Source organism: Gymnoscopelus microlampas (genome assembly GCF_963454915.1).
Source record: "Gymnoscopelus microlampas genome assembly, chromosome: 9".
Lineage (NCBI taxonomy): Eukaryota > Metazoa > Chordata > Actinopteri > Myctophiformes > Myctophidae > Gymnoscopelus > Gymnoscopelus microlampas.
The window spans coordinates 23,598,892-23,743,070 of NC_139946.1; the positions used below are offsets into that span (position 1 = coordinate 23,598,892).

Consider the following 144,179-nt stretch of genomic DNA (forward strand, 5'->3'; position numbering starts at 1 on the left):
CACTCAGCTAACTAGTCCACCTATGGAGACAACATGTTTGGGTATAATCTGGCAAGTGCAATATGTGTACTGTATATGAGGGCAAAAGAGACCAAGTGAAATGTGTGAGGGGCAATATGGGCAATGCTAAGTAATGATTGAAAACTTAACATGTATCAAGTTGGGCTGTTCTGTTTGCCAGTGTAATTGGGCTGGACCATGTCAGAAGGGCAGAGGGGGGTTGTAAATGTGTATTTGGAATTGCGATGGATATTGTGTAAGTTTGTAGTAGGAGAATAGTGGTGTAGTTCATGGAGTTTTAAGATATTTTATAAGAGTTAATGTTATATGTATTTCTGTATTTATACGTTTCTGTATTTGTATACTTGTTGATCTACCCCTTGACATGGTGGAGTCAGATAGAGATAGATAGATAGATTGTGAAATACGTGTGTGCACACACTTACATCTCTCTGAAACCAGAGAAACAGGAGCAGAGTCAATGGTAAATAAAATGGTACATGTTCAGCTGTAAACATACAGTAGGCTGTATACTGTATCATCAATCATCATGGCAGAAACCTGGCTCTGGATGTGGAATTTCCCTCGGGATCAATACAGTTTGTTTACCCCACACAGCTATCAGATACACTTCTGAAGTGATAATGATATGAAAAGCTATACCCAAAAACATGAGTGGCGCTGGGCTCTGAGGGCGTCTATAAAAAGAACTTTCCCATATCCCAGCAGCTCCCGAGTAGATTACTGGTTCCAGCAATCTGTTCTCCCTCGAGGAGCGTTTGGCTGCTCTGGTTGCTGTTACAAAATGATACAAATCTGGTTTCTTATCATTAGATAGGCTCTTCCAAAAAATGTGTATAGCCAGGCTAGCTAGGCTATATATGATAGAAATTATATTATAATAAATGACATGTCTGAATACAAAACAGTTATAAAGTGGTATGATATCCTGTCTGTAATGCTGTGATTGATTCACTAGATTCTGCATATAAGCTATTGATAGACCTATATTGTAATTATACAAAACACAAACATTTTTACAACATACACAGATTCCTTACCTCACTATATCCCTATTTCAAGACTGTTATTCAGCATTATTTTTGTCACCATACTTTAATAGGCTACTTCTGTACTTCTTGTGACGACACGTTGCCAAACACTATAGGAACCCTGTATTTAATGTTTTTCAAAATTCTCAAACATGTTTTTCTAAGAAAATAATATAATGTGTAATGGTCTGTACAATGAAGTTCATCATTTCAAATGCAACACTGTGTAACCCTAGGTTTATTTCTGTAATGATATGTCCACGCCCCACCATTGCCCTGGTGATGAACTTGATTAGTGATCCTCAGCACCTGAGCTGATCTAGAGCCCTATAAAAGCAATGTGTTTGTCTGTGATCCACCCATAGCCCTGAGGAAGGTCTTTTTAAATTCACCCTTCACTATGAGCACAGAGCACTTTATGAGCAATTACAAATAAATACATTTTTTTTAAAAACTCTCTGTCTAAGGAGAACTAGGGACCCCCACCCTGACAAGCGTAATGTAGGAGTTGAGGCATTACATTTAGTTTGACTCGGTTCCTGATAAATATTGTGAAAATAGCCGATTTACTACTAAGCTCACATGCTGAGAGGCATTGTGAGCTTGTAGATCGGCTATTTTCAACATTTTTGACAATTTAGCCAATGTTTGACCAATTCTTATTCTTATAGTATAGGTTGTAGGTTTGAAGGTATTAAAAAGGTCTTAAAAGTCCTTTAATACTGTCATCTGGGGGACCCCCCAAAATCATGTGAGGAGGGGAGTCCCGACCGACAGGTTGAGAACCACTGACATAGGCTACTACCTGTAATAAAGGTCCTGACTGTCTACAAAGATGCACGCACGCACCACAGCCCTGAGTGAAACCGGTGGCCATTAGGACCATGGGATGCGGGCATGGATGTGGGTCGCTCGGCAGATCGTCCCTGTACAGAGCGTGGTGTAGACAGAGTACTAGAAGACACCACATCACTGCTCTGCTCTGCTCTGCTCTGCTCTGCTCTGCTCTGCGATGCGATGCTGCCTGCCGTCCAGGTGTTGCGTCCAGGCTGCAAAGCAAACTGTCTGTGTTTCCACATAATAGTGCATTTCATTGTGTGAGCGCTCTGGCTTGGTGGTGATGATGACAAGAAGAAGTGGACCAACGTTTGGCAAATCGGGGAAATAATTGGACAGTCGCAAAATGAGGACACGAGTGGTAACTATGGGCAATAAACTATTTCGGAATTTAGCAGGACAAGAATCTCTCAGCATTTTAACCTCTCATAGTCTTAGCAACATTGACACAGATATAAGATTGTTTGTTTTTTTCCTTCTTCTTCGTTATACAGTATACAGTATTTAATATTCTATTACAGTGTGTGTGTGTGTGTGTGTGTGTGTGTGTGTGTGTGTGTGTGTGTGTGTGTGTGTGTGTGTGTGTGTGTGTGTGTGTTTGTGCGTGCGTGCGTGCGTGCGCGCGCGCGTGTGTGTGTGTGTGGGGGGGGGGGTTACACACCATTTATAGGCTATATATACGTATGTATATATGTATATACATATATATGTATATACATACGCACACACACTATATATATATATAGAGAGAGAGAGATTCCTTTTTAAAGTTGGCATTTAAGAGCCTTGACACCAGTTCTCAGTACCAACTTTAATTCAAATTTGCATATGTAGTCAAATGTGACAGATCAGCCTTAGATCAACTTCGAGTGCAAGTTTGTGTTTTGTAAAATGTCTCTAAATGTAATTTAATTGTCTATCTCCACAGTGTCATGGTGGGGTTGTTGGAATTATCACCATCACCATGGTTACCAGTCTTGTGGTGGTGTATCACAGCAGCTCTGGTGACACCTCCTCGTCGTCGTCATCATCATCATCATCATCATCATCATCATCATCATCATCAGCCTACCACTTGGACAACCATGGCCCACCACTGAAGCAGCCAAAGAGTCCACTGACATCAACTCTCTCAGGATACACAGCTGTAATTGATCATAAGGTAAATATGCCCAGACTACATACCCAATACTATTACCCAGGGGGCAAAGGGTACCCCCCTGCATTTGCCCTGCCATAAAAGGTTGGCCACCAGAAATAATATCTATGACCCAGTAGGATCACAACCTATAGGGACAACCCGGTCAATTTTTTGCTGGAAATCCAATATGGCCGCCTCAATATTGGCCCCAATCAGAAAATAGCTTTGGCGATAACTTTTGAACCAGATGGGCTAGAAATGAAAACTTGGTGTCTATTTCATGGTTTCAGAGCATGAGAAACTCAATGGAATACTTATTTTTATGATTAGGTGTGTCTGGACCTTTACTTTGCATATTTCCAAGATGGACGCCACCCGAAAATGAGTTTTACTATGACTTTTACAGTGACAGCTAACTGTTATGGCAAAAAGTCTGCTTTTTAAGCAATATGAACACATTTGGTCAGTTTGAGCTTTCATTTCTATGTTGTCAATATGGCTGTAGTCATAAATAATGTATGGTATTACATTTTTGCTCAGATTCTATCTATAGTTGTGGGGATGATTGCAGTGAAAAATCTGAGAAAAAGCCCACAATGTATCTTATTTATCATTTTAATAAACTAACTACAATATAAACAGACACATGCACACTCCAAGACTTGCCAAAAACTTCAACTTTAGGGCTATACAAATTAACATAGTGGTATGCATTCAAGTAACATAACAAACTATAGACTACTTAGTGACAAACAGAGTAAAAGTGGATTTGAGGTTGCCTACAAAAGGTTCATTTTGACCTCTATGGTGCTGTCTTGCCTGCTTCTAAAGCCAATGATACTATGGTACACTGTCACTGTTGTCACGTGTTGCACTGATCCTGCTGCATCGTGTCTCCAGTCCCTGGCAACGGCATCCTAAGTAGCATGGAATTTCCTTCTTTGCACAGGAACAGTTTTTCTGGCAGCCTTTGATACAGCTGCATTATATTGCCTTGTTCATTGACACAGGCCAGGCTGGCTCGGTAGATGCAAGGGGGACTGCATTGCTATCCAGGCGAGGCGTCCAGAGATGGCAGTCCTAGGAGAGCAGCTGCTGCTTTTTCAGGAATCATTGAATGCGGGCAACCAACTGCAGTCCTCTGGGCAACCGTCCTGGAGATGACTGGACAGGACATCTCTGTGAATCAGCAAGAATACTACCCTACCTCACTGCAGCAGGCCACTACAACTACGGGCAGCAATCTTTACCTCTGTATTTGGCTGAGATGAAGAAACTACCAGAAACAGCTTCAGAGGTACATGAAGCACTGATGGCAGGTGTATTTGTTGGCAGACGAGCAGATGGCAGCCACAACAGTGTTGCTCTTGACATGCTACTGGAGCAGACCTATAATGCTGATGCCAAAGAAGCAAGCGGTCTGGATGGCATTACACTCAGCCCTGCTGCCTAGACAAAATGGGTCTACACAAAACCACTCACTGCAGCTGTCTCTGCAGAGCTCAAGTCTATGCTCCACCTCCACTCCTCCAACTCACACCATGAGTCTGGTCAGAGTCGTGTAACCCGGGATGCAGAGATGGTAGTCAAGGTCATGGCAGCAGTGGAGACTAACCCATTTACAGTGAGCACATCATCCATGATCAACATATCTACAGGACAGTGTGCTGATTCCACAGTCAAGAACGACTTGATGAGTGTGAAAGAACTGGGTCTGAAGGCACTGTGTGAATCCCTGTCCAGTGATCAGAAGAAGGCAAGCATAATGAAGCTTAACACTTTCCACACTCAAAACACAAAATCCAAAAAATCAAAGGGGAAAACCTGAGCACCTGGCAAGAGCAATGAAATTACTGCCCTCCTGCGCATGACCCAAATCATAGCCAGTGGTGGAGAACTCAACCTTGTTGACTTTTTAGGCAACCACGAGTGCAGTGACTTCCCCCCCTTCCCTCTCCCAGGAAGATGGCAGGATGAGAACAGGTACCAAGGCAAGCCTTGTGAAGGTCCTGAAAGAGGAGACCAAAGTTGCATGCATCCCTGACCTGCCTACAGAAGACAGAAAAACAGCAGTAGTTATTGATGCCATGTATGCCATACGCCATTGGTCGTTCCTGAAAGGTGAAGCATTTGGAACAATCGCTGAACGATACCAACGTCTGCTGTTGAATGATGTGCCTGCTGGCACAGAGATCATTCACTTCTGTTGTGACCGGTACAGTGGACCTAGTCTTAAGACAGCTGAGCAAGAACACAGATATGCTCGACCAAAACCATCCAAAGAATATGAAGTCAGTATGCATTACACAGCTCCAGATCCTCGGGAGTTTTTTGCTGTGTCAGCTAACAAGGCAAACCTATTGAGTTTCCTTTGTGACGAATGGTGTGAAAATGAGAAACTTGAGTTGGCCCTTGGTCCAACACATCTTTACCTGGGTGGGGGTTTAAAGAAGAGACATTGAGTGTGGTGATCAAGGAGGGGTCTATTGAAGATGTCCCTGCACTAGAATCCACACAACAGGAGGCTGATACAAGAATAATACACCACACCGTGTACAGTGTCCAGAATGACAAAGTTGACAGAGTTGTCATCCATGCCAATGACACAGACATCATCATCATGCACCTTTACTATAAAGCAACCCATCTCAGATGCCTTCCAGAGCTGTGGGTGAGAACAGAGCAAAATTCATACCTTCCTATCCATCAAATGGTATCAGCACTGGGGCTCGCACGGTGTCGTGCCCTGCCCTTTATCCATAGTTTAAGTGGCAGAGATACCACCAGCTATCCCTTCTTCACTGGGAAGAAGGCATGGTTCAAGGCCAGCATGTGTCTGGATCTCACTGCACTTGAGAAGTTTGGTGAAAACTCCTCTGATTCCCTCTCAGATTATGTCATCAATCAGGCACAAGACCTCACAATTGCTGTATATACATCCAAAGCGGACCACCCGGAGGATTTTGACCTGAGTAAGCTTAGAGTGTACAAGTTCCTCAATAATAGATCAACCCTCTTAAAGCTGCTGCCCACGACAGAGAATGCCTTTGACCTGCACCTGAGAAGAGCTGCTCTAGCAACCATAATAGATAAATGTGCACACATCGCCATGCCGGATATTCCCTCTTTCGCAGAGTATGGATGGTCTCTCAGTGCTAGCAATGCAGTCCCCCTTGCATCTACCAAGCCAGCCTGGCCTGTGTCAATGAACAAGGCAATATCATGCAGCTGTACCAAAGCCTGCCAGAAAAACTGTTCCTGTGCAAAGAAGGAAATTCCATGCTACTTAGGATGCCGTTGCCAGGGACTGGAGACACGATGCAGCAGGATCAGTGCAACACGTGACAACAGTGACAGTGAATAGCATTGTACCATAGTATCATTGGCTTTAGAAGCAGGCAAGACAGCACCATAGAGGTCAAAATGAACTTTTGTAGGCAACCTCAAATCCGCTTTTACTGTTTGTCACTAAGTAGTCTATAGTGTGTTATGTTACTTGAATGCATACCACTATGTTAATTTGTATAGCCCTAAAGTTGAAGTTTTTGCCAAGTCTTGGAGTGTGCATGTGTCTGTTTATATTGTAGTTAGTTTATTAAAATGATAAATAAGATACACTGTGGGCTTTTTCTCAGATTTTTCACTGCAATCATCCCCACAACTATAGGTAGAATCTGAGCAAAAAAGTAATACCATACATTATTTATGACTGCAGCCATATTGACAACATAGAAATGAAAGCTCAAACTGACCAAATGTGTTCATATTGCTTAAAAAGCAGACTTTTTGCCATAACAGTTAGCTGTCACTGTAAAAGTCATAGTAAAACTCATTTCCGGGTGGCGTCCATCTTGGAAATATGCAAAGTAAAGGTCCAGACACACCTAATCATAAAGATAAGTATTCCATTGAGTTTCTCATGCTCTGAAACCATGAAATAGACACCAAGTTTTCATTTCTAGCCCATCTGGTTCAAAAGTTATCGCCAAAGCTATTTTCTGATAGGGGCCAATATTGAGGCGGCCATATTGGATTTCCAGCAAAAAATTTACCGGGTTGTCCATATAGATTGTGATCCTAGAGGGTCATAGATATTATTTCTGGTGGCCAACCTTTTATGGCAGGGCAAATGCAGCACCCTAAAAAAAGGTGGGTTTTGCCCCCTGGGTATATGTTGTTATTACTGTATGTTATTACAGTAGGTTAGGTCACTGGTTCTCAACCTTTTCAGGCTGTGACCCCCCAAAATAATCATATTTGAACTGGGGACAACCTGATAATCCCACACTTGGATTTGTAGGAGTTGTGGCGTTCAATTGAGTTTGACTCGGTTCCATTGTGAGCTTGTAGATCGGCTATTTGACAATTTGGCCAATGTTTGACCAGTTTTTGAGCGGTGTAGCCGCTCCTATAAGTGGGGTTGCGACCCATGACCCATCCGTCGTGAAAATGTGTCTTTCGCTGTACTGTGATTGGCTGAAGTATTCAGACCACTCTGTGATTGGCTAGCGAGACGCATGATGAAATTCATAACCTATAAATATCACCACACACTTCTAGTGACCACGAAGTGAGCTTCCATCACTTCCACACACACACACACACACACACACACACACACACACACACACACACACACACACACACACACACACACACACACACACACACACACACACACACACACACACACACAATCATGTGAGGACCACTGTGTAAAGGTTACAGTATTGTACAGTACAGTTTGTTATGTCATGTCATGTTTGTTATCTTGTCTTATCTAATACATACATAAATCTGCTTTAGTTGCATGATTCAAACTAGGCTATCCTAACAATTCACCAGGCCATCATGTAAATGTTTGATTGCAAAACTGACCCAGTTGACAGTCACAAAACAAATACATATGGAGGCAGACGGTACGCTAAATAATTCATACCATTAGCTATAGCCTCTGTCACCATGCCTGCCCCCCCCAGATGGTAAGATGTCTGCTCATTTCTTATGTCATATATACTTTGATCTCGAAATTGAACGTTTGTAGAGGAATCATGTTGTTTCAGTTACACTGATACCCTGTACCAATGTAATCTGAACAGAACGTAAACCTGAAATGTTTTAGGTGCCAGGCACAAACAAATTGTAATCGGAAGAAAAATATATAAAAGCCTTGATATTGCTTCATGATTAAAAAGCCCTTTGTTTATCTGTCTTTTTTTTATTATCATGCAGCCACTCTACAACAAAGGCTTTTAGCCCTTTAGATCTGAGGCCAATTCTAAAAATGTCTTCTAAACAGTTTTTTAAAAATTCACATTTTATATAATCTTTTTTATAGCAACATCTAAATTTGCACATATGCTGTCCCGGATTGAAAGGTATAAAGATGGATAGGTTAAACAGGTCTAAATGAGAATGCATCTATCATTTATGAGCCTGTGACCTACGTTTCCTGTTTGGATATGTAGGCCTATTCACATTTTTGCAAGAGCACCACAGACATTATTATATTTTGTTTTAAAATGTTTCACTCACTTGAGTGCTTGGTTGCCTTTGTGATATTCAATCACTGTACATTACGTTACATTACATTACAGTCATTTGGCAGACGCTTTTATCCAAAGTGACTTACAATAAGTGCATTCAACATAGGTAGGGAACGAAACTGCGAATCACCGGAAGTCTTAAGTGCATTCACTGTAGCTGTCCACTATGCAAACCAGAATTATGTCTCATGTTTCACTGTCCACTGTGCAAACCAGAATTATGTCTCATGTTTCACTGTCCACTGTGCAAACCTGAATTATGTTTCATGTTTCACTGTCCACTGTGCAAACCTGAATTATGTTTCATGTTTCACTGTCCACTGTGCAAACCTGAATTATGTATAATGTTTCACTCTCTGCTTCATCCTTTTATGAAGTGTGTGTGCATTACATAAATGCCCAACACTTCAGATAATGTAGACCTCATTGTAGTGTGTTTGGCTAACTGCTCCTTAATACAAGGGTGATGCGTTGGCTTTCCCTGCATTTCAATTGTCTAGGACGGTGGAGCAACAATTCAACAGCTGAGTGTCTTTGCTCTTTGAACATAATTTAGATCCTTTGGGTGTATGTGTCAAGCATCAAGCACTTCAGAAGCACATTGATTACTGTGGTGATGCTGTGCATATGTAATATGAAGAGCTTCTGATCTGTATTCAGCTATCATCTGTGTAAAGCAGGCAGGCTGGCATGTAAATGGAAATCTCAGGTTTTCACTCGAACAGCTTGCGTTGGGCATTTCCTCTGTGCCAGATTGAATAGGCATTTGAAAATGGTTCTCCTGTGAAGTGTGGATGAGTCATGTTCCAAAACTGGCTATCGAATGATCCGAACTTGACATTCAGGCTTGGATTCTGCAGTAACAGCTCATTCTTGTTTTGTTTTTTTTGTGTAACCAGATCGTGTATCAATCCGTTCAATATGTGCAGTTATTATATCAATTCCTTTGTTCTGGATCATTTCACTGGTGTCATTTCACTGCTGTTCTCAGCAAGTTATAATTGGCCATCATAAATACCCACCATTAATGTTTATTTATAATATACACAAAATCAATATAGTTTGTTCAGTACAGGCTCGGCCATCTCTTATGTCCTAAGCATTGAGCTCAAGTGCATGGACATACCAGCTTTATCTTATTCCTGGAGTTTACTTAGGTCACCAATTAAATGATTAATGTGTCTGCCATGAAATATTTAATGAGTAAACTACTTAAAACAGGTCTGGTGTCGACCGCAATGGCAATTAAAGACATCAGTGCTGTGTCCTTTATGGCATATACCTACATACTAATCCCTGCTTGAAGCAGAAGTAAATCCCAGCCGATATACTCCATCGTGTGAGGTGTCACTTGTCAAAAAGAAGTGATCTACAAGCTATAACAACGCATCGCTATGTGGTGGTGGTGGTGGTTGCTGTTGTTGTTGTTTTTGTTGTTGTTTGACACTGTCACTGTCACACTACAGAGAATAAATTAGGCTTAAGTGCTTGCCGTAATTAGATATTCTTGTTCTGTGTGTAATGTGTATGCAGTTGCAGTATCCAACCCAGTTTCCTACCTATCCTTACCATAACCGTAACCACACCAAACTTGTGGTAGCCATTGCCAAACATCACTACCACATCACAAAGCTCCATGAACATTAGTGCTTCTAATCTCATTAGTCTACTTGCCAGCAATCTGAACCTTGGAAATGGTGAGTAGTAGTACACTGAAGGTTTATGTGTAGAGAAGTGTTGAGGATGAGTTTAGAAACTGCTGGATGATACAGTAAGTTGCATATGTTCGGCAATTAGCATAATCATCCCAAGTGGTTTTGAGGCATATTGTGGATGCTGAATCAATTTCTGTCATTTTCAAAATGCTATTTTGATCAAAGTTTCAGTCAATTTAGAATGACACTAAATGGATTGTATTGGACAGTTAACTTATGTATTTGAAATAATTTATATTTCAAATACAATATATATTTTATATTTGGTTATATATTGTGGGATATTTATGAACAGAATTATCCAAATGATGCAGAACATGTACATCTTAATTCACAGACCATTACACTCTGAGGAGACTCACAACTGGGTATTGGAAATATCATACTAAACTAGAATAATCTGACTACATAATATCCTCTAAAAAATAAATATAGACGTTAGTATAATAAAAGAGTATAAAAAATAAAATACAAACTTTAACAACTAGAACACATGAGCCCTGGAACAGGTTTTAAAATACATATTATAGTATATTCAGAAAGGATTTATCAAAGCAGAAAACTGTTATGTCCACTAGTTTCACAATACATGACACTAACTTGCCGAAATGAAGAAAGTTCAGAGAGGATAAAAGTGTTTTATATTGCCTCAGAAATCAGTTCTGATACTGGACCAGACCTCAGTTCTGGCCAGACCCAGCGCCCACTCAGTAATCTGCCCATAAGGCTCAATAGATCTGCCTAGCAATACTGTGGCTGACACCATCTGTCGCTCGAGTCACTGAAGTGTACAGCCAGCCCTGGAACTGGTGCTGGACCTCCCTCTGACGCGCTGTGGGAAATTTGTCACGGAGGTACAGTACGGAGGTTTTGCCATTTCTTGTGACAGGTTGTGTTTATGCATGGTCAGTCAGAGAGGGATTACAGAGGTGTTTGTGTATCTGCTGGAGGTTTGCTCGTGAGACTAGTAGGCTACCTAACTTCATCAGCCAACACCTCTTCAAAACTATCGCTAGCTGCTTTTGTTGGCAGAATGAAGCCTTGGGCAGAATACGGAAGCAAAACTAAACTAGAAAAAGTGCTCCTCGGAGCACAGGTCTCCGCCAGGTCAGGTACGTTATTGTGGCCTCCTGGTGGCGCTATAATAGGCCAATGCGAAAAGGGTGCCATTTATTCTTAGGTCGTTCACGGCAACTGCATTCATGATTTGAGGCATTTTGTTCCAAAAATGTGTTTTGCTAAATTAGACCTGCTGGTGGCGCTATAACAGGGCAATGTGAAAAAGGGTGGCATTTCTTCCTCGGCCTAGTGGGAATGTGTGTGTGCAATTTTATCGAAATGGCAAGCTCCGTTCATGATTTGAGGCAGTTTGTTCAAAACGGACCAATCCTGCAAACTGTGGATGGCAACCTTAACCAATGAGGATGGAATATGGGAAATCGGACAGATCAGGGTTGATCACATGACTATAGAGATACTGTGTACCGATTTACATGAGGTTCGGTTAAAAACTGTAGGAGTAATGGGAAAAAATGGGTTTTGCACAAATCGGCCTCCTGGTGGCGCTGTAACAGGCCCATGTGAAAAATTGAGGCAGAGGTTCTGAATTGGCATCCAGGGAGTGTGTGTGCACAGTTTCGCAGCGACCGGGCCAACGGTGCCAGAGATTAGCTGGTAACACACGGACAGGACGGACAGACACACGGACACACACACGGACGGAGGGTAAAACATACTCTCTCGCCATGCCTTCGGCCTGGCGGAGACAATAAATCACGCGTCTGACCAATTTCAGTCACACTGCTGTCTAAACTTTATTTGCCAAGACAGAACATCTCAGAAAGCAAGAACAGCCAAATGAAGTTCTTATAGGCACGGTTGATGTTCTGAATTACGGCATTTTGTAGTTTGCCTACCCTGTCCATACAAACTTCGGACGTTGGTTGAACCCATTTAGACCTGAAGCCGATTCTAAAAATGCCTTCTAAATCGTAACAGTTTTCTGAAAAACGTATGTTGCTAAAATCTGAATGACACAGATGCTTTCCCAGATTGAATGGGTTAAGAGAGATTCTCACAAGTTAAGTGCACTAACAAAAACAAATTGGGGAGATACAAACAATATATAGAGGATCTTATCAAGGTTGATCATTTTGTTCAAGGAGATATGAGCAAGTTCTTTTTTAAATGCCACTGTTGTGCCCCCGGGTAAAACCACTGGGAAAATAGATATTAAATATTATTATTAGTAGTATTAGTATTATTGTATAAGGCAATAGAACAAGGCAGTTTCCCAACAGCTTCATTGATGTTGATGGTGGCGTTGTTGTTGGCAGCGAGTTATCTGGGTGGAGAAGCAAAGCTGCTGCTCTCTTTGTCTCCATCAGTGGGAGATAATAGGAAAAGCACTGTGGAATTAAATGGACATTGTATTGTTCTGGTAGTATTGGACCAGACAGGTGACAAAGAGGGAGAATAAGTAGAATTCAATCCAAACACAGTGTGGTTTGCAGTTCACACCTTTGCACTGTTTAAACGATTGCAGAAGAATGAAGTGTGGAAGTGGAGAGAAGTGTAATTTCTGCAGGTGTGAGCTGGACTCGTCCACCTTTCCTGACTCAGCCAAGTTACAGCAGGATAAAGGAAGGCTGAGGTGCATTTGAAAAATGAATACTAATGAAAAACCCTAGTCACTCACATCCCTTTAAATAACATACAAGAAAAGCACATACAAAACATACTATAGCCTTATTCCACTCTATTATTTAAGAAACGCAAGACATTTTGAATATTAATAATTTGCTTTTCTTTCAGCCAAAGCAATTGCATGCGTCATGTTCTGAGATACACATGAACTTGGGAACATCTCTATCAAAATAATAATCTGTACATTGAAACAGAATTGTTGCGTACCTTCAAGATGTGCGCATTGCTTAACCCAGGGGATATCGTACAGGAAAAAGTAGTGCAAAGAAGATATAGCTAAGTAAATGAAATATCAGTTTCCAGGTATTGCAGACAAGCTCACAACCTTTCCAGAGAAATTGGAAGAAGCCATTTGGGTGAGTGCCATGCGTTCTGCTGTGAGATATTTTGTCATTCACAGTCACCCCCGCCCCCCCGACTCATCCCCCTCAGGACCATCCGGCTCTTTCAGCTGACAGCTGACAGGGATTCTTGATGCAGAACTGCATCATTTTTCACACTGCTCAGTGTCACTCTGCTCCGTCCCATAGGGGCTGCTCGCTCTATGCTCGCAGCAGCAGAGTATTACTGCTGTAGCAGGAGAAGACCCACAGTCTACCTGCAGGGTCATCTGAGGTCTATACTGTTGCTGAAGGGAATATCATGATGATAGTGCACGGCCACCAAGACACACGGCCACACACCTACACTCTCACTTCCAGTACACACACACATACGCACATAAACACATACACACACACACACACGCACGCACGCACGCACGCACGCACGCACGCACGCACGCACGCACGCACACATCACTGAGATGTGTATAAACACTGGCAGACCTACATGCACACACACACACACACACACACACACACACACACACACACACACACACACACACACACACACACACACACACACACACACACACACACACACACACACACACACACACACACACACACACACAGACACACACACAGAGTTACAATTTCACGCCCTCAAGGACACTTGGAAGAAGTGGGAAGAGCTATACTTAATGTGCCTGCAAGAGTCTGTTTATGGCCCACACATTTGCATTGCATTGACAAAGTAGCTGGTGGGTTGGATTTTTTTTGGTACTGTATGTGGTCTATGCCTCATCCCACAGAACAGGAGAGAGCAGATAGGTACATACATTAATCAAGTTTCAAAGAGGGCTACTGTTAGGAGGCCATTAGTTCGCACTGTATGCATACAATTACGCTTGGCACTTTCAATGTTATATGTGGCTCCAAAGTAGATGTTCATACCCACACTGTAATATCATCAGTGTTCATTTACTGTAACTTACAGTGTGTGAAATCTCTCTCAAATGGATCTGAAAGTGTTCATTTAACTCTCAGTTGCATGAACTCTGAGGATGTTACTGTGCAGTGGACTTACTTAGGTTCAGACCTCATTGTGACTGTGTAAATGAAGATATTTTAAACAAGCACCTAGAAGTAATAGCATGCATTATTATAACTGACTCCCTGTCCTCCATCTGCAGTTTCAGCAAGTTCCTATTGAGAGGTGCTCTCTTCTAGTATGGATTTGGTTTTCTTCTAGCTAATTTGAGTTACAGTTACATAGACTGTCTTTCTCTTCCAAATACATCTCCAAATACCCCCCCTCTCCCTCTCCCTCTCTCTCTCTCTCTCTCTCTCTCTCTCTCTCTCTCTCTCTCTCTCGCTCTCTCTCTCTCTCTTTCTCTCTCCTGCTGCTGCATGTTATGATGATTCTGGTTAAAGATATGTTGACCTTTCAGAAATTGTCAGTAGAATCAATCTACATTGGCCTTTAATATAATGCAAAACTGTATGTGTGTGTGTGTGTGTGTGTGTATGTGTGTGTGTGTGTGTGTGTGTGTGTGTGTTTGTGTGTGTGCGTGTGCGTGTGCGTGTGCGTGTGCGTGTGCGTGTGCGTGTGCGTGTGCGTGCGCGCGTGGGCGCGTGCGTGTTGTGTGTTTGCTTGCAAGCCTGGGTGTGGGCGTGTGTGAGTGTGTGTTTCTTTTCCGTACTGTAATTTTCTCCTCTGTCGGCAGCCTTACAATCGCCGCAAGAGGAACAAGCTGACCCTGACCTCTCTCACACATCTCTTTTTGAAATTGAATACATTCTCAGAGTTTGTCTGCCTACTATATATAAAAGCAGTGCATAATAACATAATAGGTAATGCTATACACAATAAATGAGTTACTGAATTGTATTACTGTGGTAGGGCTGCAGGGAAAGAGCTGGGGGGCGAAAGGCACTATGGAGCAGTAGGTCAGGTAGCAATCAACAAACATGATGCAGCTGTGTGTTTCGGGCTGATTGCCTGCCACGTTAACCACTTTAAACTTGGAGTCTTATTTTTGGGCATATACTGTAATTAATGGCAAGTCTTGGGTGCCGAAAGGTGACGACACCCACGAAAACTGGCCATTATGCATGATTCTTACCTTTTTCCACGCATCGTATCCAAAAAGTAAAGGTCAGCCCCCCTGCTCTCAGATGTTTTCAATTTTAGCTTTTGTAGTCAGCCTGTGCCATGTTTTTTCAATGCAATCTTACGGCAGCAGTACAGCGCAGGCGGACGGGAGTTGACTGGCCACAGGCTGACTAAAAAAGCGATTTAAACACTTGTTTCAACCTGTTGGTAAAATTATCTTGGCCTCTAAAATTTAAAACATCTGAGAGAAGGTGGGCTGACCTTTACCTTTTGGATACGATGTTCGGAAAAAGGTAAGAATCATGTATAGTGGCCAATCTTTCCCTGTGTCGTCGCCTTTCGGTATTCGAGACTGTGGAACCTCATCTTTGAGCTATGCAGCGGAGGGAGAGGTTCCGATTGGAGCAAATTCTGGGGCTGACATCAATTTTGGTGAAAATGGCCGATCTGTAGAGGAAAAAAAGGAGCGGACACTGGGGGACACTGGTCATCTAAGTACATAGGGTTTAAGTGGTTAAAAGGAGTCAGCCCTCTCAAACGCTCTATTCCTGTTTACTTACAGTAACAGACCTGTGTCATCCTGGTGAAGGAAGAACTTTCCCTGTTTCCGCTTGATTGTTTTTGAAGTTGAAGTTTTTTTTATTGAAATGCATGGAAAGCATCATGTTTGAGTTGACATTTTGTAACAAACTGAACTAACGTGCTGGCTGCTTCTTCCTCCACACACAATCTCCCACTCTACCGACTGAGTGGGAAGCAGGGTTGCCGGATTTTGCGGGAGAAGCAAGCAACCAGGCCTATGAAAATAGCCGATCTACAAGCTCACAATGCGTCGCATTGTGAGGTTGTAGATCTGCTATTTTCAAAAAAGATTGTGGGGAAAAAGTGAAAAAGTTCAATATTTCTTGAAACATTTTATTAACACAAATCTGGTACGAGGGTCCCTGGCATGCACAAAATGTTTTCAGATGGGGATACGCAGACAATTACATATTCATTTGGGGGTCCTTGACATGAAAACGTTTGAGAACCACAACCACTGGTTTAAACAACATTTAGGAAACAAGCCCAAATAAGCAACACTTTAGAAACAAGCCCAAAAAAACCCAAATACCAATGCTTACAAGCGACTTTACAGTAAAACAAGCCCACAGTCGCTTATAATAAGCAAACATGGCAACACGGGTGGGAAGAGTAATCAGATGGTCACCAGTTTGCCTCTCGGCACGCCCCAAAGGCCCCAGCTTACATAACGTAGTTTTTCATAGTGTAGTAAAGTCAGTACGGGGGTGGGCTGGGTAGGGCTGAACAATAGCCCCTATCCATCCTAATTTGGGATAGACCTCCTTAAAACAGCGTGTTTCCACATCCATCTAGCAGCCCTGCAACCCATTGAATTCATAAGGCAGAAGTGTGGGGAGCGTTGACCGGATGTTATAAATATTGCCGCCATCACAAAGTGCCCGCTGTGGGATCTAGTACCTCCTCACATACCACAGAGGAGCCCAGCAGCACACCATTTCACTCTCTCCTTGAATTTGCTGTTAACAAGGGTGCATCCTCAGAGGCATATACCCACCCCATTTTCATGCTCCAAGGACAAATTGACACGCAGGATATTGCAGTGTATTTGAGGCTGATTGGGGCCACACACACACACACACACACACACACACACACACACACACACACACACACACACACACACACACACACACACACACACACACACACACACACACACACAATATGCCCCTTAATTTCTCCAATTTGAGTACAGAGAGAGTTTCCTTCCCGAATATGTGTCACCGGGAGGAGATTAATGAGATTTCAACTGTCAGGAGCATTCCAGTGTAATTAATTGGTATCTGTGAAAAGATGGCACAGCTCTGATCATTAAGACTTCACTCCACTGCGGTGCGACTGATCTCCCCTGGTTCTCCGGTGATTTCTTTATTGTACAAAAAGTGGTGGAATAGTGTAATAGTGTATATCAGGGGGTCCGGGACCCCTAGGGGGTCCTCAGAGTTACTACAGGGGCCAAATCTTTTGTGTGATAGGGTAGATCGGCTATTTTTGGCAATAGATGTAGAGGGAAAAAATAGCAGCAAAAGTTTATCTGAAACACAATTTTATACAATATAGAGGGGGTCCCTGCTTCATCTCTCTCTCAGCTAGGGGGTCCTTGGCCTGAAAACGTTGAAGACCCCTGATGTATATAGTGAATTTTAATGAATGGACTGTAAAAAAGGAGGCCTTATGTGCAGCTGTAAGTCAACTATTTTCGGGACGAGACACCGGTGCGCAACTAAGTATAAATCAGGCTTAAGCTTCTTATTGTAACAGTTTTTTTTCTCATTTACTCATTATTGTTCCTTGACTGAGATTTATGAAACCAAATCCATCATAACTTGGCTCGTGAGTCCCCTCTGTCCTCAAATAAGCCACATGGACACAATTGTTTCCTAAATGTATGCTATCTCCGTATGCTATCTCTCGATCATAAATTGGATGGGATGCGTTCATCTTTTGGTGCCTGCCGTGCCGGGAGCGAAAAGGGAGAGGTTAGATGATTGGAGAGAGCAGGGGAGGGAGGCTCCGGTGCGATATTAGAGGCTGACTGATGGAGTTCACTGGGAAAGCAATTATGATTGTGGAGTTCCCCTGGGAAGTATATAAACAGGATGATACTGATGAGTCTGGAGTCAATGTGTGGGCGGTAATTGACTGGGACTGGAACCGGAGCCATTGTCCCTAACTGCCACTTCCTGTCTTGCCTGACTCCATGGGCCTGTTTGTAATGGCTTCGGATAATTAAATCTGCTTCACATCAACGCTGATGGTGAAGCCACTTCATGCTGAGTCTGTCACCATTTTAGATCACGTTAATCAAGGAGAGTGTTTTCATCAAGCTTATGAATCATTGATCATAGACATGGACCATGATCTGTTCCCATTACACATAGTACAGAGCACCCTAGTGACTGAGTGCTTGACTGACTGCCTAAAGTGTATGAGTGGCAGCGCTAAAGGGATTGTTGTATTATAGCTATATTTTGTTAATGTTTTCTGGTTTAAATTATTATGCGATGGATTGTTCCTTCCTTCCTCCCTGCCTATCTCACTTCATTCATTTGTTTGTTCCCTCCTTCCTTTGTGTATTCATGATGATGTGTATGTGTCAGGGTTTATATGCAGCCATTTGGCTGGCCTGTCAGAAGTTCTGGGATTTGTCTGTGGGAACCTTCCATAAAAAAAAGGACACTTTTATTACTGTTAGGGAAGATCTCCCAGGCGCTCTGAATGCTGTGAGACCACTGGGCACGCAACCTGAAATAGCTTTTTACTTGCTCCACCTGCACTGAGTATTGAGAAGATTCTAAGCTGTTTTAGAGAACTTGTTTTGTTAAAACATTTTGTGTATCCCCATTGGCTTAAAAAAAGGGGAAAGAGGGTATTTTCTGGTCCCTGGGGGAGGGGAAATAGCTTTTACAGCTTCACCTAGCAGATGATTGCTCAGATAGCTCAGATGAGTGCATGGGTGGGAGCTGTTTGGATTTCATCATCTTGCTCAGGGTCATGTCGACGTGTAGACTTGCTGAGCCACGGGTCCATTCAGAAACCTTCCAATTCCCCAACAGATTCTCTATCCACTCAGCAGGCTGCTGTCTGTTCTCCATCAAAAACAAATACCAAAAACTATTAGTTATTTTACACAGCCAAGCAGTAGGGAGGTTGTTGTGACTGTGCAGTGAAGCGTGTAATTCATTCCAATCTTGAGGTTGTTTGATGTTGAGGTTCAGAGAGTGCAGGCAAACTATCCCAGAAACCAGTTTATTTTGACTCTGTCAAGGTAATGCAATGTATTGTGTTCCAATGTGTACTGTGAAGACTGAACCAAACCAACACTCGGAGACAGTATGTGCGAAGGCCTCGCTGGGCTTTTTATTAATGAATACGGCACGCTCACGGGTTTCCAACCCGGTGCCGTCTAGTTATACGTTTCAAATCATAAATCCAACACTCAAATCATAACACTACCCAAACGTGGGTTCAGTGAGCAATACTAGTCTGTGCGTAATCCTCCGCCCGCTCTCTGCGGGGGATCCTTTGTCCACAGGCGCTCTGCGCAATTTACACCAGGTCCTAGGTTGCCTATAACAGAGAGATACAGGTATTAGACTCCGATCTATATAACACCAGGTAAATGAGGAGGAGGATAAGAAGTGGGGGGTCGCTTACCGCCTGTGCACCTGTCTGGCCAGCGTGGAGAGTCAGTCCATACTGAGGCAGAGACGGTGCTTTTACATTGTTTGTGCGCTCCCCAGCTGGGTGCCACGGCTGCGCTCACTTCAGGCTGATTCCACAGGTAGACGGGCAGGTAACGCCCGTCGATGACGCAGCCCAGCTGGGGGCGGGGCCTGGCTGGCCGTGCACCGCCTCTGTCCCACTGACTCTCCCTGCTGAGGTGCTTACCTGGCAGGCTGTTGCCTAGCGACGCCCCACATATCCCCCCCCTAAGCTCCGTGCCTGGGTCGGGAGCTTCACTTCTTTCCTCGTACAGCCTCGAGAGGGCGTCGGCGTGGGGAATCTCTTTCCCTGGACGGTGTTCCACGGTGAAGTGGTAGTCTTGGAGCTCAAGGAACCATCTGGTGACCCGGTCGTTTCGGTTCTTGTTCCTGGCCATCCACTTCAACGGGGCGTGGTCCGTGACGAGCGTGAAGGTCCTCCCCCACAGGTAGTACCGCAGGTGGTGAATGGCCCACTTCACGGCGAGGCACTCTTTCTCCACCGTGGCGTAGTTTCGTTCATGTTTGAGGAGTTTCCTGGAGATGAACGTGACCGGGTGCTCGTCTCCCTCCACCACCTGCGCCAGCACGGCTCCGACTCCGGTGCCGGACGCATCGGTGTGGAGGAGGAACGGCTTCTGGAAGTCCGGGGCGATCAGCACCGGTTCCTCGCATAGTGCAGCCTTCAGCGTGACGAACGCCGCCTCAGTCTCCGCTGTCCAAGCGACGTGGTGGGGCAGGCTCTGGCGCGTCAGCTCATATAGGGGTGCTGCAATAGTAGCGTAATTTTTAATAAACTTTTGATAATATGAGATTAGACCCATGAATGATTTTACTTGCTTCTTAGTAGCGGGCCGGGGCCAGTCCCGGATCCGCTCCACCTTTCGGACCTGGGGCTTCACACACCCTCGTCCGATGGTGTATCCAAGATAGTCAGTCTCCGCTAGACCCACCCGGCACTTCTTGGCGTTAGCGGTGAGGCCGGCTCGTCTTAGGGCGCCCAGGACGGCGTCGAGGTGCAGGAGGTGCTGGGACCAACTAGGGCTGTGTATGACGATATCGTCAAGGTACGCGGCAGCATAGTCCCGGTGGGGCCGCAGGACCCGGTCCATTAGCCGCTGGAAGGTTGCGGGGGCGCCATGGACTCCAAACGGCAGGACGCGGTACTGGAAGAGGCCCTCGGGGGTGGAGAACGCCGTCTTGGCCTTGGCTCTCTCCGTCAGGGGCACCTGCCAGTACCCCTTCGTTAGGTCCAGTGTACTGACGAAGCGGGCCGGTCCCAGGCGCTCGATCAGCTCATCGACTCGTGGCATGGGATAAGCATCGAAGGCCGAGACTTCATTCAGCTTCCTAAAGTCATTACAGAATCTCAAGGTCCCGTCAGGTTTCGGCACGATCACAATTGGACTGGACCAGGGGCTGTGGGACTCCTCTATTACGCCGAGTTCTAACATCTTCTTCACCTCCTCTTTGATGGCCACTCTCCGGGCCTCCGGTATCCGGTAGGGCCGCTGGCGCACTATTTCGCCGGGGTTGGTGCGGATGTCATGGCGGATGGCGGTGGTCCGGCCGGGCAGCTCGGAGAAGATGTCGTCGTTGCGCGCCAGCAGCTCCTTCAGGTCCTGGCGCTGCGACGGGGCCAAGTCATCTCCTGTCGGCACGGCGGCGGGGGTCCGCAGAGAGGTGGTGGCCAGTAGGACCGAGGAAGGCAGCGGGCCCGCTGTGTGCCACTGTTTTAGAATATTCACGTGGTAAATCTGGTGGCCTTTGCGCCGACCCGGCTGCCTCACTCGGTAGTCGACAGGGCCTACTTTCTCCACCACCTCGTAGGGCCCTTTCCACTGGGCCAGGAACTTGCACTCGGAGGTGGGGACCAGTACCAACACTTTCTCCCCGACCTGGAACTCCCGGAGCTTGGCCCCCCGGTTGTAGGTGCGGCACTGGTCCCTCTGTGCCTGCTCCATATGCTGGCGGACCAGTGGCCAAATCTTCTTTGCTCGTGTTTGCAGCTGCGCGACATGGTCGATTACACTCCGGTGGGGAGACGGCTGGCTTTCCCAGGCTTCCTTGGCGAGGTCCAACAGGCCGCGCGGTCTCCTCCCATACACCAGTTCAAACGGAGAGAACCCTGTGGAAGCCTGGGGCACCTCTCTGATGGCGAACAGGACGTAGGGAATTAACTGGTCCCAGTCCTTGCCATCAACATCAATCAACTTTTTCAACATTTTTTTTAGAGTCTGGTTAAACCGCTCCACCAGTCCGTCAGTCTGGGGATGATACACCGATGTGCGTATGCGTTTCACTTTTAGCCAGCGGTACAGTAGTGTCATAACTCGAGACATAAAACAAGTGCCCTGGTCCGTGAGTACCTCGTTCGCAATTCCCACCCGACTAAAGAGCATTAACAGTTCGTGCGCAACAGCCTTGGCTGACGCGGTGCGTAATGGTATGGCCTCTGGATAGCGGGTGGCATAGTCCACAATGACGAGAATGTAACGGTGGCCCCGGGCGGACTTGGGGAGTGGGCCCACAATGTCCATAGCTAGTCGCGAAAACGGCACATCGATAATCGGCAGTGGTACAAGGGGGTTACGTTGTGAGGGACGGGGAGACATTTTTTGACATTCCGGACAGCTCTTGCAAAAATCCTCCACAGCCCGTTTCACCCCGGGCCAATAGAAGCGAGCCAATATGCGATCATACGTTTTCTTCACCCCCAAGTGGGCCCCGAACTGGTGAGTGTGGGCTAAATATAGAACTCGAGTGACATACGGTTTCGGCACCAAGAGCTGTTCCACTAGCTCTTCCCCGCTAACTAACACGGCCCGATATAACAACCCATTTTTCACATTAAAGTATGGCGACACAAGGTCACTCACCCCCTCGTTCTTGCGTCCGTCTATGGCCACGACGTGCTGCCTGGCCATCTCTAGGTTCGGGTCTGTCCACTGAGCCGTGGCGAACTCCCCCCCCCGGGACGAGGCGGCTTCCTCTGGGAGTGGGAACTCTGCGAACGGGTCCGCGCGCTCGTCTTCCTCGAGCGTCATCTCCGCCAGGGCGCGAGCTTCTCCTCTCTCTTCACCCGCGGCTGCCTCTCCTCCTGTGGAGTCGCCGCTGGGGGAGGCGTCGCTGGGACCTCCGAAGGCGGGGCAGGCGGGCCGGCCAGGAGTCGAGCTGAGCTGTGGCCGTCGGCGGTGGCGGCTGCGGAGCGGTGGTCGCGTCAGGCCGGCCCCCCAGTATCGGGCGAAGAGAGGGCAGTCCGAGCCAATTAGAAGCGGCACGGGGAGGTTGGGCACCACCCCCGCTGGTACCACGGCGTTTCCCCGGGGCGTCTGGATGTGAATGCGGCTCACCGGGTAGCGGCGCAAGTCACCGTGGACACACGTGACCGCGACTGTGGCTTCGTCTATTGGCCCCGCCAGGGCGGCGTGGACTAATGTAACGGCGCTCCCCGAGTCCAGGAGAGCGTGCGTGTCGGTCCCTTCCACCTTCACCGGCAGCGTAGTCTGGCGCTTCGGGCCACTCCCCGAATGGAGGCAGGCGCGGGCTCCGTCGGCGCTGGAAGCCGTGGGCATGGCGACGTCTCGGTCCCAGAGGTCCGGGCAGCTGCGCGCCAGGTGGTCCTGCTTGCCGCAGACGTAACAGCGTCTGGCCGGTAGGCCTCGAGCAGGCCGGTCGGAGGCCGAGTTCCTTCGTGGGCGGGGAGTGCGGTTGGGCGGCGGCGTCCTCTTCCGCTCACGGCCGGGGCGCTCCTCTGGACTTCCACGGGGCGGGTCGGGCTTCGTGGCTTTTAGCATCTCCGTGCTAACCTGGTGGTTCTCCAGGAGTGCCACCAGTTCCTCCAGTGAGCTGGGGCTGACTTGAGCGGCGTACTTCCGTGCATCAGGCGGCAACGATCGGATGCATCTATCTATCACCAGGCAGTCAATAGCGGGGGGATCTCCCCCGATGGTCAGCCAGCTGTGCGTCACTCTTAGCAGGGCGGCTACCTGCGGTCGGGGAGACTGGGCCACCTGGTAGGCCCAGTTGTGAAACCTCTGGGCCCGGGCGGGTAGGCTGTAGCCGTGGGTGGCCAGAATCGCGGCTTTTAGTTTTGGAAAGTCCCGGGCGTCAGCCATCGTCAGGTCCCTGCATGCGCGCTGGGCTTCGCCGGTTAGGAAGGGCGCGAGGAGGGAGGCCCAGTCGGCCACCGGCCACCTTTCCCGAATGGCGGTGCGTTCGAATACTTCCAGATATGCTTCGACATCGTCGTCCGGAGACAATTTGGTGAGTACATCGCCCGGTGCCCGTGTAAGGACGGTGTCCCGGGTCATTTTATCCATTAACTTTTGCACTGCTGTTTGTAGCTCAGTCTGGCTCTTGAGGAGCGCGGTGAGTGCCTGCGCATGCTCCATAATCAGAGGTGTTGGCGTGGATCAGTCTTTACCCGTATTCTCCACCACTTGTGAAGACTGAACCAAACCAACACTCGGAGACAGTATGTGCGAAGGCCTCGCTGGGCTTTTTATTAATGAATACGGCACGCTCACGGGTTTCCAACCCGGTGCCGTCTAGTTATACGTTTCAAATCATAAATCCAACACTCAAATCATAACACTACCCAAACGTGGGTTCAGTGAGCAATACTAGTCTGTGCGTAATCCTCCGCCCGCTCTCTGCGGGGGATCCTTTGTCCACAGGCGCTCTGCGCAATTTACACCAGGTCCTAGGTTGCCTATAACAGAGAGATACAGGTATTAGACTCCGATCTATATAACACCAGGTAAATGAGGAGGAGGATAAGAAGTGGGGGGTCGCTTACCGCCTGTGCACCTGTCTGGCCAGCGTGGAGAGTCAGTCCATACTGAGGCAGAGACGGTGCTTTTACATTGTTTGTGCGCTCCCCAGCTGGGTGCCACGGCTGCGCTCACTTCAGGCTGATTCCACAGGTAGACGGGCAGGTAACGCCCGTCGATGACGCAGCCCAGCTGGGGGCGGGGCCTGGCTGGCCGTGCACCGCCTCTGTCCCACTGACTCTCCCTGCTGAGGTGCTTACCTGGCAGGCTGTTGCCTAGCGACGCCCCACAGTACAAAGAGAGTACAGGAAGAGGGTTGCACATCTCATCTTCATCTGGACACACTTTAAGACACTGTTTCCCAAACAGTTGGTCGGGGCCCATTTAACTGGGTTGTGAGTGAATATCCCTTTAATTGTTTGTTTCCTAAATTTGTCATTAATTATTATTATTTTAGAATATTTTCTAAAGTTTTCTAAAGTTTTCACTAATTTTCATGAGTTGAAAGCAAATTCAAACATTTAAAAAAAAAAAATTAAGAAGTAGTGAAAATAGCAGATCTACAAGCTTGGAACGTGACGCATTGTGAGCTTGTAGATCTGCCATTTTCATTAGCTTGGGTCGCGGGCAAACATCTGATTTCTCTTTTGGGTGTTGAGCTAAAAAGTTTGGAAGCAGAAAAGAGTTGCTGTAGGAACGTGATTTGATCACAGTGGGGCACAAAGTATTCAACCCCATGTACTTGAGTTCATGTGCTCCAAATAATACTCTAACTACAAGTGAAAGTCATATTTATACTTTAGTTAAAGTACTGGAGTACTTGTTTACAACGATACTTAGGAGTAGTTCACCCACAAAATGACTTATTTTCTATCAATTGCACACCCCATGAAGCCTTGATTTAATGGATTTTGTTTAGTTTTTGTCGCATTCCTAAGCCAATAATTTGATTCCCGTCTCCTACCGGCTAATGTATCTGGTAGGTCCGGTAGGAGACACAAAGTAGATTCTTTGTGTCTCCTACCGGAAAAACACCCGGTCATCAAATTATTGGCTTAGTAATGCGACAAAAACTAAAAAGAAATCATGAATTCAAGGCTTCATGGGGTGAGAAATGTAAAGAAAATAAGTAAATTTTGGGTGAACTACTCCTTTAAGTATTCAAAAGTACATGCTTTTAAAAAATATTTAAGTATTCAAAAGTAAATTTTCTTTTTAATATCAATGCATTTCCGTATTGGAATTTTGACAATTCTTTCAACAACAAAAAAAGAACAGGTCCATTTGATTACATCCTACATTCTCAGAGTTAAAGAGGTGGTGCCATGTTTTTGCACTTTTTCTGTTTTTCATGTGTCTATGAGGTTGATAGAACTTCATTAAGGCCCCCACTGGTGGTTTTATGGTGTTTCATGTCTTCTCTGACTATTTGGAGTTTTTTCCTGGAGGCTGAAACCTTGAGAGTCAAACGTGCCAATCCAAAAACAGGGGCATAGTGACATCACAGAGCCCCCAAAAAACATACCCTCCCCCTCATTATCATAACACAACAGGTGTGGGCATGAGGAGGAGGAGGGACTAGGACAGGTGGGTGGTGCTAAGGTGGTGGAGGAGGTGCTAAGGTGAGAACCAGGCATACTTAATGAACTGGAGGCGTGTCCACATAAAACATTTTTTTTAACAATTTCTGTACACTTTTTCTTTTTGAAAAAAATCCTTACATAATAATAATACCTTCTGATCAGGTTTTAGGGTTGAAAAATATCATGGCACTCCATCTTTAAATGAACACTGAGAATGTAACTGAAATCTCATCCACACCCACCCTCAAATATCCACAGCCGACACCCCTGACTGCTCTGCCCAATAACTCATAAAAAAGCATGATGTTGTCACACAGATAATTCGAGACTTGTGTAAACAGCATATTGAAAGTACGAGGCAACGGTGTTGCTAATATCATCTGCCTGTGTGTGTGCGTGTGTGCGTGCGCGAGTGCGCGCATGCGTGCGCGCGCAAACATATAGTATGGAGCTTAAAGCACAGTTCAGAATGCCAAAGGGATTCTCCATTAAGGCTTGGAATAATTCATGACAGGTGGGCTCCTGTTATTTTCATGTGTTGTAGTGTGTAGCACAGTGTAGCTCCCTTTAGTTTTTGCACCACAACACATTTTCTGGTTTCATGCAGACAGTCTGCCTTATAATGAGGGTATATTTCAAAGAGATTAGATTTGTGATTTTTTTTATCAGAGGTGTAAAATAGCAGTTTTATGCAAGATGAGTTTTTCATTACCTTCTGCATAGGTTCTCATACTGCTGCAACATAAAATACTTGGTTGCGCATCGTGTCTCGCACCAAAAGTAGCACATTTACGAGCTCATATAACGCGTTGCAGTGAGATACGTTGTGAGCTTGTAGATGGGGTATTTTCAGTCCGAGACACGATGCGCGACTAAGTATAATAAACAGGCCTCTGGAGTCAGGACAATAGGATTTCTCCCTCTTGGCAGTCAAATTATAATATACAATAAATGTCTGATTCATGCCTTTTGATTGTACTGTAGGTAGACTCATATTGATAATGACTGATGGTTTTGTTGTGACCACACAGCTACAGTAGGCTACAATATACTGTAGGTCTGACTGTCCAAAATGTTCAAGCACAAACCAAGAGCTGGTCCCAGTTCATCATGGATTACATGCGTCTTTGTTCCTAGTGTTTTTGTTGCTTTTTACCCCAATTTCTCCCCAATTTAGTCGTTATGCCAATTGATTGTGAGGATCCCATACCGGGAGGACGTACCGCTCTATTCTGGGCCAATCTAAAGCCGCACCCGTCAACCATTACCCGTGATGTTCTACCCATTACCCGTTGAATATGGATAAGGGAGCTGGCACTGTCCCTAATGCTATTCTGCACTTGCTATACCCACTCTGCATTATGCCGACTCCGTTATTGGAGGTGTGGTCGTGGGCGCGTTGTTGCTATATCCCTCCCCCGAACACGGGCCAATTGTGTTCGTAGCGACGCTCAACAAAGCCGGATGCACCACGGTAGATTTGAACCCACAACCTCCGTGGTGGGTTCCACCCGAGTGCGTGGGGAAACCTTTGAACTGGAGCTGATGAGCTAACTTTGAACATGAGCTGATGAGGGTGCCAATACTGTAATTTGTAATAAACATACATTAATAACAACTAAACATGCATGAGTAACAGACAGTCATTTCATCTTTGAGGACGCCCTTAACTGTAATCATGAGTACTTTGGTGGAACTAACAGAGTTTCATTCCATTTGAATAATCAACATAATAATCACACAAATGAGATGCCCGCTACATCTTATTACTTTACTGAAAGCCACATGCTGTACAGTGTACACAGTAAAATCCTCAGTGTTAATTTATCCATTAGTAAATCAGAGAGTGTAGCGGCTCCATTTGGTTACACACTCAGAGTTAAATTAGCACTGAGAGATTTTACAGAGTACGCTCTCAGACTGACCTTTGACCTTGACCTCCTAACAGCCTCTGAAGATGCACTGTACCTCCTGCTCCCTGGTTACCAGCTCCGGTCACCTGACAGGAAGCAAGAGGGGTAATGAGATCGACCGCGCAGAGTGTGTCATCCGTATGAACGACGCCCCCAGCGCCGGCTATCGTGGCGATGTTGGCCACCGCACCAGTCTTCGCGTTGTGGCCCACTCCAGCGTGCAGAGGGTGCTGCGGAACCGCCAGGAGCTGCTCAACGCCAGCCAGGACGCCGCGCTGATCTTCTGGGGGCCGAGCATGAGCATGAGGCGGGATGGGAGGGGGCTGGTCTACAACCACCTCAGACTGCTGAAGCAGCAGCAGCCCAAACTCAACGTGTACGTCATCTCCCGGGTCAAGATGCTGAGGTTTGACGAACTCTTCAAAAACGAAACGGGAATAGACAGGTGAGAATTTCAAGAAGAAAAACAGTAGGGTGTATTTAGTTTGTGTGTGTGTGCTCGCCTGTGCATGTGTGTGTGCGCGAGCGGAGCGCTAGCGTGTGTTTGTGTGTGTGCGTGTCACGTGTGTGTGTACAGTATGTGTGGGGGCGGCAGGGGGTGGGGTGTTGAAGCAAGTCCCTGTTAAGACACATGCTGTCTTCAATTTCAGTTTTTTTTTGTAAAGATGAAAGAGAAAAAAAGAGAGAACATAAATAAATAACTGAATAAATCACTTCTGCTTTCGAGCTTCATGTACTTGACACAGAATGTGCAGTGAAGGCAGAGAGCTTTATATTCAGAACTATACAGATTACACTCTTATTTTTTGACATGCTCATTCAACAAAAGAACAAGTGGGAGATCCAAGCTGCGAAACCACTCACAGTACCATTAATGGGATTTACATCAAAGCTAGTGCCAGTATATGGTGAAGGATTTGAGGGGATTTGGTTAACATTATGAGGTCACGATTGTCCCTCACTGAAGCCAGAATGACATTTCTACAGGGGGATTCAGAGTCTTTCCTCATGTACTGTAGCAATGGCCAGTGAGGCATTTACAGATTTGAGTCGTCATCATAAATAGAACATTCATTCTACTTTTAAGTCAAATTAAATCCCTCCGGATGCATGACTATTCCCCAGTACAAGCAAAGACAGAATGAGATGTTGAAGCCCAATTTATACTTTGACCCATGACGGGAATTAACAGTGTTTCAATCGTTTTGCGTCACATTTTCTCGATCAGTTGTTTTGACTCTGTCACAAGAAGCTGACACCTGCACAATACAATACTTCCAGACTGCCATCTATCCATTGCTCATTTTCAATCATGCACCTTATGTATACTGGACTTTTTATATTTAATTTGGCAGTGCCTTACTGCCTTCCTGTTATGTCTGTTCTGTGTATTGTGTGTTCCTTTCTTCTCTTTTCTCCCTTTGTCTCTCTTTGTGTACCTGCAAATTTCACCCAATCTTTTACACCCTGTAATCATGTGATGTGACAATAAAGCTGTCACATCACAGCTGATTATGACCATCGTGCAATTAAACATAAACTAGGAGTAATGTAGTTAGACACAGACTCCCTAATCAGTAACTGAAACTGAAACATGCCCAAAATAGTTATGCCAGGTTGAAAGTGGTTGCAGTAAATGCCTACCCTTACATGACAATTGCAGCTGCTGTGTTGTAATGACACTTAAATGCATTAACTAGTGAACAGGGGATGGCAGCAGCACTTCTCATACAAGATGATGCTGGTGTTGAAACTGAATTTGGATGGCAGACAGACAGGGTTGCAAGTCCATTATGGTCTCTGTCTACAATGTTCCTAGTACTCTCCTTGGCTTCACCAAATCCCCCCGGCAGATAAGCAGCTATAGCATCATCACTGCCAACTAACATGCCAAGTGAGAAGATTGGCCGGGCTGAACTTCATTAACATTACCGCTTATTAATTCCTCTTGGATAGAGCACAATTTCAGCCCACTACTGTATGTTCAAATACATTTTCAGTCAAATCCTTTGTTCAACAAAACAGCTTTGTTTTGTTTTGTATGTCCTTTTCAATTTTAGTGTGTGTGTTTCTACAGTATGTGGAAGTATTGACCATTACGTCAATAATTGCATGCACATGTACTATAAGTTGAATAATGAGTCAGAATAAGATACTCACTCATTCTCGTGTGTGTGTGTGTGTGTGTGTGTGTGTGTGTGTGTGTGTGTGTGTGTGTGTGTGTGTGTGTGTGTGTGTGTGTGTGTGTGTGTGTGTGTGTGTGTGTGTGTGTGTGTGTGTGTGTGTGTGTGTGTGTGTGTGAGAGAGAGTGCGTCGCGCGTGCGCGCGTGTGACGTGTGTGTAAATAAATAGAAATAAATATGGTTACTATACTGTACATGTTGTCTTCTAGGAAGAGGTCCAACTCCTGGTTGAGTACAGGCTGGTTCACCATGGCAATAGCCCTGGAGCTGTGTGATAGGATCAATGTATATGGAATGGTGCCTCCTGACTTCTGCAGGTGGGATCTTGTGTTCTCATATTTACATGTTATGCATGTATCAACACTCTTATCCTGAGTGACATTCATGTGCAAAAATTGGAAAATAAAGAACAGCTTACTCCCTGCAGTGATAAGTTTCTGTTATTGCCACACAAAGAGGCAGGGGGGGTAATTTCAGCACAGATGAAACATTGCTTTGGCATTTGCAATACACAAAATCCAGTAAACCCAAACACTAGAAATAAAACCAGTGAAAGTGCAAAAAATAACAATTCCCAAGGCACATGCCCTTCCACCACCCACTCCCTCCTACAAAAAGTTCACAGGAAACAACATTGTAATGATGGCCTATACGTCTCTCACACGCATCCTCAAAGAGAAGGCAGATAGTGACATAATGCTCATGAGGGAATGCAAGCTAGATTGGAGTGGCTCTTCACTGAACCCTCTGGATCGCTGACTGTCAGCCTGAGATCAATGGTGCTGACTTTGATGAAGACATCTGTGGGTTGTAGACTCTTACAGTAGGTTGTGTTTCACTGTGCTACTCTCTCTGCCGCTGTTTCTCTTTCTTTAAACTATGTTCTTGTTTTCCCTCTCTCTCTTCCTTTTGTCTTGACCCCCCCCTTCCTTTTATTCTCTTATCTATATTCTCTCTGTTCCTTATTCTCCTCCTTTGCAGATCATCTTCCCATCCCTTTGTGCCGTATCATTACTACGAGCCCACAGGGCCTGACGAGTGCTCCATGTATCTCTCTCATGAACAGAGCCGAAGGGGAAGCCACCATCGCTTCATCACAGAGAAGGCGGTGTTCTCTAACTGGGCTCGAACCCTCAACATCCACTTCTACCAACCCAACTGGAAACCATCCTCTGCTATTCACTTGAATGTCTCGTATACTCCAGACCCAGCTGGCACCTGAGGCCTGAGAGATCTTCATGAATATGGAAATACTATCTGTGTGTGTGTGTGTGTGTGTGTGTGTGTGCGCGCGCGCGCGTGCGTGCGTGTATGTGCGAGGGAGAGATGCAGAGAGAGAGAGACATACAGACAGACAACGCGAGGGAGAGAGAGAGAGTGTGGCAGTGTCCATATAACCATTCTTGCCATTGTGAATGCACAATAGAGCAGCGACATGGTACAATCTGCTACTACGGCTGTTAGCAGCATAAGCAGAGTGACAGATCTGGACCAGTGCATAATGGCAATGCGCGCAGCCTGAACAGTATTTTTGGAAATGTAATAAATATAACAGATTAGAGCCAGAGTTATGGATTGATTATGTGTTATCTGTGGCTCTACAAAGAGCTACAGTGTTGATACCTCCATGGTCTCAAAGAGATGGGACAGACAATAAATAAGCGGCCATGGCTGAGTGGGTAGAGGAAGTGGATAATCCCCGGTTTCACCCTCGGCTCACCCAGTTGAAGTGTCCCTGAGCGAGATGCTTAACCAGCTCCCCCCTGTGTGATCATTGCATCCATCCTGCCGGTGAAGCAGTAAAAGTAATTTACTCTCCCCAGGGACCAGAAAATACTCCCTTTTCCCTTTCCCCCCTCTGCGTACTCTACTGGAACTGTGTAGCATAGAGGTTCTTCAGTGTGACTGACTGTCTTTTTATGAATGAAAATGTATAAATACAATTGGATTCCACTGTCCCAGAACAGATGGGTGTTAAATGAGGCCAACTGAGCCCATGTGGTTGATATTCTAGGCTGTCATTTGTCCTGTTTTTTAACAGCCAAATGTAAGCACAATCTCCCAACATCATGTATAGTAAGTAACCACAAAGTAAATCAGATGATGTAGGCTACTAATGATGCCAGTGATGGCAGAAGTACTCACATTTTTACTTAAGTTTTACTTAAGTAAAAGTATCTATACCCTATTGTAGAAATAGTCTGTTACAAGTACAGGTTCGGTATTCAAAAGTACAAAAGTATTGGCATCAAAATGTACTCAAAGTACCAAAAGTAAAAGTACTCATAATGCAGAAGGTCCCATTTCACAAGTTCTCATAGAATGTATAAAAATCTTTTGAAAATAGCAGATTTACGCTCACAACGCATGACTCTGCGACACGTTGTGACTAATTGCCAAAGTATATAGGTCTGAAGTGGTTTTGTAATAATAATCAAAATCTACAAAGTAACTAGTAACTAAAGTTTTCAAATAATTATAGTGGAATAAAAGTACAATATTTGCCTTTGAGATGTAGTGGCGTAGAAGTAAAAGTATTGAAAACCTCTGAAATACTCCAGTAAAGTACCTCAAAATTGTACTTGAGTACAGGACTTGAGTACATGTACATACTGTAGTTACTTTACATCAATGAGTGATGTTTAATAACCAAATCAAAGTATTGTATAGTAGACACCCTCCTCAACCTTTACCCACACACAGGGAGGTCATTCTGAGCAGAGGGCAACTATACCCAGTTACTATATTATAGTAACTCTCCATATTGCCAGAACAACATGGATGCTGTTGAAGTCCAGATGGGCCCACTCACCTTGGTGAAAAAGAAAAGGCGGGGGATCCAAGTGGATCATAACGGTCCATTTTTGTACTCTTTGGTCTCAGGATTTTGCTGTGTGGGATGTCATGCACTGTGCACTGACTCCCCCTGGAGTTCTGGGCTGTGTGTTTAGCACACAAATGGCTGCCCTTCGAGCTGGAAGGGTTGGATTCTAAAGGCTTCAAAGGATGAGCTGGTTGCAAATGAGCCTTAATAGATTAGAATAGATTAAGGTAGTGAGCATTACCTTAATCACATGCTCAGGGCAATGTGATGATTGTGCATCACCTTTTCTCAAGTTAGAAAAAGAGAATGAATGGTTTAAAAAGCTGTGTGGAACATAATACATGTTGAATATACTAGTTATGAATGGTGATGAAATTGCACAGTATGTGAAATCATTCTGACATTGAAAATCATGCAGTTTGTAGAGGGTGTTTCCAGTTTGTCTCTCCCCCTTGGTTATCATCAACCATATAAGAATCATAACTAGTATTGTTTTCTAAAATAATACAGAAGCACATATTTTAGTGATGATTATTATATGTATTGCCAACACCTATTCTCCAATGTAAATAGAACTGCGGGATAAACACTGACCTTCATTTCCTCAGCATCAATTTTCATTCCCATTTTTATCCCCCACAGACCCCCTGCCATTGATAAGCATGCATTTGCCACAGCAAATGCTGTAAAAGTACAGTTCCTCCAAGCCAATGGTTTAGAAATAAATGAATAAATCAAATGCCATCTTTCCACTAGACCAAAATGTTTTTCAGATAAGAATTAATGGACCAACGCTATCTGATGCAAGATGTTGACAGCCGTCGTAATCTCTGTTCTTCAAAGCTTGATGATTACACAGCCATAATCCCATTTCTGAAAAAAAGCAGATACTGGCTTACATTTGTTAAGTCCTTGAATGTTATAGAAGTTTTACTTTATTTTTATTTGTATTTATTTATATATTAATCAAGATAAGGAGACTGCAAAATTGTGCTGTTAGCCTGACACCTTGTGGCCATCTTTTGTGTCGTCAAGTTTTCACATTTGGGTTAATTGCTAAATCAAACATTGCTGCATTGTCAAATCAGTTTTGTTAATCAGTGTTGTTATTTACAAGCCTTATTGTAAAGTCATGGTTTGGGCTACTTAAAATTATGTTAAAATTTAAGATTTAAAGAAATCTGACAAATTATGCCTTTTCAGAGAGGTAGAAACTGAACACCTTTTCAGAGAGCTAGAAACTGAACACCTTTTCAGAGAGCTAGAAACTGAACACCTTTTCAGAGAGCTAGAAACTGAACACCTTTTCAGAGAGGTAGAAACTGAACATATTCTTTCCTGGTTGGAAATTGTTTGGATTAGTGTTAGTGTGTGTAATGAGTTTGCTATCTTTAAGCTGCTATTCCATCAACAATAACATGTCGCATTACTTTTTATTCATTGTCTATGGAAGAGCACGTTTTAATAATAAGCATATGTTCAAAGGCCATATTATGGCATGTAAGCAATTTCTTCATTCACACAATGACATCAAATACATAATAATTGTCATACATAGAGCTTCTACGTGAAAGGCTGATTGTGAAAGACACCATTTTCATCAACCAGCAGAAAGCGTGTATAACTTATTGCCAAAGAAGGAATAGGAATAGGTCTTTTTCAGAGATGACTCTTGACCTGCCAACTGAATTGGAAATCTTCAATATCTGGCATTGATTAGATAGTCTGTCGAGCACATACTGTAAGAGGTACTGTACAGTACATTCCATTCCTGTATGCTGTGCTGCATGTTCCCCTTATCTCCCCATGCGGAGACAGAGGGTCTCTCTACAATTTTATCTGAAAGGGTTGGGGTGGAGAAAATAATGTTAATCTTGGTAAGATCCTTAGAAGCAAATAGCCTACTGAACATTGCAAATGGATGTGTAACTGATGTTAAACCTTTTACCAGTAGATGGAGACAATCTCAATCTGTGAAAGCAACTCCACTCCAGTTCTACTCTCTAAAAGTGTATAAAAAGAGAGTTAATTTAAGCAAAATGAACACTGGATTTTACAGTGTAGGCCTACACGTACAGTTACCTCAAGTTATTCTATTCCTATACGCGACCGGGGCCGGTCGTTTGCTATACTCCACATCTTGTACTAGGAATCAGTCTCCCCAACCCTAGGTAATCCTGCACCCTTTCATTATTGCTGACTTTCATCCAGATCAGCATGTTTGCTTTTCATTGTTTGCTCTGTTATCTCTGTTATTACACTTGCCTGGCTCCGGCAATGCATCACAAGGGAGACCACACCGGGCAAACAATAAATAGACACATTTAAATAAGAGAATAATAGGTTTCAGTATAAGCGTTTAAGTGTCAGTGTGATCCTAAAGTAAAGTGCAGTGCATTATGGACTCTGTAATGGTAAAAGGTATAGAGAGAGAGAGAAAGAGAGAGGGAGAGAGAATCTCAGGCCCACAGCATAGCCTCACCCAGACTAATGCATCAGTGATGACATTATTCAATGTGCCAAACCTCCATGTTATAGCTGCAAGAACAGCGTCCATCTCATCAGGCGTTGCCCTGGACTCTGCAGGGAATGCAAAAAATTCAGCGGGTTATTATACAAGTAAAAAAAACACTCAGTTTGTCCCCCACACCCATAAAACCGTTCCAACTCATCTGAAATGCCTGCAATTTACTGGTCTACCTACCTAGTCAAATGCCTGCATAACTGCATTGTTATCCTACCGGCACCTGAGTGTGAACGCAAAGTGTTGCAATAGAGTGCAGAAGTCCTCACTCGTTCATCCCCTGGGTCGCGGAAGTAATTTCTCTATGGAGAATAACTTTGGGTCGTCTTAGAATCGTCTCATAATTGTGGTCCAAAAATAAACAAACTGTCTCAGCGATATTGTCGGGGAGGTGGCTCTGTATCGTTTATGATAGTCAGTCACTCATATTTGATACAGTCTGTTTCTGGCGAAAATGTAACTAGTTCGGCCGAAGTAACTTTTCTCACTGTCAGTTGATGCTTAATTTCCATATGAGTCAAACCGCAGTATCATTCGTTTATTTTTGGAACACAGTTCTTATTTGACGCGATATTAAACACGTCTATGGGAATTCAGAATGGGGGGAAAAAAACGTGACTCAGGTAAGATGAAATGGTTCCTAAGAGCAATGTTGGCGTAACTAAAAGAAAGGTGAAAAATATATTTGCAGTTCATTAGGGACTGTGTAAAAGGTACTGAAAACAAAACAAACCTGGCTGCTGGAGACCAAAGGAATGAGCCCACACTAATCTGAAGTCAATGAGCCAATCACAGCCCAATCATAATCAACATGGCTGCTGGAGACCAGAGAAAAGAGCATACACTGACCTGAAGCAAATCAGCCCAATACTACAAAGGAAAGGGGAGCTTTTGTATGTGTGTCCAGAATGCTTCTCCTGACTTAGCAGACCAGTTGTCCAATTACCTCCAAACTTTGCACAACAATCGCACCACATGCATACTGTAGGTGTGTGCATGTGCTTGTATTTTGTTTTTAGTTTGCCATATGTTAGTCATATTGTTTTCTCTATGTTTGTCCCATATTGGAATTGGGCCATTTATGGAACGGACGGACAGACAGACAGACAAGCACTTATGCACGCACTGTGGATAGCATCTAAGTTGTTTGCAGCAAGTGTGCATGTGTTTGCATTTCCGTCATTATCAATTTCTTTCAAGAAATCCACCGCTGCAGATGGGGTAGTAAACCAATTGATGGTTTGATGGTTCCGTGCAAAATTTAGATTTTGGGTGGATGGTGCATAGAATATTCTACATTTCTATTGCGTACATTCTTTTTGACATCTTTGAATCCATCTGTGTGACGTTAGAAGGCCTTGAAGATATGAATCCTCTTCAAGTTGTCAAAATAAATCTCCTTCTTTTGCCTGGCAAGACACCTGATCTTTGCTTGTCCTTGAAGTTGAGAAGTTTTGCGATCACAGCTCTTGGCCTCCCTGCGTCGGCACCGGTACCACCCGCAGCCAATCTCCCCAGGCCGTGGTCTCTCTGGCAGGTGATGGGCGTCGGGAAGTTTCAAATGCCAAGGATTTCTGGCAGGACTCATTCCAAGAATCTGGCTGCGTCGCAGCCCTCAGCCTTCTCTGTTAAATTAAATCCTAATGTTATTTAGTCTGCTCCTGTTCTCCAAGTCGTCCTTTTTGTATTTCAATGCCTGCAATTCTTTGTTCACTTTTTCAATCTGCTGTAGCTTCTCTTAGATTATCCGTTAGCAGATAAACGACCTTCATTTCCATAACTTAGTCACTGAGAGTTGAAAGAGCAGATTTGATTTTTGTCAGTGAAGCTTGAATGCCAGCTATTTTGGTATTGATTTGCTGCCAGTTAAATTTCCTCATTACTCTCTTGAATGGCCCTCATTACAGTCTGAAGTGAGAGGGTTTCTCCGTACCCAGCGGTTCAGTCGGCGATGACAAAGCAACTCTCATGCGCCATGCACCATTAGCAGCAGCAACTCACAATGGTCTTTGTTTTTGTCACAATGACAAATGGTGAAAGGGTAACTATTGGTCTATGGCTGACCTGGCTGAGCAGCTGGGAAGAGAAAATAAGCATTTCTGCTTGTACATTTCATCTTTCATAATATTATGACGTTTATCCTCCCCATGTTGAGATGCATCCCCTCCATGAACAGTTTGCTTGAGTCTCAGAGAGAATAAAAGGGCAGAGTCTGAAGGTATTGTACACAGTACAGTATAGCATTAGAAGTAGAGGAATTTAAGCCAATGGGACTGCAAGACCAATAAATATAGCCGTGTAATATGCCTTGTTGTGTATTGTTGGACCAGCAAGTTCTAGCTCTGTTTCAAAATGCACTTCATAGTGAGCACTTCTAAGCAGCTCAGAAACATCTTTGTGTCAGCAAATATGCCGATACCTACTCAACTGCAGTTCCCAAGTTATGTTCCATAAAACAATTACAGCCGATGGTTACAACTGTAATAGTTGCCAGCTAAAAGCCTTGCTCCTAAACCACTAGAGTGTTCTCTTCTGCTACTTCTAATGTCAGAACACCACAAAAAGCTCTTTCAGTAACTAAGGTATGTTACGGCACTGAAGATCCACAGTACCTCTGTTGCTCAGCCTCAGTCTGACCTGCTAGCTATTCTAAGACATCTCATAAAATATGGCAGACACGAAATATGCAAGAGAAAATCTCTTGTATATTTTGTGTCTTATTTTATGGCCACACCTGGACTATACTTAAAGTGTAAATTGGTTAATAATACTTTGTTTTCACTAATACTTTGTCTCACATAGTTGATCTACCTTGTGCTTTCATATTTTCCTGGTCTTCCCTATACAGCAAAATCCTCTGTGTTACATTTGCATAGAGGACTTTGCTGTATATTTGAGTGACACACTGACGTAATATTCAAGAAAGTATGCTCACCACTTACTCAAACCTTCTATCTCTTTAGGGGCTTTTGTGATTTTTTTTTTTCAACTTGGGAATCAAATGTTTGCTTCCAAACAGGATTTTTTTTATTTATTATCATGCATCTAAACACGGGTAAAATATGGAGTCTTTGCCCTGCCAAAGTTAAGGATGTGAGGGGAAGTGTGCGATGGAACAGCCTCCCAGTCAGTCTATCATGTCAATCTGGCATGTTTACATGAGAACATGATTGGCCGATTAATTTGGAATGTTCATTAATGTGCATTGTCCCATCTACAGAAAGAAAGAAAGAAAGGTCCTAGTAGCACACCACAAGCCAACTCACCTCACTGCTATTGGGGGAACAGGGTATTATTATTTTTTTAAAGATTCATTTTTGGGCTTTTATACTTTTATTTATAGGACAGTAGTCTGACAGGAAACGGGGAGAAAGATGAGGAGTGACATGCAGCAAAGACCATTGGGCTCGGGACTCGAACCCTCGACTTATTGTCAGGCTACATTGAGCTTAGGTGCCTGGACCGCTACGCCAACCGCCCAGGCCGGAACAGGGTATTTTAACCACTCACATAAGTCCTATTCAAGATTTTTCAAAAATAGCTGATTTTAGTTTTGGTTTTTGAAAAGTTTTGCATATAATGACATGCCCAAATGCCGGAAAGTGAAAGTGGTTTATATTAGACAGAGATGTGAAAGAAGACAAGGCTGAAACTTCCACAAGTGTCTGACTCTGAGTTAGTGGCCTGTGTGCATTAAGGGTTATTTCCCCATCTTACTTCCCCATGTACTCTAGGCTCCCATCAGATGTCATGGATGCGGTCAGGTTATCACAGCTGGGCCCACTCTAAAACAGTGTGATTACACTTACACAGATGATTACCCCCCGCCAGACAGGACAGAGAATGACAGGGATTCTGGCTATCATCATTACTTCTTTCAGACAGAGATGAGGGCTCAATTCTGATGTGTGATGTCACCTATATTTAGAAGTTTTCTACAGGCGCAATCTCATCAGCCCATCATTCACACAGTTTTTGGTTGTCAAAGAAACTCATTCTTTAAAGTTTGAATAGTACTATGACAGCATGTCCTGTTTTATAGATCATATAATTTTCAGTGAATACAATTTTGACGGACAGTTTCTAAAGCAGTATATCATGGGGGAAAAGGTTGTTGTTGTACAGTAGTAGGCTACTTTCCTCCTCTCCCTCTTAAATCACCTCCTGCTGGCTCCCCTATTTTTTTTCTTAGCTCACACTGCTCTGATTTCTTTCCTTTAGCACTTCTGTTTTACACAACGTTTGTACTTCCATGTCATAATGGCTCTATCATCATTACTTCCTTTATAGTCAGGGGATATTAGCAGAATATTTTCCAATCTTGGAATAAATTCCTTACCAAAAAAAATCTTCACCAATGTGTTTGTAAAGGTGTCTAGTAACACATCTCACAAAGACTGAAATTCAGTATCCCTAGGAGCATTTTTGACAGCTCCTTAAAGTTGGGGTACCATCCATAACCATGGTTTTTAAAAAAATCCCCAAAAAAATCCAAATTTAATTCTGTTTTAAGTAGCATGTGAGGGGTCAAACTAGGGTGTTTTTATGATTCTGAATCCATTGCAATCATTTGTTTTGCACCAAAACCACTCCTTGGGCTAAAAACGGCCATAGCCATGTATACTTTTTGTGTAAAAAGACCATTGAGATTGGGCCGTTTTTAGCCCAAGGAGTGGTTTTGCAATGGATTCAGAACCATAAAAACACCCTAGTTTGACCCCTCACATGCTACTTAAAACAGAATTAAATTTGGATTTTTGGGGGATTTTTTTTTAACCATGGTTATGGATGGTACCCAAGCTGTCAAAAATTCTCCTAGGGATACTGAATTTCAGTCTTTGTGAGATGTGTTACTAGACACCTTTACAAACACATTGGTGAAGATTTTTTTTTGGTAAGGAATTTATTCCAAGACTTTTTTAATATCCCCTGACTATTAGACAGAGATGAGGGCTCAATTCTGATGTGTGATGTCACCTATTTTGAAGTTTTTTACAGGCACGATCTCATCAGCCCATCATTCACACGGTTTTTGGTTGTCAAAGAAACTCATTCTTCAAAGTTTGAATAGTACTATGACAGCATGTCCTGTTCTATAGATCATATAATCTTCAGTGAATAAAATGTTGACGGACAGTTACTAAAGCAGTATACTGTATCATGGAGGAAAAGGTGGCTGTACAGTATAGGCTACTTTCCTCCTCTCTCTCTTAAATCACCTTCTGGCTCCCCTATTTTCTTTCTTACCTCACACTGCTCTGATTTCTTTCCATTAGCACTTCTGTTTTACACAAAGTTTGTATTTCCAGGTCATAACGGCTCTGACATTGCAATGGCACAATGTCTTTGTCACCTGAATGCGCTCCTTAAAGGAGTAGTTCACCCCAAAAATGACTTTTCTATCAATTACACACCCCACGAAGCCTTGAATTCATGGAGATGCTTTTGTTTTCGGCACATTCCTAAGCCAATAATTTGATGACCAGGTCATCGGTCAGTTCAGTGTTCATGTTTTTTTTTTGTTTAAACAATATATTTATTGGCATTTTCAAGTATATAACACAACAATATGGCATTTGTAGTAAATGTCTATAACAAATCAACAAACAAAAACAGAGCAAAAAGTCTTCACATAGCAATCATACATATACATAACAACATCTGGCATCCAAAAACAAAAAATAAAAATACGTTACAAAAACATTAAAAAAAAATATATATATATAATAAGATATGGTCATGAATTTTCCTCCCACGATACGAAGTAGCAGAACTATCTATTTACACAGGTCCCAAAGGATTACCTTCCATAAACTGAATGAACTGTCAGTTCAGTGTTCTTGTTAGTTTAGAAACATTGTGGCACATGCCACCCCACTGCACCGCCTGACACCCCACTGCACAAAGGGCAGCCCTTCCTGTGGGATGAGATGTGCAGTACTGTGAGCTGCGGGAAGCATTCACCAGTAGTCACCCTGTCCTTGCATACCCTGACCCCAGTAAGCCCTTCATATTGGATACTAATGGACACCGATGCCGGCGACATAGGCCTGGTTAAGGTGCTTTCCTCAAGATGGGGGGCATGGGGAGTGACTGTTGGCCTATTACAGTTTCTCCCTCACTCATCCAGAGTTTAACCCAAAAAGAACTTTTGGTGCTGGTCCTGGCCATGGGACACTTCCATCCCTACCTGTACAGTCAACGGTTCCTGCTCCGGATGGATTACACCTCCTTGACCTGGCTTCTTTCTCTCTTTTCTTTCACCTTTATTTAGTCATTAAGGACAATTGAGAGCCAGCTCTCTTTTCCAATGACACCCTGATTACAGTGTACAAAGCATGTGGCAGCGGTGGCCTAGTGGTTAGAGGGGCGGCCTTGATACCGGAAGGTCCCTAGTTCGATTCCCCAATTCATCACATCAATCATGAATCACCGCTGAATAGCCCTTGAGCAAGGCTTCCATGCAGGGTCCGGCTGGAAACAAGCTTCGTGCTTAGTCCGACACCCTGGGTAAACAACAAACTTTGCTTTGATACAATTTAAACACAATACATTACAGGATAATAAACATTTCAGAATGTACAAGTACAGTTAGAACTCAGAGTATTTCTCATAAGTATTTTAAAGCGATCAAGTGAGATCAAGTTCTCCAATTTTAGAACTGATTGTAGAGAGTTCCATATGTGAGGGGCATAGTGACGAAAGGGTGTCTTACCCAGTTCAGAACTAGCAGAGGGAATTTCTAAAATAAAGCAATCCTGAGAATGGGTGAGGTGATGGCCAACTTTGGGTTCTAATAGGCTGTTAAGATAGTTAGGTAATTTCTTGAGTAGGCTTTGTAGATATAGTGTGCAGTGCTGTTCTCGTCTTATAGCCAATGATGGCCAACCAACCTTTTCGTAAAGCCTACAGTGATGGATAAGAAACCCATCTCCAGTTATAAACCGGAGGGCTGAGTGGTAGACTGCATCAAGTGGCTTTAGTGTTGAGGGAGCAGAATGCATGTAAATAATATCGCCGTAATCTAGAACTGATAAAATTGTGGCTTGAATTAACTGTTTTTTACTGTTGGAGTCAAAGCAAGCTTTGTTTCTATAGAGAATGCTGATTTTGGTTTTCATTTTGTGAGTTCTGAAATATGAGTTTTGAAGGATAGTTTGTCATCTATCCATATGCCTAGGTATTTGTAGCTGGAGACTCTTTCAATAGGAGTCCCTAGTGTTTATGTTATTGATAGTTGGAGTAGCATTGTGTTTTCTTGAGAAGACCGTGTATTTAGTTTTTCTGGGATTTAATGAGAGTTTCAGATTGATTAGGGCCTGTTGGATTAAATGAAAGTCTATTTGAAGGTTTTGAAATGTTAAGTCAACTGAGGGGGCGACCGAGTAGATGACTGTTAGCCTGGGACCAGACAAATCTGCCAGTGCAAAAATAGGAGTAGAACATGGTCTACAGAATCATAGGCCTTCGATAGGTCAATAAACACTGCAACACGGTCCTGTTTTTTGTCCAGGGCATAGACAATGTCATTTACCACCTTAGTGGCAGCCGACGTAGTGCTGTGTCGAGGTCTAAAATCTGATTGGTGGCAGTTCAAGATGTTATTTAGTGATAAAAAAATATCTAAGTTGAATATTGACCAGGTGCTCTAAAATTTTAGCAAGGCACGGAAGTTTAGAAATTGGTCGATAATTATTGAGGTAATCTGTGGGACCACCTTTATGTAGAGGAGATACATAATGCTGTTAGAGTAGGAATACTATCAGTTAATAAGGTTTGATTAAAAATATGTGTTATATGTCAGAAATAACAGGTGCATTTAATAATAAGAGTTGTGGGTCTAGTTCATCAGCTCCATTTTTTGGGATCAATGGCAGATAGAGGCTCCTTTACCTATAAGCCAGAGAAGGGCCTGAGCGAGAAGGTTTGGGTGTTAGGTCAGTCATGGACAGGATTGCTGGGTGATATGCCAGAATTCCCAAAGAGATGGCCAACGGAAACAAAGTGCTCATTAAAAACATTGCACAGTTCACTTTTATTCGAGACTGCGGATGAGTCAGTAGTAATCTAATTGAGTAGAGATGAGGGTTGACATTGGGAAAGTGATTTAACAGTACTCCAGAATTTGCCAGGGTTTCCGCTACACTAGACAAGCTGGAGATGTATTATGATGATTTGTCCTTCCGAATCTTGGCAAGGCATTGATTTCGGATAGGGTGACATTTTTGCCAGTCAGATCTTAAGCCAGAGGTACGTGCTTTTGTCCATGCAATATCCCTGGCTCTCAGTTCCATTGAGATATCAGAAGAGAACCAGGGATTCCTCCTGTTCTTCACTCTAAGTTTTTTAAACGGAGCAATCGAATTAAAGACCAAAATAAAGTGATTTAAGGCTAAGTGGGGGTCGGTGATAGAAAGAGTGTTGAGTATATCACTGAGGTACAAATCGTGTATAAAGGCTTCTTCATTAAAACTTACTATAACCCGATGTTGAGATTTGCGTTGTCTTGTATCTACTGTATGATACAGGCTATAGGACAGTGATCACTGAAATCAAGTGGGAGGACACCACTGGATTTGTATTTGTGCGGTTTATTGGTTAGAATTATATCCAATATGGAGGATCTTATTGGATTATAGTTATTGGGCCTAGTTGGGACTGTGATTAGCTGAGAAAGGTCACAGTTGGCAGTATTCCCTATGCTGATTATTAGAGCTAGGTATTCAAAGCACTTGACAAAGGGCTTGACAGAGAAAGAACAACAGAAAACAGAAATGTGCTTTTTTACAAATATGGCAATACCTCCACCAGTAGTACAGTAGGTCCAACTCTATCGGTCCTGAACACATTATATCCGTCTAGGGCAATATATGTATCATGAATGTTGCTAGATAACCAAGTTTCAGAGAAAACAAAGACATCTGCATTTGTTTTTAGGGCCCATACTTTGATATAATCTAATTTATCTTTTGATAAAATACTATATGAACTACATATGAATAAATCCAAGCCTTGTGTCTTTGTTAAAGTCAGCTTGAGACTCCAGGATTAGATTAGGTAAAGGACAACTGGTAGGAGTTACGGGGGCTGGGGGCTGGTTAAGGGTAGAAGATTCTTAGTGTTGATACCCTTGCCTGAGCTATATGAAATAGATGGCTGAGAGACAATGGCTCTCAGACATCTCACATTAGGGGAAGGTTTATGTAGTGATCAGAGACATTTCGGGGAGTCAGGAGTATAACAAACAGCGGCAGAAGGACCCACCCAGTTAGGGCTAAAAACTGTGGTAGGTGTGAAGATCTGCATAAATAATCCCACGATTTTGCAACTTGTGCAATTGTGTCAGCATTTCTGCAAGATGTACAGGGATGCTAAGTCTCAATTAGTTATGTAATAAACAGTAGATCATTTAAATAACTCGTAAGTATTTTCTGTGCATGGTATGGAGTGCACTGTCAGCTAAGAGCTCACACTACTTATTTTTAAACATTTGAATACATTCTATTATCTTTATTATAGCTAAAAACAAGCTAAGCTATTTTATTTAAAGTTATACTAGGTAACGTTTTCTAAAAAACTAAAGTTAAATTTGATATCTTTTGTGAGTGGCAAATGTTTCACAACACCCATTCCATGAATTTCACCCCCGAAAGCCTTTTATAAACATATTTTCTATTGAAAGTGGACAGAGGCGTCTTTCCCACGAAAATGACGTCATCCGGAAACGGAAACGGAAATGCATGTTTTTATGGCATTATAGGATTTGAAGATGGAAAAACAACAGCAAAAGAAAACACAGCTCACGGTAACTAAAGCTCCACTGGCTATGAGAAATGATCCGCAGATGGTATAAAACAACAAAAATAACGCTTTTTGAAACGCTTCCGGTGAAACAAATGGAATTCTGGGTAATGCAGGAACGGGTTAAAGACCTGCAATGATGGTAGTGACCAGCAGAGGTTGCTAAAAATCGTTATTTTTGGACTTTCCAAGTACGGCTTTAACATTTAACATTCTTACAATCAGCAACAGGCCAGAGAATAAATATTGAAAAGATTGTTCAGGGTTATTTTATAGGTTTACTATTGCTGCACCCCCACAACAACACAACCCAGATTAGGCTAAAGTGATTTGGATGCTTGATATTGAATAAACATTGCATAAGTCCACAAAGTTATCTTATTACTGGAGTTTTGGCTTTTAGGTCTACATGACAACTTCCAACTGCTTTTACACAGTGTCCTATAAATCAGAAAATATTTCTTGCCAATGTTGTGTGTTCTTACCACACAGTTGGTTCTTACAGTTGAATCTGTATAGTACAGTGGTTCTCAACCTTTTCAGGCTGTAACCCCATAAAATAATCATATTTGAACTGGGGACCCCCCACCCTGATAAGCACTTGGAATGTAGTTAAGCATTACATTTTGTTTGACTCACAGATAAATATTGTGAAAATAGGCAATCTACAAGCTTGTAGATCGGCCTATGTCTCATATTATTTGACAATGTGGCCAATGTTTGACCAGTTTTTATAGTAGTTTGTTGATTACATTTGATGCAGTAATGGTCTTTTTCTTTTCTTTCTTTCTTTTTTTGGTATTAGAAATGTGTTAAAAGTCGTTAAATTGTCCTCCTCACTGTCATCCAGGGACCCCCCAAAATCACGTGGGGACCCGACCCACAGGTTGAGAACCATGCACTTCTTTAGTAGGCCTAGTATAGACGGGTTTCCGAGCGACGTCATCACAGAGCAGAATGCGCAATCTGCGCATGCCTGGGGGTGGAAGGCGCGTTCGAAAATACAGCCCTGAGCGGCAGTGAGCGCACTGGCCAATACAAACTAATAGGCGAGTGTGCTCCGGTGCGTAATTTCCAAACGCACCCATAGGCTTCCCCCCGCAGCTGCGCGGTCATATTCCTCTCAATGTTTACTAACAGGAAACCTGTCTATAGAGACAGGTTGCTCTGTGGCATCATGGTGCTGGGTCACAGCGAGCTGTCGCTGTCCATCGCCGGTGGTGCTGATTCTGAACCTTTCGCCAAACGATGCCATGCATGTCGCGACTCCATGTCCATGACAACCTGTTTTCTATTTTGTGTCCCTCAGAACTAGCTCAATGAGTAACAATTTGTGTTTATGATAGGATACCAGTTATTTTACAAAGGGATTCTATACCGTTGCGCCTCAGCCTTAAACGGCCAGTCCGGTGCGCAGGAGTAGGGACAATATATGCAGAAGAGAGAACGCTGGAGCAACACGGACAGTTTAGGCCTTTTATTTATTTCGGTGCAAGTAAAACAGATAGACTGACCTTTCGGTCTTTCGACCTTCCTCAGAGTCATGACTCTGAGGAAGGTCGAAAGACCGAAACATTGATTTAACCAGAAGCACCCCTCTGTGCTGAGACTCCCCACCCCTGGCCTGTTAACCTTGTATTCATGTCTGCTGATATTTTCTCACTCAACACTTTCTTTCTTTCTTTCTTTCTTTCTTTCTCTCTTTCTTTATTTCTTTGCCAACTGTCCCTAACATCTTTATGTCAAGACGCTCTTGTAGCCGTCGACACAATTCTGATTACTAAACGTTACACATTGGTCTTTTTAAGTACAGCATCTCTACACTGCCTCTCTTCAGCAGTTCTTGAAGTGACAGACTGCCACTGTCTGTCTAGTGCGCCCCGCTACAAGAACGCGCATTATCGGTGCAGACAGCATCACAATGGAACAACAATGAAGAAATTATTTTGAACCGTATGGCTCTTCGAGAAAAAAGTAAACACATTGGACAGGCTGTAGCCATCAGTGGATTTAAAGAATCGTGATAGCTTTGGTTTATTCATTGAGAATTGAAATCCAGGGAGAGGGATTAGGCTATTATGGCAAATTTGAACGATGATCTACCCTGAGGTAAGGAAATATTCACTATTCATTATCCATTATCATTAAAGAACATGTCTCAATCAATGTGATCGCGTTTGATGCATGCAAGCCAAAAGGGTGAGATGGTCAAAACTCCAGCCACACTTGTAGCTATTTAGAACAACTTTATTGTAAGACTGTTTTGTTTAACCAAAAGGATGAGCATGTCTTCCATATTTGGAAATTATTAGATTTTTATGGTTGTAGAAATAAAATATGATCTATGATGTTATATTATACATTTCTATAGAACAGTGCTTGCATCATGTTAAAATGTAATTAACTTTCTTACATGGGGCATTTATTTCATTTATTATCCTAATTCACTTTGGTGCCAATTTAAAATTACAATTTACATTTACAATTAAGGCATTTAGCAGATGCTTTTCATCCAGAGCATTTACAGTAAGCAAGGTAAACACATACATGAAATGCAGAGAGACAGAATCTAGGATCAGGTAGCCTAAACCAAGAACCCTAGCATCAGTCTAAACAATATAATATAAAAACAATATGTACATTGAAACCATAGAAACTATAGGATGCCAGCAAGTAAACAAATTAACCTATCTGTCTAAATAACATGCTACATAATGTATTAGGCTACATTATGTAGCCTAATACATTATGATCACATTATGACCAAATTACGTTACCATGCTGTTTATCATCCATTTTCCAGGCTATTCAGTACCTGTTATATCAGACGTTGTGAGTGAAATTAAACCGATTAACTTTAAAATTAAAATCTGTTTAAATTATCTGTGAAATAAACTGTGACTCACCCTTTTAATTTTCCATTTATGCTCCTGATCAGACTTCACACATTGACTATGTTGGCTAATGGGACCTCAGACACAATCTGCAGCTCAGAGGTCAGAGCTGCCAATACCACCATCCAGAAGGAACTGCAGGTCACAACCTCTGCTATCTCCATGACGATGGGTATCCTGGCCAACAGCCTGGCCTGCTTCATCCTGCTCAAGGCTTACCGCCGGCGCCGCGTCCATCTGAAGTCCAAAGCCACATTCTTTGTGTTTGCCAGTAGCCTAGTCATCACAAACCTCCTGGGTCACCTCATCACAGGCTCTATGGTAGTTTACATCTACAGCTCTGACGAGGAGTGGGAGACCTTTGACCCCCACAACAGATTATGTGATGTCTTTGGGGTGAGCATGGTGTTCTTTGGCCTGAGCCCCTTGTTCTTAGGAAGCGCCATGGCTGTGGAGCGCTGCCTCGCAATCACCAGGCCCCTCTTCCATACTGCGTTGGATGCCCACCACACAAAGAAGCTGCTGGGTCTCTCCTGGCTGCTGGCGGCGCTGGTGGCCATATTGCCTGTTCTGCTGCGGAAGCCCTACCAGGTACAGTGGCCGAGGAGCTGGTGTTTCTTCCGTATGGAGGGCAAGAGGGACAGACTGGATGTCCTCCTGCCTCTGCTCTTCTCCATGTTGGGTCTATTGGCCCTGCTGCTCTCCATTGTGAGCAATACTCTGACCAGCTCCACCTTGCTACAGTCGAGGCTGCGCCGCAAACAGCACAGCACAGGAGGCACCTCCTATGACTTAGAGATGATTTGCCAGCTCCTGGCTATAATGCTGTTATCCTGTGTGTGCTGGGGTCCCTTGTTGGTAAGAAATGCCTACTGGTACCCAGGTAGAGCCTCATCTCTGCTGTGTGGCTCAAGAAGTCCTCTGTCCACACAGAGTTACTGTATGGGGTAGGATTATCCAAGACTTCTATGACATGTCTTCTGCCTTTATAGTTTGAAGCCATGGAAATCCTTTGATGTTGACCTGAAGTTAACAATGTAACAGCCCTGATTAATGGAGGGCAACAGGTGTAACCTATGATCCTTTATTTTAGAAAGAAAATCATTTGTTCTAAATTTCATAAGTAAAACACTTTTTATTTCAAATAGTTGTTTTCTCATTTTGGCACAGAACTCTTAAATTGACAGGATGTATTACCTAATGATTTAATAAAAGGGAAAAGTGAAATAGACTAGCTATAGATAGTCAAAGAAAAAGGACAGTTCACTGGAATAAACACATTCTTCTCATGAGAGAGTAGGCCTATAGAGCTAAAGAAAATGATATACAGTACGTGTTGCAACTTGCAACCTGCTCTGGTCGTCATCAGATCCTAAAGAAGACCAGTCAGAGAAGACCTGACCCAAAGACCAGAGCAGATTGCAACGTAACTACAACTCCATTATCTACAATGCTGCTGGTGAACCACCCAAAGAGCAACTGTATGACACACTTAAGACCCTGCAGCTCTTCAGCTGGCTTGAAGAGTTTCATAGTCCTGATTTTCAATTGCAATCCTCAGGTTTTGAGCAAAAGAAAGCAGCAACCGCACACTCAAAACACTGTGTCCAAGTATCCCATTTATTGCATGCTTTCGGTCAATTGACCTTTTTCAGGCATGCCTGAAGAATGTCTGTCTTCTTCAGGCAGGGGTGAAGAAGATTAAACGACCGAAAGCTCGCAATAAATTGGATACTTGAACAGTGTTTTGGGTGTGCGGTTGCTGCTTTCTTCAATTCACTTTTATTCAGCTCCAGCCTCCAGCACATCACTGTAATTGACACACACACACACACACACACACACACACACACACACACACACACACACACACACACACACACACACACACACACACACACACACACACACACACACACACACACACACACACACACACACACACACACAGAATTCTGTATTCTATTGCTATTCAAAATGGTAATCATACTTATGAGGAGTTTTATTATTTTTGATAACAGTATGCTAATACTATCACATTTCATATAATTGGCATTGCATTCATATCTACCACTTCTCTTCCCATTGTTCTGTGTCCTGTCTAGATCTGTACCTTCATATTGAGTATGCATACCAAGGACAAGCCTGCACCTTTCAGTCTGCTACTGGTGGTGCGCATGGCCACCTGGAACCAGATCCTGGACCCCTGGGCCTACATCCTGCTGAGGAGGGCTGTACTGAGGAATGTTCTCCAGTTGCTTCCACAGCGCTGGAGGTGCAACATACCCCTCAGCTCAGTGGTGGAGGTCAGAAGCATGCGTGTCAGGCCAAACAACTGCCAGGGTATGATACAACGGATCGACACTGAGATCAAATCAATCAGCACAGCGTAATTACTACTGAGACAAATGGAAAAGGAGAGAAATGGACTCTCATTACAGTATGTCATATGTCAATTGTCACTTTACAATGTTCTCAGAGAAGGACGTTTTTCCATTTATACTGTAATTGCTTTGATAAAATGCCTATACTTCTCCCACTAAACAAAGTCAGAAAAAAGAAAGAAATAAGACAGTCGAAGTCATCATACTTTATTTTTCTTAAAGTCTTAAATCCTATTTTCTACTTCATTGTACGACAGTGCTGCTGTGCTGCTAACACAGCAAAAATAGCCAATCTACAAGCTCACAACACATTGCATCACAATGAGATTGGCTATTTTAGCTATTTGTGAACATATTTGAAATATGTTGCCTTACATGCTCAAAATAGAGACTCCAGTGCTTTGTGACTCATTTTGATGCAGATGCCTGGTGAAACTGGAAGGCAATGTGCACAATTTGAACTGAAAATGTTATATAGCTGGGATTTTTGTCTCTTATTCATTAATCAGAAGCTATGAACAAAATATGTTTCCATTATAACTACTCATAGTGTTCAGAAAACATGGATAATTACACTTATACCGTTGCTGTTTCAAAGCTGCTATCTATCTGTGTTCTGCTGGTGGTATTTTTGTCTGCTGTTTTTAAGACAATTTTAATATTTCAGCTCTGGTACAGTATCTTTCCTGAAGCTTGTGAAGATGAACTGCTATGCTGATGGTATCTTTAGAAATACTTTTGACCTGACTTCTGATGTTTTGTATGACATTTTGAACTGATAGTTTATTGTGGTAACAACTTAATTACATTGGCCTATTGGCTTATTCTCTCAATTGTCCTTAACGTCCATAAACAACTTTCACCAGGCCAATCCTGTTGAGTTATCCTTGGGTTGAGAACAGGGAATGCCAGCTGCAGCCTGCAGGACATATTTAGCCTGTTCAGCTGTCACGTTCAGCTGTTATCCCCACTAGTGCATTTTTTATATTGTTTTGATGCGTTTGTATCATTTAAGGTCTTGAGAGGATCATCATTAAACTCGGTCTTGACCACAAACTCTTGCGCTGTAGAAACTGTAAACGCAAAGGCTCACACACATAAAAATATGTTGATTTCATCCATTTCTGCTGAATAAAAAAAACTTTAGTGTGGGTGTTTAGTTTGTATAACCAGAGAATGATGAGACTTTAAATGACACACTCAATGCCTTCTTGCAGTTGTTCTCAAAGTGGGGTCCAGGGACCCTCAGGGTTCCTTGAGGGAGTTCCAAATGGACCCTTACAGGTCTGTAACTCTGACTGAGAGTGTGCAAATGGAACCAAATGGACCCGTAAGTCTTTTTGGTTCCATTTGTACACTCAGAGTTATGGGGGCCCTTGAAATTAAGCTTTGAGAAGGACCACTGATGATGAGACACCAGGCTTAATTCACAAATAATACCTCCAGGTGGCGGTATAGTACCCCATATCAGCTCTCTGCGGACTGCGCTGAGAGAAGAAGAAAACACAACCATATGGTGTGTGACGTCATATCCAGTGTTGCCATGTCCACTTATTATAAGCGACTTCGTGCTTGTTTTTCTGTGAAGTTGCTTGTAAAAATTGGGGGTTGCGGTTTTTTGAGCTTGTGACTAAAGCGTACTTGCCTTTTTAGGCTTGCTTCCAAATGTTTTAATTATTATTTAAACCAGTGGTTCTCAAATATTTTCATGAAAATGTTTTGTGCCAGGGAGCATTTGTGTTGTTAGAATGTTTCAAAGAAATATTCCAAATATTCCACATTTTATTGCAAGAGTTTTTGAAAATAGCAGATCTACAAGCTTTGTGAGCTTGTAGATCGTCTATTTTCAAATAGCCGACAGCAAATCGGTTTTATAAAGTGCTCCTGTTGCCCAAGTTACTTCTTTTAGGCTTGTTTTCCTAGACCTGGTTGATTATCTCTCTCACACAATCTGGCAACCCTGTGTGTGTGACGTCACATCGTCCTCATCCCCTCCATCTTTCGCTCCGCCGCATGCTTCAATCTGTGGATATCTGATCAGGTTTGGATTGATACAACAAAAACATAATTACATACGCATGGATGTGAAATCTGCTGGCACACGTTAAAGCGGTGTACGGACTGATAGGTTGGTCGACGTAGAGACGAGTCAGGCAAACACGGGTATTATTGACAGGTTCTGAGATGATGAGTGGCTGGAAAGGCTCTTGTGTTTTCATTTTGTACTAGTATCGCAGTGGTGGTAACCGGAAGAATCGCCCCAAAACACGCTCGCCCCCATTTTCTTTTCGCAGACTAGCGGTTCTTGTATTCTTGTATTTGTTTGACTGAGGATAAGGTTAGAATTAAGTTTAGGGTTAGGTTAGGCATAGCTTGACTTAGCCATGGTTCACATGACGCTCGTCTATGACAGTCATGTTTCATGGCTAAGCTTGACTGAGGTTTAAGTTTAGGAATAAGGTACGGTTTAGGCATAGTTTACTGAGGTTACGTCTAGGATTAAGGTTAGGTTTAGTTTAGGCATAGTTAACTGAGGTTACGTCGGATTTGCCCCGGGGCGACAGTGTTTTGGGGCGAGCGTTTTGGAATTCATATAAACAGGTTGACATCAGTGTCTGGTTTGTGTGGCTATTGCTTGTTGTGCGTGGTGCGATTATTGCATCAGCATCCATTCTGTGGATTTATGACATATTTGTAGATTTATATGGAAATCTACATGCTGTTTTATTTTGTTATATTCTAGCTAAAGGTGTCTGTCTGTTTTCATTAAGGCTAGGCTTTTAAATTGACTCTGCTCCATTGCTAGCTCATCTGCTAGCTACTCTAGCTAATATCGCAGCAAGCAAGGCCAGTAATCATGGAAGCAGTAGCATGCTGGAGCTAATCGTTATAATAATGCATAGTTGGTGATCAGATGTTATCTCTTGACATTTTCACAAGCTTGTCACATTCACAATGTACACCTGTTTTATTATAGTACCAACATGAATCAAGAGAAATTGGCCAAACTTCAAGCCCAGGTGCGGATAGGAGGAAAGGTATGTTGACATCCAGGAAATCACATTGTTTGGCTTGAGATTTCAAGGTGGGGGTCCGTTTTATTGCACAATAAACCGTATCAACTGTCATGGATCAGATAAGATACACAAAGTCGGTGTTGTCAAACAGACAATTAAGGCTAAGGTTTATTAAGGTTGAGTTAAGGACTCAACTACTGTAGAAGCTTTTTAAGTGATTCTCAACCTCTTATTTAAAGGACTCCTAGTTTGATATGGAACCCCAATCTACATAATTATACACTGTAAAAAACCTGTCAATTTAACCCATTAAGACCTGAGGCTGATTCTACAAATGCCATCTAAGTCAGCAGTTGTCAAACGTTTTCATGTCAAGGACCCCCAAAATGATATATATTTGGCTGCGGGATCGGGGCCCCTCTATCTGTAAATGTTTTGTGTGCCAGGGACCCCCAGAAGAAAAGATTTGTGTTGAATATTTTTCTCCAAACACTTTCAAAATTTCAAAAATGGCAGATGTACAAGCTCTCAGTGCTGCACGAAGTGACGAGCTGTGAGCTTGTATATCTGCTATTTTTGAATTGCCAAAGCTAAAATCTAAAATGACAAGATGCTTTCCCGGTTTTAATGGGTTAGCTCTGAGAATTTACAAATGGAACCATTAATAAATAATGCTTCCTTTTGTAAGGCTGCATTTCATTCCTTTTAACTAGCAATCATATAGGACCCCTGGGTTCTGCCTTTATATTAACTCTCAGTGCCAATGAAATAATAAAATATGTTCATACTGTGCCAGCAATTTTTTTTCTTTTTCAAAGTAAAAAAAAAGTGCTGAGGAAGCGAGATACAGCCTTTTTCAGTTATACGTTAAACAAGGAGTGGATGGAGCTGCAAATCTTCAGATAATGATATCTTTTTTTTTTAACTCAGGATTTTTCGTTCTTGGCACTGAGGGCATTCAGAAAAAAATCGGGATATCTCGTTGCGTGGCACTGAGAGAGTTGATTATCAAGTCGTTCTTGTGAGCTATGCTCAGCCCAAAGCTAAACTTTTAAATACGTTCTGGGCTTATTATGTCTGCTTTGGTTTCAGGGCTCAGCTCGTAGGAAGAAGAAGGTGGTACACAGAACAGCGACAGCTGATGACAAAAAACTACAGAGTTCATTAAAAAAATTGGCTGTCAACAATATTGCTGGAATTGAGGAGGTAATTGAACACACAACTGCACCGCAGCCTGGAATAATGAGTTGGGTTTCACTGATGTAGCCATTTGACAGGTTGCTGAAAGTTGTTTTAGAATAATTGTTTTTAAATATTGTCCCTGATGTGCTTAATCAGTGTTTGACACATGTTGCACCCGCCCAAACTGTGATTGTTATCAACATATACATTAGGGTTATATTCACATACATTCTTAAAGAGTATAATTTGTAGATGATGCAATTTGGAACTTTCTTACCACTTCATAATTCAAAATATGGGTCTATTTTACTCCACACATCTATTACACCCCCCACATACAGCAGCTGAAGTTTTAAAATAAATTATGTATCTGTTGTGTAAGTGTTTGTTCTATCACGAGCTGAGTCAATCACATAGAGAAAATAAAAACATGTCTCCACTGATATTTTTTCTTTTTACGTTTGGGACACTGATTGGGCCTTAAAGGGATAGTTTTTTATACTCGCAGTTCCGGATGGAGACACAAAGGAGACTCTTTTTGTCTCCTACCGGAACTACTGCTGGTCATCAAATTATTGGCTTAGGACAAAAACTAAAAAATATCCATGAATTCAAGTCTCCATGGGGTGACTAATCGATAGAAAAAAGGTATTTTTTTTGGGTGAACAATCCTTTTAAACACATTTCCAGTATGACAGTCTTCTAAATTATTATTATTTTGTATGTTTTATTTTCCCCTGCATTTCCGTGCTTTGTATCTAAGATAGGAAAATATAGAGAGACAGGACACCAAAGGCAAAGAGACAGGTGGTTGAATCTGACAATATGAATACATTGATACTCTGTTTGCTCTTTATCTCTATGTATCTATGTACAATGCGCTGAAGCTCTTTTACACGTCATTGTCTAATCTCATTTACGTACCTGCTGCTATGTAGACCTACCAAAGTGCTACCACTGTTGTGTCTAACCTAATGTCTAACCTCATGTACATACTTTACCAGCTGGATTATGCATATGTAGATCTTTGCCTATCCTCAACATGTTTGTCTTTGCTGTTTGATTTCTCCCCCCCCCCCTTCATTTCTTTACTCTTGAAAACAACAAACGATGGAGCTTGCACAAAAAAAAATCGCCCACTTCTTTACACCTGTAAACCTGTGATGTGACAATAGAGTTGATTGAAGTGGCTGAGCTGCCTGGCACCTCATAGCCTTCTTAAATTGTTTGAAAACCACCCTTGATTAAATTGTGTTTCATGATCACATTCACTACATCAACATGGAATAAAAGTTGACAATCATTTGAAGGCCACATTTGTAAGCATAACCTTAACGGTTTTATCTTTTCTCAGGTGAACATGATCAAGGATGATGGCACTGTGATCCATTTCAACAACCCCAAAGTGCAGGCTTCTCTCTCTGCCAACACCTTCGCCATCACCGGCCACGCTGAGACCAAGCAGCTAACAGAGATGCTTCCGGGCATCCTCAGTCAGCTGGGAGCTGACAGTCTCACCAGCCTGCGTAAACTGGCAGAACAGTTTCCCCGGCAAGGTGAGTCTGTCTGTCCTGCAGGGCATGTGGCAGCATATAGTTTTGCAAGGATCAGGTATTGAATAGTCTCTCAAGCAATCTTGGAATGATACAGAGAGTCTGCAACTCCGCCTAGCAAAAGGTGTGACAGGAAGCTGTCATCTGTTTGCCATTTCCGTTCATGAAAATATATTTTAAGATATATAGTTTTGAATTTCCATTTCTGCTCAGCTGGGGAGGCTTCGATTAATTTGGTTTCCAGTAGGACTTATTTCCTATTTATGCGACTGCAAAGGCAAAACAGAAGTGTGGGAAGTAGGTACATCTGCTTTATTTTCTATGCATTTTCAGTGCTCCCGATGTACAAAATGTTAGGCGGAAGCATTTGAAAATTGTGTGCCTGCCAACACTCTGTCTCGAGAGACTAGGTCAGTGGGTTTAAAACTTTTTGTGGCCAAGGCACACAAGGGCAAGGCAAAATCTCAAGGCACACCTGTATTGTATTCATATCCGTGCAAAATAGCCTCTACAGCACAACATGTCTTACTATTCTGTACATTTGTATTTATTTATGCCAATAAAAAGTTTAAACCCTATTTCACAATTATATTATCTACACACACACACACACACACACACACACACACACACACACACACATGCTGCATCACATTGTGACTATGCTTATAATGACATGTCCAAAATTGGGGCACCATGTTTTAAGTGATTTTAAAATGCATTTTGTGAGGGTATAGAATTTGATTCTTGATTGGGGAATGAGTACTGGGAAAGGGAAAGTACTGATATTGCTGCTGTTATGTCTGTCATGTGGATACCATTTGTTTTGTAGGGATTTGTTTCTATGTTTTGTTTTTGCCCCACAGTGGAATAGTCGAATATTGTTTTAGTACTGCCCAAGAAATAATTTGAAAACAATTATTCCTAAGTTCACTGAAGTGAAAGCCATAAATATGTCATGCATGATTTTTCGTGGTTATACTGTCGTAGGACTTATATTGTGTAATTTAGGAGCATTTGTACCGTGGTGTGTGTCTCACAGACATACCTCCACTATTATTTTCTTCACATATTCTTTTTAATAATTAACTTTCATAATTGAAGTCAATGGCTCTGATCAGGCTGAAACCTTGCCCAAATTTGAAGTCTTAAGTCATAGATATGTCATAGATCACTGACGTCATGAATGACTAACGATAGAGATTCTGCATTGGCTCAGGAGGTCCTTTAGAGGATTCCAGGGGTTCCCCAGCTAAATGATTGATAGTTTTAGAACCAAATAAACCATTCATGTTAAATGAACACTGAGGGTTTAAAGTGTAGATTGGGGTCCCAGACATACAAATCATATCAAATAGGGGGTCCGTGGGCCTATCAAACTGGGTGTCCTTGAAATGAAAAAGGTTGAGAATCCCTGAGCTAATCAGTAAGACATCTCCCTTGTTCCTTATTCCAGCTCTTGACAGCAAAGCTCCAAAGGCAGAAGACATTGAGGAGGAGGATGATGATGTTCCAGGTAAGGCTATCTGTATTCAGCTCAGTCTGGACATAGTATTAATTGGGAAGTCATTCAATATTTCAAATGGATAAAATCTGTTGTGGAAATATTAGCAGGTTACAAACTAAAGATTAATTTACTACCATATTGTTGTTGGCTGGAGACCTTGTATGTCTAAACCGTTCCTTTTTAAAAAAAATATTATTTAATTATTTGCTTGTAGATCTGCTATTTTCACTACTTTTGTGCAACACTTGTATGATGTAGGGCTTTAAATTACAAAAAAAATGCAAATTTGAAACTATTGTCACTCTGCCCGACAGTGACAATATATAGTAACAACCAAATTGACACAGATGCTTTCCCGGATTGAAAGGTGTAACAATGTATAAGATTTCCAGGTCTAAATGGGTTAAAGTTCGGTAACTTTTAATTTTGTTATAGTATTTCTTTTGTGAGTTGGCATGGCTGTTTTAAAGCATGGCTGTTTAAAAAAATATATATATTAGGCACGGTTATCTTATTTCACAGTCAAAACATTGCTGTCTACATTGTCCCCCCCCTGCAGATCTTGTGGAGAACTTTGATGAAGCATCAAAGAATGAGGCCAACTGATGTCCCCCAACCCAACCCCATGGTTCCGACGTACTGTACACAGATTGGACTGCAGTGAAGCAAAGCAAACTTTCCCCCGGTGTTTTAACTCTAGCTATCAAGAAGACATATCAAATCCTCACCCGCGTCAACCAGAGACTTTTCTATTTCCCAAATGCCCCAAGAATGTCTTTGTCAGACTGGCTAGTGCATAAAAGAAAAGGGGAAAAATCCCTCTCTTTGGTCAATAGTTAAAATACCTGTTACCACAATGTCAGCAGGTTGGCAGTGGTCATAAAAGCTAGTCTTAAATTTTTTTGTTTTGTTTATGAAACGTAATAATAAAACCGATAAACGTTTTCTAGATGGTGCTGTGGTTATTGCTCCTGATTTTGAAAATGATCGTTGCAAAATTGGACCCCTCAGTTGATTCTTATTAGATTTTGTATTTATTTTTCACCACAGACACTTAGTTGAAGCTCCATGGATGGTTTCCAAGCAGAATGCTACAGTGATGGCATAGACCCCAAGTGATGATGCAGTGCAGTGCTGATGAGTAGCCTATACTGTGCAAGTGTGCATGCTTCTCTCCAGTTAATGATGCTGACAAGCAACTTGTCCAGTTTTATTCAACAGCAGCACGTGTTCAACATCAACCAACTGTGCAATATAATGCTTTTCATTTAAAAAAAGGGTGATCATGTCTTAGAAAATGCTTTTTACACTGTCTTCTACTGCAGTGCTTCTCAAAGTGGGGTCCAGGGACCCTCAGGGTTCCTTGAGGGGGTTCTAAATGGACCCTTACAGTTCTATAACTCTGAGAGCATACAGACTGAACCAAATGGAGCCTTTCGGGTCCATTTGGTTCTGTTTGTATGCTCTCAGTTATGGTGGGTCCTTGAAATTTAAATGTTTGAGAACCACTGTTCTGCTGTATGTTTTCATATACTGCACACTGGGGGAATACATTTATGCACACCTCTTGAGTTTCTTCAAAGAACTGCAGTGAGGAGGGGGGGTCATATAGAGGAGGGGGGAGGGGGGGCAGAGAGGAGAAATCATCCAATCCCCCGCCTGTGTTGTGAGCCAGAGACCGTTTCCCTCAGCAGCCCGCAAATGTTGTCAGATCAAAATGCTCAAGTTCTTCACCGCCCGGGATGATGAGAACGAGAGTCTTTTGGGTGCAATAACGGAGGGTAAGGATTGTATTGATTTCATTCAAGGATTTTTCATTCAGATCGTTATTGGTGCGTTATTGTACGATCATATGGTTCTATATACCCGCCTGTGTTTATGTCAGAGAAAAACGCTGATTTAGCATTTGGTGGCGCTCGATCAGCCCGTACACCTAAAAACATCGGTGCTGTGCCTCAACGCACGGATCGGGCTTCACTTGCAATTTTATTATATAGCGAATATTATATTGGGTAACATTATTCTGCTTGATTTCGCCTAGCGGGACGGGGAGCAAATGTCGCATTGCTGTGTTCAATGGTCGCAAGCGGATTAAACATTTCCACGTGTGATCAGGCTAGATGCGTCACTGTCCCGCGAAACAAGCGCCCAGTCAGCTGAATGAGAGAGAATGTAACGTTAATGTCTCTGATCGGTGGTCCGCCAGCATGATGGGCAGCGACGAGTTTTTTTTGCAAAGCACCTGCAATGCAGTTTATCCCGGCAAAATACTTTATCGGGAGTTGTTGCCACATTCTCGGTTTATTTGAATGAGTCAGTTGTATACAGTATGTGGTGTGTTGAACTATGACAGTGAACTATGACGTACAGAAGGCCTACAAGTAGCCAGCTGAATATTTGCCTTTTATTTGTTTTATTTCTTTATTCAATTAGTTGGATCCTGTGCCATAATTGATCATGAATCACTGTGTGGTTAGTGATTACTGGGTGAATGAAATTGAAATTGCCTACTAGAGTCATCTCAGTGCTGTTCACTGTCAACATTAAACATTATTAAAATATACCTTTTATAGGCCTATGCTTTTAAGAAGGTGCTGACTGAGATAACTTGGCTGGAATCAAAACAAACCCATATTTGGTTTTAGACATGTTCTTAATCATGCTGAATAAATAGGCCTATATAGCCCAATGCCAATTCATATACCATGAAGGTGCAATAGACCTATAGGTCTATAGGACAAGATAAAAAACATCCGCACACTGTTTTTAACTCCAAAAACTTACATTTATTTACTGGCACAACGTTTTGACCATTTTAGGTCTTCATCAGGCTAAAATCATATAACAAATAGTTATTTTCCTGATGAAGACATAAAAGGGTCAAAACGTGCCAGTAAATAAAGGTACGTTTTTGGAGCTTAAAAACAGTGTGCAGATGTTTTATCTTCTCCTTAATTCTCGCCTTGATGCCTTAATGTCCAGCACCTTGCCTAAATACAGGCATAAGATGTGCACACAATCTTCTCTGTGAGCAATAGCCCGATAGACAGAAAATCAATGGTTCAATTATTGCCAGGCAATATATTAAACCCTGTCACTATGTAGCTATACTGTACCACAAGACCATGGCATATGGTCATCAAAATGCCATAAGCAAATATGCCTGTAATGAACATCAGTTAGGTTATGCTTCTACATAAAATATTATACAACCCAAGATTACCATTATACACAGCCATTGCACAGGAACAGAAAGATCCGTTTGTGGTTCTACTGTATATTGAACACAGAATCATTGAAGTATTTTCTCTTGAGGGAAGCCTCATGGCCATGAGGCTTATGGGCTTGCTGAAAATAACAGATTTCGATGGAAAAATATATACAGAACCATTAACAGTTATTTGCATAGCAGTAAAGTACCATTCATTGGCTAAATCATCCTCTGAACATTGATGGTTCGATAAAGTACCTTTCAGTCCACAACTGCAGCAGAACTATCTTTTTTCAGAGAGTAGCTGGCATCCTTCAGCAATGACGATATTCCACTATAGTGTGACTCAGCTCACATACACCTTTCAGGGGCAAGAGTGAGGTAATGGGGCTTCAGTGATGATTGAAATCTATTAGCTTAGTGAGGGGGTGATGATATAAATGGGCCCAAGCTGTTTAGTGCCCATTATTACTCCAGGGAACACAAGTTTCTCCAACTAATGTGTTCTTATTAATGTGCGTGCGTACATGCACGCTTGGATTGCATCCTGAAGCATTAGTGTGTCCAGCTGTGTGAGTGTGGCATTGGTCTGTGTGTAGAGAAGGAATGTGCACTCGAGTGTGTCCTTTGGCATGCGATTGCCTGCTTGAGTGATGGAGAATAGATCATTTTATAATCATAACACATTCCCGTATCACCAGATGAAGGGGACACTCCGTCTCTAATGGACACCAAGCACCAGTGGTTGAACAGACCCTGCCTCCTGGTGCTCAAAGATGGGGACGTCACTAAACCAGGGCTGGGCAGCTGTGCTCACATCAGACCAGAGTCCCCATCCAAAGCCCCCACAGATGGAACTGTCCCATGTCCCGATGGGGGGCCCGTGGACCAGAAGACATCAGAACCTGCTCAGTCGTGGCAGGCTGTCAAAAAGAGCACTGCAGCCCCGCAGCTGCAGAGCCAATCTCAGAAGCTCCTCAAACACCTTGAGGAGGGCCATTGCACTGTGACCACCCTCTCCACGTGGGGGGAGAGGTGTTTTGGAGAGGCCTGCAGTCCCCTGGTGCTGAGCCCTGCTGAAGCTGCATGGCCAGAAGAGGAGGAGGAAGAGGAGGAGAATAAAAAGCCCCAGTCACTCCCGTCCAAGGAGGACTCTGTGATTGAGGAGAAGGAGCTGGAGGAGAGTGGGCTTGATCAGCAGCAGGAGCAGTCCAGCGCTTCAGATGTTCACCTGGAGGAGACGTATGGCAGCTTGGGGAACAATGATCTCCAGGGCCGTATCCCTGACCCTAATGGACACGATGAGACCAACGGAGCAGCCAGTGGAGTGGGAGTAATGGGGGCTGACATCACAGACTCCGATGCGCTACCCTCAGTAGATCCTGACAATGACTGCCAATCAGGTCGGGTTGGTATTCTGGCAAAGGAGCGAGGAGGAAGCGTCCTTGGGGAGGTGGCCCCTGTGTGGGTGCCTGATGCCCAAGCACAAGTTTGCATGAAGTGCGAGATCAAGTTTACTTTCACTAAGAGGAGACACCATTGCCGTGCTTGCGGGAAGGTGAGAAAATGGATGACGCAACAGAAAATTTAGATATTTAGTGCGACTATAACTGCCTGTTCACTTTTTTATGCTATTTGTTCCATCTCAAATGATATTTAACTGTGTTGAATGGTGGTTTATTGGCAGATGGTGAATTGATGTGTGCCCATGTGTTTCCCAGGTTTTCTGTGCAGTTTGCTCTAATCTGAAGTTCCGACTCACACACCTGGACGGCAAGGAGGGACGTGTTTGTGTCTCCTGTCACTCAAGCCTTCTTAAAAGTGAGAATTAAGCCCTTGTTAAAAGTGAGAAAGGAGTCATTTCTTATACTTTACAGGACAAAAGGTAATTGCAAATAATTTCACCAGGGGTTCCCAAAATCTTTCATGCCAAGGACCCCCAAATAGCCACACCCCCACCCCCTCTGAAATAGCCTGCAATGTCAGAACATTTTTGAAAAAGTTCTTGACATTCTTGACATTAATGATAATCAATTATATAAATAAAAAATAGGGACACCAGGTTGAAAATTGTTGAACTAGCACAATAAGCTTTATGAATTTGATTTGAATTTAAATTATATTCTGTATGTATTTATTTATTTATGATTTATTTGATCTTTTTTGTGTTTTCCAATTGCCCGCTCTGCGAACTTGGCATCCCCCACTTTGAAAACCTGCATTGTATAATACAACATGTGCGTGACTTTGCTTGACAGTGACACTTTGTTCCCCTCAGGGACACCTCCCCGAGGGAGGAGGAGGGTGTGGTTTGCTGATGACATTCATAAGCAGTCAGAGTCTGCACCGACTACACCGGTCAGAGCAGGGCCCACTTTCTCACCACTCATGAGAAGACCCTGCCTGGGAGGACCAATGAGAAGCCCCGCCGACTCACCGCAGATGAGGAGAGGCGGTGTACGGCCACAGGAAACCAACATCAATGTGAGATAATGATGATTCTAACATCCAATTGACTGTGGAGAACATCGTTATCTCCATATTTAAACTTGTTATGTTTTTCTGTAAATTAACGCCCTACTTTGTCGTACTACAGTGTCACACAAAAGAAGCTAAAATAGCTGATATACAAGTTTTGAGCTTGTAGAGCTATTTTCCATATGTTTGAATTTGAATCCTGAAAAGTAACAGTTTTGGACATATTGAGGTTTCCACCTCTAGATTGCCTTCATTGTTTTCTTTCCAAGTCTGTTGAACACTGGTGATTCTAAACCTTTTTTATTACCTAAGGTTCCATAAGGGTCCATTCGGTCCATTTGGTTCAATTTGTACACTCTCAGAGCCATTTGGTTCCTAACAATCAGTCATTTCGCTGGAGACCCCCTGGAACTCCTGCAAGACCCTGGGGGTCCCCGCACCCAACGTTGAAAACCAGTGCTTTTGACTATACCAGCTATACCAAATATACCTCAATGTATGCCCATTCTCTCTCCCTTGTGCCCCTGCCCCCTCTCTCCTTTGTCATATAGGAGGCATGTGGTCCCTATGGTTGGGGGACTGCAGCTATAGTGAGCAGCCACATCAGCAGCTCTGCCAACCTTATCCCCCTGGATGGCCTACCTCCAATCCTCACCTCAACCGGAGTGAAAGGAGGTGCAGTAGGACATGCTCTATTCATGTGTTATCACAACACAACGTACAGTATGCGCTAATGGTCGCCTATTGAAGTGAGCTCAGAGACAGCACAATGTTATCTTGTGGCTAAAAGGTCATCATTTCATATCACCACTTATTACCAGGACACACTCTCACTCACTTGTGTGTGTGTGTGTGTGTGTGTGTGTGTGTGTGTGTGTGTGTGTGTGTGTGTGTGTGTGTGTGTGTGTGTGTGTGTGTGTGTGTGTGTGTGTGTGTGTGTGTGTGTGTGTGTGTGTGTGTTCCCTCTCACACCCTGCCACTAATCCCCTTTGGCCATGACAGTTCAAAAACAAAACTGTGCTCTTACACACACTGGCAAGTTCAATTAAGGTTAATTAACAATAGCAATGAATGCTAACTGATGTTCTGATGTTTAAAATCAGGCTCTTCCAAGAAACATTCATTATTATGCGTCCTTGAGCCAGCTTTCTTACATACAATTTTAATGAAGCTTGCGCACGTCCTCAGCGACCAAAGATAAATCTCAGAAGCTTGCCGGGGCAGATAGTGGTGAAAGTGAGAGCACTGAGTGTCTGTGTTTGAAACGGACTCTCCAGGCTAATATCTGTGTAACTGTGTTTTCCTCAGATTATACTGTGGAGGAAAGACCGTCTGAGGTGCTCCTCATTCAAGAGCTGGAGAGCGGCAGGCCCAAACCTCTGGTCTTTGTCCTCAATGCTAACCTGCTTGCCATGGTCAAACTGGTTAACTGTATGTACATTTTCTTTATTTGCTCAGCAGTCAGTAACTGTTTGCGTGAAAAGCAGCTTACGTTGTCACGTAGTCTCGTGTAGCCAAACAATCTGAGATCTCCGCCTACCGATACATATGGTGGCATCTAAATTCAATGTAGTTGCCAAAACTGGGTGGAAACAATTTGGAGATTTAAAAAAGAACTGCATTGCAGAAACAATGCAAAGAATCTGTCTGTCTGCCTCTCCTTAGCTGATGAATGCACTTAAGAATTGTTTCCAAAGCAATAGATGTAGGTTTGTTAGGGGCCGTTCTGGCCACTGTTCTAGCAACTACATCAAATGTACAGTAGATGTCACCAGACGTATCGGTAGGCTCAAATCTCTGATCGCCGGGCAACGCAAAACTACACGTCTTGCAGCGACTAAGCCTATAGACCGAGCCTGATCTCACACAACACGGTGAAATAACAAGGATTGACAATTCCGCAAACAGACGACTAGAAAACCCCAAAAGCCGTGCATAGGAGCCGCGAATCACACGGTGAAATAACACGGATTGCAACCCGGAAGCAGAGCTGTCCCTACAACATGATTTACGATTCTGTGCCTATCGTCGCAACGTTCGGCACAGCAACGCTTGAGACTGCGCGCCTCCGTTATGGTCCAAAACTTAACAAAGCCAATGAAGGGGATTCATGGCTCCTATGCACGGCTTTTGGGGTTTTCTAGTCGTCTATTTACGGGATTGTCAATCCGTGTTATTTCACCATGTTGGGGTGAGATCAGTTGGATAGGCCATACTGATTCCTGAGGTTGTACTGTATGTCGACTCTGCGTAGATGTCAACAGGAAGTGCTGGTGTGTGACCTCGAAGGGCATGCATGCGGTAGGCCAGGTGGAGGTAGTGATACTGCTGCAGTGTTTGCCTGAAGAGAAGAGCTTCCCCAAAGACATCTTCAGCCACTTCATTCAACTGTACAGGGACGCTCTCACAGGTCAGCCATTGTACAGCAACATACAATACTATCCTTGTGGAGTGTGGTTCTTAGGTTTAGCTCACTGTTGGGGTTTCACTCTTAGGTCATGAGGTAGATACTCATTTAATCAAATAACATACTGGGACTCTTTTAACACTGTCAGAACATTGTTACATGTTAGTGTTTTGTGCTGGTGAGGACTGAAATGCAGGACAGCAAGGCAAGAGGTGATATACACCTATACCCCAAGACTGTGTGTTTTAATGCAGGTGACACAGGTGAACAAAGACAAGAGCTATCAAACATAATACTAACACACACATGACACACAAGACAATGATCAACAAGGACTGAGTGGGGAACAAGACTAATATTCACAGGGGGGGTGATTACAAATATGAAACAGCTGGGGCAGACAGGAATATAGAACTAAGAACATAATACACATAGAAATACAAAACCTAGACAGGACAGTAAATGAGGAAGAAAGTCTCACCTGTGACAATTACAACATCACTGCATAAGTAACAGTCATTAACTGTTGCCAGATTTGCACTGATTTACTGATTGCAACTCAGTGTGTCACGTACCAAAAATAGCTGATCTACAAGCTCACATAGCTTGTAGATATTCTATTTCCGGCACATGACACAAGCACACAACGAAGTATAGAAGCATAGCGTTAATCTCTCAGTCCTTGTGCATGTATGTAGCCTGGTAAACCATCCCGGTCGCGTGAATTCACACATTAGAAGACACATGATATTGTGAATTCATGCCACCGGGATGGTTTACCAGGCTAGCATTTATGTACATACAGTACATTATCAGACAGTATGCACATACTTACTAATACTGTAGTAAAGTTCCTATGTGCACTTTTGACATTTTAGGAAATGATAAAATGAATCAGGGTTCGTGCTTCTACAAAAGATTTTTTGTTTTAATGAGTGATGGACACTTTGGTTCAAAGTGAAAAGATGAGAGAGACCAATGCAAAAACCATTTAATACCTTAAAATAAGCATCCTTTACAGCGTTGTCTAGGCTCAAGAACAGGTTGTTGCCTTAGGAAGAGTTGTGTTGTCAAGTAGTCTACATGTTTAAGTCTTTTGTGTTTGTGAGCCTAGAAAAATGCTGTAAATTATGCATAATTGAAAGCATTCACATGTTTGCATTGTACACTGGTCTGTTACCTCATCTTTTTACTTTGGACATTTGCCTATTTGGGAGGCGTAAGATATTGTTTTGTGCCACTATTCTGGTTCAAAATACTTACACTGTGTCCTGTAAGTATACAGTTCTAAGTAGGCCTGACATCCACTATGTTTCTCTAGGGAAGATTGTGAGCCACCTGACCCTGTCCCTCTTTGGCGGTTGCTTCCTGGGCAGTGATGAACATGCAGGCTTCCTCTACGTGCGCTCCACTCTCCAGTCCGTGCATGGCCTTCCTTTGCCTAACCAGCCCTGCCTCTTCGGCCTGTTGGTTCATAGGGCAGAGATCGCCTGGGCCAAAGCCTTCCCCCTGCGCCTCATGCTGCGACTGGGGGCTGAATACCGATGTGAGTGTGTGTGCGTGTGTGTGTGTGTGTGTGTGTGTGTGTGTGTGTGTGTGTGTGTGTGTGTGTGTGTGTGTGTGTGTGTGTGTGTGTGTGTGTGTGTGTGTGTGTGTGTGTGTGTGTGTGTGTGTGTGTGTGTGTGTGTGTGTGTGTGTGTGTGTGTGTGTGTGTGTGTGTGTGTGTGTGTGTGTGCGTGTGTGTGTGTGTAAACGTTGAGTATTGAATGTTCCAGCTAAAACACTGTTATCTAGTTGCCTTGTTCCTATCTCTCTACAGTCTACCCGTGTCCACTGTATAGCGTACGCTTTAGGAAGGCCCTGTTTGGAGAGACAGGACACACCATAATGAGACTGCTGGTGGTGAGGAATGCATCTGTCCTTCTAATTACTGCTAAATCTCCTCCATTATCATTAACATTTTAGACATCTAGCTGATGATCTTATCCAGAGAAACCTATAGCAAGTGCAACTGTAAAATGAGCTTCAATGTCCAGGTTGCCAACATTATGAGAAAACCAATAGTTAGGAATAGAAGTTTAAAGGCTGAGATAACCTGTGATTTTCTGTTTTCAATGTTAGTGAAGATTTCATTTCTTTGACTGTCTATTATTACATGCATTTTTAACACGGATGTTTCTGTCGGCAGAACTTTCATCTGAGGGATAATATATAGGTGAAGTTGAAGCTGATAAAGAGGGAATGCAACAACATTAACAAACTACCTTTAAGTATGAGATGTTCCTCTCATTCTGATTGCAGGACTTTAGGAATTACCGTTACAGTCTACCAATGGTGCCTGGACTCACTGTGGATCTGGAAGCTCAGAGGACATGCATAAAGATTCCAACAAATGGCTATAACGAGGTATGCTTTAATTGTACAATGCCATTACCGAGGTATGGTATAATGCAATGCCATTAACTTTATGTTTGTCTTGATGCTGCTGAGAGAGATGGTCAACTGAAGGTTAAATACAACACAAATAAAAACACTCAACCTTGAAAGAAGCTGGCACTGTAATTCTGTTGCCAGCTCTTATTTTCATCAGTCATTGTTGTCCTCTGTCTGTCTGCCTCTCCTTAGCTGATGAAGGCCTTGAACAAGTCCAACGAGCACGTGCTGGCGTTGGGAGCGTGCTTCAATGAGGCCGCAGACTCCCACCTCATCTGTGTTCAGGGAGAGGACGGCCAGTATCAGACCCAGGCTATCAGCATTCACAATCAGCCACGCAAAGGTCTGCAGGGATAGACGAGAACCTCATTAAACTTATTTGGTGACACAGGAGTCTGGACTTCCTGACACATACTGTAATCAAGCTAGCGGTAGAGGAAGTTCTTTCTTCTCTAAGTATAGAAACGAGAAACAAGAGGGGAAGTCCTGACAGACGTGTAATTCACCTTGCCCGTCGCTAAATAGTTTATTTATGTTTGAATACAAGCCCTGGAATTAAGATGCTGTAATATCCCTTTCATACCACAGGGTGGCACTTTGAGTTAACATTTGTATACAATAATATAATGCAATGATTGGTGGACTGTCTATAAAAATAAGATGTAGGGTTTGACTCTCATAATACTTTCTATGTTTTTTTGTTTTGTTTTTGTTTTCAGTCACCGGCTCTTGCTTTTTTGTATTCAGTAGTGCCCTGAAAGCGTCTGCAGGATACCTCGCCAAGTCCAGCATTGTGGAAGGTAAGACATACAAGTCTGTAGAAAGTCATTCAAAAGGCAGTCAATGTCCCCACACAGTTTACTTGCTCACCTCCAGGAATTCTGTAGTTTACATAAGTACGTTATGTGAAGCAAGTAAACATCCCTCCTGAACAACACTTTATTTAGAGTGTCGATCTTTGTATGTACGTGTGTGTGTATGTGTGTGTGTGTGTGTGTGTGTGTGTGTGTGTGTGTCAATGTACATTTAAAAAGACTGCCTGTGTAAGAGCGAGTGCGTGTTCATGCGCATGAGAGTGTGTGCGTCCTCGTTGCTGTCTGTGTGTGTGTTTCTCCTGTATCGCTGTCCCTCTCCTCAGATGGGCTGATGGTGCAGAGCACGGTGGAAACCATGGCGGAGCTCCGCCGAGCGCTGCGTGAGATGAAGGACTACACCGTTACCTGTGGACGGCTTGACCAATCGGACAGCCAGGAGCAAGTCTTCATTCAGTGGGTGGAGGAGAAATGCACTGTGAACAGAGGGTGAGAAGAACCCTGCTGCTGATTTTTTTAGGGTTCAGGGTTACTATTACCTTCTGAGCCTGGCCCAAATTAGGTTCTGAGAACCTTATCTGAAGCCCAGCCGTTGCCTAATGGAAACAAATCCAGAACCTGTTAAATACGTTTCAGTTTGTCTAGTTCTTGTATTTGAAAAGAGCCAACTGAGAACAATATAAGAATAATTCACTGTAATTACATGCGGAGGTAGATTAATACGTAGATGGTACCAGTGATTCTCAACCATTTTAATGTCAAGGACCCCCAGTTTTATAGGCATTACACCACAGATTTGCTATGATTTATTATCTCTGGGACCCCCAGTCTACACTGAAAAATCCATGTCATGTTTCCTAACTATCAATCATTTAGCTGGGGACTCCCTAGGGCCGCACCATTAACTAAGATGTAGACTAAAATGTCAAAAGACTGATATTTAATAGAAGCGAGAGCACTGACACCAAATGAAAGAAGAGAATATAACCCTGCAGTGGCATAGCCTATTAATTTTGCATGAGGATTTGACTTTATGACTGCTGGTGGCAGGCAGGCAGTTGGGCTATAAAAAAATTATACTTCTGCACTCCTGCAGGAGGAAATGTTTTGAAACAGAAATAATCCATTCAGAAACAAAGGAGAGGGATGCAGCACACTGTCTAGAGAGCTTTACCACCAGGACTTTATTGTGCAGACTTTGATTCAATCCACAAAGGATCTTCCTCAGGTTTGAGACCTGTGGAAGATCCTGAAATAAAGTCCTAGTAGTGAAGCTGGAGAGAGGCAGTTCAAATTACAGTTGCGTCGTACCAAATCTAACACCAGGTTTGTGTCTCCCAGAGTTATCAGCCCAATTGATGGAAAATCCATGGAGTCCATCAGCAGTACCAAGATGTTCCAGAAGTCCGAATACAAAGAAAATGGGAAGATCATCCGATGGACTGAGGTAGACCTAAACATCCGCTAACGATTAGATTCAACATCAGAATCGTTCTATTCACCAAAGTAGATATGCATCAATGTATCTGGTGCAAGCAGGTATTGCCATTCACATACAGTGAGTACAATGAGTACTTTGATGCAGGCGACAGAATGACCTCATAAGGGGACAGTGGTAATTTAACTCTCAAAGTTACAAAACACTGAAGATTTTGCTGTGGACATATTATACTATACCTAGCTTAATAGTACTGTATATCATTATATACAGTATCCATTCAGTATTCACCACAGCATGTCTTCAGACAGTGAGGATCCAGTACGTTTCACAGACGACAGTCCAGCAGGGCTTTGGAAGAACATGAACACTGGAAGTGCTTCCAAAGCGGTTTTCTTACTTTGCATGTGTATGTCTTCATGTGTGTGCACACATGCACATACGTGTGTGTGTGTGTGTGTGTGTGTGTGTGTGTGTGTGTGTGTGTGTGTTGTCCAGGTCTTTTTTCTACAGAGGGTGGATCACGGCAAGGGAGTTGCAGCTGGCTCTGCTGAACATAATCGTTTGACAGAGCGGATAGCCCGGGCTTTTTGCCTGGCACTGTGCCCACATCTCAAGCTCCTGAAGGAGGACGGCATGGCTAAACTGGGCCTGCGGGTCACTTTTGACACCCAAGAGGTCAGCACGGTGCAAACGATAAGTTCGATTAGTTGTTTCCAACCTTTTCTGGATTAGGGCCCACTTGAAAATCTTGAAAGTGTTCGTGGCCCACCCATCTGGCCTGGGTAGGCCACGTGCATTTTCAGGACATATTTGTTAAAATGATCAATCCATCTATTGTGTTCTGGCTTGGATCGATGGTACCAACATACCGGTAGTATACTTTAAGTTGCTTTTTATTGGGGGCCCAGTGGGTAGGGAATCGCAGAGCTAGATCAGTGGTTCTTAACCTGTGGGTCGGGACACCCAAGGGGGTCCCCAACTCCCCACATGATTTTGGTGACACTTTAATGACTTTTAAGACCTTTTTAATACCAAAAAAAGAGAAAAGAATAAGACCATTACTGCATCAAAGGTAATCAACAAACTATACTATAAACTGGTCAAATTGTCAAGAAAAATGCCGATCTACAAGCTCACAACGCTCGAGGCGTTGTAGATCTGCTATTTTCACAATATTTTTCTGTGGAACCTAGCCAAACTAAATGTAATGCCTCAACTCCTACATTCCAAGTGCTTGTCAGGGTGGGGCGTCCCCAGTTCAAATATGATTATTTTGGGGGGTCACGGCCTGAAAAGGTTGAGATTACCACTGAGCTAGATGATGTAGGTTGAAATCATGCAAGCTCCAGCGAGGATGATGAAGATGATGATCTTTCTGTAAGTGACATTGAATTTCTCATTTCAGGTGGGATATGTGGCCGGCAGCAATGGCCAGCCCCTCCCAGCTCAGTACCTCAATGCCCTGGATAGCGTGTTGATCCCTGTCATCCACAGCAGGGGGCGCAAGAGCAACGAGGAGCCCATAGTCATGGAATTCATCTTCTACATCCTGGAGAACATTACCTAAAACACATTACTCAAAACTCATCTTCTCAACCACTTCCTTCAGCACTCCTCATCAGTGCTACTGGAGATTTCTGAGCAAACCTCTGGTAGCAAAAAGAAAAAACACTCATTCAAAGGGCAGACCATACTGCTTCCAGGTGAATGTGTTCATCTTATCCACATCTCTGGTAGAGAAACAGAAGAAGAGGATCTAAACTCATCTAAAGTTCTCTCGTGTCACCCTATCATGGCTCCCACCCAGCAGCAGACAATCTGTGCAGATACTGAAACCCATGATGAGCCATCAGATTAAGGTTCAGCGCTGCACTGTAGTGGCAGTTTCATGTAGCTTGATATCATTCACGTCACAACTGTTTTCAATACAAATACCCATATTTTGAGAATGCCTTTAAAGCTGGGAGCTGGATTCAGCCCTGCAAACCTTAAAAGCAATGAGAAAAGAGAATGACTTGATGAAGTACCATACTAGACGTAGATATGTAGCTATTTGATGCACACTGAATGAATGCCTAAGAATGTTTTCATATTGGATGCATTTGAATTCCTTGATTGCTCATGAGATGTATAATTGTCACCCTGAAAAATTAAACCTATGGATCTGAGTTACTGACTCTAAATATTCAGGACTATCCATCCATTCAAGTCATTTACAATTTTGAGCAGTCTTCAGTCTACAATTTACTGTTCAAAAAGAATGACAGCATTTCCTGTCTTACAGCATCAATGTTCAGCAGCAATTCCATGAGGTACAGTATACCATAAATGTTTATGGTTGCTGCAATATTGCTCTGAATAGACGGTTGTACAAATTGTACAATTTCTCAGGAAATGTCACTATTACGCTTTAAATCACTGAATATAAATCATGCATTATCTACATGGATATGAAGTATACCATTTCACCTAGCATTGTTATCAGTGATATGACTGTGAGGTTCAATAAACGTATCTTTGACCCCGACCAACCCTGAGCCATGCTCCCCCCCTCCCCTCCTTTCACCCAGGCCGATGGCTGTGTCGGGTGGGTGACGATTCGCTCTGAAGGGACGCTCGATCTGCAGCTCTTCCGATGCATCTCCTCAAACAAAGCAGAATGGGTTCCCTTGTTTAACTCCTACATGCTCCACATACTTCAGATGGCTGAGACAACAGCACAGGCAAGCAGTGCAAATGCATTCATACTTAGTAGGAACAGAGTGCTTCTGTAAACTTAGGGCTTTTTGTCTCAACACTTTGGCAGCTTGACAAATATAAATGGATACAACTTTCACTGAATGCATCATCAAGTATCCATCAGAGCAGAACAAATTTGCGTGTACATACAGTATGCAAACAAGAAAACCATTTGTGGGGGGGGGGTTAATGAAAATGACCGAATGCAAAAGTGAGACATGCTACTTTAAAATTCAATTTATTGGCATTTTAATTTTAAATAGACAATGTAACAAAATTTAGAAAGTCTAAAGCATACTAATACCATTAGTTTATCCTTTTTTTGGTTGTAAAACTATTTACACAAGACATATTCAAGTTTAGCCCGAACGCATGTCACTCGGCATTTTTCGCCGAAGCATAAATGAGGCTATTGATGATAGAAACTGTACAGTGTTATCTGTCCACCAGGGAGGGTGGTCAGAGGGAGAGGGAAAGAGTGTGGGTGCATAGGGGTCAGATAAGTACTGAAGGATGTGGGCTATGCATTCCTATGGACATGTTACCACTGTGATAATTAACAATGAGGCTGTTTGCAACATCAGTGAAGACAACATTAGGTCATAACATCTTCTCTTCATACATCATGTTCCATTGACCATATTCACATGGCGACCATTTTGCTCTTATGTCACACTCAGGGTACTCAGATATGACATAGGGTCCCCGCCCCCCCCCCCCCCACCCCCAAGTATGACGTAAGAGCAAAATGGTCGCCGCGTGAATGTGGTCCTAAGGTGGTTTCCCATACAAACAAGAAACCAAACAAAACACAATCAAAATGTGGGACCCCTACTGTGGAGGTTATTGAGCACGTCATTTCCCCATGTTTGAAGTAGGAAAAAAGTACTGTAAAGAAACACAGCCAAAATATTCTTTGGAATCCAAAATAATAGTTCACATCGTCATACATCTTGGGTGTTTCCTTCCAGAGAACCTAGGCCTTCTTCATTTTGCTCATGTGGGAGCCGCCGTTCTCATGGTGGGCTGAGCCGTTGCTGGCACCGTTGCACACAGCCTTTCCGGTTGTCCCGTTCTCGTGGTGCTTGCCATTGGCGTGTGCTGCGGCACCGTTTAGGCTTGCCTTAGCGTCCTGCTTGGGCAACCGTTTACCCTTAACGTAGGCCTGGATCCAGAAGTTGGAGAAGAGCACGAAGAAGAAGGTTCCGTACATCCAGATGAGGTGGATGATGATGGGGAACTGGTAGTCGCAGCTGGCCATGAAGTAATACTGGGTGATGTGAAAAGATACCAGTACAAACTGGCCCTGTTGGGGGAGGCAATTTAGAACTTTTAATTGCCATGACGTGCTATAATCACACTTACTTCAGGAAGTTCTCACTGGTTCAGAGTACTCAAATACAAGTGGAAGTTGCTCGTCAAATTTGTACTCGAGTTAAAGTACTGGAGCAATCTTTTAATGATCAATGCATCGCTGTATTAAAATGTTAGACATTTACCCCCGATTTTTCAAACAATAAAAAGTGAAGATAGCAGATCTCCAAGCTCACTACGCGTGGCATCGCGTGTTGAGCTTGTAGATCTGCTATTTTCACTATAATTGAAATAGTGCTTAAGTGGTGATACTGCCAGCATGCAGCATCAAGTCCTCAAGTAGCAAAAGCTAAAACATACCAGCTGAATGGCAGTCATGTATTTCTTCCACCAGAGGAACTTCTGGAAGCGCGGTCCAGCAGCAGAGAGGCCATAGTAGAAGTACATTACGATGTGGACAGAGCAGTTCACCATAGCATGGAAAGATCCCATTCCACCTGTAACAAGAACAAGGTTACAGTAATTACCCGACCAACCCTGGCCACATGCCAACCAAATGACATGTCACTAAGAGTCAAGAATGTTGCGATAAAAGGAGGTTAATGGGTAGGTTGGGGCGCCAGATAATAGTGTTCATCTCTAGACCTATCAATCACTACAATAGACTTTGTTAATAATTTTCTTTGAAAAAAAGTTGAGTAAACAACAATTACTATTCTTGCGTGAACCCGAGCGGATCTCCAGTAAACATTTTGAGCTTCAGATCATTCTCCAAGAAATACAAGGTGTACAATTAGAAACATTGACCAAAGGTTGAATCACTAGCAGTCTGTGACTCACCAGGAGCATAGCCGACCCCCCACCACCAGGTCCAGGGCATGAAGGAGTGGTGGAAGATGTGAAGGAAGGTGATCTGTCCACTCTTCTTTCTCAACACAAAGAAGATCTAACCCAAGGAGGACATTTTCAAAGATATCTTTAATATTCAACATAATATGTACAGTACAAGTGTTGGTGGCATTAGTGAAGAAGATACATTGACTTAAACCTAACTTAAGTTAAATCGATGTTGAACCTTGGCAACCTGAGCATGATATAGTTCAAATATTGTACATAATCTTTATCTGCTGCTTCTGAGTTCTGTACGTGAGAAACCGGAAAATGGAGGTATTTGATTCATATAATAGGCTATTACTTATGATGGAAGTTCTCTAGTGCAACAAAAATCAAGTCACAAATCTCAGTGCTACTAGGACTAGTTTTTAATATATTGGCAGAATAAGCTTTGATAGTAAAAAAAATATAATTTTGGTTGGTTTTGCCATACAATGAGAGTGAATGGAGTCGTTACTTATTATATCATGCCCAGGTTACTCTACAACCAAAGATTCTATCGAATGTCAAGCGTACCTTATTAATGATTCAATTATTCATGTATTTATGTATTTGCCAAGTGCCACTAGTAGTGAAATCATGTATTTAGATGGCAATTGAAATAGCACAGGGGCTTACCGTATCCATCAGTTCAATAATTTTGGAGAACCAGAACAGCCAAGCCACTCGGACCATCTAGTGAGGGGAATACAGACATTGATATTTATCTGAACAAGACCTGTACAAATACTACGGACTATGCAACCCTCCAATTGCGGGTCCATTTGAAGTATCATTTCATGCAGTATGTCAGGAGTTGATCTGTAGTAATAAGGAAAAAGACTTACTCGTAGAGCTTCTGGGCTATCAGAGGTATCGACAGCATCACATCTCCATGTATATGTTGTAAGCCAGCCAGACATCAGGAACTAAATAACAAAAGAACCAACGATAGGAAATTCAAATACAGCAAGTCAAGGATAAAAATACATCATATTTTCATTTGATACAAGTCTAAAATACAAGTTTAACTCAACTCCATAGCTACAGATGTATTTAAAATGAAATCATTTAGACACAGGAAATGCTAGGAAGTCTAAATTAAAAATGATCACTCATCAATCATCAATCAAGTCCATTAACCACTTAAACCATATATATACTTCATTGACCGGGGTCAATTGGTTCTATCCTTGGGCCCCCTAATTTTTTTTAATTATCAAAATAAAATAGCCAATCTACAAGGTCACAACGTGTCGCATGAGTTTGTACAATCTTGGAATAGTAGAAAGCTTTTAATTCTGGTTTCCTACCTCATAGACAATGAATATTGACAATGCCACAAGAGAAAAATTGTAGACTATCATGGCTTCCTTCAGCTGGAAGGGCTTGCGATTTGCCATGAAGCGAGGCCCAAGGTACAGTACAAAGAACAGGTAGCTCAGCAATATTGCAGTCATTGGACCCGGCTTCTCCATCAGTGGATAGGGCTTCAACCGTGGGTCTAAAGTTAGAGAGAAACATTGAATTGGAGAGGAATGGCAATGATTATATCGCTCAGAGACAAATAAGCATTTTGTAGTTTTTAGTGAAGTAGATTTGTATAGTAATACCTACCGATTCCCGACAAGACGAAGTCATAGATCTCCATGACTTGTGAGCCAATCTCCTGCAGCATTTTGACCTAGTTTGGCCACAATTATCTGTGGAAGAACAAACATGACAAACAAGTTGATCATTTTTCACAGACATTGACAGACACAAAGTGCTTTACAACACACAGAGCTGTAATTAGGGATGCACCGATATGGAAATTCTTGTCCGATGCCGATGTTTAAAATAACAATTTAGCCGATACTGATATTTGTTTATTTCGTTTTTTGTGTTATTATTTCCCCCTTTTCTGCCAGGGAAACAAATAAATCTTCATTTTAAGAAATAACTGCTCAGAATCTATAGCTTGGTAGGCTGCAGATAACCCAATCTAAAACAACCAAAACAACACACCAACATAGCCAGCGCAACTTGAAAAACGGTTTGAACAGATGAGTCTTTAACAGTCTTTTGAAGATGTCCACAGAGGCCATGAGAGAATTCCATAAGGGGCGAAACTCGCAAAGGCGCGATCTTTAGTCTTGAAACATATTGCCCCGTCAATTTGAACCACTTAAGCCCTATAAATAATCTCACAGCATGTCGCGATTTGTGAGTGTGGAAAATGTTCACCTATAATGACATGCCCAAAATAGTGACGCCAGGTTGAAAATGAAATATTTATCATGGCCTGCATAAGAAAATGTACCACATTCTTTCCCCCAGGACCAACAGAGGGGCAGGGGAGAACCTACAGTACAGTACATGCTTTGGCGAAGCAATTGTGAACATTCACCAAAACACACGAAAACCATCTCAGGACAGAGGGCACTGAAATAATATTAAGTTAACTCAAAAGTTACATTGCCCCCCATAGACACCATGTTATGATTCAATCAGATTCCTTTGAAACCAAATAATGGCAGCTGGTGTCCTCTCCAGTGGCCAATGAATGTCTTCAAGGAGGTAGCCTATGTTTTCTGCTGCTGCCTGATTCAGCAGCATTGCAATGTAATTACAGGTAATAAAGGACCGCAATGGGTAGGGGACAGGACAGCTCATCCCCAGCCCAAAGCACACTCAACAGATATCCCAGGAGGCTTTGCCTCTGCTACAGACTCTCGTCAGACATGGCCTGATACCGGAGGGGGAGGTGCTACAGGGAAACAGGCTGGGCATCTCTTGTTCCACAGATGACAGTCAGTGCTCTGCAGCCTCCGTTTGGGACTGCCAAGCACGGGTGGCTGGCCCCCACTCAAGACCCGCAGCAACACACAAACAGCCCCAACAGACTAGAGAGCACCCTGGCCAAACAAGAAATAGAAGTTGTGCGTTTATACAGTAAACAAAAGCTACGGTGCCAGCAAGTAGGGTTTCTTTTTTTCTCTCAGTCTTTGCTTCATTAACTAGTAGAGTGTAGAGAGACAGGAAACCAAGGTCAGAGGAAAGAGAGAATACTGCGAGACACGACAGAAGCCAGATTCAAACTCCATGGGGTCTGTGCTGAGCTACCAGGCACCCACTATCAAGTAGTGTTTATAATGAGGCAGCACAGAGTACAATCCTTAATAATGGTTGCTCATGACGATGTTGACAGATTTAAACTTTTGCTATTGTGCAATTGCATTCGTTCCAAGTCACTTTTTTATAACTTTGTGAATTAAATGCTTAAAATACACACACTAAATACAACAAGCTGCAACTTTTATAAGATAGCAGGATAAACCATTAATAATCCATGGAGGGATATTAATCAGTAATTCTACTTTCTGGCTAGGCCTAATATGTAACGATGAGATTATTATGTGCAGTACACAGGAGCACTGCTATGGTTTTCAAGTTTGGGCATTTCCAGGCTTGACAAAAGCCTCACCATATCAAATCTCAACTGTTCAGAATGTAACCAGTAACCACAACATTATGGGATGTAGAGTAGAGGGTGTGGTCGCCTCTCCCCACACTATGGAGCAAGAGGGGAGGCATTGTCCTGATGTTCAATATACAATCCTGGAGTTTGCCCTAGAACTGAGGAGCAACCCACCCTAAGTCAACACAATTAAAAGCTAATAATATCATGTAGTGGATTCAGAGGAATGCGATCCAGGAGAGCAGAGGTAAAGTTGGTAGCTGTTGCGAAAATGGTAAAAAGGAGTGTTTTCCACAAACAAGGCATTTATAAACTACGCCTATAGTACTAACTAGTCATTATAGAGATAAACATTGCGTTGCTTAATAACAGTTTGAGAATATCTTCTTGCCAGAGGGATGTTGACATTTTTACAGATAATACTCGAGGTCTATTTATTATCATCATCATCAGATGCTGTTAAACGACACTCGTTTCCTAGGGAACTTGGGGAAACCTGATATGGCAGCAGGGTTTTAATACTGGCAGTAATTGTAAAGACATAAAGACTCTGTGCTCTGCTCTATTCTATTACAAATAATAGGAAGGTGGTATAATGTGGCACCTGTTCTTTCATAAAAGGGTGACAATTTTGACAATACTTTGACAATTTCATATATTGAGTCAAAAGGAGTTTAAAACAATCAAATCATCCGGCAACAATCAGGAAATTTAGGGAACCTCTCTAACATATTTGACATAAAAAGATCCATCAAGGCAGTCAAAAACATTTACATACAGACAGACAATAGAATAGATTTCACCACCAAGGCATTCCTTACAGACGTCACCCGCCAAGTGTAATCCTTGAGATTGAGTGTGTAAAAATCTACCACGCCAGCAGATTTGCATCATAGCTTCCTACTGGTTATGTAGGGGAGAGTTCATTATACTGTGCTTTGGTTGCACCTGCAGGTGTGGATGAGCATTGGTTCGAAATAGTTCATTTCCCTAACAAACCCAACACCAGTAATGGAAAGAAACTAAGTACATTTACTCAAGTACTGTAGTTAAAGCAGCACTATGTAACTTTCCTCTTCTACCCTGGATTTGAACCTGGTTTCCTGCTTAAGTGCTGACATGTTTACCATTGAGCTAATAGAGCTGGCCTGCTTGCTCAGGAGATAAATTGAATCTTTTGACCATCAGGTCAAAATTTGTGTCAGATCCTGTGAAACATGACCTTTGACACAATCTAAATGTCTCAATAGAAGAGCAGGGAGACAAAATACAACCACCCCACTTGTATAAGTTATATTGTATTAACATACTCTACCATACAGATTGGACAAAATTAAATGTTATTCATTAAAGAAAAGTTGCATACTGTAGTGAGGCTTTAAGTAGAATTTTGAGATATTTAAAAAAATATGGAAAATATTGTACTTTTTACTCCATTACAATTATTTGAAAACTGTAGTTATTAATTACTTTCCCGATTTAGATTATTATTACAAAACATACTGTGCATTAACCAATTATTCCTATTTTATAACCTATTTTATACTTAGGCTATTTTCGAAGGAAAATACTGAAAAAGATTGTAAAATGGGACATTCTGCATAATGACCTTGATGCCAATATTTTGTACTTTTACTCAAATAAATTGTTGAATGTAGGCCTTTTATGTGTAACAGAGTATGTCTACATTGTGGTATTGCTACTTTTTACTTGAGTACTTCTTCCACCACTGCCCAACACCACGCATTTCGGAAAACTCTTACACAAACAGCTGTGGTGTGCCTCACGTGAGCACCATCATATCTGAGGTCACAGTACACATTGTGTGCTGTGACCGTGACATCAAGGTGCCGTCTCAAATATCAACCACGTCTGGTCTTGTTCTGAGGACAAATGCTTGGAATATGAGTAAAGAGAGGTCAGTAGGTGAGAATTCGGCCAGTTTACCATTCCCAGGATGGCATATGATGGAAGGCGTGAAGGTGCAAACCCACCCTAGGCCACATAAAATTGTCTTAGCGATTATTCTATTGATTGCAATAGCAATCAATAGCTGATCTACAAGCTCACAACACATCAACACGTTGTGTGAGCTTGTACATGGCTTTTTTCGCCGCAGGACACCGTCATGCGACAAAGTATAAATCAGAGTTAAGTAGTTAACTTAAGGTCAGGGTGATTTTCTAGGGCTAATTTTCCTGATTGAATAATGTCAATAGGAAATTATGATCACTGGATGTGAAGCCAATGATCAATGGACAATTCTGTCCAAAAAAGTATATACTTCTATACTTTTGTATAATTATATAATTCATGATTCTGAAAAATCCACTCCAGTGATCCATGGCAGGTTTTTGGCAGGCACTATTGAGGCAGGCACTATTGAGGGATTTTGCCTGTCAATCATTGCCTCTGCCCCCCCCCCCAAAGAAAAGGATAGGGGAGGGGTGGACTATGACGTCAAAGTCAAGGGGCCAATCCCAGCACCTTTTTGCCTAATTATTCAGAAAACTCCAGACCACAGAAAATCCACTGAATGTTCAAATTTCATTTTTTTTGGGGTGTAATTGAAGTCATAAAGCCGCCCAAAAAATGAAAATGAATGTCATAAGACCTTTAAGTAAAACTGCCCACTATTACAACAGTGTGAGTGTGACAGAAAGTGTGCAGGTCAGCAGGGTAGTCTTGTGACAAAGACAAGCCTACCCCAAAAGAGGAAACAGCATAGCATACTTCCACATCCTGAACGCACCACGGAAGAAAGTGAAATAAAGCACATTCAATCATTGGGATTGCTGCGCTAAAGATTCTTACCTACCCTAATGTAAATGTAGCATGGTGAGGCAAAGCCATTTACAGTAGCAAGTTGAATACAAAGTATTAACCCCACCCTTAACCACTCATAGGGCTGTTTTTGTTTTTCAAATCTTCGTAATTGTTTAAAAATATATTTTAAATGTTTGCCTATAGTGACATGTAAAAAATAGGGACACAAGGTTGAAAGTGATTAATGTCTTCCTGCACATGATTACTCCTGCCAACTCAAATAATGCAACATCACCAAACTGCTCCTAATCCCCGCCCCTGAACTGTCATTGTCTCAAACTTCTCAGTAGTAGCACAATAATGTCCTTGAGAGGTTGTTGTCATTACAAAGTCACTTGCAAAGTCAGCACTACTACGACTGGAGCACAAGGAACCTCTCACTGTTGTGACAAGAGTCAAAATAGTCACTGTGCTGCTCTCTATAATTCCATGGCACACTATGAAGAACTATGGCTGTACATAACTTCAGTCACATGCAACATGCTCCAGTAGCATGTTTGGAATTAAATTATATTCAGGGCTTTGGTATGTATCTAACTCCTGCAGATACTACACTATTAGTCATGGACAATTAGCTAAAACATGTGGGAAAAAACAAGTATTCCTGTTCTTCTATTGTTACTGTGCATTGACTATTATTTTACTGTGTAACTGAGATGATATTTTTAATCTTTTGACCACCATTTTGGGCCACGCCTCAAGGAAACCATGACAACAGAGTAGCCGGTTTACAACTCCCAGTACAGTGGCTAGGAAGGAGAGCCCTGTCAATGAATCACAAGGATGGAAAAAGGGAGCTCCACTCACAAGGTCAGAGTTAATGATGAACAAACTAGAGCCCAGCCGATGCCAGATTTTTTGGTCCGATGCCAGTCCCGATTTTGGAGAGTTCTAGATCACTATTCAAACATTTTTTTAAAAGAGCCGATCTCCAAGTTCACAACGTGTCACATCGCTATGCCTTGTGAGCTTGTAGATCTGATATCTTTGAAAGGTTTTGAAGATTTTAGAACATTTCTAAAAACGTCAAAACATTTTCACCTATAATGACAAGCCCAAAATAAGGATGCCAGGTTGAAAGTGGTAAAAAATCAGGACACGGCTGCATATCACAGATACAGATGTCATCAAAAAAGTCAAATAATTGCAGATATATCGGCTAAACTAATATATCGTTCAAGCTCTGGAACAAACCGCAGGAGAGAGAGAGATGACAGAAGAAAAGAAGACTACATCCACTGGGAGACAGCAGCAGCCCCGGAGCGCATTAGTCAAACACACAGTAAGGCATCTGTTTACAAAGGAGTGCCAGGAGGATACTTTCACAACACAGCCCAGGATTCTGTCCATGAAGCACAGTCCTCAAAAAAGGAAAGAAACCTTCCCCCGTCGGGGAGACGACTTGAAATAAGCAAACCTTCACCGGTAAAATGTTGCAAGCTCAACAAGTAGGACCCAACTGAGACAGGAGTTTCTTTAGGTTGCCCTCTAGCCTACATTCACCGTCTTACCTTGCTGGGACTAGGTTTGTTCCCCCTCAGTCGTCACAGACGGGTGCCAGTGTGTACTCCTGTTTCACAGCAAGCAGGACAAGGCTCTCTGTAAACTACAGGGCAGAAAGGCCGGCACAACTGTAGCAGCAAGAGGAGCAGCAGAAACGAGAGAGAAAAAGAGACAGAGAGGGAGGGAGGGAGGGAGAGAGAGACAAGAGGGAGGGAGAGAAAAAGGAAAAGAGAGTGAGAGAAAACTGAAAAAGTGTGACTGGTACTGCAGCCCTCCAAGACCCCACCCTCCCTGACTCATACACTGGATGAATAACTACCTCAGAGAAAGAGAGAGCGAGCGAGAGACAGCGTATGCAAGGGGAAAGAGGTTGAGTGAGAGAGAGAGAGAGAGAGAGAGAGAGAGAGAGCGCAAGAGGAGTTGTGTGTAATAATCACGCACCCACGAGTGCATGCATGCAAGTGTGAGCCAAGTGAGAGAGCTAGCCTCGATTTCAACCCACAATGTCAAAACTCCTCCCAAATGAAAAGATGATAGGTACTACCACCCACCTACTTGCCCTCCCCCATTCAAATACTCTGAAACTATACCACACCAACAGACACACGACTATGGAATTGCCCTGTGGGTTTCTCTTGGGGCAGGCTGATAATATTATTCACAGGCAGCGGGCGAGAAATCAGTGGCGACTCTGTTATTATGAAGGGGGGCATTGTTATGCTGCAACCAGCTCCCTTCCAACCAACACCCAGAAAGCAAAAACTAGCATCAGTTCCTCTCAAACATAAAAAAGAGAAGAAAAAAACAATCATCAGTGTCATGACCAAAGTATTAGACCCATGTCAAAGTGTGAAGACAAAACCAAACATTCCTTTAAACATGTTCAGACAAAACAGATATATGGGGTTTACTGCAATGGTATTATCCCACACAATGCATGTCAAGACACTAAAGGTGATCTTAAAATTATTGTGTTTTATTGTCTTGCATTTGTATTGGCACCAAAGTGTCCTGATCATGATCACATACATCTTGGTCACAAACAATAGGCTGTGATTGTAATCAAATAGCAGGTGTTTATCAAATGACGACCGTTAGGTGTCATGAGATTACTACGGATAAGATAGATCCCACCATCTGACATAAATAACCAAGTGTGCTTACAGTAGTCAATACTAATTACTATTAACCAGAACAACAGTAGTTTGAGCTATGTTTGCTCAGTACTGTAATAACAAAAACAAATCACCATATATTCATTCAATGCTGGCTGGCAAATGTGATGACAGACAACTGCTATTGCTACAACTGTGACTCATACCATAATGCTTCAATTATTCCTTGTAGTACATTGTGCAAGTAGACTTCCCCCTTTGCCTAAAATGGAAATCACTAACTCTGATCTCGCCCCCACACCCAGCTATTCAAATAAGAGCAAACATTGAAGATAAGTCTAACTGTGCATTGAGGATTACTAGAGATGGAGAAAGGCTATCCTCATTCCTTACAAGTCTATTTGATTATGATTACTACAGCCATCCATGATGATGAACAATATTTTAGCTCAATGAATAACTACCAGAATGTACACTTGACACAGTGGTCTTCTTCATCAACCTGTCCCAGTGTGTGCTCTGTCAAAGACATGACCAAAACAAATACATTTTCCCTGGTGAACCCTCCAACCCCTTAATGCATCTCCATGGCCAAAGATCCATACAGAAATATAGTTGGCTAAATTGCAGATTGTAATTTCTCCTAAATATATCTTCAAGCCTCACCCCAAAAATAGGTGCTGACTGCTGACAAAATGTTACAGTGTTAATTTTTGTTTCAATGTGACCTCTCTTCAGCTCAACTCAAACAAAACAACTAAAAGACCATTTCTATAGCCGCATTAATTCAAATGTCTTTAGAAATGGCCTCTTTTAGCCAAATATATTTATGTTTAGCCAACTATATTTTTGTTCTTACAAATGGACAATTCATTGTTGCAATGTACAATATTTGTGACATGGCTGGTTGTACCTGTCACTCTGGTCCAGAAGCTGGGTAGGGGGATTATGTGTGAGTGTTTTGACTAGGAGGAGGACAGGGGTGTATGTATGCAACCATACACCATACACAACCCCCCCGACACCGAAACACACCTGACTGGAATATAGATCATGGTGTTTTTGTGTGGTCTTTTTGTTTTGAAACGTGATAGTCATTCTGGGGTGTGAAACAACTGCCACGCCCCATCCCACCAAAAAAAAAGCCCTGAGCAAAAGTGAGGACCGACCAAATGATGCTGAAATTAGGGACCAAGTGAATTCTACTCATTCTCCAAGAAACCCAAACTGAGAAGTACTGTCACCAAAATACCAATGAGCAATTAAAGGAGAACATTAAACACAACAACAATAATAATAGTAAACGTGTATGGAAGGAATTTTATTCCTTGTGACATTTTATTCCTTGTGACAGACTTAATGTCATTCATGAAGCCTGTATCAAAAGCATAACATATATAATTCATTCAGTTTCAAGAATTGTTTAATTTGCTTGTTTTTTGTCCTTCCTCCCTCCTCAGTGTATAAGATTCACTGTTTACGGGAACAAAAAAGGCTGTTGTGAGCTTTTGGTGGACTTGTCTCACCTGCCTGCTCAATTTGTGAAACAAAAGCAAAGAAACAAAAAAGAAAAAATAGACAATATAAACAAAAAGAGAGCCATATCCCAGTTATGCTCTTTGTCTAGCAGACAGCATTCTGCTAATGTGCTTCCACATTTTGTATTAGAACTCAATCCATCACAATTGCTCCAAGCAACCAGTCATCCACTTGTGGTCATATCACAAACATCAAGTATCCTTGAAAGCAAATCATACTGAGTGGACTGTGGCCTTTGAGTGTGCTTAGCATCCTTTCAAGGACACTCAACGCCCACATAATGCTGTTTGACCATTGCTTTGTGTAGTAATGACACATGTATGGCCTGTAGGCCTGGGGTATCTGCAATAAGCTTCAGATGCACCGTGCAACGTCCTCCGATCTTTCACTTGCTTTTCACACTCTAGTGTGGGGACTTTGGCTCAGCTCTCAAAATGAACAGAGCCTTTCACACAGTACAACAGTACAAGATGGACTAGGATATAAAAGCAAGTTTGATCTAAATGTAATAATATGTATTCAGATAATTGCCATACATTCCCTGGAGACCATGGCTACAGGCGTTCATGGGCTTTGAGCAACAATGTGTTTTTCCTTCTCTGTATTTTGAACAAACACTTTTCTCGATTGTGGACAGGTGTCTGAGACCACTGTTATAAACTAATATTATCTGACAGTTTGTCTGACAGTTTTTATCTTTACACTCCATCTAAAGACTAAATGTGACATCTGGAGGTCAGAGAAACATAAACCTGGATTCCAGTCGAGCCAGAAGGATGACAAACTTGCTCCAGGGGGGCATTAGTCACACTGTGGCAGTACATTTTCCAGGTGGACGGTTTTCCAGGTGGATGGTGAAAGTTCACTGATTTCAGACATCCAAGATACCCTAGAAGACTTCTCTCCACACTCCATGTACTCCTGGCTTAAATGGTAGCTCTAAATGAAAGACTGAGAGACTGAGCATGCTGCATGCCTCACATACATTTCTAAGCTATTAACACATTCACCCAGTTTGTCTCTGCTCAAAAACAGATCAGTTGAGGCCATTGACTATATGAATAAAATCAATACCACAATATTTTTTAGCAAATAACATTGTATTGTGAAGATATCAATATATTTTTTTAAACTAATAGCAGATATACAAGCTCACAGCGCGTCATGACATGACTCGTTATGAGCTTGTAGATTGCCTATTTTTGCTGTTTTTAAGTGATTACAAAATAGTATCACATCACATCGACATAATTGCCCAGCCCTACCACTCCTCTCCCTTCTCTACCCTGTCTCAATAGTGCTTCTCCGTTCAGGTCACCCACCACCTCCCCCAATAGCGCCCAAGTAGCAGATACCACTCAGGCAGGATCTGCGATAGGACCCGCAACAAAGTGTTTATCATGTTACGCCGTACATTCGGATTCATTGTAATACATTTTGTTTGCATTCATCCCGTGTTGCAAAGTCTCTGTTAAGTTTAACTGTGTCTAGAGATGACAACTGAGATAGAGTACATTCACCGCACAATCCCTCCTCATTCCAAACAATCCCTCCTCATTCCACATTGGTAACATGTAAATCTTATCGCAACTGGTTTTGCTGCGGCATCATATTAAGTGTGTACTGTTTGGGCGACACTGAGGGGGTGCACATTTGACACTCTTTTCATTCTCTAGACACACACCCATCTATCCCCCTCCCCCTCCCCTCTACAGAGTCCTCACTGAGGACTCAGATTTCTAGAACTTTCCATTGTAAATATGCAGAGGACTTCGCCCTTATGCACATGGAAAGGCAAAAACCGACAGGTGCACATCTGGTGTTGGTGGAGGGGGTCGCACAATGGTGGTACTCCGGTGGTCTGTGTCCACCCATTGACATGGCTCCACCCCAAAATAAGACTGATTTAGTTACTTAGTACCTGTCCACTTGTAGCTGACATAGATCGCACAGATTTGTAAATGAAGACATACGTCTCAAGACTTTTTGCTCTCAATTTGATGTCAAACTATAAATATAGCACCACAGTGGAAAGTACCTCAGGTATGAGCACCATTCACCTCCTAATTTTTTACATCAACACCTTACCTGAGATAATATTATTGGTGATATGTTTTGTAATTGTATGTAATTACAAGTTTTCATCAACAGTAGACATGGTCCTTGAAGTTAAGTTAAGTTTCTTTGGATAAGATAAGGAGTCCAGGTGTCATAGCAGCAACAGCAGTAAGAATATTCCATTTTACCTTTATCAGTTTGTAGTCTCAAAGGGCTCACAAATAACAAAGGAAAGAACCTGACCTTGGCGTATACTGTCAAACATTCTAAGCCAAGGGCAAGAGGAAAAACTGAAAACTCCCAAGAAAAAAAACCTTGACAGGAAAAGAAAAAGAAGAAAGCTCTGGAAGGATCACAAAAAAGGTGAACCCCTTCCAGGACGGACAGGCGTGTGCATACAGTAGATGCTAAACAAACAAAAGAGCCAAGATATGAATTATCCATAGTATCAAAGTAGAAATAGTATTCCATTACACACTTGTAGTATTTAATAATATAAAACACAATGACGAATATCAAAGTCAATTGCTATGAAATATGGCAATGTCTGGCAGAGGTTAGCTAAGGACATGCAGCCAACATCAGAGTGGAAAGAGGAACTGCAGGGCTGTCAGTGGAAGCAACAAGTTTTGTTTGTTGTCTCCGCCAGGCCGAAAGGCATGGCGAGAGAGTATGTTTTACCCTCCGTCCGTCCGTCCGGCCTGTTATAGCGCCACCAGCAGGTCTAATTTAGCAAAACACATTTTTGGAACAAGATGCCTCAAATCATGAATGCAGTGTCCGATTGCCGTAAACGACCAAAGAATAAATGGCACCCTTTTCACATTTGCCTATTATAGCGCCACCAGGAGGCCACAATAACGTACCTGACCTGGCGGAGACCTGTGCTCCGAGGAGCACTTTTTCTAGTTTGTACTGTTTTCTAAAAGTACCTACATTGAAATAGGAACAATAACCTATGCAATGACCAAATATGTAACTGAATTTAGTAAGACATTTTGCTGTTTGTTGTTTCAGCCTTTGATCCTAAAACAATTTGATGAGACACATTTGCCAGTGAATCTGCGATTGGTCCAAACTCCACACAACTTTACATTAATTTCCCTGCGCTCATTTTGTGATTCTACATGAGCTGAGCTGTGATTGATGTTGAAGCTTGTGCTGGGCTGTTGTTCGCTGTAGGGTTTGTTGTCTGGTTTGCTACACGCACGTAGCAGCAGTGTGAGCTGACCTGTGTGGTTTGCTACACGCACGAAGCAGCAGTGTGAGCTGACCTGTGTGGTTTGCTACACGCACGTAGCAGCAGTGTGAGCTGACCTGTGTGGTTTGCTACACGCACGTAGCAGCAGTGTGAGCTGACCTGTGTTGTGTGGTTTGCTATAATAAGCACGTAGCAGTGTGAGGGTTTCCTTATTTCCTGTCTCTCTAGTCTCTACTCTCTCTACACCAGTAGTTCTCAAACCTTTTCGTGCCAAGGACCTCCAGTCCAAATTGATATATACTGGTACTGTATAAAGCCGCGGACCCCCATCTGAAAATGTTTTGTGCCAGGGACCCCCAGAAGAGATTTGTGTTAAGAAATTTCAAAATTATTCAAATATTTTAAAACACAGATTCTTCAGAAAATTACAAAAATAGTCTGCTATTTTTGAACGGCCAACGTACAAAACGTATGGATAAAGAGGTTAAAATGATTGTGATGCTGCATTAACACATTTTGCTGGGAACCCCTCAAGGACCCCTGGGGGTCCCCGGACCCCACTTTGAGAACCACTGCTCTACACTACTCTACACGATCTGAAATAGAGCATAACATACCAAAAATAAATCGTAAAAATAAATGAATACCATAAATAAATCAAAATGCTCTTGACAGCTAGGCCCCATTGACACCACGCCCTAAAAACACGTGTATTTTGAGGTTGTAAAGCAGACCTGCCTTGAGGCTGGGATTACGCAGCATGCATGTGTAAGCATGCTGTGAATGGAATGACAACTTCATTCCATTCTCACATCTGTAAGGAAAGCCTGTCACACATACAAGTCTGAGCATGACAACATCTTTTGGTATGGGCCATTATGCCAAAGCAATCTTAATAGGGCATAGCAGTGGCGGCTATTTTGTGGATCCACAGATAAAAAGCCCATTAGTGTTTCCCATAGAAAATATTTATATGAATTATTTTAAGCCTGGGACCAAGTCATACAGGTTCCTGGTGAATCATGACCATAAAACATTTGATTCTGTGTCAAAAGAAATGTGAAAAACGCCCAAAAAAAGGGTATTTATTAAATATTTAAAATATTTTATACATAATCTGGATTATCACTTTAGCCATAATTGTGCAGCCCTATGACACTGTTACCATTTCCATTACTGATAGCTGAAACATCCATGCTGCCAATAAGATTCATTGGTTTCCTTGTTCTTTAGTACACATTCTTTGTCAATCCATTTTAGTTTCAGTATTTCAAGTTGTCACTTGCTGTTGTCTGTATCGAACAGGCTTTAGAAATTCAAGGTAGCACAGACCACAAAGAAAGCAAATTGAACTGAGTGGTTTTAGACAGCACAGCATAGCTAGTGAAGGTTCAGACAGTGTGCCTGTCTGTCACTAGTCATCACCATGTCCTCTGACCTGCATTACAGAATGTACAGCTGAAATTCAGGATATGCATTCTCAGAAGGCAGCTTTCAACACTTGGACGTGATGACCTCCATTCTTACAATTTTGTAGACGTCAACGTTGTGATTTGGGGGGAGGGGTGGTAGCCCAATTCAAAATGGATTGGCCCTCTGACCTAGAACCTCTAGACTTGAGGAAATCTAGTTAGGGACAGTGAAAGAGTAACTTCTCTGCCAACACCTACGGACACTTCCCCAGAAAGAGCACAGAGCAGTTATGAATGGGTAGGTTACTGTACTGTAGTGTGAACTGTTAAGATTAAGATTGCAGGCCAGGGTGTGTTACTTCCTAACAGCAAGTGTGCTCAGCAAAAACAACCCTGAATAAATGCAAGTTATAGAAAGCAAAGCACCCATATGTTTTTGTTGGCCATCATCGGTTTTCTGGCCTCGAAACTGAGTGCCTTGAAATGTCGTTGACTTTGAACTGATGACCTGGCAATAACCAATAACTTACTGTAACAGTCACTCCAGTCCACCAGTGTAATGTTTGCAATAACAGTCACAGTGTTTGCATTACCACCATGAGAGTACAACAACTATGGCGATCACCTTAAAGCTAGTTCTAACTGTCAAATTGCAAACTAGTTTCCAAGTTGCAATTGTTGACATGTCATTATAGTCTTATTCAAGTGACTAATGAACAATGGCAGTGCATCAGCTAGGACCATGGATGTCATTAGATATCTGAGAATTGTGAAATTAAATACATTATTGGCTGACAAAAGGCAGTTGGAGGAGTTGAGTTGGAGGTAGTCTAGTCGATATTGCAGCACCAGTAGGAACAATTATAACGTGATCTGTTCTCTTTTACAGCAGATCCTGTTTGAAATATGTGATAGCCATCACAGTTATCAGCAAACAAAGGGCTAAACTATTTGCAATGTAGTCTTGTCTCCAGGTTATCTTGACTTGCACCACGTTGCACCTACGCACAAGCTAATAATCTCTACTCATGATCCGTTCCTTAGCACTGTTATCTACAAGTACATCATGCGTAGGAGGCAAATGACAACTAGCCTAAATAAAAACTATTAGCATGGGGGGGGGCTAGTAGCTACACTGTCATACAACAGTCTCGCTAACCTTGGATCAAGACTATCATGTATTCTATCGAGTCTGAAAAGTCAGACTCGATCAAAGAGATGGAAAATAACTGTTGAAAATACAGGACGCAGCGGTGGTGGAGCTATAGCCAAACTTTTGCTGCACAAAGAAATACACTGCCTACACTATTTATGCGAATTTGTATGTTGTATTCATTTATTCTACACCAAACGCAATAACATTTACATCCGGTTATAGTCGAGTTCGCCATTGATTCATCATCACTCACATCATTCATTCCACCAACTGTCAAATAGCGCACCTGACATTTAGCCCCGATTATTGCTAATACATTGACAAATAAACCACTACTGTTGTTTTAAACAACAGAATTACTCACCAATCACTGCTGTCGGCCGGTGAATCAGAAAAGTATAAAAACAGTTATGTGTGAGATGGATAACTCCGGTGAATCTCCTCCTCTCTCTCTCTCTCTCTCTCTCTCTCTCTCTCTGTCTCTATGTCTCTCTCTCACGCTCATCTGAGGGGGTTTGAAGTGTGTTCCTGGTTCAGCTCTTTGATGAAACTAGAAAAAGGTGGAGTCTTCTTAGCTGAGCCTACCGTCTGCCATCGACATGCTCGCCTGACGCCAACGTGATCAACTGGCTCCATATAGCATGGTGCCCGTCATCATCAATTCTTACTAATCAGTAATAGACTATCCCTATCCCCCCCTCTGGCACACTGACACACCTGTCCTTGTGCAAACACTACAGGGTGAGATAACTTCTTTAATTATTTATTTCAGTCTCTGTATTCGCCTTGGGGTTTCATTGATTGATTGATTGATTGATTGACGTTTATATTGACAAAAAATGCATACGCTAACATGAGCATAATGTATTTGTATGTAGCTACATCTGTCAAAAGGATACAACACAAAAAAAACCTTGACAGTTTATTTCCATTGTGGCCCTTTGAGTGGAATTCGTGTGTGAGTTGTTGAGTGCCGTTTGGGTGGGGGTGGGGGGTAGTAGAAAAATAAAGAAAAATATAATCAATAATAAATACATTCATACAATTTCCAACAACAGAAATAGCAACAAAAAAAACTAAAACAAACAAACAACAAAAACACAGTAGCCTACTGTAAATGCAGTCTGCTGCAACTCAATTAATTGATGGTAATAATTTGGTCCAGCTGCTATTCAGCCAGCTATATGGTTAACATGGTTAACATGATTAACAGCTCTTTATGAGTGACTGACATAAGTTGAGATTTGAACCCTCCCTGAAATGTTGGAGACCAGGGGAAACAGAATCCTTTCTTATGCCAAGGGGCATATTGCATGTATGGGCTTCAAGCAGCACTTGTCAATCAGTAGGTGTATACCCAACACCAGCCATCTACACATTTCTCAATGGAAGAGCGGGGAGACCATCTCCAACCACTGCAGATCATGTGCTAGTTATTGTATTAACATACCATACAGATTGGTTGCAATATGTTTTATTTATTAAAAATAATTCCGGATTGCAGCTTTAACAGCTTGCCAGTATACCTTGAGGCAGGCACAGACAGTACAGGATTCACTGACGCAATTCACATCGCTGATCTGTGCTGGCTTTTAAGATAAATGACAGTAAGGGATCCCTAGAAGAGATAAGGGCCTACTGTACCTGTACAGGTGTAGAGACGAAATGTATTGTACAGTAAACTACATTACATAAACCATGCAACAGTTCAGATCCATTTGTGTATTCTATTCATCATAATAAGTTAACAGATTTACTTGAGCTACACCAATAATTAAATAAAGCATGGAAGTGCTTGATACAACCCTGCACCATCAGTGGGGTAAAAGTTGAAGCACAAGATAGGCTATCAGCAAGCATCTCATCTATTGGCTTGGTAATAAATGTAACCCTGTTGACCTGCCTAGAAAGCTCCTGTGTTACGCTGGAGTAACTTTTACCACAAAGAGGTCACTGTGCACCAACGGGTTCTAGTGCAAATACACTGATACCACTGAGGCCTTCAATCTCATGCGTTGCTCACCCACTTTCATAGAGATGAAGGGGAGAGAGAGGGGGGGAGAGAGAGAGGGAGAGAGAGAGAGAGAGAGAGAGAGAGGCTGGTTGTGCTGGGTGTGGGGCAGCATGCATACATGTAAAATGTATGCATGTATTGTGTACCTTCTCAGGCCTAGAGACTGGAACTGATATCCTTGCTGCACAGAACAACCAGGGTCAGTGCATTGTTCTAGATGACCATATACGTAGTATGCGTGCGCGTGTGCGTGTGTGCGTGCGTGCGTGCGTGCGTGCGTGCGTGCGTGCGCGCACGCGTGTATGTGTGTGCTTGTGCGCGTGTCCGTGTGCGTGTGTGTGTGTGTGTGTGTGTGTATTCTTCTTTTGCTGATCACAGAAGTGAAAACAGAAATATTTATGAGAGTAGAGAGTAGCTGACATTCATGTGACGTGCACAAACCAAAATTGGTTGAGGTCATTAGGTATGTATGTCGACGACTACATTTTCTGTTCACTTGGTTAACAGAAAATCATTCATTTAGGCAGGTTGACCTGCCTAAATGAATGATGTAAAGGATGGACTCATTTGTACATTTGTTCCCATACTGCAGCCCAGTGGATCGAGAGGCTGTTTGGACCTGGTAATCAGAAGGTCACTGGTTCGCCTCCCAACCCCGGTCTGTGTCAAAGTGTCCCTGAACTAGACGACACTTAACCCTTGACACTGTAGTTTCTTTAAAAGTTTTTTTTTTACGGGGTGTGTTGTTAGCGCCACACCCAACTTGGAGGGCCGGTGTGTTGACTTTTGTGTCTCCTCACCTGAGACCAATTTGGTAAGGAGGCTCCCCCCAGCATAGCTCTAAGGGTCATAAAAGCATGCCAGGACAGGATTTAGCATTCAGGGCAACTGCTCGTAATTTGGGAATGTAGCCAAATTTGGACATGACGTGATAGTCTACAAAAAACAATATACCATTATACTAATACAATTTGTCTCATTATTTAAATTCTCTAGAAGTGAGTGGACGCATGCGTTCGCATAAAAAATGGAACCTTGCTAATTAAAACAAAATGTTCCTTTTGAAGAGACTGGAGATGCTCCACCCAACAAGTGGCAAAATAAATCTCAAGAGTGCTTTATGAAGATAAAATAAGTTCAAACAAAGTATGGTTGTTCTGAGAGTCAACTCACTCATATTTCCTTTTGGCTTTGTGTAATTCTCTCTGATAAACTATGAGGTTAAATCGAGAGGTACACGACGTTACTGGATGTGTGACCTAATCTGTTCAAATAGTAATATTATATTGTATCATTTATTTAACAAGACTTATTACATATGGTTCAACAAGCAATGAATTCAAATGTACAGCCTTCATAATACCGTCCATAGTGTTATTATAGCCTAATAGCAACTCAAAAACATATCAACCCATTTTTCTGTAACAACCCCACACCCAACTTGTTTTTGTACACCCAATCTTCTTATATCACATTTCTTATTGTAAATGTAATGGCTTTTTAAGCAGGTACATTTAACGGGGTGTATTCTGCAACCATGGCTAAAAGTGCCCAAGATAGTGTACAATACATGTACAGTACAATACATAGTTATGGTGACACCAAGTGGATATATTTGATCACTGCAAGTCAGGATTGTTGGTTTGATTCTTATCATTATTATTTGAATTACAATGATGCACTTTTTAATATTGCGATTTGATCTCATATTATTTCAATTACATTTGAAAATATATTTTTTATATAATGTATAAAATATTGATAATTTCATTAACTGCTCAAGCCATATTTAAAAAAAAACAGCAGAAATAGCCGACTTAAATGTAGATCTGCTAGTTTAGCCCTAACCCAAAATAGGAATGAAAGAGTGTTAAAGTGGTTAAAATGAGAATTACACAAGCTACAGTATATTTACAGCTAATCCTGTGTATTGGTAAAAAAAAAACTGTAGCCGTTGCATCATTCCATCAAATACATCAAGATAATTATATTATTGACAATGTTCTGCAGATCTACTAGTCTTCTCTGAAATCATATTAACATACTCAAATAATGCAGCCCCACAGCATGAGCGTAAATGTGAATGTGAGGCGTCTGCTTTCACTCTCAGCCTGTGTTTATCTCTTCCTGCAGGCCTCCAGGCAGCATGCAGTTACTGTGTATCAGCCTCCAGCACCGGAGGGAATCATAGCCACAAAACACAGAGTCAGCCTGTTGCTTATTATTACAGCCTATGTGTCTACATCCTCCATCTGGACGGCGTCCATTTAGCTACTTGATGAAATAGATAAACACGTATAACCTTATCCTGTGTGGGCACCACAGTGCCCGATGAACAACCAGTACACCAGACTTAACTTGTCAAGTTTGGTTAACATGAAAGTTTTCAATATAGATTATTGTAAGTTTAGATAGATTATTGTAATTGTATCGTATTTTGGTTTTGTTTTGTGACACGTACCACTGTTTTTCTTTTATAGCAATATCTTTTACAAAGACAAGGAATTTAAATGATATGTTTTTGTGTATTCATATGGAGGGAGGAGGCAGGGACTGCCAAACAACCAGAAATGGTTGTGGGTAGAGAGAGTCTGCTCATTCTGTCCTGCTGTGTGGTATAAGAACACCGCGAAATCCTGAGCGTCAGTTTAACTCTGACAGTGTAAAACTGGGACCCTTGCACTCTCAGAGTTAAACTGGTACTCAGGATTTGGGTTGTTTGCTTAGGGCTTTCGCCCAGAGGGACAAGGTTTTGTGGTGCAAGTAAGGCTGGTTTGTCTTCCATACAGGATAAGAAGAAAGGGGGAAGAACAACTACAGTAGAAGAAAAGAATGAGAGGCATGGTGGGAGGGCAGAGAGACAGAGAGAGAGAGAGAGAGAGAGAAAGAGAGAGAGAGAGAGAGAGAGAGAGAGAGAGAGAGAGAGAGAGAGAGAGAGAGAGAGAAAGAGGGATCTGTAAAGGCCTGCTCCCACCCCTATATATTTCTGGAACCTCCCCTGTCGATTTATAGGTCCTCCATACACACACCCACATAAAGACACACACACACACACACACACACACACACACACACACACACACACACACACACACACACACACACACACACACACACACACACACACACACACACACACACACACACACACACAGGGATAGATAGACAGCAGGGGCCTAAGCAGACAAAGTAAGGATGTGACATCATCTACAGGAAGAGAAGCCAAACAACTTCTTTCTCTACACACACACACAGGCCCCCCGCACCCCCCACCCCTCCTCCTCTTTCCACTTTTTTTTTGTCTCCGCTGTGTTGTGCTGAGAGAAGTTGGAGCCTCTGTGTCGCTGTTAGTGGCCGGGGGAAGGAGTCAGCGTTACCAAAGGAACTGGAAAGGGACTGAGCAGGGAGTTTAAAGTCAAGGGGTCTCACAACGGAATTCTCCCTGGCTTTCCTCACAATCCCTCACCACATTCCGAGCCCCCCGCTCTGGGATTCCAGCCAGGTACAGTGGAGAGATTTTATTTTCCACCCATTCTGTAACCTCTTTTTTTTCTCTCTCAGCCTCTCCCTTTGTTGCACATTTTGGGATCTGCACACTGTGTTTGCTGTACAAGCGTCTTTCTTCTCTTACTCTGTCTGTCTGTCTGTCTGTCTGTCTGTCTGTCTGTCTGTCTGTCTCTCACCCTCTCCCTCACTCTCTCTGTCTCTCTCCCTCTATCTCTCTGTCTCTCTCTGTCTCTCTCACTCTCTCCTTATTCTTCTTCTCTCGCTCTCTCACATTTTTTTGTGTAGGATCTTGAAAGCAGCATTGTTGTGTTCCAGTGTCATGATGACCAAATTCTAACTAATGAAACTCTGCACAGATGGGTTGCCAACTCTCGTACGTGCTCAGACATGCTTCAGTCTGGGGCTGCTGAGGCATGCATGCCAAGTAGTCAAAGTGAAAGTAACTCTATCTCCCATGATCATTTTACTCTGTGTGATCTGTGGGTCTTCAGTAATCAATCGATTTCCTAAGTGTACAGAGTCAAATTCAGGGTGTTAATTTAACTATGAGAGTGTACAAATGGACCCATAAGGGTCCATATGGTTCCATATGTACCCTCAGAGTTATAGGTCCATTTTGTTCCTAATGATCAATAAGCTGGGGACCCCCTGGAACACCCTCAGTTAACACTAAAGATTTGACTATTACTACGTACGCAAGGAATGGAATGGAAAAACAATCATAAAGAACAGAACTAGTTATCCATTCCCTGTTTCTTTATAGGCTACTCATATTTGTAGCTGTCTCGTGACCACATAGGCTACTCATGCTCCCCCACTGGTGAGATCCTGGTGAATATTCCACATGCACCGAGCAGACTATGAAACGTTTTGACAGGGAGTATACCTCCATTGCACACCAAAATCTGTCTACAGTATATCAAATAAATACTCAACTCTATCCAATCTAACTGGTTATCCCCTTCCAGACCATGGATTGGTTTGAACTTGTGATTCTAATGTGTGGTTTCTTTGACTGGAATCAAACTTCAAACCTCAATAAAATCCCTCCGTCTGTATCTGTGTTTAAACTACAGAATGAACATACACTAAACTCGTGGTGATTTGAATGTCTGAAACCTTAGCAAAGCAAAAAGTGTACTGTCCAGCTGTTTGAAACAGGACACAGGACACAAATGTGGATATGCAGTCGTAGTGTCACATCAAAACCACTATCACGAGAGTGCATTATCAAACTGTAAGGCCTTATATGGTACTGTATAATTCTGTTAACTACAATACAGGACTGAAAGCCACTATTCATTTGTGATCTTTCAATATTAGCCTAAATGATATACTGAAGTTGCTACTGTAACTATAATATAGTACATCGCCTGCCATTATACCTTTTATATATATGATATATTTATCATAGTTTGGCAATTGTGACTTTCAAGGAATGTCTCTCCACTTGATCCCATTTAAACCTCTTCAATTACTGTTCAGGTACTAATATAAATTTCTTTCACCTTCACGATAATCAAGTCGTTTGATCTCATAACCTTTTGGCCACTGTTAATATTTGATTGTCATCAAAATGTCAACACCATTGAGAAGGGTATCATTGTAGTCCCTAGTAAATAAATTACCTGCCAGAGAGTTAATAGATGTAATTTATATATCAGCTGTCACACTCAGCATTTTTTCCCTCTGTACTGTATATATTGCCAGGTCAGTGTAATGATCAATAATTGAAGTGAGATGTTTGAACTTGAGGTGGTGCTAAAGGTGGTCCATATTGACCACCTTTATTCCTCAAGGCTCTGATTGAAATAGAAAGTGTTGGGTCTGAGTAGTATTATATCATGATATGGCCACTTAATCACTTGATGATTTTTTGGGGTTAAAAAGTTAAAGCTCTGTATTCCGATAATAATCTTTGCTATAGAGTGTTTGTTCAGTAACAGGGGTCTCCCAATCTCTCCAGCTCTATAGAAAACAGAAAATTCATTTTCAGATCAGGACACTACTTGTAATTTTATCCAATCAGGAGACAGAACGCCGCAAAAAGAACCCGTAGAATTTTAGTGTTCCAGTTCCAAATTTGTCTGCTCATTTTTGGTTTCATCACTTCCAATTTCATTTGTTTATCCTGTATCCTGTGAGGTCCATCTCCTAACTGGTATCCTGACCTGAAAATGTATTATCTGTTTACTAAAGAGCTGAAGATAAGAGGAGACCCTTGTTGATGAACAAACACACTACAGCAATGATTACTATTTTAACATAGAGATATTTAGCACTTATTTTAACAAAGAAATTTCATTTACAACCTGTTTAAAGATAGAGAGGTTTTAGTCTCCAGTGAGCTGCAGCATGCTATCAGCATGTTCCCTCAATTACAATTGAATATCTCTACTGATCTGATTTGACTATTAAATCACACTGTGGCTATTTCCAGCTCCAGGTGGCAATTGAGAGTCTTGTGATGGTCAAGGGAACTTTGGTTTCACAGAGCATGGCAGTGCAAGCTACTTACTATACTTACAAGCTATTTAGAGAACAAGCAAATTCAACATTTTTGCAGTGAACTGTGTGAATTGTGTGTTTTGAGAGGCATCAGACTTCAATAACAATCATGTAAAGGCAGATATTGCTCTATAACAGAAAATAAACATGTTTAAAAAAATGTTTTGAGGAATGAAATCCTATCAAAGGAAGAGTGACAAAGACATGTCAAAATGGCTGATATGGTCCTGTTATGGTCCTGATAGGCTGTTGATACGGTACATATCAACAGCCTTTGCTTATCAAATCAGGCAAGCTTTCCCCATGTATACAATCTGACAATGTTGTTTATGCATTGCAACTATGATTCAGCCATTTTTTGGCCATGAAGCCTGATCCGTGTCTGCTGGCCTTGACAAAGCCATGAATTGACAAGGGAGAAACAATCGTGTGACCTCTCCTGACCTGTCCTTGTTTTGTTTCTTTTCCACAGAGACGGATGCAGCAACTTAAAATAAGAGCTCTCTGTAATCTGAACCCTTCTACAACTTCAACCCCATGTGAACTGACTTCAGTGCTGGATCTGGTTTGAACCCTTCTCAGGAAACGTGCCCGTTCTCAAAACTCTAACTAAACATACCCCTCATCTCCTGGGCCACAATTAAGTCAATGGCGCTCTGCCTTGGACAAGTCTTCAGCAAAGACAAAACCTTCAGGCCTCGGAAGAGGTTTGAGCCCGGCACCCAACGCTTTGAATTGTACAAGAAGGCCCAGGCCTCGCTTAAGTCCGGGCTGGACCTGAGGAAGGTGGTTCAGCTGCCAGAGGGTGAGAATATTAATGACTGGATCGCTGTGCATGTGGTGGACTTCTTCAACCGCATTAACCTTATCTATGGCACGGTAAGCGAGTTCTGCACAGAGCGCACCTGCCCCATCATGTCCGGGGGTCTGCGGTACGAGTACAGGTGGCAGGATGGGGATGACTACAGGAAACCCACTAAACTGCCTGCCCTCAAGTACATGAACCTAATGATGGACTGGATAGAGTCACTGATCAACAATGAGGACATCTTCCCCACTAGAGTAGGTGTGTGTGAATCCCTTAAAATTGAGCACATTTAATGTACACAAATTGTTGCTGGAGTGTATTGTATATCCAGCCGATGATTGTCTTTTATGTATAGTAAAATCTTTAGTGTTAACATAACTCTGAAGTTAACTTGAACAACATCAGAGTTAAATTAATTGAGTATTTTACATTGTGTGTACAGTACATTGTGTTATATTCACATACGTACAAGTGTGTCCTATTCTGCCTCGTAAAGTGAAACAGCAGCAGTTCAAATAAAGGTTAATTACAACCATAAAGACATTTAGATGAGCGTTTGAATGGATGAATGAGCCGATTGTATCTCATCAACGCTGGAAATGACAGCCTGTATTTATTACAGAGAATGTATTATTCACATCATGCATACTCTGTACATTACATAGTGTATTATGTGTGATGCAATAAGCTACACTCCATTCACACAAGTGAAGTCAGATTATTCTATCAGACACTGATTGCCCCCTGGTGCTGAAAGCGTGATAGAAGAGGAATCACATTAAATATTCATAAGTTGAATTGTAATTATGACCCATAATGGCACTGTGGTTATGCCTCAGATCCAGTAGTGAATAAAGTACTCAACTCCAGTACTCCAGTCAAAGTATAGGTACTCCTGGTCAAATATTACCCAACTACGTGAGTGAAAGTTGCTCTGTCAAATGTGTGTACTTAAGTTAAAGTGCTTTAAAAAAAATATGTAATTATTCAAAAGTACAAATTACAAAGTGAATTTTCTCTCAATGAACTGCTGTATTGAAATTTTGAAATTTCCCCCCAAAGTGTAAAGGTGTTTTTTTTTTATAAATAAAGGTGAAAATAGCAAATCTACAAGCTCAAGGCTATTTTCACTATTATTGATATTTTGGGGAAATATATTAAATAAGGCTTAAGTGGTTAATTCATAATGTACTTTTTCACCTTCCTAGGAATGCAGTGGAGTCAAAAGTACAATATTTGTCTTGTCTGAAATGTATTGGAGTGAAAGCCATAAGTATCAAAAATACAAATACTCAAGTAAAGTACAGATACTCAAAAACATTATTAAAGTACAGTACTCATACTCAAGTAAATGTACTTAATTACTGTTCATGCCAAACATTGCTGACAGGTTCTTCCTTCCTTTGCACTGCTGTACAGGTGTTCCTTTCCCCAAGAACTTCCAGCAGGTGTGCAAGAAGATCCTAAGCCGTCTCTTTCGTGTCTTTGTCCATGTGTACATCCATCACTTCGACAGCATCTGCAGTATGGGAGCTGAAGCCCACATCAACACCTGTTACAAGCACTACTACTTCTTCATCTCGGAGTTCAGCCTCATTGAGAACTCCGAACTTGAGCCCCTGGTGAGTTTAGTGAGACCTTTTTTGATTGATTGATTGATTGATTGATTGATTGATTGATTGATTGATTGATTCACTCATTCATTCATTGATCTGTCAAAAAGTCATAAAATCTCAGGGCTGATTTCTGTAGTGGTACATTGAGTGTAAATGTGTGTGTAGGGTAGCAGAGATAAACAGAAACATGAAATCAATAGTACACCTACACTTTAGAGGTGTAGGGGTTAAGATGGGGAGTGGTGAAAAGAAAGTAATTAAATACATTCATTCAAGTACTGTATTTAAAGCATATGCAGATTTTTTTTTGCATAAAACGAATAACAAAAATAAAAGAACCCATCATCCACAGAGCTTTTAAAAAGGTGTGGAATAAAACAGCTTTCAAAGTTGTGGGATAAAAACATTTTAATAATCTTTTTGTCTCAACAAAACTCAAGAATTATTGTTGTATGTTATGTACATTTGCTGCTAATACCTATGTACTTTTACTTAAGTAGGATTCAGGACTTTTACTTGTAATACTTTTACTTGTAATAATCTGATTGATTTGAAGTGGGACTTAAAAATCTATTTTTATTGGTACTTTAATTTTAAGTAATAAAGGATTTGAATACTTCTTCCATCTCTGAAGATGGGTTTTGATTGATGTACTTTATTTAGTAAGACATGAGAACAGTACATGACAGTACATAACAGTACATGGAAGTACAAATTCACAATACAAGGTCTTCTAAACTGGAAAGCTCATTAAGCACTAAGCTTGTTTAAGATGAGATCCCCATGCACACAAATCATGATGATGGGTGATCAATGCAGAGGTGATTGGATGAGAGTTTTGTATGGGATGTCATCAATAGCCCTCCCATGATTCAATACCCCACAAAGAAATAAGAAATTCAACCAATGTAATAAAAATAATAATGATGATAATATATCTCAGATTTAAATAGCGTTTTTCTACATACTACAACGCTTTACTTGTAACTTCTCTTAACTGAGTTGTACTTGGTGTCGTTTTCACACCACATCGCAGAACAGTGCATGCTCCTTAGTGCGACCACACGTCACAAAGAACCATGTCTGTTCATGCATGTGTTAAAGCCTGAAAAACTGGATGATTACTGAGTCACACTGTGTGTGCCATAAAACACATTACCAAACAGTTTTCATATGGTATTTATAATATAAGGATGCTTCTTTGACTGTCCCTTTGGCACATACTGTGGTACAGTATTAACATTGCTAAAAATAATTATGTAAATAAAAAAATGAAAAAATTAAAGGATGTTGATGATGATTGATCATAGCATAAGCCTGTTAACTACAGTAAAATGGGGTTGTTTTGGGGGAGGGGGAGGGTCCCAATGGAGTCCCCAGATAAATCATTGATAGTTAGGGTCCCAGAGATAAAGATAATTGTAATTGTAATAATCAAACAGGGGTCTGTGGCCTAATATCAAACCGATAGTCCTTGAAATAAAAAAGGTGTTCTAAATTAATACAATTATAATGACCATGATGAGGGGTGTTTTGAAGTGACCACCATCTTATTCTGATTTCTGCATCTGCTGCTCTCTACCGGTGTCCTTCCAACAGAGGGGCTGTTATCAGGGGCAATTCTAGGATCAGACCTCTAGGGGTGCTCTGCCCCTAACTGAATAACAATTACAACATTAATTATTACAGCATACATTAATACATATCTGCCTATACCCACCATAGGAGAGTAAAAAAAGAAAAGAAAGTGTCTCAAATCAAAACTGCACTGATGGGAAATGTAAATGGATTGGATATTATGAACTGATCCATTCCAGACACAGGGATAGAGAATGAATAGCAAAACAAAACTTCTGATGTGAAATATGTTTACAGACACGTTTGGACATGCCAAACTGTTCAAAACACAGTGGTCTGAATGAAAAGGAAAGTAACCCATGTTTTAATTTTAAATTCTTTTTGAGATTTTTTTTTTGCTTGATCACTGTAAAAAGCTCTCTTTTGTGCACATGTTTACATACTCAGAGTTACAGAACCGTAAGCGTCCATTTGGTTCCTATAAATCATTTAGCTGGGACCCTTCAAGGACACCTGGGGGTCCCCGGACCCCACGTTGACATCCAGTGTGTTACTACGTTGGCGCAGCTGGATGATGGAGCTCCAAGCGTCAATAAAAAGCCTTGGCTATCATCATTATGAGCCACGTGGTTATGCAATTCCCTAGGCAAAATTAAACCCTAATGGGACATGTCTATAGGCTGGGGAAAGATAAATCTTGTAGACACAACAACATGACGCAACTCTATTTTGTTTTCCTACCTCTCTCATAGAATCTTATTTTTAGTTGTGGGAACTGCTTCAATTATAATTCTCATGATAACAAAATAAGTGGCTACTTGTAATCGTCTTTGAAAATGTAGTTGGAGTATTTCATAATAATCACTACTAACTGGATATGTTTTTGTTGTTTTGTTCTGTCCTCTACAGAAAGCGATGACAGAGAAGATATGTAATTAAAGTGAACCACTTGGACAATGGAGTTTACATTTCTACGTTCCCTGAGCCTCTTGACAAATCATCAGCTTCGACACCAATTGCTCAAAGCAAAGGACAATTAAAGGATTTGAGCTGTGATGGTGCTTTTCCAAGTTTACAGATTTTCACTATGTTCATCTTAACACACGTGTGTTACTTTCAGCCATGTTCAGACTGAAAGTGGCCCCTTAAGATATCTTTAGTGTCTTGCATCATTGTGATGCTTTGATAATGTTCAGCATTTTAGGACAGTCTGTATTACCATACTTTCTTTTTATATCGATTTGTCTGTTCTCTGTGCATGTCTTATTGTTAATGTTTTTTCTTGTTTTTTTTAAAAACGTTTTTATATTGAGCCTTATTTTGTTGAGTCAAAAGTTGTATTTTCCTTGATAGGCATACCTTCCTTTCTAGTTTGATCTTTTGATAGACAGAAATTCAGGCAAAAAAAAATAGAATGTCATTACACCTTGAGGTGCCTTAAGATATAAATGTACCTTGTTTTCCCAAGCTGCCTCTCAGTACGGAAGAAAAGATATCAACAAGATAAATAGAGGTGATATTCATTTATTTTGTTTTTTAACAGAGCTGCTTATGTTTCAAGGCCGTATTATATCTAGTATGATATCAAGAGACTGTTCCAAGGCAAGAGACTGCCAGCTCATTCCAGAACAAACTAAAAGTAGACAGGGACCGCGAAGGTTCCGCCTCTTTTTTTGTCTGATGAAATATCATGTCAGTGGTACTCAACACAACAGGGTCCGGAGACCCCCAGGGGTAATTAGTATTAGTATCCAAATGGACCCTTCTGGTCTGTAATTCAGAGTGTGCACAAAATGGAATCAAATGGGTCCATTTGGTTACACTTTTACACTTTCATTAATCCTGAGGAGTTTACAGTGTAGATTGGAGTACCAGAGATAAACATTGTATAAAAAATGGTGGTCCTTGAAATTAAAAAAGGTTGAGAACCAGTGCTTTAATGTGGTTTGATGAGTATTTCTTACATTAGCTGGCGTCAATGAATGAATACATATTTAATAATGGGTATCATGGTCATGTCAAAAATATTCCCCTGAAGAGTGGGGGCGTGGTAAAGAGCTTAGTCTCGTGACGTTGAAGAATTTCTTTTTTTAAGCCTTAGCTCGAAAATAGCGAATTTACAAGCTCACAACACGTCGCGAATGTGGCGAGTTGTGAGCTTGTACATCTGCTATTTTCGACGCGCGACGCCGTCGTTCGACGAAGTATATCTGGGGCATTTTCAGCCAATGGCAGCGGTGAGCGTGTAGCAGGTGGGCGGGGCGTGCAGTGGATGGGCGGGACATGTATGTGTTTATGTACTTTCCCTCCTCATCGTTGTGTTGTTCATGGATCCTTTCATCAGCCGCTCCACTCACTCCACCAGATGGCTTTAATGACTGAAGATTTTAGCCAGTTTGGACACACATTCAAGGTTAGACGACTTTCGTTATTGTTTATTCTTTGTTATATTAACACTAAGTAAGTTAAACTCCTTGGGTGATAACTTTTATTTAACGTTTTAGCTTGAAGCGTTTATGTTAGCCATTTATTGATATGGCATGTTGACTATTGCTGGCTAACGTTGCTAACAAGTGACGTTTTGCTAATGATAATTATAGTGTATTTATTTTAAGTCCTTGTCTTGTAATGTAGTTTAATGGACGTAAAAGACGGTTTACTGCTGCGTTGCTTACACAAGCTAGCGTCGCTCCCTAGCATCTTAGCATTGTTGTGCTAACGGTGTACTGACGCGGTCACACACATAAGACTGGTCCCCGGTTGGCTTTGGTTGTTCGATTAGAGTCAGTTACAGATAAATACAGCTAACGACACTTAACATAACGTTATCTGTCCGAAAAAGTTGCACTGTGGTGTTTTCTAGTGAAGCTGCAAAACAGTAGGCTAGATGTGCTGACTGCTGACTACAGCATACTGAACTTCAGGAATGAATGACTTCCACTGAGAGCTGTTGCTGATGCACAGCAAAACGTTTAACTTGGATTGTCCAACGGGTACATTGGTTACATTTGTATACCAAGTTACAGGGTTCATTAATTTTAACTTTTTTTCTTTTTTCCCTCTTTGCTTTTTTTTTTCCTCCTTCAAACTAACATTCCAGGTTAAATTAAATCAACATTCAATTCCAATCTGAACTTGAATCTTGAACTGTAATAATTTAGTCACAACCACCACGGTTGGAGCTGGGGTAGATAAGGAATCGTCCCTCAGTGAACTGATAAGTGTGTTACTTGTTACAGTTTGTTACTTATTTTTGGTAATCAATAAATGACACACATCTTACAGGTTTAAAAGGCTCATATACATATACTATTCTTCTGCCTACACATACGTCATGTCCTAGTATGAGCGAATATGGGAGGGGGATCAACATCACGTGATGCATTTGTTTAGCCCGAAAAACCAAATCTCTTTGCTAAAAATAGCCGATCATATGCTCCCAACGCGTTGTGAACTTGTAGATCGTTTGGCTCATTTCTGGGGGGACTAATGTTCCCCACAGAATATGGATACTGGGGTTCAAGACAAGTGGTAAACTTATATACAGTTAGAATATAATTTTCTGGGCGTCCCTTATTTTTCTTGGAAATAATTATTAGAATTTTCTGGTAGTTTGCAACCCCAGCCGGAACCAAAATGAGGAAGAGATGGAGTTAGTCCTTACTCAAGCTGCTATGTGGAATTCGTTTAGCTGATGTTACATTACCATACCCCTGCCAACACTAGACTGTGAAGAAGAGGGAGATTTTCCGGGGTGTCTGCAAATGACCTCATTGCTCCCCACCCCATTACCCTACACCACAGAGTATTAATAGAATAAATACAAGGATATGAAATATTAATAGTTCACAATACAATAAATGAATACAAAATAAAAAATGTACAAGAAAGTGATCAAAAGTCAACATCTAAAATTAACAAAACAAAATATCAAGTGCACACTTTGTGAGAGCAAATGAGTGTAAAGTAATGATTACTACATGTGGAAACTTGCATTTGAAAGTGGCTGTTACACCTAGTAAAGTCTCTCCATTGCTCAAATTCTTTGCTGTCACCCTGAGCTGATGTATAACGTACACTTGGCCCTGCCCACACTTGTAAATGACTGAAATGTGTGAATTTCAGTTGGCAGATATGGTGAGACAGAGGACTATGGCCGAGCTGCAAGCCTTCCAGCACTCTCTCCAGGTAGTCTCAATGTTTGTACACTGTTAAACATTGTGGTTTTGTCCGGTAAATTTGTAACTTCCTGTAAGCTTTCATCTCGTTTGTTGTGTCAGATAATCTCATGACATAGAATAGCCTCTGGTGCCAGTAAGTTTATCTTCATTGAAATGCGGAAGTTGCTTATCTGTGATCTGTGAGTCGTGACTCATGCACTATCAGGGTTTGTATGACGGCTGTTGGGAATATCCAAGGGCAGATAGGGCCTACGTCAGTATTCCTATTAATTCATGTACCACGCCACTGTTTTTGGCAGGTTGCCATAGGGAAGGAAAAGTAACCGTGGGACAATTATATGGGTCAGTGGGGCATTTGTTTTTTATCTAAAGTGGGCCATGTCTGTTAGTCAAGGCAAGTTTATTTGTATACAGTAGCACATTTAAACAAGGCAATTCAAAGTACTTTACACAAAACATTAAGAACATTAAGACAAATTTTAAAGGAAACATATTATAAAAGGACATTTGAATACATAACAAATATTTTTTAAAGAGTTAAGACAATAGAAAAGCTAAAAACAAATATGAGAATAAAGTTACAGCAGCACAAGTGATGAATCAAAAAACACAGCAAAAGTCTTCAGCTTTGATTTTTAAAATAATTGAGAGTTATAACTTATACTGAGTGGTAGCTGTAAGCTATGACTTGATTTTGAAAGTCATTGCGTTGCACTGATATTTTAACTTTGTTCCTTTTCTCTCTCGTCCTTTCTCTCCCTTTCCAAACCCACCACATGATATTTCTGGCCCCTCTCGTACTTTCCCTCCCTCCGTCCCTCGCTCTGCCTCTTCCTCACTGTTACAGAGTAGCACGCTGGCTGTGGGCCAAGTGGGTGAGAGCTGTGAGGGGATCCAGCAGAACGGGACGGCCACAGAGGAGAGACAGCACCTCTCTCAAGGCCAAGCAGGTACTGTCAGCCTTGGGCTAACCCTGTTGTCAATGTAATTTTTGCCAGGTGCTGTACTAACATGTATATGATGCGTGGATTTGTTAAAGGGAAACTTTTTTTAGGAGATCATTGATAGTGTGGCAAAAAATACCCTATGTTTTCTGTGTATTTCTCTGCAACATTTTGACGTCAAGAAATGACATCAAATTATTCGTTTCACATCATCAGGCCCGCCTGATGACACAAAAATACACAGAAGACATTGGATATGTTTTGCCACACTATTATTGATCTCCTCACATCCGAACAATTGACTCATTGTCAGCCTTCTGATAGGTCCCTGACTGACTAACCACTTTCTGCCTTTTTCTGCCCTGGTTCCGCCTTATGGCTGTTTATGTTGAATTTGCTAAAACATTTAAAAACATAATTTATACTGCACCTGCGATATTCCTTTTTACTGAGACCAAGTTTAAAATAAGAATTGAATACACTGTATATCAATACGAAGCAACTGACAAAAAGTTATTTCAATGGTAGTGGATGGAGAGAAAGGACTTTTGTCCAACCAAGAAACTGCAACCAATGGGTGCGAAGAGACGCACAACCACGGGCGGGACAGAGGGTCAATTTGATTTGCAAAATGTATCTTTTATACTCACTTATTTTGCATGCATGTGCACACCGGGCTCTTAAATTGGTACAGAGATGGAGAAAAGTCAGCCTCTGAACATCCCAGATGCAGCAAAGAGAAGGAAGAAGAAGAGAACAAGAGCAACGGACAGCTTTACAGGCACCTTTGATGGTAATGACTCACAAATGATCAGATTAGAAACGTAGCTAAATGGAATAACTTGATCATGCTTGCATGATGTGAGACACCTGCTGCAGACTTACAGGATGTAATGTTTTCCCCCAGACCTATACAAGCTGACAGATGAGATGCTGGGTCAGGGTGCATATGCCAAAGTCCAAGGATGCATAAGCCTCCAGAATGGCAAGGAGTATGCTGTAAAGGCAAGTTAGACTTTGCAATATCAGCTTTGCTTTTGCATATTTCACTGGATTCATAAATATGTCAATGTCATTCAAGGCAACCACAATAATTCTTAAAATCGGAGTGGGAAATTTCAAATGACCAAGAGCCACCAAATCAATGTTGGCTGACAGAACGGTGAAGATGCCTTGTGAATTTTGGGAATGTACTGGTTACTCTGGCTTGTAGACAATAATGTGATTTGAACACTGTACTTTATAAAGTTTTAAAGGGTTCTTCTAATCACTAGCAGGTGTGGTAATTGTGGTCTATAACATGAATTGACCAAAACAAGACAGGCTCTAATAATGGCATGGCTTCCTGTGCAATATGTAGCTATGGGATGGCAAGCTTTAGCCTTCAATTGAAAACATTTCTTCAGTCTTACTGTAGTGGGAGAATTGCTTTTCTTCATATGTTTCATCAGGCTACATATATGAACACTGCCTACAGATCACAAATTATCAGCCAAGATGCTAACATGAGCTTTGTGTGCTTAATGTTGTTGAGCAGTGTCAGCTGAGTGCTAAAGTGACTGAGCTGTGATTGGCATAGCAGAGTTAGCTGAGCTGTGTAGTTTGCTACAATTTTACCTACTTTTGTTGGGACTGTGGTTGGTGTACTGTACAGTAGCAGCATCAGCTAAGCTGTGTATTTTTGCTTGATTGGTCTACTTTTGTAGGGACGTGTACTACAAACATCTGGCCCCGTCTGAGCCATGCTGTGAAATCAAACACTAATTGAAAAAAGTCTACAAAGAAGTCCTAGTCAATAAATATTATTCTCTCAACATATTACTACTACTTTGGGCCTTATTAATTTTGAAGGATGTAAAAAGAAGTTCAAGGCTTCGTTCAAACCATACAGAGTGATTTGTGTTTAGGTGATGTCGATGTGTCCACTGTATTTCCACTTACTGCTATGGGGTTAAAAGCATGCTTGATGATTAGGACTATCATCCTTGTTTTGGAAAGTATATGCTAAATGCATAACTTGTAATACCTCCATTTCTATTTGCATAGATCATAGAGAAGAGTGCAGGCCACAGTCGCGGCAGGGTCTTCCGAGAAGTGGAGACACTTTACCAATGTCAAGGAAACAGGTGTGTGTTCTTGTCGTCACCCTGAGGATGAACAGCGATATTCCATAAACGGCCCATTGCAATTGATAGTAAATGTCCCTCATTCATGAACAGCACATTGAAATTCATATTAAATGTCCTTCACTCATGAAAAGCACATTGTAATTCATAGTAAATGTCCCTCATTCAGGAACATTTTGGAGCTGATCCAGTTTTTTGAAGATGACACTTGCTTTTACTTGGTGTTTGAGAAACTGTGTGGAGGTAAGGCTCCTAATGTGTTTATAAATATACATCATCAAAATAACATGTGAATGATCCCATTAGTGGCTTTTATATTTCTCTAAAAGTGAAATTCTGCTCTCAGGCTCGATTCTAACACACATCCAAAATCGTAAGCACTTTACTGAGCTGGAGGCTAGCAAGGTGGTCAGAGACATCGCCCAGGCTCTTGACTTCCTCCACACAAAAGGTATGTTGCTTACTTTATCATCTACACCTGTGAGACATACCTGCAAACATTGTGGATTTAAATGTCCTCATTGTGTATTGTGCTTTTCAACAGGCATTGCCCACAGAGACCTCAAGCCTGAAAATATCCTTTGTGAATACACTGATCGGGTAAGATTATAATGGCGATTGTTTGTAATTGTTATTAACAACATTAACCCTGGTGTCTCTATTTTGGGCATGTTGTTATAGGCGAAAATACATGAGGCTATATGCTTAATTTATTCAGTACAATAAAAATGGCAGATCTACAAGCTTGTAATGTGTTGTGAGTTTGTAGATCGGCTATTTCCGTTGTGCGACGGCTTCAGGCTTAAATGGTAAATACTGTTTATTATTGTGGCTAAATTATTTATTGTAGCACAATAACTAATCAGTAGGAAATAAGTAATTCATCAGTTTATAGTTATTGTGTTCTTCACATCCTCCTACTCAGGTGTCCCCAGTGAAGATCTGTGATTTTGACTTGGGAAGTGGGGTGAAGCTGAGCAGTGCTTATACGCCCATAACGACTCCAGAGCTCACCACACCGGTAATGTACCAACACCCGTTTCTCAACATAGTAGCTCTACGCATAGATACAACACAGAAGCAGACAGCTTGTGTTGCATTGTGTACCATTACACTAAACCAGTTCTGTATTCTCATCAGCGTTCATAAGATAAAGGATGTGTAGTAATTGTATTTTGAATAACTTTTAAGTAGAACAAAACAATATAAATACAACTATTTCAAAATGAAAATAAAACACCAGGCTTGACAAGGAAACAATGTATTTCAATACATTTGACCAAGTCTAGACCCAGACTCTGCTCCCCCTTAACCATCCCTTTAGGGAATATTTAAAAGAAACATAGGAACTAGGTTGCTCTTAAGGTCTGCAGGTAACCCATTCCATGCTACAGTTGCTGTGGGCATGACTGTGCATTGTCCAATGTTTCTCTTTTACTGGTTAAATAGACTGCGTTATTACCGAGGGAAATTTGAAGTGTGTTGCAGGGAGTATCATGTGTCTAGCAGCAGAGCTCAAATTGTCTGCTGAACTAGACTTCGCAAAATAAAATAACTAATGTAATTAAACTGTGATACTTGACCTAGTATTGATCCTTTGTTAGCATGGCAACGGTACTGTGTGGTTTAATTTAGTTTTGCCTTCTCATCTCAGTGCGGTTCAGCAGAGTACATGGCTCCAGAGGTGGTGGAAGTGTTCACCGATGAGGCCTCGTTTTACGACAAACGCTGTGACCTGTGGAGTCTGGGGGTCATCCTCTATATTCTGCTGAGTGGAAGTCCGCCCTTCACGGGTCACTGTGGCACAGACTGCGGCTGGGACCGCGGAGAGACCTGCAGGACCTGCCAGGTACGCTCTCAACTACCTACTTAACACAGCCAGCCTCCACCTATGTTTCCTTAAACCTGGACATGACAAAAAAGTCCTCGTCTTGGAAGATATTTTATAATGTATTAAAAAAGCGATGCCTGGAGATTTGATTTTTGTAAGGTAGAATGGGAATTTGTCTGAGTATGGTGAGACACCCCTTCACATTCAAATTAAATCGCAAAACGTATTGTTTATCCCCATATACTGTATAAATAAGGTGGTGTCTAATAAAGCTGTGGCTCCCATATAAATCTTGAATTTAATGTGTTGCTACGTCATGTGCACACGCTCGCCCACATGCACGCAAGCGATCGCCAATTGATATCCTCTTAAATAGCCTATGTAGGCCTATTTATTAACCCACAATATATAACAAATTTCTAGTGGAGCAGCGCCCCACCTCGAGTACACCCCTGTTTACTGCTCAGAGATTAGAGCATCCTTTCAACGCATATCTTATTGCCTTCTAAAATATAGTTGGGCTGCAACTAACTATTGAATTTCATTATCAATTCATCTATCAATTATTTGATGAATCTTTATGATTAAAGGTAGGGTAAGTGATTTACTTTGGTTAAAATAAGTGTTAAAAAGTTCTATATTCTGATAGTACTCATTGCTTTAGAGTATTTGTTCAGTAAAAGGAGTCTCCCATGTCTCTCCAACTCTTTATTAAACAGAAATCCATTTTCAGTGCTCTCTCCTGATTGGCTTAAATGTTGTCACCTACCTGAAAATGTACTATATTCTGTTTACTAAAGAGCTGGAGAGACCCCCTGGAGAGACAAATGCTCTGTAGCAATGATTACTATCAGAATATAGTACTTTAACCTTTTTAACAAAAACAAAAAAAATCTCTTACCCTACCTTTTTTAATTTAGGCTATATAATGACAATACAATTACAAAATTATGGGAATTGCCCATCGCAAGTTATTTTAACTGATATCTGAAGAAGACTATAAGGGGGATTAAAATATTCTGGAATATTGTTTCTTTGCAGAGCCACTTGTTTGAAAGTATCCAGGAGGGAAAGTATGAATTTCCAGAGAAGGACTGGGCCCACATCTCTGATTGGGCAAAGGACCTCATATCCAAGCTGTTGGTCCGTGATGCCACTTTACGTCTCAGTGCTGCTCAGGTCCTGAAGCACCCTTGGGTGCAGGGGGTATGTGCCATTTCTGCTGTTTATGAGAATTTCTGTTTGTTCTTAGAACATATCTAATAGTTTTTGCATACACAGTATCAGTGCTGACATCCCTTTTTTGTTTTCCATGGCGCAAGTTTTATTTTGTGATTGTTTAAAACGGTTTCAAAAGACCCGATTTCCATTGACACTTGATTGGTGATTTCAATTCCACAGAATGCTCCAGAGAGAGGTCTTCCAACTCCTCATTTTCTACAAAGGTAAAAGATGTTGCTTTGATACTCATACACATGTTTATAAAGCACTTATACCAACACAGATTCCTTAGTGTTCTTTATAGAGCAGCACAAATAATAACTAGATACTAAGTTTACAATCACAAATCCATGGTGTGGGTGTGAACAAATAACGGTTCCAACATCTGTTTCTATCTCATGGCTAGCAAATAACAATGGGCCAATGAGTACAATTTTTAATCGAGTATTTACAACTCAACATTTTGTCTTCTCCCTGCTCTCTAATTACAGGAACAGCAGCACCAAAGATCTGACCCAGTTTGCTGCTGATGCCATTGCCTTTAACCGGCAGCTATCCCAGCATGACGAGGAGCAGGAAAAGGAGCAGGGGGATGTCAGTGTCATCGTATGCTCCATGAGGCTCTCCCCTCCATCCAATTCCAGACTGGCACGCAGGCGGGCGCAGTCCAACGCCCTGCGCACCACGGACTTCATGCCCGCGCCAGAGGACCTTGCAACCTGATACACACAAGTGCATAATTGTGAGAAATCCCAATACTGAACCATGAGAAACCCCAGCTGAAGTCCTGCTAACAGCTTGTGTGTATAGCCCATTGTTTCTTGTTCCATTGATTTCAAGTTCCTGCATCTCCTCTTCTCTAAAGGGAGATGCAAGTTTGTGCGGAACATATGTATGCATATACACACACACACACACACACACACACACACACACACACACACACACACACACACACACACACACACACACACACACACTTTTCATGTTCTCTGGCTGACCCCTGCATTGTCTCATGTGAGTTACTGTCTATTTATTTAAATTTTATATATATTTTAACATTTTAATCCACATCAGGATTAGCCACACAGTATTGGAAATGATGACTAAATGCACCAGTCATCTACCTAACTCCTGTATGATTCCATCGTTTCCAACGTATTGCCAGTAATCTCATCACTTTGAAACTTTGAGCACTAAGGGAACATTTTATCCTTGGCTACTATGCTGAACAGTTTAGTTCAGCACTTTTTGTGTTTTTTTTCCTTTTCTTTATTTTCTTTTTGTGCCATTTTTTTTCAAGTGTTACTTTATATTTAAAGGTGAATACTGGATTTGGGGCCATAATTCTTCATTTGCATTACACTTTTTGGAAAATAATGCATAAAGGGCCATGTCCTTGTATTTTGAGCTGCCAGCACCTTTCAGACATGCATTCCTATGATAAATACACTGGAGTGCTCCTCTTCCCAGTGCCGAATATCACGTTTAAGCGCTCTCTGCGTCCAGCGTTTTTTGGCAGAGCGCCCTGAACGCTTCAAATAGAAAATCGTTCAACTTTGGGAGAGGAGGCTGCTCATCCATGTCACATTGTTGATGGGTTTGAACCGTTGCGGGCATCAATAAATGCTCTGTGCGCTTAATTGCTCTGGACATGATATCCAAAGCGCGCCTCTGCTCAAAAAGCACTTTCTGTGGACATGGCCTCTTACAGTACAGTATAATCCTGTGTTGATGGCAAATAGTAGCGTATTATTATCAATCTGGGAAATGTTACGAAGCTTACATTATGTAGCTGTTACTGTTGACGAAAATCCTTCTCATTATTTTACAGGTTTTATTTGTATCATCCCAAACTGTGAAATTGTTACTGTTTTTAAACAGTGTTGAATGGATAGTTATTGAATGCTTTAAGAGCACTGCTTTCCAGGCACTTGAGATCATTTTTGTGTGTTTTCCTATTCATTTTATCCTAGCTTTATTTGATTTGAGTGAGTGCACATGGGCTGAAATAGTCAATGCTGGTTGGAGGGGAATGTCCATTACTTCTGCACAGACTTGGATTTCCCCTTAATCTGAAGCTAGCTCTTCCATTTCTTAATGTTTTAGTTGTGTAGGCTTTAGGCAATGCCATGCATTTCTCCTAAAGTGTGTATGTAGAAAGCACTTGGATGAGGAAAGTGGATGAATGCAATGTGAGTTTGAGAAGTTCAGGATTTGATCAAATTATTTAGTACTTTACTAGAAATTTCTAGCTTTCACATCTTCAATGCAATCTGATCCTGATTTATTATGGATGACTTATTGTTATTTCTTTGCACTACGTTACCCATTTACTTTACAAAGATGGCAAGGATATAGCAATACTGTGAATAATAGATTTGCGTCAAGAAATATGAACTCAACCTCTGATATTTATCTTTTTAACGTGTTATCCTCATAATTACCATAATTACCTCAGAGTCCTCAATTGCACCTCATCTTTGCACATTTTGTACAAATGCAGAACCATCCAGAATAGACTTGCATGCTTTCCTAACAGTAAATGAGTGTATTGTTTTGATATGTGTATTGCTTGTCTGAATTACTTTGACATGTTTTAGATTGTATGTGATTTAAAAGTACATTTTGCTGATTGAAGAATTGATGTGCCCTTTAAAGGTTTCTGCATATAGTTTATATTCTAGGTACTGTAGGCTAAAGCCTGATTTATAATACTTTGAAATATGACTGTGTCACTTGCCGAAAACAACAGATATTCGATAAGCAACACAGTGGTATGACAAATTAGGCTTACGGTAGGGCAATTCTATTCTGGAGTCAAAGGGATTTGTTTTTATACTGGAACATGTATGATGGTATGTGAATGGTTTTGAATTTGCCAATGAAATGACACAGGTCAAGACTCCACTTTTTCTTTTAAGTCCACCACATTGTGAATGACAGTGAGCTATGATTTTATGTAACATTTATTTTGCTTTTGATGTATTAATTTGGAGTCAGCTTGATTGCCTCACACCTTGAGGATATTTCTTAATGGGGTCACTGATGTAAGTCTACCACTTATTTCTCTCACCCTATTAACTTTGTTGCCTGATAATGTCAACAAGTCTTCCCCGATCTCACCCAGTTGCCATGGTCACTCCATCCCTATAGCAACAAAGGTCCTTCACACAAGCAAGGCAGGAATGGAGTGATTTGCCGTCAGAGTGCACACATTAGAAAAGAGTCACTGTCTGGCTATATTAAATCCCACTCACTGGGCTATATTAAAGCCCCCTCCCTATTGTTATGAATCATCGAAGTGCCTGCCCCTCTGTCTTTAATGACATTGTTTGAAACAGTAATTGTCATGCAGACTAAATAGCCTACTCAGCTCTCATGAGGTCCAACACATTGGCTAATGCTCTCATAATGTTCAATATTCTCTGAAATATTACCACTGATGTTTTCAAAGGGGGGAAAGGGAGAATAAAAGAATGGAATTTGACCAATTTCTTGCTTTCAGCCACAGCATGACTGGATTCATTTAATTGATTAATTGAGGTTATGAAAGGTATGAAGATGAAGGAAGATAGCATTGGGAATGACACTACAGAAGCGTGGGAAATATATGACACTACAGGAGCTAGTCGTTTAAATGTAAAAGTGCATCAGGAACATTAGGAATAACAATCCTGCTTGCTTCACTATGTATGTTTGACAATGTAAAAAAAACAATAATAGCTTAGGACGTTTGCTAGAATAGCAACCCCCCCCCCCCCCCCCCCCCCCCCTCCCCTACTTGTAGACAACACAAAATGATCAGTTAATAGGCTAAAAAGTAATGGATAACAAAGCAGATATTCATATGGTATTCTGGACCCTGCCATTTTCTCTTTGTGTAGAAGGCAAAATCTTAATGTCCAATATATCAACTTTGGATCAAGGCTGGCCAAATCAGAGAGACACATATGCATACAAAGAGCGCCCTCTAGCGATATATCAAGTTGAATATCTGCACTAGCAGAGCGTGTGAGTGCGTCGCGGAGCAGCAGTCCTCTCTGGTCTTTGTTTCACCTGCTTGAAGCAGTACTGATCCTGCTGGCTGTTAACTGAAGTCCACGGATCGATCCAATTGAAAAGACTACACACGGCAACACATTAAACAACAATATGGAGCTGCTGATCTGGTGTAAGTAAAATATATATATAATTGGGTTTTAAAAAAATCATAAATATAGCTTAGTCAGACTGAAGTGACGTTAAATGTGGTTTTGTGTGTACTTTAGCACTATTTATTTTGTCTACACAGAAAATATGTTAAGCTTTAATATAGGCTATATATATATTTTTTATCATTGCTACATTTGCAAGCAGCCTAAATGATAAAAGGAATATAGAAAACAGCAATAGACCTTTTCAACATTGACAACTAATTGGGTCCGAGATTGTTTCCTGTCCAGTGTTCAGTGGCTGACAGGAAATAAACTTGGAACCAAAGTGTTTCCTAATGCAAGTTCATATACAAGTTCAATAGACAGAGCGAAACTGAACAAGCATGAAAGCTTCAACAATGTTATGAAGTTGCTATTCTGTTTTTCTCTCTCAGTTGCTCAGCCTTACACCTTTGAGGTAAGGTAACTTAAGGAGTTGACCAGCTTTCTGTCCATCTGCTGTCCAGCCTCTCTGTATCGGACAGAGCCATCCTTCAGACATGGTGGTCACTGACAAGGATTGTAGAACTTCTACCAAAGCTCCCAGCAGGAAACGTCATGTCCTGCAGCCTCAGAGCATGCCCTCCCCAGCTCTATGCTGTGCCTGTGGGCTTTGCATCATGCTGGCAGGCATCAACATCACCCTGGTGGGAGCCTTTGCCTTTGGCACTTTCATCCCCACTGGCAATCCGTTGATCATCATTGGTCCGCTGCTCCTACTCATAGCCTTGGCCTTCTTCACGGCGTGTTGTGTGTTCAGCCGAAGACCCCCGGCACACATGGCCAGGGGCAAGGCTAAAGCTGGAGAGAGCTGGGGGCTGATGCGGTTGGGGGCGGCCGCCTTTGAAATGGAGACAAGCGAGCACACGCTGCAGGACACCACCGCCGTGCAGATCAGTGCCACCAACTCCCCCAGCTCGTCCCACAAGTCAAGCTCCAGCCATGGGGACACAGCGGCTGTCCTGCGTGGCTGTGAGGATCAAGCTGGTCCCACAGGTGAACTGTACATAACAGAGCCACCCTGCGGTGGAGACAACATCTACATTGTAGACAATGCTCCAGATGACATTGGAGAGCAAGTATGTTCAGACTCATAGGAATATCAGTATAGCATGTGTGTGCCCTTAACAAATGGTTGTTTTAGTAACTAGACACACACACACACACACACACACACACACACACACACACACACACACACACACACACACACACACAGACATGTGTCTTTCTTTAATCTGTAAGACAGTGAATCAGTGTTGGCATTTGTAAAAAAAAGTTGTAATTACTGCAAGTCAATATTAATGACTTGTCACTAGTAAAATAATGAATATTTACAGGTTATTACGTGCATTATGTTCAATGTTAATTGCTCAATTACGGTTTGTGATTCACAAAGAGGAAAGCATTGTACAATATGTTAATCTAAGTGCCTGTTTTACATTATGTGATTCTAGTTACAGTAAGTGAAGTACCCAGATAAAGGGGGATATCATCTTATGTTTAGTGTTACTGGTGAATATCTTGCTTTTTTTGGTCTTCACTTTGAAGATTGAGAAGAAGGTTAGCTGTCGTGCTTTTTGTGGTGCTTTTCTGATTCTTACAAAAAAACTGTTGCATTAGCCTGGTAAAATAATATTTCACCATCATCCACAGTACAAAATAGTATTTCACATGCGGCAGTGGCTCAGGGGTAGAGTGGCCGAGAGCGGCCAGAGTTCGATCCCGGGCTCCCCCAGAGTTAGTGTCGAAGTGTCCTTGAGCAAGCCCCTGAACCCCTAATTGCTCCCGATGAGCAGGTTGGTGCCTTGCATAGTTTCCTCTGCCATCGGTGTATGAATGTGTGTGTGAATGGGTGAATGTAATGCACAATCTATGTAAAGCGCTTTGGATAAAAGTGCTATATAAATGCACCATTTACCATTTACATGCAATTAGACACAGTTTCTGCTGCTCATTGTATGAACTGCAATGTAACTTTGAGCCTTGATTGGAGGATGTTCAGTAGCACTGTCTTTGTCCTTCACCTTTCATTAAAAAAACAAACAAAAATAAGTAGCTGTATTCTGAATCTGTACAGTATTGGAGTGATGTTGTGAGGGATTTTGATGTAAACCAATGTTCATTTGCAAGTGAAAATACGTTTACATAGTTTTAGAAATAAAGCTGAAATGTTGCGCACACACACACACACACACACACACACACACACACACACACACACACACACACACACACACAGAGCTTCATTTCTGTTTGAAACCCCACTTCAATAATAGGACCTTTCATGTAAGATACACAGAGACAGCCATAAAAGACGACACTGCACTCATGTAACAGGTAGGATAATAGAGGCAGGATGTGAAGATAATTCGCTGTTATCAGAGGAGCCGGTGCAGTCTGTGCAAACAGCTTCCTCTCAGCGCATAGTGGCATCACATGGCATCTGACCCAACAGCTGCTAGCAAAGACCATGAGCAGTGTTTACCCACCATTACACATCTGTCATCCACAAACACATCTATGCGCACAGCAAAGCCATGGAGAAAGATTAAAAAGAAGCCCTCGCTGTCTGTTGTTTGCTACAGATAAGGACACATGAATTTTGTGGATAGCTGTACAAATAGTGCAGGTGTTTGGAATGATTCAATTAGCCAAGAGCAGAGTTTAGATCATGAGGATCACATATCTAGGCAACCTCAACTCATTGTGCAAAAGCCATCATGCAGTTAATATTTTCTGTGGGGTAGCAATGGGAATTCCATTCAATGCAGAGGTAAAAGAAAGTCATTTCTACTATTCAATTTGCATTGAATCTTTTTTCTTTCTTTTTTTTAGCAAAATGTAAAGTTAAGTTCAGATTTTAGTTTTTGTTTGTAGGCATTCCATCATGCTTGATACATTTTTACATAGTTTCTCTCGCTTTTACTGGAAGGATGATTTCAAAATATTTGCAAAGTGAATACAAAGTGATATCATATAATATGGTTTTGACCTTCAAAATTACACTCTCATGACAGTTATTAAAAAAAAAGATTCCCAAACGTTAGGCAAATAATGACCTCTCCTTGTTGGAGGACGTGTCAGCAAAATGTAGAGAAGCAAGTTTGTTTGGCTGAAGAGTCATTGAAAATCAGGGTCATTGAAACAATCTCCTCTCTAACCGCACAACTACCTCAGTGGGGTTAGGGTGATAATGATATGACAATGATATGAGTGCTTGGATGGTTTACTGCTGGACTCCCCGGTTACTCTCTTACTGCCTACTGCAACTGCAGGAAACTCGGACTTCCACCCCTGTCCCCTCCTCTCAGGATCCTTGAAGGGGTGACAGGGACTTTCATCAGTAGGCTAGTGATGCACGGGTCGACCCACAACCTGCAGGTCCTGCGGGTGGTTTGAGTCGGGTTCAGGTCTTTGATTAACATATTTTTTCACCACTATCTGTCGACCTCTGGCAGGCTATACTGTCCTCTTCCTGTCCATAGCTATGGGATAGACAGACACTGGGAGGTCTGATGAGATGCATTGGAACATGAGGCAGCATTCTGGGATGAGCTCAGACCAGAAATCCTCTTGAGAATATTTATTTTTATAGCGGTAGGTTTGCTAGGGTCAGTACCAAGGATTGACTTCCAGAGAACAGCTCCGGCACTGGGGACAGGCTTGGATGGATTAATGTCAGGAACTCAGTAGCCTACTCTCGACATCAATGATCAGCATAGTGAAAAGCAATTGTTTGGTATGCATAATTGGATAATATGAGGGAATGTGTTGATGCATAACTGATAGTGATAGTTGTTCTTGTTGTGCTTTTTTTGTTCTGTGACAATATGACGTGTGTTTCAGCACCCAGGGCCATTTCAGAATTATAAATGTTTGTACATATACCGTACACTGGACCCTGGACCATGACCACTATTATCACCGTAATAATTAAGAAGCACAACAAAAGCGTTTTGCAAAATTCTCTGTACCCATTCTGAAGTTTCCTTACAACATGACACACAACACAGTTACAGATTGTTACTATAATCAATGCAAGCTATGTTTAAATAAATTCTGCATGAACGCTATTATTACTGGAATTTGTGATATGGAGCAGGTCAATTGTTAAAAGGACAAAGGAAACTGCTTAACAGCTTTCTCTACCTTTCAGGCTTCTGTGCTGAGTAAATCAGAAATCCCACGTCATTTTCATCACCTGAGGGGCTTGATGAAAATGGCTTGTCTCGCTGGAGGTCCTGACATTCATACCTCTAAACCTGTCCCTGGTGCCAATCCTGTGTGCTGACCTTATAGCAACCCTGCCACTAGAAGAATTATTTTGAAGAGGTTTTCTGATCTGAGCTCATGTCAGAATGCTGCCTCATGTCCCAGTTTCTCAGCAGACCTAACAGTGTATGTCTGATACAGCTCGCTGCAGGAAGAGGACAGTGGAGCTTACCAGAGACTTATGGAAGATTTTGTCTTGGAGGTTCCTTTCTTCTTAATAAACACAGTGGCAAAACAGTGGCAGTGTCCATAAAAGCACAATATCTTCTTTATTCTCTTGGTTATATGTTATCGACTGCAAACATAGGCTATGGTAATTGACAAACAGAGGAAATTGCTGTAATTTGCAAACCCATTCTCATTTAATTTGTCTCCACTCATTAAAGTGGTGATTCGTGGATTTAATCATGTTAACAGTGAAGCTAAAGGCCCATAGTGATTATGGGTCATTATGGTTAGATGTGTTTGTGTCAGCCACATGATTTTCATTGACAGTGGTAGGTGGAACCATTATGTTCACGCTAATGCGATACATTAGACCAGGGCACTGTTTCTCAAATGGGTGTACAATAGAAATGCCTACTGGTATTATATTCATTTATATTTTCATTGATTTATTTGTTACGCTCATGGAAACATATAGTCTACATTCAAATAATGAATTATATGTTTAGAACTCTTGTCCACACCTAAGTGCCCACTCTTCCAGGTGCCCACATTTCCCCAGTGCCCACTCTTCCTAGTGCCCAGTTATCCCGGCGCCCACCTTTCCTGGTGCCCACTCTTCCTAGTGCCCAGTCTTCCCAAAGATATGGTGCCCAGATGTCCCTAATGCCCACCTATCCTGTATCCCTGAAAGATAGGTGGCGGAGCTGGGGGCAGCGGACATTTAGAAGGCTATTAGGGCTTACAAGGAGGAAGAACAAGATCAGAAATGACTAGAGGATCAGTTTGTAGGTTGGAGGCGAGGATAAAGCAGGAGTTTCTGTGGATGCGGTTAGAGAGGACATGCAGGTGGTTGGAGTGATCGAGGTGGACATAATAAAGCCAGATCACTTGAGAGTGAACCAACTGCTGGCAGAGCATGCCTTCTGAACAGATTCCAAAAGGACACTGGGGTCATTTAGCCTTTACTTGCAATGGAAAGCTGTGCATGAACACAGGGGCGTAATGGTAACCGGACCTTCAATGATCTTTGGAAATGCAATCCAAAGACCTACTGGAAGAAGATTGATCCCAAGGGGAAAGGCCTGTCTCAGATGAACTGCATGATGGCCTGTACATCTTAGACTTACCGTCCTAGTCTGAAGACGTTATGCAAGCTTGCATACTATTTTAGTTTTGGCACCAAAAGAAAGAGAAACAATATAATCTTCTGGTGAATTAAATGTTATTTTGTCCAACCTGTATGGTGGAGTATGTTAGCAAAATATAACTATTGGGGTGGTTTGTATTTTGTCTCCATGCTCTTTTGAGACATTCAGATCCTGTGTCTAGGTTAGACACTATCTGTTTCTGGTTTGACACATTTTTAGTTGAAGATCAAAATTCAATTTCTCCCCTAACCAAGCAGGCAGGCTTTATTAGCTCAGTTGTGAAGATTTCAGCACTTGTGTAGGAGACCGGGGTTCAAATACAGGGTAGAACAGGAAATATTTCTGCTTTAAATAAATAAAAAGCAGTAACAAGCTGGGCTGCCACTAAAACAAAGAAACAAATGAAAAAACAATCCATGTTCCTTCTGTTTTTTTCCTCCTTCATTATACAAAATCAGCCAGTACAGTATATCTGGTGAGGTAAATCACTATTAGAGCAAAGAATGTGTTCTGTAGGCATACGATGCGCTTGTGCTTGTATCATATGCAACAGCACCATGAATAATATTCATGCAGGTTCATAATTTTGTTCAAAAGACATTACCAAGAGGACGTTAGCTCTTATTAACAGGGTTCAGGGAAAATGTCTCCACCTTGTGGAAAACAGGCCAACATTACCATGATCTCTTCAGGTCTATGATGATGATTGTCTCCACCAGGCCCAAAGGTAGAGGCAGCCAGGCAGGGATTATGTTTTCACCCTTGTGTCTGTGTCTGTGTACAGCTAATCTCGGGCACCGCTGGGCCAATCATCATGAAACTTTGCATGCACACTCCCAGTAGGCCTTGAACCCGTTTCTTACACAAAGATTCAACATCCAACAATCAGACCCAAATTGGATGTTGAAGGCAGGCCTCTCACCTCCAAAACCGTTCCCAAGGCTACTACAAACCAATCCAATGCACACCTCAAACCTCAACATGTTCCCATTTGAGGATGTACATAATGAAGAAAAAAAAATCACGGGACGGAAATTTTAACCCACCATCGTGGGTCAGTTGTAACAATGGGGTCATATCGCCCCAGTCTTACTTACTTACTGCCCTTTATGCACTGCCGGCTGGCATGTAGGGCAGGCTACAAAGGCACTGTGTCAGGCACCCGGAATTGGTAACAAGCAAGCTGACACTGTGGGAGCCAACCCAAGGCACAGCTAGGAGGGGAAATACTGTGGTGTGACAGCAAAGTTAGCTACACTGCAGAGTTCAATGCTAGACAGAGGTGCTATGATGTCGACTAGTCCGCACTCTCGCATTGCATCGCTGCGTTGAAAGATTTAGCAATTTTTTAAAACTCCCATAACTTTCTTTTCAAACAGCACCAAGCAATACATTTAGCTACTTTTTAAAATTAATCTGGCAATTTTAGCAACTTTTGCAGTGTATAAAAAGACTGAAATGCACACATTTTCAGTCTAAATGACAGAAAAACTATTCTCTTTGACAGTCACAACACATTTGATGTGCATGTAGTGCACAAGTAATGTCAAGTGACCTAGATAGAGCTTAAAATATCTGCAATTAAAATGTGCTTTTTTACATTACTTTAAAAAAAAAGAAGGAATAAATAAAGTCGTTGAGATGGCTATTAAGTTGAGTAGCCTACTAGCCTATAGTATAATGTCGTCATTGTGTATTTTTACGCTTTGAGACAGTGCTTAATGACGTCACGCAATGACATCACAGCGTAGGCCTAGTAGCTAATTTAGCCTGAATTTAGCAACATTTAGCAACAATCCAACTCAGGATGCTCCTGCCCCTGAACAACTTTCACTGATAATTAGAGTAGTTGGAATTGGCAACACTTCAAAGATATCGTAGCGTAGCGTGCGCAAAACAGACATAATATCACTTGAACTAGAATGGCTATGGCTGTGATATGTCGGAGTGGCGAGATGTCGGAATGGAAGGCGGTTACCGATATGGTATATACGGACAGGTGATATTAATTGTAGCCTACACCGTATCATCAGTGGACATAATGAGGTCCGCGTGAAAGTGGAGATATTTCACCAAATACACGCTTTCTGCCAGAACCTTAAAATGGATATGAAACTAGATGACAATAGCTGACTCCAAGTCGTAGCAATTATTTCTGACAACTTTTAATGCCGCAGCAATGAGTCCCCAACAAACGGGCATGGGAGTGATCTATGGCTGTGTGAGTGATGTGTATATGGAATCACAGCCATTCTAGGGCTAATAAACCTTGTGCTTGCTTTATTAGGATATACATGCTTGCATCAGTTATAAAACAGCACTTAATTTAATCTGATTTAATCTTGATTTAGCTTGTGTGGACTTGGAGTAGCTATTTTGAATTATATGCTAGCTCTGCTCAACACAACAACAGGCTAACTGTCATTTTTAACTGTCATTTATGTCAGTCATACTAACTCGTATTCAACTCAACTAAATTAGATAGGTAAACAAAGCCTAGGTTTCATTTGCACTGTGGACACAATCCAAAATGTTCTTCAGATTTTAAAATGTCCGTTCATACGTCAAAGATATAATTTGTTTATACATTCTGCAGAGATGTAATGTGAATAATATTCTTTTTTCTTTTGCATGCAGGTCAGGAGGAGGAGACCTACTCAGTATGTGCACAGTAAGTTAATTTGTGGTGCAATTATCAGCGGTTAGGCTGTAATGAACTGAACCCAGTCTCTCAAAGTATTCTAGTCGTACAACAGTGAGTTTGTTTTCAAAGCAATAATGTTATAATCTTATATTTTCCAATATAGATTTATTCATGTCATGGGGAAGCCTACATTATATTATGCGTTTTCCTTAATGTTCCATATTATTTTTCATTAAATAATGGGTGTGTAAAATAGTTATATTTTAATAATAGGCCTATTGTAGAAAGTGAATAGAGAATGATATTTAAAATCCAAGATTTTTTTTGTTGAGTTTTATTAATTCACAGTGTAATATCTTGTTTAGTCACTGGAGGGAGATATTGACCTGCCCCACAGTGTATGAGGTGGACTAATCATCAAGCAGTTACCTGACAGTTTTGTATTACAACTGAGAGAACATAAGTCATTTCATATAATAAACCCCTTTCACAGTGGTCATGTTGACTTCTAAACACATGTTTAAGGAATAGCATTAATGTGTTTCATTTAGTTGTTGATTGTGTGCCCGATCCTATATAGCTACAGTTAACTTAATGCTGGCACACAGAAACACCTAAATCAAATGAAACACACCCATAATTACAGTTATGAACTCAAAAAGGATCCTATGCTGACATGTTGAAATCTGAAATGTTTTTGTCTTGCTTGCCACGGTCTAGAACATCACTTGTTAGGGTGTAGATGAGCCAGTCTGGGAAATGTGCTGTCAATTATATCAAACTTATCCGTGTACATACACCTCACTGCCTGTACTATATGTATCACCGCCTGCAAATTACTAGCTAGGCTACCATTAAACTTCACCGTCCTTGGGCCTCATGCATGCCTCCAGCTTACTATGTTTCAGTAGGGATGCACATTATCCTCCCGTGGCCATGAAACGTAGCCAGGTCTACTCGTAGCTGCTGAAAAATACATTTCCCCAAGGAAATAGACCACATTCCGAGATAACTGGAAGATAGAACAATAGCAAGGTTATAGTGTCTTTGACCCGCTCTCTCAGCATAATCATCATGCAGGTGAGTGACCCGCGGTGTTTCCCTCACAGAGCCAGCCCATGCAGTATGCGCCCACAGTTGCACGAGTCATTTGTCTTTCTACCTCTGAAGTTTCTTTTATGTAGCTACCAGCACTCCCACCCATGTTGAGTACAATGGGGCTTTGAATGTCTGCCTCTTAAAATGAAGTGCCATTAATATTATTCCTCTTTGCGGTTATCCTTGGAGCATGTCCCTTCGAACAGTAGCTGGCTACGTCTAATTCCTAATAACTGCCATGAGTGTTGAGTGCTGACTCGGCTATTGTAAAACAAATGATATCTCTGTCCTGTCTGAATAATCCTAATCTATTTCAATGGAAGGGTCTACACTAGAATGACGAGGGTGTGGATATTACTATCACATGATAAATGGCTAAATGCCCACCAAAGCTGAATCAGACACCACATTTTAATGGCTTGATTGCTCTATTCATTTCTCGCCTCATTCTCTACCAGCCCTGCCCCCTCCTTCTAATGCGGGGCTGGTCATATTTTGTCCCAGATTAGTATAGATGCTGGCTGACAGTTGCCTCTGCTCAAGGTATTTAGGAGACATAATTCATTCATAGATCTAGAAGTGCTCTCATTTGTCATCCCCATTTTTCTGCCGACTTCCTCCACAGTCGCTGGTTCCTCTGGGTGGTGGGTGTGTGTGTGTATGTGCGCGCGCGTGCGTTTGTGTGTGTCATGGGAGATGAGGGCCAGGGCAGTTTCAGCTGATGTATTAGCTGGCATATGCAAGCAATGAATTATCAAGGAGGGAAAGGAGTCAATTATCCACTCCTAAAGAGGGGCCAGGCCTGTTTGGCCTAGGGGGCCCTTTCCATATTTACCAAATCATTTCACAGAAAGGTGGGCTGAGAGACCCGGGGAGTGATGTGAGAGAGGAGGGGAGACAGTGAGTGGGTGGTACGCGCGCACGCACGCACGCACGGACGGACGCACACACACACATCCTCAACCCTCTCAGACTCGACACATCCTTGCCCCCTCACCAACCCAACCCTCCTCACTATAACCCCCCATCAACCTCATGCGGGCTCAGTACTATCTTCTCAGCTAGAAAGGTCAGAAGTGACATTTGGATCTTTTTAGTAATAATCAATTTGATATATATGTATATATTATATACACCTACCCCTCACACTGATTTAATCTGAGCTGGAATAATCGTGCCCATGAACCAGGCATCCATTTTGCCGTGTCCCAATTCTCTACCCCACCTTTCCCTTGAATCAAAATGGGACCCTGATCGACTGTTGACTTAGAGTGCATATGGCAAATGGAATAGCCACACTTTTATCCTGAAGTCTCTCAGCTCCTCTATGTCCCCAGTCATTTTGCCTTGACGTTTTCTCTTTCAGAGATTGAACGTTCTATCCTGATTTTGATGAGGGTGGGGAGAGAGGAGGTGAGCTTCTGTGATGGCAGGCAGCGGTGACAGTGAAGTCTCTGAACATTGCAGGACCCTCGGACCACGTGCGGCCGGGGCTGACGGAGCCTGCGGTGACTGACGGGGCTGACACTTAGGGAAATGAGGTCGTTAGACAGCATTATGAGTGGGCTGATAGCTCAGTAATGGGTTTTAACGGTGGAATTTAACACAGCAGCCCACCGGGGACAGGCTTGACGTGCAAGGCAGACAGGTGGGTTCCTCCAGAATAAAGAAGGTGACTCTCTTGGGGACCAGAGAGACCAGGCTGTGTTGAGAGACACAGAGAGGATGAAGGGAGAGGGGAAAGGAAAGGAGAGAGGGAAGAAGAGGAGGTGGGGCGGTACTCTAAAAATAAAGTACGCCAGCCAATGATCCTGTTTAACACGAGGAAATCAAGAAGAGTGTTTCAGCGGATGGCTGACCTCATTTTTTGATCCTCCGTTCCCCTGCCCTTCACTTTGATATAGTAGGCCTATAGTAAAGTTATTTTTTTCTTTCTTTTATTATGTTTGCAGTGGAGGAGTTCATTTCTCTACATATCTATTTTGAACAGGAAAAGATAACTCATTATCTAAAATCTAAAACAGGGAGAATTTCTAAAAGTCTTCGATTTCTAAAAGTTTTGCAGTATCTTTCTTTGTCATCCAACCTCCTATCCTTTTACAAATGACAATTATTTACTTTAATGGTGTGCAATCAATCATCGGGTGTAGGTGGTCACATTTGTCATGTGGTCAAACGGTGGATGCTCTCGTTTTGGAATACAGATGAAGTTGTGCAACTTTTATGCATCTGAATCAAATGAAATATCTCCTGCATCCAGATGACGGCCTCTCCCAAGTACCGAAGTCCATTTTAATCTGTTATGGCTCAGTGGTGGATAGTTCTGATTCCTAAAACAATGGAAAGTTTCCCTTCCTTTGTTGTGTTTTGGAAGATTTGTCATTTTGCACGCTATATATCCACACAGCGTCCAAGCTGCCTTGAGTCTTAAACATCATAAGTTACAAGAAAGGGGTTTCTAAATATAGCCTGTAAACGATAAACTCTTAAGTTATAAGACATAGGCTAATGCGCAAGGGTGTTAAAACCAGTGGGATAGTTTAGGAGGGAGATTAGAGAATGTATCAAAGACTTGTGCAAAGCTCCCATGAAGGACTGTGGTGCGGTTGTTTGGTGGGCATCTGTAAATGCTTTTTTTTAAAGGCATGAGGTGGCTAAGAGAGCTTTGGCAGCCATGAGCAGGGTCGATCCATGAGCATTCGATTTGCTGGAAAGGGGGGGGTCCATGGCTCTGCTTTCGAGACCCCCTCTCTGGTCGATAATTTCTATCGCTGGTGGGATATGTTTTATCCCTGCTTCTGGTCAGACTGAATTAAACACATGCATTTCCTTTTTGGAAATGTATACTGATATGTTTGATATTTATGTTTGACAATATCACAATTTAACAATATAATTATCAAAATGTATGTTATTAACCCTGTTTAATCCCTATTTTGGGGGACATTTCCCCAAAATATAGCAAATAGCAAAAATAGCATGTTGCGATATGAGCCTGTAGATCAGCTATTTTTGCCATTTGTCATACGAAGAAGTATACGGCTTAAGTGGTTGAGAAAATATTCCCCTCTTTTTTAAATCGAACCCTGGCCATGAGTGACTGATAATGTCTCCACATCACTCCCAGTACCCCATTGCCATTGAAAAAGAATGGTCCACTTTACTGCAACAGCAGAACCTGGCGAGTGCTGTTTGGGAGGAAGATTTAGGGTAGGCATTATGGCCGTCTGATGGAGGGGCGAGAGAACTCACATGAGGGAAAGGAATGGATGAGGCTAGGCAGAGGGATGGCGAAGGGTGTCAATGGGCTGACTTCAGGTTTGGGTGAGATGAATCACGTTTGGCCTCTCTGCAAGGTTTGCAGAGGGTAAATGAGGTCAGTATTCCTTGGTAGGATTTCCAGATGGGAAAGGCTCCCACTACAAATCAAGTCAAACAGCTTTGGTCTTTGTTCCGGCTCCACCTCCTCCAGGCGTCTGTTTCACAACACTCCAAAGAGTGGTCTCTTTATTCAGCATTATCAGGACAACCTGAGTGGGCGAAAGTGATTTCTGGTTTTATTAGGTCCGTGTGCGTAGGCGCGCGCGTGCGTGAAGCCTTTCTAACTAAAGTGCTGAAATATCAACAGCTAGAGCAGACCATCTCACAGCTATAGGCTACAGATGTAAACTTTGTTTTTTATCTTTGGTAGCATGTGCACAAGTTGGTTTTGAGGGGCTTACAAATGGCCGGCCTCCTCCAAAAGGAGGGCCAAGCAGTTAGCAAGGTACTGTAAGTATCAGCTATTATAGGAAGCCGCTAAATTTGGAGGAGGCGTTGTTTCCTTTATCCATGATTTATGTCCGCTGTGTCTGACAAGTATGTCAACTGTATTGTATGTAACAATGTTCTGCAGTCTATGTACTTTGTAACTGGCTGTTGTCCTATTGTCTGACTGCACTGGCAGCCATTCTTGTACTTCTGTTTATGTGGACCTAAATAAATATTTCATATGTGTGTGTGAGGGGAGGGGGGTATGTGGTCGTATTAGTGTACACAGTAAAATCCAAAATGAAGCAACATAAAATTGAGCATTTGAGCTAATTTCACTCTGAATTAATTTAACAATGAGGATTTTACTCTGCAGAAAGAGCGCTATACCTGCTGTATGTTTATATGTAAAGTAACATAACATGTCCAACACCCTCTTAAAAGGTACCACTGCTTTGATCGGCATCTTTTGGTGATTTCACACTACCTTTATTTTCACTTACTCAAGTGAACATAAAGGCTTTGTTCTGAGTGAGGGCAGAAAAACTGCGAAATAACAGCCCTTCTCTCTCCTGAGGTGTAGATGATTGCAGCAGCAGGCTTAAGTGACAGGTAAATTGCAGGTTAAGTGGAGAACACAGCCTTTTAACAAGAGACTCCAGGCTCCAGCAAATCCTCCTTAGTCTATAATCTGAATACAAAAAACAGGGGTAGGGGGATTAAATCTGACCCTTCAGTGTTCTGTTTGTCCCAGGCTTTATTCAAGGGCCTGCCTGTAGCCGGCAGCAGTGCTGTCCCAGGTTTACATTTCCCTTTGTGTAACATGGCGGCGTTTGTAAAAACAAGGGCTTCTGCAATCAAAGACTCTCCCAGTGGCTAGTGCCTGGACAAAAGGGAGGCCTTGAGTTGTTGGCTTCGCACTCCAGCACATCTCTTATCAGGTGCAAGATGTAAGTGTTCTTTGAGAAAAGGGACTGTTTATGTAATTGTGAATGAAGTGCCATAACTTGACATCCATTATCACTTGGGTGCTTTGGAGGGAAAACAAATCCTCCTTTATTTAGCAACGGCGATGTTTGGAAAGAGGAGAAGGGAGAGAGAAGTGGCTAGGGTGAGGCAGGCGGTTAGGACTTGCCGAGAGAAAGGCGCTTTGGGTTGTCAACGTTTTAGAGGCTTAGAGTCAAACCTATCCGGGCTCAGGAGAGAGGAGTCTGGGTGTTAGGCAAGCAGAATGACTCCTGATAGAAGGAGTTTGCGGCTCAAGTCGAGAGGAATCGTCTTGGCTCCCGGATGAGGGGAGGGCTAATTGATTCTCTGAAGTTTCCTGTCGCCGAGCACGATTACAGGTGTGACTGGATTAAAAAAAAAGGGAGAGGAGAAAAAAACAAGGGATCTGGAGGAGGGGAACATTAGAAATCAAAGAGAGGAGAAGATGAGGGCTGCCATAGACGGATCAGCATCACACAGACGCATTGATGTGTTTGCTTTGCTTTGTGTGTGTGTGTGTGTGTGTGTGTGTGTGTGTGTGTGTGTGTGTGTGTGTGTGTGTGTGTGCACGCGTGAGTGTGTGCGCATGCGCTTGCGCATGGATGACTTCATGGGTATGTTCATATTTACACACATTGGTGTATGCGTTTGATCTCTATACTCAGCACCAATCATCAGGTCACATTGCTTGGCCCTCTTCCTCTCCTGCTCTGCACAGGAGCACATTGTGCTAGAGCAGCAGGCGCCACCTCATCACTCATTTCTGGTTAACACATCTCAAAGCCAGGGGCATGTGTCTCGCCTGCCCATAACGGCCCACAACAAGATTGAGTATTGAGGCATAGGGGAGCCGAAGCGAGCCGGGCTCTGAGAGGGAAGGCTCCAGGAGTAGGAGAGTTAGGACGCATATCCAGACCTAAGCTGTCACGTGCACGGGCTGTAATGGCTTGTTTAGTGGCAAAGTCCAATCTAGGGCCCCAGAGAGCCATTATTCTTGGACTATCGATCGGGCCCCACGGCCACCACGACTCGAGCCCCTGTCCCTGATCCTGTTCGGTAATAAGCGTACTCATGTCAAGGCGGTAATTATCATTGATCTCTAGACGCTATGACAGGGCAGCGGCCCCTTGCCGTGATTCATGCCCAGCATGGGGCTACTGGACTCCAGGCTGGTAGGCAGACACCATGTCACCAATCTCCCTCTAGTCTCAGTTTCTGAAGGGGCACGGCTCTGGAAACCAAGTAGGGGAAAGTTGGGACACATTATTATTAAGTCAATAATAATCTATAATGAAGTAACAGATTCAGTTTTCCAAATGGGTCTTTATTTACTTAAATTCCGTTGTCACAGTCTATAGACTTTAGCAATGCAATGCCGTCACAACTTGTTTATTTAAATGCAGAGTGCTGCTGGTGCTTGCAGCCTGTTCTGTTCTGTCTCCGTTTTTAGACCCTTTCTCGCTGCTTTAAATGATGTCCATGTTTACTACAATTAACGTTGTGTCTCACATTTTAAGCATGCTCTGCATTAAATAACAACATGACGGTTGGGCCCCCGGTGTATGCCCACACAGACCGTGACAAGCCCACTGACTGGCTCTGCTGAAACCATTCTGACCATTCTGTGGGTTTGAATATGTGTGTGTCTGTGTGGCATTCCGCAAGCAAAAACAATGAGATTTTCATTCAGGTGGCAATGAAATCTGCTTGTTAATGCCAGAGCCTCCCTCCTGTACCTTTCTTTTAATCTGTCTCCCTCTCAGCTTTCCTACCATCGGTCTCAGTGCACTGCCCACTCTCCTTTTAAAGGCATAGTATGTAACTTTGCCCTGTGTTTACATAACAAAAAATAAATATGTTATGTTTTCACCCACCATTACGCTCTATACCAGCAGTTATCAGCCACTGGAGTGTGGTGTTGTTTACCTGCAGAAACACACTGCCCTCTCGTTGTAGTTTGCTGTTTTCACTGTTTGTTTCGGTAGACAGCGATGTTTTTGGGCAACCAAAACAAACTATCTTTCTTTTTTTTTTAAATAATTTTTATCCCACGATTTTTGTAACCCACATTTTTTCACCCAGTGCCAATTGCCTATGTAATCCTGGGCACTACCTACCCTCTGCCAGCCTAGGGAGAGCCCAAGCTGAAGCTCATGCCTCCTTCAATGCATGAGGAGCAAGCAGGCCGCTTCTTATCACCCGACAGGGGGGAGTTTCCCTGGTTGGACATAGCGCGTGGAAGGAACACGTTATTCCAACCAGTTCCCTTCTCCTCCATCAGGCGCCCCGGCTGACCAGGGGGAGGCAGTATAGTGACCAGGATTACTACATGTTTTTGTGAGGGTATTAACTACCCTAGGAGACACGGGGAGAACATGCAAACTCCACACAGAGTAGGCCCTTTCGCCAACCCCACCTAGGGTATGGGCGCTGATGACGCGGAGGAGAAGACACGGCCCCAGCGCCCACAGCGTCCCCGGCGGGAATCGAACCCAGGACCTTCTTGCTGTGAGGCGACAGCGCTACCGACTGCGCCACCGTGCCCCCAACAAACTATCTTTCTGAAGGTAAACACAGGGCACAGTTACATACTACGGTATTCCTTTAAGAAAACAAGACTAAGAGTCTAAAAGTCCTGTTTGCACCCAAAGGCTTCATGTTAAATATACTGAACTGAAAGCTTCCTTTGGTGAGCGCACATGTATGGGTCACACAATTGACAGGTGTGTTAAGATTGGTGTGGGGTTATTAATCACACCTGTCAATTGTGTGCCCCATACGTATATGTGCTCACCAAAGGAAGTTTTTATATGTTCAGTCCAGCAATCATTTCGGGCCCTGTCAGGTAGGAGAATATGGTCCGTGTGCAGCTCTTGGAAAAGATGTACTAAACACACGTTTTCTGCCAGAACTTTCAAACGGATATGAAACTAGAGGACAATAGCTGAACCCAATTCGCAGTAATTAATTATAGGGTGAGTACATGCAGCGCTAACTGAATGTGTTAATGCCGCTGCGATGAGTCTGCTACCGAGAGGGCATGGGTGATGGCTGACATGAAATGTATGTAGTATCACAGCCATTCTAGGGCTAGTAGCACCCATCCAGGGACTTCTGTAGGGTAAGCTTCAGGGTCCAGCTTTCACACCCATAGAAGCTGAGCCTTATGCTTCGGGGAGGTAGGACTTCCATACACTGGCTATGTCATTCAGAGCCCTCCATACAAGTGCTTTCCTCACTTTAAAGTCTTGCTCTGTCGAGTTGACCGATGAGCCCAGGTATTTAAAGCCAATGATTTCTTTCAGTGCACTGCCTCCTGTTGTCATTAGAGATGGATGGTCTGGGAGCATGTTTTAGGTTATAACCTTGATTTGTTTTGGCATTTAGCACAACAACAACCTTGGCACACTCTGTCTCCACTCTGGTCATGAGCACCTGTGCCTGCTCCTCAAGGTCAGATAGCAGGCAGATGTCATCTGCATAGTCTAGGTCTGTTAAGACTACAGCAGGGTGTCTTCTCTAGACCTCCTCGTGTAATTGTGAAGCTGAGTCCTTGCTCCCATCGACTGATGGCCTGCCAAGTGCATACTGTATATGTTCCTTCCTGATACCGATACCCATAACCTGCGTATCGGTCAAGTACCGATCTGATGCCAGTGTGTAATTTAAACAAATCTAGGACAGTGGTTCTCAAAGTGGGGTCCAGGGACTATCTGGGTTCCTTGAGGGGGTTCCAAATGGACCCTTGCAGGTCTGTAACTCTGAGAGTGTACACATGGAACCAAATAGACCCTAACAGGTCTATTTGGTTCCATTTGTACACTCTCAGAGTTCTCAGAGTTCCATTTGTACACTCTTAGAGTTATGGGGGTCCTTGAAATTAAAAGGTTTGAGAACCATTGATCTAGGAATAAATCAAAATTCCATTCATCATAATTGTTAAAGTGCAGCTACAAGTTAATGTGAATAGTACAGTAAGAGTACAAAACAGTTGTGCATCATCAACTGAAGCATTCAAAAATATAACTGAAATATCATCATGTGACAAATGACATGTTATCTGAATAGCATAGCCATGATGTCGAACTTCTCACCATTGCCGTCTGGGGGTAATCACTTTGACTCTTAAGGCCAAGATCTGGACTAGGGGTGGTTCTCCCTTCTCGAAAGCCATTTTGTTTCTCCCTTAGGAATGGGTCGACTGTGCTCCGTTTCCTGTTCAGTATCATGCCATTGTACATCTTTGCAATGATACACATCAGACTGATGCCATGATAGTGGTGTAGATTGTCTAGCACTGGGATGATTTCAGAGATATTATGCAATATATCCAGCTTGTTGTTTTTCATGAGAGCCTGGGTGCAGACCCCCATGAGGAGATCTCTCTGAATGTAAAAGGGACTATCATCAATGTTGAGATTTGTACAGACTGCAGGTTTTTCTTCCTCGGCTCCATCCAATGTCAGGTCAGGTGTGTGAGTGAACCAGGAAGTCACTCTCTCTTACACTGCTGGTTTTACCACCCTGTTATGCGCGTGCATGTGTATACACACACACACACACACACACACACACACACACACACACACACACACACACACACACACACACACACACACACACACACACACGCACGATCAATTGCAGCACAGTGAGTCACAGTGTTCAGAAACACAATATTAATGAGTAATGTTTTTATTAGTACAGTATGTGAACAATGAACAAAGTGTGTCTGTCTGTCTTGTATCGCTTTAGATGACAATGAGATTGTGGTTTGTACTGCAACACTGTTGACTTCTTCATATTTCTGTACTCAACTCATGCTTTATTTTTGATTAGACGTGGTCAGCCACTCATGAATTTAAATTGCCTACACAACTGTATGACTTTACTGTAGAGCGCTTTTTATCGACTCTATCTCTGATTGAATCTGATGGCTGATGCTTCCTCTCGGTAACCCCCCAGCCTGAGTGAAGTGACAGCCGAGGGTGGGGGTGAGCGGGGGAGAGGGAGGTGGTAGGAGGGCAGCAGGGAGAGAGAGAGATACGGGAGACAGGCAGACAGCCCGAGAGGAGAGAGCAATAGAGAGGGAGAGATGGGCGGAGGTGGGAGGTGTTGGAGGCAGGCAATCAGTTTTCTCTTTGTGGGCGTTGGAGCGGGACTCGTGTCACCTGCAGACCAAACCCCATTTCCTCTGATTAAGTCCTCTGAAAATATTCCATTTGTCAGTGTCACGGCCTCGCCGTGTTGCGGCGGCGAGCAGCCAGCCGTGTCTGTTGACTGTGTCACTCTCCAATTTACATCAGACAACTGACAACATCATCATGTACCGCCTAATGTCCCCGTGGCTCGCTGCACGCTCTCAAGACATATTTTTTTCGCTCACATTTTTGTCTGTCTCTCTGTCCAATTAAACTTGTGTAGAGGAATTAGATTATCTGTTACAGTGATAATTTGGATTTTGTGTTTTTTAATAAATGGATGTTGTCTTTATGGTTCACTTGTTATTGTGCAATGCAAGAGCAGCGGCGCCCAGCATGTATGAATTCCAGGTTGATTGAGACAACATACGCTTGGTGTTAAATGTTCGGTCTACGTGACGTTGCAAGTTTGGACTTGAGGCGTTTCTTTTTTATTCTCTTCAAAGGTTTGTTCCGCATTTTTGTTTGTTATTCATCAGTGTCTGGTGTATCAATAGCTCCCATCACTCAGGTCTCAACCTCTCCCGCGACTGATCCAACCCCATTAGCAGCCAATGTCTTTTTCACAAGCAGAGCCGGCACGGTTCAGAGAGGATGGAAATTTCAATCTCCCCTCTATCATTTTCCCTATCATTACTCCATTCACGGCCATTTCCTATTCTCTCCATCCCGAGTCCCGAGAGAGCGAGAGGCAGAGAGAGCGAACGCGAGGCTGAAAAGGAGGGCACTGTATGCTCACTGTTCCCAACTTTAATATGAGCGCCGTGAAAGAAAGAGAGAGTGAGGGGGTGTTTATACATTATTAGGAGTCTATTATAAAAGTGGCTATCACATTCCCCCTCTTCTCTCTCTCTCTCTCTCTCTCTCTCTCTCTCTCTCTCTCTCTCTCTCTCTCTCTCTCTCTCTCTCCTTCCTCTCATTCCCTCGTTCTTGTGACAGGTAGCGGGCGGGTGGGCTGCCTTGATGACTAGACTCAATCACCTGTGACAGTTTTGATTTGATGTCACTCTTTGGGTCGCTCTATTTGTTTGAGCAGTTAAGAGGTAATTGTGTGACATTGGCGGTGGAAGACGTGCTTTGGCGGTGGACCCGCTGAACCGAGGGGACGAGACGAGGGAGTGTGGCGATAACAAATGAGGGCTATTTTCCCCCAGCATTTTGTGTGTCTGTGTGTGTGTGTGTGGGTGGCTGAAGGCGGGGACGAGGGGCCCCTCCACCCTGGGGGGAACTGAGCTGTGAGATGCACATTGAGGTCGCACCCCCACATCATCACTTTCCTCTGATCTCAACAATCTGTTACTATATGCTTTCTTTTTCCTTTCAGAGGTGAGTTTGGGACTCACTCTGAGGAACTTCCGAGCCCCCACATAACATTGCGTTGAATGACACAAACTTTTCTGCCTTCATTTCGACACCCTGTGAATTTATCTTAACCATGCGAGTCTTTAGTTGTCGAGCCCATTGCATCACAAACCTTGTTCTTAAATAGTAAATCTGATCAGGATTTCTGCTATTGTGCTGCCATTTGGGTTTAGATTCCTTTCTTTATTGAGTGATACTCAGTCTTCAACTCTTCCCTGGCTTGGAAATGCCAGCGTTAATCTACAATCCCCCCCTTTTCTAACATTGAAAAAGCAAAATGGAATCATGGCTGGAAAGTGCTGTGAGCTATAGATTTACTCCCTGTGCCATTCTCCACACAGAACCTGAGCCAAGGCCCATTCCCGTACAGCAAGGAGGAAGTTGGAAGAGATGCAGTGAGTGGAGATCCAATCTGCAGGTGCAGACTGGTCCAAAAAGCAAGGGAAAGCAGAGGAAGCAGGTATGAGCATGTATTTACCACTCTGACCACTATGCAGCGCTGCACTGCTCTCTAGTCTACAGGCTCTGGGTGCCAGCGAAAAGGCTTTTTCTCCCTCTGCACATTGAGCTCATCCATTTGTTTGTTATCTCAATCCAGGATTTGGAGAGATACAAAGCTGATTAAACAACAAAAGCATATGGGAAGATAAAGGACACTTAGGTAATGGGTTTAGGCTGCCTGTTTAGCACGCCAAAATCATCCCCTCTCTCTCAGCTCTGAATGCATTTGTTATTCTTCTCTCTGTCTTGATCCAGATGGGAAAAGGGAACAAGTAAAGAAAGAAAAAACAACAACCAAGCTATATAAAAAGGGAGAGACAGAGGAGCATCAGAAAGGGCTTTGGGTGACAGTCTTGTGCTCGTCTGCAGTTTGCGAAACAGGCACTACAGCAAAGTGCAGCAGGAAGTAAGGAAATAGCTGAACGCTGATCTGCTTGTGCTGCATTAGTGTGCTTTGGCAGCACCCACAACTCAATCACACAAAATAGTATGAATATTTAGCAAACTGGATCAATTTGTTTGGTTTGGCAAGATTATTTGAGTTGCAGAAATTCCTATTTGAAATCCCCCAAAATACTGTACAGTATGTACTAATTAGATATTATTATTATTATTATATTATTTAATTTGAGCAGTTACAAATATTTCACATTTATCGGTCTCATTAACGACAAGACAAAGTATGTCAGAACCACTAAAGACCGTTGTGAACTTCGCAAACTCAACCTCAGAGCTTAGCAGTCACACCTACAGAGGTCAGTTAGCAATGAGTAGAGTTGGGTGGGATGGGGTAGAGTGTGTGTGTGTGTGTGTGTGTGTGTGTGTGTGTGTGGGGGGGGGGGGGGGGGTGTTAGGAAAACATATTTATGCTCGTCCTGCTGGTTCCCTCTCATGGAAAGAATCCATGAGAAAGGTGCTTACTTAGGCGAGATAAAGAGACCGATGAGAGGCAGCGGACGTGGATTAGGGGAAGGGGAGACGATCACGGCGATCACCCCCACCTCACCTCCTCATGCCTCAGAAGAGGCAGGCAGGGGAGAACTAGGCTGAGAGTCAGTGTCTGGGCTGGTTGGATATGGGGGAATATTAATCTGGGTTTAGTGTGAGCAGGACCCCACAAACGGCTCAAGCAAACAGAGCTTAGACGAGGCCAAGCTTCGGAGAAAGTCCTAAATCTTCACATTAGCTCCCCGCGTTTCTTCTGCTGAACCCATAAGCTCTTTTTCTAAAGGACAGCACAAACAAACCTTCAACCCCCCCACCACAACCCCCCCCAACCTTCGTAATACGACCCTGTGCCAGTCCCCCCCACCCTCTCTCTCTCACTTATACACACACACACACACACACACACACACACACACACACACACACACACACACACACACACACACACACACACACACACACACTCACACTCACACTTTCAAAATCAAGACGATTTTGAGAATCCAGATCGCTGGAAATGTATAAATCCAGGGGCCCAAGTGGATAGGGAGAGATTAGACGGGTCCTCCTCTTAAAGCAGCAGGACGCCTCCCCATTATGTTCCCTCATTCTCCGGTGTGCCCTATTTCTGTGTCGGTGAAGAAAAAGAGAGCAGAATAAGAAACACATTGAGGGTTTGGCGTGCTAAGTTTCGTGATAACCTATGCACTGAAAAACCTTAACTGAATTTGGTGTATTTTAAAGAATGATACTCATTGCCGATATTTCCACCGCTAGACGTTTTCAGTCTGTTAGGCAGACTATATATTTCAAATCGTTCAAATATCCTTCCATCTAGGACAAGAAACCTCATGGCATTCTTTGAATTCTTCCTCAAGTCTTTACCTGGAGGGATATTGGGGCTGAGGCAGATTGTTCAGCAGTAAAGAAATTATAAAAATAAACAGATCATTTTGGATAATATTGAAATTCCCTCTAGAGTTTAAAGAGTATGATTATACTGTATAGTACATAACCAAGTGGATTTCATGCTTTGGAAGACAAATTAACTTGGTAAATATATCAGCTGGAATTTGTGGAGGAAGAGGGTCAACAAAGTAGAGGAGTAAAATATCTGAGCAGCTTCACGCCATAAAAGGTATATTGTCACTGTCGGGCAGAAACCTCGTATCCATTTTTCTACTTTTTATGTTTTTTTTTGTAAATGATTTCCCTACTTTGTCATACTACAGTGTCACACGAAACGACAGTCGAAAAAATTGCCAAAGCTCGTAGTTTGTAGATCGGCTATTTTAGCTTTTTTCCCCAAAATAATTAAGTGCGTGAAAGTAGTTAAGGCTATCAGGCAGGATTTTTTGAAATATTAAACCAATGAAAAGTATTAACAAGAGCCTGTGACTAAATAATAACTACATTGGAATCCATTGGAATGCAGGTACTTTTTTTCCCATTTCCTGAAAAGTAACGGTTTTGGACATACAAGGTTTCCACCTGAGAAAGACGATATCAGACTGTCCCATTGGTGTAGGGGGGGGGGCATGGTGTGGAACACAAGGGAGCGAGATGCCGAACCTCATCCCATCACCTGCAGCTTCCTGGCAGGGAGGGAACTAGGGAAAGATGCCTTCTCACTGAGTTTCATTAACCTGACCACATGTGCCCAAAGCCCTGGTATTAGAGTTAATCAAACAGATACCGACACACTTGCTGCAGTCTAGCAGGTCACCCAGGGGAGCGTCCAGTGTTGGATGCACTCACATGTTAACTGTGTACACACACACACACACACACACACACACACACACACACACACACACACACACACACACACACACACACACACACACACACACACACACACACACACACACACACACACACAGACCAGCACACTTGTGGCAAGCCTCTTCTGTAACCATAAGCACTGGAAATATAATTTGCGGAGTTCAAATGAACTGTGCCTGAACACTTACTATTTGATGTGTGTGGAGTGTGTCCAATACTTTTAAGTCACATGGCTAAATATTATGATTGGCAGAACATGATTTAAACATCAAATGGAACCTTGAAGGACTTCATCACCCATGGTCCTACTTTAGACGTATTCAGAGTTTCCCATTAAATCAGAAGACTAAAGTGAAATTTTAATTTCACACGTAAAGGGGGAAAAAATCGGTCTAAACGTGTTAGCATCACCAGGGTGAAACTCTTTAGGGCCATAGGGCATACTTTTCATACATTTTTACATAACTGAAGAAGTTTGTTACAAAGTGAGATATTACCACTATTTCACAAAAGTGATTGCTACGCTAAATGTAATGTTACAACAAATTATGGTAATTTTAGATTACTTTTTACTTTAGAATTAACTGCATATCAAATGTCAAGTGACAACATTTACTCTCTCAAACTTTAAGGGATAATGATTTTTTGTTATATTCTTAGTACTTAGCACAAAACCAAACACTTTCATGAGGAGGAGAAGCTATCAAAGGTTTATTTCTGAAGTATTATGCAACTCATTCCTTCGTTAAAGCAATGAAGTCCAGTGGTCTGTTGAATCCACCTTTTCTATTCATATACTGCCTGTATTTTCTCTTCTGGGATACGTTAAAGACCAGCTGGAACTTAAATTTGCCCTATAAAAGCAGTTATGTTGCACTCTTTTATAATATATTTTTGGGGCTTTTCTGCCCTTATTTAAAGTACAGTGGAGATATGACAGGAAACGGGGAAAGGTCAGGGAGTGACACGCAGCAAGGGTCTCTCGGGCTCGGGAGTCGAACCCGCGACTCGCTGTCAGTCTGCATCAGACAGAGCCTATATATGGTACGCACCTTAACCACTAGGCTATGCCTATATTATGGTCTTTTGTAAAAATGCTAAGTTACTGAGAAAAGATTTTGACACTTTGAGAAAAATGGCTATATTATACATATTGTTTTGACAAGCATACAAAAAACTGAATTACTGCATGTGATTTGCCTAATACGCTCCATACGGCACAGGGACAGTAGCAGTTTATACCTGACAGTGAATACAAATCCACTTCTATGGACAATAATTATTAATGAAAGGGAGTAAAATGGGGTTTTAATGTGTACAGAAGGAGCACTGGTTGTATTTAATCTTTCTGCAAGCCTCCCACTGGCAGTATTATCCAGCCTATGTACCTGTCAGACAGTAGAACATGACACCAAATGCACCTTGATCAAAAAGAGCCCGGAAAATATTAGTCGATGTTCAAAATGGTAAAGCAAGGATAAGTGCTTGCATATTCATGAGATCCACCGATCCAAATTACAAATTACTCTTGTCTTGAACTGTTTTGAAAAGTAATTTACACTGGTATAAAATACATTTGTGTGCACATGCCAAAGCACATGCGCACACTCAATAGGCAGCCACACACGCATGCCCATACGCCACACGCACACACACGCACACACATCTGACAGGTTGCTCTGTGGCCTTCAGATGAAGCCCCTGGGGGTATTTCAGAGGGTAACCAGGTGTCTCCCCACACAGACGCCCACTCAGTTGAACAACCTCCATCAAGCCACCGCCCCTCCACTGATCAATCTTCCTGTGACACTTCATTTAGACTGCATTAATGTGGAATTAGGGCCCATTATGGCTATTGGCAGGGCCTGACAGTCCCCGTAGCACAGTGATCCTCGTCTCCCAGGAGAGACTGCTGCTGAATAGAGCAGATAAGGAT

At 42.2% G+C, this 144,179-nt stretch overlaps 7 protein-coding genes and 1 long non-coding RNA gene across 12 annotated transcripts; 6 read left to right on the forward strand and 2 right to left on the reverse strand.

The window, feature by feature from the left end:
* The first annotated feature begins 2,063 nt into the window (after nucleotides 1-2,063).
* Nucleotides 2,064-32,188, forward strand: st6galnac5b (ST6 (alpha-N-acetyl-neuraminyl-2,3-beta-galactosyl-1,3)-N-acetylgalactosaminide alpha-2,6-sialyltransferase 5b). Of its 2 annotated transcripts, XM_084067107.1 has the most exons (6): nucleotides 2,064-2,250; nucleotides 2,818-2,907; nucleotides 2,938-3,051; nucleotides 28,035-28,444; nucleotides 30,392-30,499; nucleotides 31,164-32,188. In XM_084067107.1, the coding sequence occupies exons 1-6, from the start codon at nucleotides 2,236-2,238 to the stop codon at nucleotides 31,402-31,404; spliced, it is 978 nt and encodes a 325-aa protein (XP_083923233.1). In that variant the 5' UTR covers nucleotides 2,064-2,235; the 3' UTR covers nucleotides 31,405-32,188. The 2 variants fall into 2 exon arrangements, with proteins under 2 accessions (XP_083923233.1, XP_083923232.1); XM_084067106.1 differs by having other exon boundaries at nucleotides 2,818-3,051.
* A 1,780-nt stretch (nucleotides 32,189-33,968) lies between these two features.
* Nucleotides 33,969-34,559, reverse strand: LOC311051998. The gene is made up of 2 exons (XR_014601452.1): nucleotides 34,310-34,559; nucleotides 33,969-34,228 (listed from the first exon to the last, which is right to left on the reverse strand). It is a non-coding gene; the product is annotated as an uncharacterized lncRNA (long non-coding RNA).
* A 13,726-nt stretch (nucleotides 34,560-48,285) lies between these two features.
* ptgfr (prostaglandin F receptor (FP)) lies at nucleotides 48,286-50,618 on the forward strand (the record flags this gene model as incomplete). The annotated part of the gene is made up of 2 exons (XM_084066031.1): nucleotides 48,286-49,083; nucleotides 50,331-50,618. The coding sequence occupies 2 exons, from the start codon at nucleotides 48,286-48,288 to the stop codon at nucleotides 50,616-50,618; spliced, it is 1,086 nt and encodes a 361-aa protein (XP_083922157.1).
* Nucleotides 50,619-52,568: 1,950 nt separating this feature from the next.
* btf3l4 (basic transcription factor 3-like 4) lies at nucleotides 52,569-58,812 on the forward strand. Of its 2 annotated transcripts, none has more exons than XM_084066941.1 (6): nucleotides 52,569-52,650; nucleotides 53,587-53,647; nucleotides 54,719-54,832; nucleotides 56,163-56,364; nucleotides 57,818-57,877; nucleotides 58,428-58,812. In XM_084066941.1, exons 2-6 carry the CDS (start codon nucleotides 53,594-53,596, stop codon nucleotides 58,472-58,474), a joined length of 477 nt encoding a protein of 158 aa, XP_083923067.1. In that variant the 5' UTR covers nucleotides 52,569-52,650; nucleotides 53,587-53,593; the 3' UTR covers nucleotides 58,475-58,812. The 2 variants fall into 2 exon arrangements, with proteins under 2 accessions (XP_083923067.1, XP_083923068.1); XM_084066942.1 differs by having other exon boundaries at nucleotides 52,634-52,772.
* A 4,502-nt stretch (nucleotides 58,813-63,314) lies between these two features.
* zfyve9b (zinc finger, FYVE domain containing 9b) lies at nucleotides 63,315-72,742 on the forward strand (the record flags this gene model as incomplete). The annotated part of the gene is made up of 13 exons (XM_084066032.1): nucleotides 63,315-63,563; nucleotides 64,109-64,232; nucleotides 64,866-64,988; nucleotides 65,812-65,967; nucleotides 67,286-67,510; nucleotides 67,784-67,866; nucleotides 68,266-68,370; nucleotides 68,590-68,740; nucleotides 69,117-69,197; nucleotides 69,536-69,698; nucleotides 70,551-70,656; nucleotides 71,146-71,325; nucleotides 72,056-72,742. The coding sequence occupies 13 exons, from the start codon at nucleotides 63,315-63,317 to the stop codon at nucleotides 72,215-72,217; spliced, it is 1,908 nt and encodes a 635-aa protein (XP_083922158.1). The 3' UTR covers nucleotides 72,218-72,742.
* An 869-nt stretch (nucleotides 72,743-73,611) lies between these two features.
* Nucleotides 73,612-92,362, reverse strand: elovl1b (ELOVL fatty acid elongase 1b). Of its 2 annotated transcripts, none has more exons than XM_084065847.1 (8): nucleotides 92,211-92,362; nucleotides 77,194-77,279; nucleotides 76,890-77,080; nucleotides 76,425-76,505; nucleotides 76,216-76,272; nucleotides 75,544-75,649; nucleotides 75,064-75,200; nucleotides 73,612-74,695 (listed from the first exon to the last, which is right to left on the reverse strand). In XM_084065847.1, exons 2-8 carry the CDS (start codon nucleotides 77,252-77,254, stop codon nucleotides 74,366-74,368), a joined length of 963 nt encoding a protein of 320 aa, XP_083921973.1. In that variant the 5' UTR covers nucleotides 77,255-77,279; nucleotides 92,211-92,362; the 3' UTR covers nucleotides 73,612-74,365. The 2 variants fall into 2 exon arrangements, with proteins under 2 accessions (XP_083921973.1, XP_083921974.1); XM_084065848.1 differs by lacking the exon at nucleotides 92,211-92,362 and adding an exon at nucleotides 83,374-83,738.
* A 4,632-nt stretch (nucleotides 92,363-96,994) lies between these two features.
* On the forward strand, nucleotides 96,995-105,813 carry mob3c (MOB kinase activator 3C). Its single transcript, XM_084066627.1, has 4 exons — nucleotides 96,995-97,362; nucleotides 100,348-100,941; nucleotides 102,103-102,305; nucleotides 104,787-105,813. The coding sequence occupies exons 2-4, from the start codon at nucleotides 100,524-100,526 to the stop codon at nucleotides 104,814-104,816; spliced, it is 651 nt and encodes a 216-aa protein (XP_083922753.1). The 5' UTR covers nucleotides 96,995-97,362; nucleotides 100,348-100,523; the 3' UTR covers nucleotides 104,817-105,813.
* Nucleotides 105,814-106,183: 370 nt separating this feature from the next.
* On the forward strand, nucleotides 106,184-117,652 carry mknk1 (MAPK interacting serine/threonine kinase 1). Of its 2 annotated transcripts, XM_084067526.1 has the most exons (14): nucleotides 106,184-106,290; nucleotides 108,003-108,065; nucleotides 108,906-109,008; nucleotides 109,697-109,795; nucleotides 109,910-110,007; nucleotides 111,049-111,128; nucleotides 111,298-111,371; nucleotides 111,475-111,579; nucleotides 111,673-111,728; nucleotides 112,054-112,149; nucleotides 112,783-112,977; nucleotides 114,001-114,165; nucleotides 114,361-114,404; nucleotides 114,672-117,652. In XM_084067526.1, the coding sequence occupies exons 1-14, from the start codon at nucleotides 106,243-106,245 to the stop codon at nucleotides 114,901-114,903; spliced, it is 1,458 nt and encodes a 485-aa protein (XP_083923652.1). In that variant the 5' UTR covers nucleotides 106,184-106,242; the 3' UTR covers nucleotides 114,904-117,652. The 2 variants fall into 2 exon arrangements, with proteins under 2 accessions (XP_083923652.1, XP_083923651.1); XM_084067525.1 differs by having other exon boundaries at nucleotides 111,475-111,728.
* Nucleotides 117,653-144,179: the final 26,527 nt, after the last annotated feature.

Bases quoted from the DNA above. Each gene is read 5' to 3' on its own strand.
- st6galnac5b (XM_084067106.1), top strand. The intron at 3,052-28,034 runs GTAAATATGCCC...ACCTCCTAACAG, and splicing joins CAGCTGTAATTGATCATAAG to CCTCTGAAGATGCACTGTAC. The intron at 30,500-31,163 runs GTGGGATCTTGT...CCTCCTTTGCAG, and splicing joins GTGCCTCCTGACTTCTGCAG to ATCATCTTCCCATCCCTTTG.
- mknk1 (XM_084067525.1), top strand. From the start codon at position 106,243: ATGGCTTTAATGACTGAAGATTTTAGCCAGTTTGGACACACATTCAAG. The intron at 110,008-111,048 runs GCAAGTTAGACT...CTATTTGCATAG, and splicing joins GCAAGGAGTATGCTGTAAAG to ATCATAGAGAAGAGTGCAGG. The intron at 114,405-114,671 runs GTAAAAGATGTT...CTCTAATTACAG, and splicing joins ACTCCTCATTTTCTACAAAG to GAACAGCAGCACCAAAGATC.
- btf3l4 (XM_084066941.1), top strand. From the start codon at position 53,594: ATGAATCAAGAGAAATTGGCCAAACTTCAAGCCCAGGTGCGGATAGGA. The intron at 54,833-56,162 runs GTAATTGAACAC...ATCTTTTCTCAG, and splicing joins ATATTGCTGGAATTGAGGAG to GTGAACATGATCAAGGATGA. The intron at 56,365-57,817 runs GTGAGTCTGTCT...TCCTTATTCCAG, and splicing joins AGAACAGTTTCCCCGGCAAG to CTCTTGACAGCAAAGCTCCA.
- elovl1b (XM_084065847.1), bottom strand. From the start codon at position 77,254: ATGCTGCAGGAGATTGGCTCACAAGTCATGGAGATCTATGACTTCGTC. The intron at 76,506-76,889 runs GTAGGAAACCAG...TTTGTTATTTAG, and splicing joins CAATATTCATTGTCTATGAG to TTCCTGATGTCTGGCTGGCT. The intron at 75,201-75,543 runs GTGAGTCACAGA...TTCTTGTTACAG, and splicing joins GGGGGTCGGCTATGCTCCTG to GTGGAATGGGATCTTTCCAT.
- mob3c (XM_084066627.1), top strand. From the start codon at position 100,524: ATGGCGCTCTGCCTTGGACAAGTCTTCAGCAAAGACAAAACCTTCAGG. The intron at 100,942-102,102 runs GTGTGTGTGAAT...ACTGCTGTACAG, and splicing joins CATCTTCCCCACTAGAGTAG to GTGTTCCTTTCCCCAAGAAC. The intron at 102,306-104,786 runs GTGAGTTTAGTG...TGTCCTCTACAG, and splicing joins ACTCCGAACTTGAGCCCCTG to AAAGCGATGACAGAGAAGAT.